Consider the following 121,857-nt stretch of genomic DNA (forward strand, 5'->3'; position numbering starts at 1 on the left):
TGAATGATCACCCAACATGCTTGAATGGAAATTGAGTGGCAAAAGCAAAGAAAAAGTGCATATTGTTTAGCCGAAAGCGCGTCTGTGAAGTAGTTTTGCATAGAACTTAAAAGAGAGGGCAGTATGAAACGCTTTTCTTTCTCAATTGAAAAGTGCATTTTGGGTGCCATCTCGTCAAACAATCTTCTAATAGTTGTCTCTCCAATTTCAAACCATTTGGGGCCTCCACGTTGACATCCCCCTTTCCTTTCTGGTCAAGCAATTGAGCAAATGAAACTGACCATCTCTGCAGGAATGATTGAATCATCGCTGTCCCCATTGTTGCCTCGCCTTCTTCCTCAAGCTCTCAACTCATAAATCATAATATTATTATTCAGCTTCTGTTGCTCTCTTTCTGGGTATATAAACCAATAAGCAATTGAATTGAACCAACCAATAAGATGGAGAGAGAGATATATATATTATGGGCATCTTCCCCATTCAAACGTTAACAACAGAAGACAACTCTGCTTTCTGAAATAGAAAACACATTACTACACTCTTACTGACTATATATATATCAAAGAAAAGAAAACCAAAACCTTCCAAAACTCAAGCCCCAGATCCTAAGATTTTCAATCAAAGGGGCTCTTGCATTGTCACAACCAAGGGACTGGTCACGGTGTGTTTTCCATCGGACCAAACTATGGATCCACTCTTCGTGTTGGAGCTTCCCGGCGAAAGCTTAATTTTCATGGCCTCCACCCTCACCAGGAAGTTCAGCCTCTGCCCCACCCTCCGGAAAACCAGCTTCTCCGGCTGCACCGTCACCAGGGTTCCGCTCGGCGGGCGGATTGTGACCCGGTATACTGAAACCGGGTCGCCCACGTTTGTCACGGTTCTGATGAAATGGGTAGACATCTTGTGCCGACCGTATTGCTGGAAAACGGCGGTTAGAGACGGGTAGTTCAAGTTGCCGACGTGCCCGGCCCGTTTCGCGCCACTGCAATCTGCTTTCTTTCTGGTGATGACCTGAAGGAATGTTCTTAGTCGTGAGTAATTAGGGAAAGTAGATTAGACAAAGGTTTTTTATTTTTATTTATTTATTTATTTTTTTTTTTTTGGGGGGGGGGGGGGGGTGTGGTGTTGAAATTACCTGAATGTTCTTGGTGGTGTAGTTGGAATTACAGAGGAAATCGACGTAGTCGTACGATGTTAGATCGTAGATTAATCCCGGGTTTATGGCTTTTTGCGGGTGGACATGGCCGGCGCCGTAATCCATCACTGTTGATGCATTTCCGGTGTATTCATCCACCATTGTTGTACCTTTATTGTCCACCGTGTAAGCCGTTGTCATCAACGCCGATCTTATCGCCGCCGGGCTCCATTCCGGATGCGCCGCTTTTAACAAGGCGGCGAGGCCGGATACGTGGGGGCAGGCCATGGAGGTGCCGGAGAGGATGTTGAATTCCGTCCGGCGCGTGTCGGATTGGAGTCCGGAGGGCCCGATTTTGTCCGGCCAGGCAGCGAGGATGTTGAGCCCCGGCGCAATCACGTCCGGTTTCAGGACTTCCGGCGACTCCGGGTTGGGTCCTCGGGCCGAAAAGGAGGCGACAACGGGAGCCGGCCGGACGTGGAGACGAGTGCCTTTGAAGACTATCGTGGCCGTTGCCGGCGACTTTGATTTTGAAGCGTCTGTGATGTATTTTCTGATTAAATCCCCGGCTGTGGCGCCTACTGCCGTGGCGGGCAACACGTGGCAATCGACGACTAGGCCTTCGCCGTCGAAGACTCCGTTGGCGAGTATCATTCCAATGCCGCCGGCTTTCTTCACCACCTCGCCCTTGGCGGCGCGGGAGTTGATTCCTCTGTCGCAGAGAACAATTTTGTTTTTGACAACGTTTGGATCCAAAGAACCTTCCAGGCAAAGCGACGAGGAGTAGCCGTCGGCGCCTTCACTGCCGGCGTACACGAGAGGGTAGAGCCGGCCACGTGGCAAGGCGGGACCGCCGTAGATGCTCACGCCGGGGATGGTTCTTCCGTTCCCGAGCTTGACCTCGGCAGGGAAGTCTCGGTCGATGGTTCCGGCGCCAACGGTGGTGACCCAGGGGGCGACATTTGTGACTGTGAGGCCGCCGGGGCCGCCGTTGCCCGCGGAGGCGGAGACGAAGACGCCGGCATCCGCAGCTCCGAATGCGCCGATCGCGATTGCGTCGAGGTAGTAGGGAACGACAACGCCGCCGACACTGAGTGAGACGACGTCGACGCCGTCCGCCACGGCGGCGTCGAAGGCGGCGAGGATGTCGGAGTCGTAGCATCCGGCGTTCCAACAGACCTTGTAGACGGCAAGCCGAGCCTTGGGAGCCATCCCCGCCGCGACGCCGCGAGCGTAGCCGAGAGTCGACGCCGGGAATACATATCTTCCTGCGGCAATAGACGCCGTGTGGGTCCCGTGCCCGTCGGAATCCCTCGGCGACCGGTACTCCGTCGTTTCATTCATCTTTCCATTCGTCGCTTCATACCCATTACAGAAAAACCTCGCCCCGATCAACTTCCGATTACACTGAGTCGCCGGAAAGTCCTTCCCAGCAACGCACTGGCCCTTCCACTTGGCCGGGACCGGACCGAGCCCCCGATCGTTGAAACTCTTCCTCTCCGGCCAAATCCCAGTATCAATAACCCCAATAACCAGATCGGACCCGAAATCAGAATCCTTCAACAACCCGGCATTATCGGTGGTCTTCAAGCCAAGAAACTCCGGCGATCTCGTGGTCTGGAGGTGCCGGACCTGCTCGGGAAAGACGGCCACAACACCATCCATACCCTCGAGCTTCCTGGCTTCCACAGGCGAGAGTTTTGCGGAGAAGCCATGGAAAACAGTGTCGTAAGTGTGGAGAAGACCAGTGGTTTGGTCGGAAGCGGCGGAGGCGGGGAAGAGAGATCGGAGAGAGGACTCGTACCAGTGCTTATGGGTGGGGAAAATGGAGGGCTTGGCGTCGTGCAGAACGCGGACTATGAAGGTCTTCTGCTGCATGGCAGAAGCGGAGTTTAAGAGGAAGAAGAGAGTGAAGAAGAGGATAGGCGTTGGAGAAATCGCCATGGGAGGGGTGGGATGGAGCTGGTAGCAGTGGCAGACTGCAGTGGATCTGGGGATATAATAGATGTAAGCTTCGGGGGGAAAGAAGAAGGCGGCAAGGCAGTGGTGGGGGCATGTGTGTGTCTGTCTCTCTGGATTTTGGGGCTTCTTTTACTCTCCCGTGTCCACTTGGATTCACTTTTCTTTGCTCCAATCTTACTTTCAATTTACCTTACACTTTCAAATTACTTTCCCTCATTTAAATGAATTAATACGTAAATCGAGTCAAAATATAAAAAAATTATTCACAAATCAAGCTCGAACATTCTAAATTGAGCTTGATTTACAAACAAGTCGAGTTTAAAAAGAGCTAAGCTTAACTCGCTTACACCTCTATATGTAATATAGTGTAATTATTATGTACTTAATGTTATAACATCGCCTTTATTTAATTCAGTATATAGTTAGTGTTCTAATTTAAATATTAAAACATTTCAGAGAGACCTATTAGTTAAATTCTTAATTGGAGAGAATTCTTATTATTGAAAGATAGATAAATCTAAACATAGCATAGAGCATTGAAAGTTTAGGAACTAATATTTCAAACTCTCTAAGTATCACATGTCTTAACATCCGTTATCCCAAAACAAAATAAGCAACACCGACTCAAATAATTGCAGTTCAACTCAATCTTAAACGCACGGAAAAAGAGAAATCTACTAATCATCCATAACATGAGTGGGATCGATCATCTTCATCATAAAACTCATCCAAAAGATATAAAAGAATCTCAAAATGTAAGCTAAAAGAATAACAACTATTACAATTTTTAAATTCTTTTCTATCTTAAATATCATAGTGGTGTTATCCCAATTAAGCTCTAAAATTATATTTTCCTGTTTTATTTATGCAAGCAATTCCAATCCATCTCAGCAAGTCATAAAAGATGTAGTGACTTGTGACAGCATCTCTTAGTCGATATTATAAGTCAATCATATACTATTATGCGTATGAATTTTTATAGTATGTGTACAATTTATAACTACCTTAAGAACATAACATGCACACTTATTAAATATTATTGTTTATCACTATTACTTTTAAGAATAATGCTAATTATTATCTTTAAGCCACAATAAATACACTTTTATTTCATATAAAGTGTATTTATTATATTTTTCAATATTCAAATAATTTTATTAGTTGATTAAATGAGTCAAAACACGATATATTTATCATCGATTAATAAATAAAATAAATATATATTATTTGAAAATAATATTAATTTATTATTATTTAATTGCTACCTTCATTACCATATTTTTAATAGTTTTTATTATTGAAACTAATTTTCATTACTAATCAAACATACATAACAACATTAAATTAAATTGTTATCAAACATTAACATTATGTCTTTTTTTAGGGGAGAAGAGGAATTTTTCCTTTTGCCCCTATTCTCTATTCTAGTTCCAGGGAATAAAAAGAGATGTGACGAGTTAAAAAGTCAAAGAGATTTATTTTGTTGCTCGTGTCGAATTTGTCTAACACAGACGTCATGTCAAATTTGTCTAACACAAACATATAAGGAGTGTGTGAAGGGAGGCCACGCCCCTCTTTTGATTTTGCTCATATCGAGCAAACGTTATGCTGCTCAACGTGAGCAACATAACAATTTCTAAAAATAAAAATGCCATCAAGATCAGTTAAAAAATTTATGGCCAAACCCATATTTTTGTTCTTTTACTTTTACATTTTTTTCGATGATCACTCAAATTTTTTATTATTTCAATTATATTCTCTTGAATTTGTATTTTTGAGTCAATTTAATTCTTATACTTTAATATTTTTTTTATAGCAACATGAATTTTTTTATTAAATATCTGTATTTTCGAGTCAATTTAATTCTTATATTTTAATGTATAAAAAAGATAAAGTGAGATGATTTAATTTAACTATATTTTTTTTTTTTTACACATCAAAATATAAGATTTAAATTAATTTAAAAATATAAGTATAAAGATGTAATTAAAATAAAAAAAAATAAAATAGACACAAAAAAAATCGTAAAGAGTACAATACAAAAAATATGAATTTAACTAAAATTCTGCAAGAACCCCAAGCAGGCCTTTTAACTGTTAGTTTACGGTGACACGTGAGGTGCATGTGGTGTTTGCTGGGGGCAATTAAAGCATCATTATTGTTGGTAGTCCTGCTTCGTAGTGGACGCCCGTTGTCTGATGATATGGGTGGGCCGACGGCCCACGACAGGCGTATTGTTTGTGGTCAAAGCAGTAAACACAGAAAAGCTTAAGCTACAGCCAGTAGTAGCAGAACATGGTCCCACCGCATTGAGGTTCGCCACATTAAAATATTCAAATATAATTAAATAATGACGTCAGGCATCAGTCAATTGTGATTTTTTTAATATATTATTTATGTGTATTAATTATTATATATTTATATTAATTTAATATTATCGTTGCTTATCTAAAATAGTAAATTTATGACTAAATTTATATTTTTATTTTTGTATTATGATTTTATTTTACGTAGTTATTCAAAATTTTTCGATTATACACTTAAATATAATTTTGAATCAATTTAATCACTTATATTTTTTTTTATGGTAACATAATTTTTTTATTATTTTAATTATACTCATATATTTATATTTTTAAATTAATTTAATTTATATATTTTCATGTGTAATAAAAAATAAGATAATAAAATACACATCAGACTCTGTTTACATCAAAATAAATAGGTTAAATTGACTTAAAAATTGATGTTTAGGAGTATAATTAAAATAATAAAAATTTTAAGTTATACAAAAAAATGTCAAATTAGAGATGTTAAGTTGACTCGTAAATGTAAGTCTAAAAAACATAATTAAAATAAAGAAAAATTCGAGTAGCCATAAAAAAATTCGAGATTCAATTTTCTAAAAGACTTGCGAAACAAAAAATAGTCAGGGCCGTAAGTCCCTAATACTTAAGTTAGTTTCTAAAAGAATATGTAGAAATAATAAAAATATGATTTTAATGAAATTCTGATCATATCTCAATCTAATGAATCAATCTTTATTTATATCTATTAAGATTATAAGATAAATAAGAATTTAAATATTTAAAAATTATGTATTGTAGATTTTTATTTTTGGAAGTAGAAAAGGTTTTCAAGAGAATTTCTCTCTCGAGTCTCTAGAGGACTCTTAAGTCTCTCAACATTCATTTTTTTGTGCTTTCTTCCCTTGAGCCTATTTTGGTCTCTGTCTCATTTTTTTTGAATACAATAAATATAAAATATAATATATTAAATATTAGAAGAATATCACAATTACGTGTAAAAAAAATAAATCTGAAAGGTGTTTGGCGCTGAGTCGCCGACACGCCTTCTGGCTCGGGTGTCGGGGATTTGTGTCGTGAATGAATCTCACCAATTGGCGCTGATTCAGCCGCACACGCGTCAACGGATGTTTCACTCCCCTTCTGGGCACCCTCACACGTTCGCACTGCCACGTGCACGTGCTTCTGCAGCCTGGGCTCGACACGTGCGCCCATCTCCAACTCCAACCACTCTTCGGCGATATATATTACAACATATGCGTCTTAATATGAATTGTTTAATATTTAAGGTGGTAAATTATTACTATAGTAATAATAGTTAATTAATTTGAATAATAATAATAATAATAATAATATTTAATCAATTAAAACGTAACACATATTTGAATTTGAATTATATTGTCAGAAGCGGGGCCCAGTGAAAGGCGCTTTATGGGCGTGGCAGGGACGGTAGACCATCATGCCTGATGCTGCTGCTTAGCATATAATCATCAACTCGCGGCCGCAGCCGCCAGCAACGGCTCATCCAATCATCAGTTCCCAAATTTGAATTCGAAAACTCTTTACTTACATGCAAAGTTAAAGTTATAAATAATTATTATGAATTAATTAAATAATAACTATTAATATAATTAAAGTAAATTAAGAAAAAAAAAAAAAGAGGGGGTGTTTGGCACAGTTGAGTTGAGAGAAAGAATGATTTAAGAGATTGGCATTATTATGAGAAAGAGACGGAGATGGGCCTCTTCTCTCGTCTATTCTCTTCACTTTGTCTTGGACTTTAGCGTTGATTTTTCAAATTTACTATTGCCTTTCCCTTTTTGCTTTGTACCCACCATCCACTTCTATCCATCTACTACTACTACTACTACCACCTTCTATCAATCCATCCAGCCTTTATTAACTTTCTCTAAGCCCAATGTGATCCTTTTTGAAATATAATAGTATTTTATATGTTTTACTATGCTTTCGTCAATTAATTAAATTAAATGCAAGACTAAATAACTTAAATACTTTTTAAATTTGTATTAAGTTATAAAAAATCACTTAACTTCAATTTATAATTAAAAAATTATTAAATTTTAATTTATTATATAATTCTACAACTTCTGTTAATTATTATTAAAAGAAATTAATAAGATATTGGCGTAACTAATAATATAAATAATTAAATAGTATAAATAGTTGCTGAATTTTATATAAAATATAAAAATATTACTAAATTCTGTACTAAAATACAAAAATATCAATATTTTGTTAAGTTCTTTTAATAATAATTAACATTAATCCTAAATTATATATTAAATTAAAGTTTAATGATATTTTAATTATAAATTAAAATTTAATAATTTTTGTATATTTTAATATAAAATTTAATTACTATTTATATTATTTAGGCTGTAATGCAGCGCAGGCACCATCTCATATGAGACAAATTGAATAATAAATCATACTATACAATTTTTTTATACATTTTAAGCTACATAAAGAGATTATGAACAAAATATCCTATGCCTCACATTAGCCTCACAGACCTCTATATATCTCGTGAGGGATCTTTTTATTATTAATACATCTTTATATAATTTAATATATACACACACAAATATATCAATAGTATTTTCCTTAATAATAGTGAGACTATTGAGTTAAAGTACCGTTCTTGCTGTACAGCCAGGGGCCAGGGCTGGCCCCCGTGGCTGAATTAAAGTGGGGGATGAATGGTGGAAAGTTGCTCTGGTAGCTGGCACTGGCACATGTGGATGCCTCGTCTATTCTGATTCAATTCAACCAAAAAGGCCCTGCAAACATAGCCCCTCCCTAGCACATAGGGGTAAGAGGCTATAATTACCTCCCCTTGTTGGAATTTAAATTTCCCTTAAGTTGACAACCGTTTTGTGCTAACTTGAGGGTGTTTGTGGATACTCAATTCCAAGGACACTAGTGTACTGCACAGCCATAATGATTCCATTGGGTAGAGTGGTCAAAATGGAGATAACAGAATAGAAAACTAGCTAGAATGATTCCATAAAACTATATATATGTGTGTATATATATATATATATATACGGCTACAAAACATTATTTCCCAGAAAATACATCATGTTACATTTCCCCTCAACAAGGGATTCATTCCTAAGCAAACCCCCAACCCCAAAGTATGAAAAACTAAAAAGAAAAAGAAGGAAAAGTTGGTTAATTAGTGCCCATAAATTGGCTTCCTTTGCTTCCTTGGTGTGTTCTCTGATCTCTGGCAATGGCATTCAGTTCTCCCCAACTGTCCAAAGCCACCCTTTGATGGAGAAAGGTGGGGAGATGATGTTAATAATACATGTGGTAGGCCTACTACTAGTACTACAACTCCACAAATTTCTCCATCATAAATGGTGATGGAAGAAATGAAGAAATTTTAAGAAGAGCTCGACGAAATAAATCCCAAAATCCAATTCCAAACTCCCAACTTATGGATATCCATTCGTTGTTTTCTGCAATTTCTTCTTAAAATTTGAGATGCTGCACTGGGGACAAATGTACTCCAATCCATCTGTTTTGGCATAATCCTGCAAGTCGACATCGAAAACCATTTCTAACATGACAAAAGGTACAATTCAGACATGAACAATGCAGCGTTGATTGATTACACAAGCAATGCGAGATTAGGAGATTGGATGACGCCATACCTTAAAGGCACCGAGGCCCGGCCTTCTGTCACAACCAAAATGTGCCCACTCGCCACAAATACCGCAGTTCACCCAGTCGCCTGCTGCACTACTGTTGAAAGTTGAAACTCCAATTGTTAGCAAACGATCAATGCAATAAAAACTATACTCAAGACATCATCTCATGTGTGTATGCATGTGTAAGTTTAAGCTTTTCAGCACAAAAGGTAACTCAGAAGGAGAAGACCTGTGACATAACAAGCAGCACTCTCCATCTACATCGTCGTGAGCCAACTCGTACTCCAGAAGGTAAGTTTCATAATGTCTTTTTAGTGTGTTCCCAACACCCTGTTGTGAATAATCAAACACTTCAACAGGAGGTAGAGCTCATATGATCACTTAAAGAGTTGTCAAACCCAAAAATATATTTGGCATTAAATGCATGATAACAGCCACATATACGTAACTGGGCATAAAACACACTCCTTTTTCACATCAATAAAGATATCTTCCAACAAAATTGAGTATGCAGAAAGAGCACATCAGATTGTATAAATTTCTTCATAATTCATGATGATGTGCTCTTGATAGATAGACAGACTTTCAGCATCAAATCAGGATTCTGAATAAATATTTAGTCATCACGTTTTACAAATCATTTCTAAGTGTCACCCTCCCCGTCATCCTTCTATTTTCATATCTCTCAGTTATGAATAAAAATTGGCATTGCATAAATCAGGTCTAACTACATTAGGGAGAATTTAACCTCAAATTGGTTTGTGACACAGTATCTGGTAATCCACTTGACCATTCAAATTCACCTCCCTCATTGTGACCCACCCACATTACATTCACTTACGAGGCACTATCAAACATATGGGTTAATCCAAAAGATCAACCAGAAATTGAAAAAAAGAAAGAAGAAAAGTGAAGTTTCAAGACATACAGTCATTCTATTTGTCACTGTGTGATTTCGCATCTTTGAGAAGACCTGTCCTTTCCAATTGATTCCATTGCCGACGTGAAAGCCACCTCTTGAGACAACCTACAAATGCCCAACTGAGTTGCAATAACCAAATTTTCACTTGCAAAGCATGATGCAATCCGCTCTATATAACAAAGAATCAAATAGTAGGCCTGATACAAAGAAAAGAACAGGAACACTCACCTCCCTATACAAGTTGAAGAGATCCAGGCGTTTTGCATTAAGGATAGCATCAGGGAACTCTGCCAGCCCACCCTGAGGAACAAGACGGGTATGTCCTCGAAGAATTAAAAACTGCATTACATCTTTAAGAAACTCCTCCTGAAATAAAAAAATATCATAGAAAAATGGACATGTTAGATGTTAAATGTATATCAATATAAGAAGCAAAATGTTATTAGGCAGTCAGCTTCAAAAGAACTAGCCCAACTTTATTAAGAATTTGAATATAGTCCTAGAGTCGCAGTGTGTCAGATCTTGAATTTAATTGTCTGTATTCTGAGCAATGGGCTTGGCCCTTCACAGAAGAAGACCTTGAGGCTCTTAACAGCTGTAGGAGTGACAAGGAGGCCCCTGGACTGCATGCATAGTTTTCTCAGTGTTAAGAGAACCTGACTGGACTGACCGTTAAAAATCAAGGCTCCTTGACTGTATTTCTACTTGTTTCTTGATTCTAGCTATGGAAGCAATGAATTGTACGGTGCAAAGATTGAGAGGATTGGATTGATTTCTAGTTTTTGATGTTGTCTTTCTTTGGAAGGTGAAGTTTTAGGTGACACACACTTCAAGCTCTTTAAGAAAGCCCTTCTTGATGAGCAGCTTTGGTGGTTTGTTTTTGAGAGGGATTATCTTTTCAGAGTAGTTGCTTGTAAACTTGGCACTTACTGGGCTGACTAGTCCTCTACAATTACAACAACAACAATCACAAGCCTTAATCCTGGTAGGTGGGTTTGGCTACATGAATTCTAGACCTCCAACCATCTCTATTCATGGTTATATTCTCTATAAGGCCAGTATATCCTATGTTCATATTTAAGGGCTTCCCATCAAGTTTCCTCTAGTCTTACTCTCCCTGTTTTGGTACAAACTTTCATATTTACCTGTCTTACTGAGCATTTACGTATCTTCTTCTCACGTCCAAACGTCTTAATTGTGACTCCAACATCTTATTTTCAATAGGTGTCACTCAAACCTTATTACATGATATATGGTCTCATTTCTTATTTTGTCTTTTCTTACGTGACTCATATTTATCATAACATTTTCATCTCAACTACACTAATATTTTGCACATTTTGGTACTTAATTGTCTACCCTTCAAAGCTCATACAAAAAAAATGCCTTCGAACCATCCAAGAATACTTCTCTTGTAGCTTTAAAGAAATTTTACAATCACATAAAATGTTGGACATATGTCCACTTTAATCGTCCTACCTTAATTCTACAATTGTTCCATAATATTAGGGAGATAGGTTTTCGAAAGGTAGCCCAACTATTTGGAATCACTTCTTTTAAAATATAGTTTTAAAGGTAGGGTTGAGAAATAGAATTAGACTTTGGCTAGATTCTTGGTATCTTTAACACAGCCTCTACTAGTGAGGCCTTAGAAAGTGCTTACCTTTCTCCTTCAAAGGAAGGTGTTTGGTCCTCTATATTTAAAAGAAATTTTCAAGATTGAGAGTTAAAGCATTTTTTGGTTTACTACCTAAGAATTATCCTACTGTGCAGATTGAGATAGGTGGCTTTCGAGACCGGGTGGCAGTTTCATGGCAAGTTAATTCTAAAGGGTTCTTTGTGGTTGTGTCCATTCTTTCCCATGGAGAGAGCCATTTGCAGATAAAAAATGTCATGTACCTAGGAGTATAGGAGGGTCAATGTTGTAATAGGAATATAATAAAAGGGGGGTAATCTTGTAATAGGTTTATAATAACTGTTAGGATATATTGTTAGCAAGTGGTTAGGCTGTTAGAAGTCAATTATGCCTATATAAGACTGCTGTTAGGAGTTTATTGGACATACTTGATTTGAATGAATGAAATCTGATTTTCTCTCTTAAGACTCTCTCCAATCTCCCTCAACTTCTCCCCCTTTCTCTCAATATCTCTCTCTCCTTCTACTGATTTTTCCCTCCTATAATTCTAATTTCTCCTCCCAATTCCAATCACAACCCTAACTAACCCTAGGGTTGTGACAATTGGTATCAAAGCAACCAATCCTTGGCTGTGATTTGATTCGATTTGAAGAGAGTTGGCCATTCAAGTTGTAAATTCTAGCAGTATGTGTTCAAATTTTGCAGGTTAAATCAGCCTCAGTGATTCCGTCGAAGGAATTCTCGGTTGAGAATCTGGATTAAGGTCCAGATTGTGAAGGTGTGTGAAAACGACTTGGCTAGGCCATTCCGTCGGTGCTTCCAAGAACTCTTGGAGCAATTTCAGCTAATCAGAATTAGTAGGCGAGCAACCCAGGCGATTTCAATAGGAGAATTCCGATCGATTAGTTGGTTATAATTTCAGTTCGAAATTTGAAGGTGATTAGGTCAGGCGGTTGAGTGAATAGCGATTTCGACGAAGGCGATGCGAACATAGGAGCGTTCGCAGTTGGTGATCGGAGGTGAGCGGATAGTTTTTCTGCTAGAACCAGGCGTTTTTCTTGGCGATTATGTGAAGCAATTCAGGTGAAGTCTATAAACGAGCCGATGGTCACAACCAGTGGATGGTGATTGGGAGGGTCGCGGCTATTGCAAGTCGGAAACAGTAGGCGAAAAAGGTTCCATAATCCACTGCGACTTGAATATTGGAGGCAACGCTCCTCGGGGAAGAGGCAACGACTGAATTCGGAATTGAACTTGGATTTGGAAGGCGTCGCCGAGTAGAGCAAACTCGGAATTGAAAAAGCAAAACCGAGCAAAGCCACTTCGGCAAAGAAGTGAAGACGATGCAGGCTAGGAGAGGTCCGCAGCAATACTGAGTTGAAATTGGAGGCGAATTCGAGTGGCGCAGTGGTAGTTTCGTGGCTAGAAACATTGCTAATCTCAGCCTAGATTTGAAGACATGTGAAGGTGAAGCATACTTCGGAAATTGACGCAAATTAGGAAGTTGATGATGAGAAGCAAGTTCCTACGCCACTATTGAACATCAGCGAGTTGCTGGTCCAGAGGCGTTTTAGAGAAGTGATTGGGTGAGGCGAGAACAAGCAAACAAGTCCGATCCCAAACGGTGAGAAACGATTCTGGGGGTCCTCCAAGTCGGTTTGGGCAAGAAGGGCGAATTGAGGCCGAGCTGATCCGATTAATTGAGGTCCATCACCGATTCAGTTAATCAGAATTGAATCAAATTTGGAGGCAAAGCAGATCCAGATCTTAGCGATTTTGTGAGGTGAATCTAAAAGCTGAACCAATCCAATCAAGTCCGGAAGTATTAGCACAGCAGCACTCAATCAAGTCCGGAAGTGTTTGCACAGCAGAAACATCGGATTTCGAAGTATACAGTTTGTGAAAAAATCAGCCATGGAAAGCAATGCATGCATGAGCCAATTGGAGCTCCAATGGCAGCAAAAGAAGGCTGCAATTTCAGTGGGAAACAACAAGAAACAGGAGGAGGGGATCAGCCAATTGGACAAGGGAACAAGAAGTGTGGTATATGAATCGAGCAAGGAATTTGGCCGGATGCTACACGAACAATTGCAGGAGTTTGCAATGATACTTACTAAGAAGTATCATTACAGCTTCCCTGCAGAATTCTTTGAGGATTATCATGAGAATTTTAACAAAGAGGATTTCCTTAACATAGAGCAGCCGAAGGAGTACAACTACAAGTTTCCAGCAGAATTCTTCGACCAACCAAGAAGAAACGTTTCCGATGGCCAGCCAGGAAGTTCCCACCAGAAGATGATTGATTCAAACAAGCCAGGATTGAATTTTTGTAACAGAAGATTATTGGAGAAGGAAGCTGTGGTGAGCAAGCTTCTGAAATATTCTGGTGAGCAAAAAGAAGGTGGTGTTGCTGAAGTGGAGAATAAAAATGTTGAGAGTGAGCTTTGGGAATATTCTGAGGAACAAAAAGAAGATGTCGCTAAATTACCGACAAGGGCAGATGGTTTGTTTGTTGGAAAACCTCCATATGAGGACATTAAGGGTGATTTCTTGGTATTGGAGCAGCCGGAAGTGACAATTTTGAGTGGTCATGTTGAAAGGAAGACGATTATTGAGCTACATTCACATCTTCAAGTAGAAATTAAGTCAACTAATGATCCATTCAAGATTGAATCCACCTTTCCTCTGCCTCTTTCAAATTTCTTTCAAGTGGGGGACTTGCTTAGGGACAAGCACCTTCTGCAGCTTGGGTCTCCTATTTCATCAAGCACTCACAGATTTGAACTTGAAATCATTGAGGCCAATCAGGTTGCTTCTATTGCAGCTCTAAGCCAAATTATGTTTGGGATGGATCTTGCAAACTTAAGAACAAAGAAGAAGAGGCCTAAGAGGAGAAAGAAGGAAAGATGAATGAAGCAAATAGAAAAGGTTGGAATTGGATGAAGAAAGAGCAACTCAACGATAAAAAGTTTCTTGGGGACAAGAAACATTTTAAAGCGGAGGAAATTGTCATGTACCTAGGAGTATAGGAGGGTCAATATTGTAATAGGAATATAATAAAAGGGGGGTAATCTTGTAATAGGTTTATAATAACTGTTAGGATATATTGTTAGCAAGTGGTTAGGCTGTTAGAAGTCAATGATGCCTATATAAGGCTGCTGTTAGGAGTTTATTGGACATACTTGATTTGAATGAATGAAATCTGATTCTCTCTTAAGACTCTCTCCAATCTCCCTCAACTTCTTCCCCTTTCACTCAATATCTCTCTCTCCTTCTACTGATTTTTCCCTCCTATAATTCTGATTTCTCCTCCCAATTCCGATCACAGCCTTAACTGACCCTAGGGTTGTGACAAAAAATTACCCCAAGATTGGTTTCTTTGTTTGGATGGCTTTCTTTATGATTAAAAACCTGAGGGGTCAGCCTCTGGTGGAGTGGTGACAATCAACAAATCATCTTCTTCTCCACAATCGTGTGACTAGAGAGATTGTCTTCCATATTTTTCATATCCTTTGGGTCATGCCCATGCCACATTGAAGGGCTACATACCACTAATACCATAAATCCCCAAGTTATCAAAAAGAGGATTATAGTAAATGTATCTTATGCAATATCTTTTTCTTATATTCATTGAGAAGATTTTCTCTACACATGAAAACCATAAAACCATATCTGATCATCATTAATCTTTTCTTAAACACTATATGACATATATCTCCTTTAGCATGTATCAAAAGCTTTGACACTAAAGCAAGTATGGAAAACTACACACACTAATAAACTTAATTAGTATATGTAATAGATTAATAGCATACAATTACATATTACTTAATTTGAAATTAAGTTAGAGATATTTTGAGTTTTAAAATAGAAACAGATTAGCTTTTCTTTTTTAATACAAATAGAGGAAAGTGGTTTTCAACTATTAGCAATAGATAAAAAAATTATTTCAAAACTTTTAGGTCTAAAAGGATTGTATTAAAACACTAACAATAAAAGTTACAATAACCAAAAAACTTACTCATTGATTCTTTATGTTACCAAACAACATGCCTAACTATCAACAGCAGCGACCTTTTATAATTACAAACAATTTATAGCACGACATACATTTTTAAAAAACTTGGCATAAAGGAACACCTATTATGTATATATATGTAAACTTGCTGAATAATTTATTACTTATATATTAAATTTATGAAAACAGATTGTGCAAGCCTTGCCCCCACCATATTCTCAGTCTGACAGTCTATGATGTGCAAGTGAACACTGAAGGGTAATCCACCACCTAAAACAAGCATTTCCACATCTACATTATGTCTAATCCATGAGAGGATATTTTAGCACAGAGATAAAAAAATCTGACCTCAGAGCAGACGTGAATTGGGCTTCTGTCACAATCATGTTTCTTCAGGGGCAGAGGATTCAATGAAATCATCTGTTTAGCCTGAAATGAATTTGAATTTGATTTGCGATGAGAGACGGGAGTTGATCCCATCAAATTGTGCTTCAATGAAGGAGCGGGCAAGGAATTAGCCTTTATTTGGCCTCTATCATGCCAATCTGCCTCGGCTGTTGCAGAAAACGGTAGCATTTTCCGGTGACGAATATGAGGAATAGGCCTCATTGCCGCAACTTTCAGCTTTTGTCTAACAGGTCCGAGGTGCATGTTACTTCTGTGTTTCAATCCATTATCCATATCCTCATCTTCCCTTCTGGCAGCTTTTTGGGTTCCAGAAACCAAATCATTATGAGAGCCTGAACTTGCTTGCAGGCATATCGCAGACCTCTTTCTACTAGGAGCAGGTGATCTCAGCCAACTAGCAGAGATACCAGAATAGGAGTTGCTTAGACTTGAATCTTTCCCCTGCTTACTGCAGATGAAAAGAAGTCTATCTGCATCATCTTTCTGAAATGAAGCAACAGCTAATCCCTGAAAGCCAGCAATTCCAAGTGCAACTAAACTATGATACGAAACATCTGGTGCTAGCTGCCTCAAGACCTAAAAAGAAATGCGGCAAGTTCATATATTTATACCAAGAAATTTAAGTGGCTTATCTTCATGTATTCAGCAATGATAAATCAAAACAAGCAGAAGCTGCTCATATTTGAACATAAGCCTCGGCACCATTTAAAAAGAATATCACCCATTCACAATACATCATCTTGAATCACCAAATATAAAAAAATACAAAGATCTAAGGAACATAAATACATAAATAAATAAATAGTGGATTATGGTTAGTGGATTATGGTTATGAACGACTCTTACAAGTGGATTTTGGATTATATAACTGGTTCCAAAACTTGAACCATATAAAAGAAAAGGAATCAAATGATAGATACATTATCATTTAGGCATTTGTGCTAGTATTAGTTCAACACCTTGCATTTTACCACATGGCAAAGTTTTTGACAATGAGCTTTTGTTAGAACATGCCAGGGAGGAAAAATAAGGGCAAGGATGAGGAGAAACCACATAAGGGAGGAATTGTAGAGAAGACATAAGCTATTAGACAAAAGGATAAGAGAAAATCAGAAGAGAGAAAAAGTGGAGAGGTAAGGGAAGAATAAAAACAGAAAAACAGGGGAGGAATGAAGAAACAAAGAGAGATTATAACTGATATTCAATGTACCCGAGTTTGAAAGAAATTTGTTTAGCTTATGTGGATATGTGAGTATACGGATGCCCACAAGAAGTATAAGGAATTTCCAGACTTTCACACTATCCAATTGAAAACCCAAATATTTGCAGTACTTGTGTCTCAGTTTCTCCTCTTGCAATGAGAAGACAAAAACCCCTCACAAGAACAAGGAATTCCAGTAGAATTATTGAATTGAATAAGAATATTTGCAACATTTTCTCCCCCCAACCCCCCTCCCCCGGGGTGCAACCTCAGCATAAAATAGGCACGTTACAAAAGCCAAAAACTTTTGCACCAGTCAATGCAACACCGCAGATGCTAGCTCTTCTCTCCCATGGAACAATATTACCGTGACTGTTAAGCATATGCCCCTTCCCCCAAGTCAAGCACAGGTTTATTCATAATTAGGAAATTAAATCCAAATTTATCCACTCTGAATGAAAGAATGGAGGAATTGGGTAAGGCTGACTGTATATTCATTGCATGCATATTAAGGCTAGCATTCAACCAAAATAAAGTGCTATTTTATATGCCTGCAAAACTAGATCATCTAAAACAAAAGGTGAGAAAGCTAATTGAGCTGCAGGTACTCAAAATATAAATCTATTGAAAATTGTTGGAATAAAAGTAATTAGCATGTGTGTATTAGCTGTCAATTAGCTTGTAATTAGGCATTAATTTTAACCTTAATTATTTTATAGCCTTACTATAAATTTCAATAGGAGTGGGATAAAGGCTGGATATGTTGTTGTTGTTGTACTATAAATTTCAATAGGAGGCTAGACCTCATACAGTTCTCTTCTCCTAAAGAGATTTTCTCCCTTGTTCAACATGGTATCAGAGCAAAATGGTGCGATAGCTGCAAATTCCAGCGATAGGCACGTGCCGGCACGTTAGAGCTTTGCTGGAGGTGGGTCACTGAGGGTAGGCTAGAAAAGGGGTAGCGAACTCAACGGCGATGTTGGTTCTGGCAGCCGGTGGCCGGAAAAGGGAGACTCAAGCAAGGTAGCACCGGCAAGGTGAGAGAAAGAGAGGAAGGAGAGAGAAAAAATAGGAAATTTAGGGTTTTTCTCTAGAGCTCCAATCGCAATGCCGTCACCACCGTTGGACTTGTCTCACTTAGTTCGTCCCAATCCTGGTGGTTTCGTTGCCATCTGTTGTCACCGAAGCTTTGGTGAGCTTCTACCGCTTCGTCGCTGTGCCTTTTTCTTTCTTTCTTTTTTTTTTTTTTTTTTTACAGTTCAATAACCCTCTAGCATCTCATTTAGCCCTGTTTTGCCTCGGATTTGTTTTTCGGAGCTGCCTTCCATCCAAAATATGGAGAGTCCAACATCTTCAATCACTTCCGGATCTAAATCTATAGGGTTCTCTTTGCCTTTTTCTTCATCACCTGTCATTACTTCTGAAAAATTGATTAAAAGTACCAATTACATGTCTTGGGCTGCCTCTGTTGAGTTATGGTTCATGGGTCAAGGAATGGAAGATCACTTGAATAAGAAAGCCGATGAAATTCCCAATGTTGAGAGAGCAACGTGGAAGAAGACTGATACTCTTCTTTGTAATATGTTATGGCGACCATTGATCTAAAACTATATGTCATTTACAAGGCATACAAGACTCGTGTTCAGGTATGGAAAAAGGTCAAATCTCTTTATAATAATGATATCCAATGTCTCTACTCTATTGTTTCCACTATTGTTCATTTGAAGTAACAAGATATGAGTAAGTTTGAATTTCTTGGCCGCCTGGAATCTTTGAAGGAAGAGTTCAACTCTTTGTTACCAGTTAGTAATACTGCAAAAGAACAGTTGTAGCGGCGAAATAAGTTTTTTATGGTTTTAGGATTGACTGACATTCGATCTGAACTTGCTCTGGTCCGAGATCAAATATTATCGAGTCCCACTGTTCCAATGCTAGAAGATGTCTTTGCTAGACTTCTTCAGGTTTCTTCCTCGTCTTCAATCATCGATGGTTCTCAAGTTGATTCCTATATTTTAGCGTCACAAACTTTTGGTAGAGGAGAGCAAGGGAACAGTCGAGAGCAAGGGAACAACCAAGGCGATAACTCACAACGAGGTAACCACCCTAAATGCAATTACTATCATAAGTGGGGCTATCTTCGAGAACAAGGGCACAAACTGCATGGTTGACCACCACACGCTGCTAATATGGCTCAGTCTGCTGCTGCCAATTCCCCAACAGAATCTTCTAAGAATCATTCTTCTGCGTCTCTTGTTTTGATTGGAAGTGATTATGAGGACTATCTTTAGTATCAAACTTCTAAGTAGGTTGCATCATCATCCACTACTTATGTGGTGCACATTGGTAATTCCATTGCTTATGTTACTCGGTCTACCACTCCTGGACCATGGGTTCTCGATTTTGGTGCAACTGATCATCTCTTTGGTAACCAAAGTCTTTTTTCTTGTCTCTCTCCTCCTTCCTATCTACCAACTATTACTCTTGCTAATAGTTCCAAAACATCTACTACAAGCATTAGTCAAGCCCGACCGCTCCCTTCGTTACCTTAGATTCTATTTTATATGTTCCTAGAAGTTCTTTTAATCTTGTTTCTGTTAGTAAATTGACACATGCTCTTAATTGTTCCATAACCTTTTTTGCTGATTATGTTGTTGCGCAGGACCGGGGTACAGGATAGATGATTGGCATCGGACGTGAGTCGCAAGGACTTTATCATCTCGACAGGCCCTCTTCACCAATAGCCTGCATTTCTACTGAGTCTCCTTTTTTTCACAATCGTTTGGGACATTCGAGTGTTCCAAATTACAAAAGATGGTACCGCGTCTTTCTTGTGTTTCCACTTTAAATTGTGAGTCGTGTCAGCTTGGAAAATAGTCTTGTACTTCGTTTTCAAAGTGTGTCAATAATCGGGCTACGTCCCCTTTTGAACTAGTCCATAGTGATGTTTGGGGTCCTTGTCATGTTCCTTCTGTTTTAGGTTTTCAATGCTTTGTCACTTTTATTGATGATCACTTTCAATGTACTTGGGTGTTCTTGATGAAAAACCGTTCAGAGTTATTTACTATTTTTAAGGACTTCTATGCTGAAATTAAAACTCAATTTAATGTTTCTATCTGTGCCTTCCACAATGACAAGAGAATATTTTTCAGCTCCTTTCACTACTTTCATGGCCTCTCGGGATATTTTACATCAATCCTCCTATGCCTATACACCCCAGCAAAATGGAGTTGCAAAGCGCAAAAACCGTCATTTGATTGAAACCGCTCGCACTCTTTTATTGCATAGTCATGGTTCTTTCCATTTTTGGGCCAATGTTGTTCTCATTGCATGTTACCTCGTTAATCGAATGTCTTCCTTTGTCTTACAACATGAGGTCCCTCACTCCATTCTTTTCCCTACTCATAGTCTTTATCTACTTCCACTTTGTGTCTTTGGTTGCACTTGTTTTGTTCATGGCATGAGCCCTGGCCGTCCCAAACTTTCTACCAAGGCTATCAAGTGCATTTTTCTTTATTACTCTTGACTTCAGAAAGGCTATCGGCATTACTCTCCTAATAAGAAGCGTTATTTCATCTCTACTGATGTTACCTTTTTTGAGACATCTCTTTTCTTTCTCCCCTCTCTTGTCGAGTCGCATAGTTTTTGAGGTTCTTCCTACTCCTTACCTTTGTTCTCCCTCCTCAACTACTACTCCTACTGCCCCTGAGCGTCCTGTACAAGTTTATCATCGTCGTCCACATCCTCCTACAACTGCTAACGAAGAACCTGCTGTCAACTCCCCATGGGTCTGACAGTAATTCTCGATCAATAGAAGGATCGAGAAGGAAAGAGAGAGAGAGAAGTCGAGAAAGAACTTGGAAGAGAGAATGTAGAATTAGGGAGGAAGAAAGAACAGGGAGAGAGGAATTCAAGATTCTCTTAGAATTTGCATAATAATTTGTGGAAGGAGGTCAGCGATATTTATAGTTGATCCTAACCTCCCCCATGTGCGGATAACTGCTTACAAACGTTAGGGAATGTACTAGCTACTAATACAGTAACAAACTTAGTACAACCCTATCCAACCTACTTATAGCATATACCACTTCTACCCTCTACTATATTTAATTACAGTTATCTCCCCCCTACACGTTAGTACATGACAATCATTCCCCTCATCAAAATTTTCTTGTCCTCAAGAAATGGTGAGAAGGCTTGCCACTCTAGGAAACTACTTGACGGGATCTAGAAGGTACTCCTAGGTATTGTTATCTAGGTGAAGGTTAGACCATTGGACGAGGACTTGGTTTATGGGAGCCCCTAGTTTGTAAATGACCCTTCTATCCACGATAGCTGTAGGTTCTCTTATTCTATCTCCAGCATTGGAAAATGCAAGTATGGTTGAGCTCACCGGACGGTTGTGCCCCTACTAATTTCTTGAGAAGTGAAACATGAAACACCGGATGGTTGTTTGAGCCTTCAGGTAGTTGCAACTTGTAGGCCACATTTCCCACTTTGGTAGTTATGGGAAATGGCCCATAGAACTTTGGATGTAACTTGGAGTTAGGCTTCTAGAGTAGGGCCCTTAAGTGTCCCGATTGTAGCTTCAAATATACCTTCTCCCCCACCTAAAACTCCCTTTCACTCCTCTTCCTGTCTGCAAACTGCTTAATTCTATTCTTGGAGTTGGCCAACTCTACTTTGATTATTTGTAAGGCATGTTGCCTTTGCTGGAGATAAGCATCTAGGGCTGCCACAGTGGTAAAGTCTCCCAAGGCTAGCAGCAAAAGAGGTTTGTAGCTATAGAGAGCCTCAAAAGGAGATCTTTTTATAAAGTTGTGGTGGTTGGAATTGTACTACCATTGAGTTGTGGCCAGCCACTTGTGCCAAGACTTGGGTCGTAGGAACCAAGAGCACCTCAAATACATCTCTAAGCATTGGTTAACTCTTTTTGTTTGACCGTCAGATTCAGGGTGGTAGGCGATGGACATATTGAGCTTGACTCCTAATAATCACATCAACTCCTATAACATGCTAGTAAAAATTCTATCCATGTATGACACTATAGTCTTAGGTACCCCATGTAATTTCACTATTTGATCCAGAAATACCTTAGCTATTTCCTGGGCTATGTCGGGATGAGTTAATCTAATGAAATGACCACTTTTGAAATACTTGTCCCTACATTTATAACACAACCCAACCTGTCGCCTCTCTTCCATTAATTTCCCTCCACTTGTAAGGGCAGGGGTGGCAAAAGGTAGGGCTAATACACCCTTACCTTGTTGCCCCATATCCCTTGGTACCAATCTGTTTCCAACCTGCTAGCCCCTTATGATTACTCCCCTTGTTTAATTCCTCTGTTTTTTTGTCAAGGCCTCAATAATCATCTCTTGTAGCCTTGCACTCTCAGCAGCCTGCTTCACGGTTTGAGGCTATATCATCTTCACCATTGGCCTCACTTTATCTTCTAGGCCGCTAATAAAACTAAATACAAAGCATTCCTCGGACAAATGAGGGTTGTGCACCATCATTAGAGACCTCAGCTCTTCAAACTTGAGCTGGTAGGCTTGCACTATCCTTTCTTGCTGGAGTTTGTTGAACTTTTCAATTATATCCCTCATACTCCGATCTCCAAACCTCTCACAAAGATCATTAGCAAATACATACCAAGGACTTCCTTCACTGCACGCCAACCCTGAAACCAGGCATCTCCCATATCGTTTAGGTAGGTAGAAGCCAGGGTAATCTTCTGTTGTTCTAGTATTTGATATAGGGAGAACATCCTCTCACATCTCCTTATCCACCATCTCGAATTCTCCCCCTCAAAAAGTGGAATCTCCAACTTCAGCATAGGGAAGCTCGGCTGGTTACAATTAGCCTGAGCTCCTAGCCTCCTCTCCCTTATATTTTCCCCCACCGTGTCCAGTTCAAACTCAAATTCCGATGTCCCTACTAGTTGGTGCTTCATTCCCACTCCGGGAAGGATAGGCTCCGACCTCTCCCTAGGTGGAAACTCAAGTGAGAGCCTTACCAGTTGTTGGGATGCGAACATCCTCATGAATTGGTGCATCTGCTCCATCATTTGTTCTCGTAGCAGAGCACTCTGTTCTCGGTTCTCTTCATGCCATCTTTCCATCGCCTGATCAATCTGAGTATCCACCCTAGTTCTAACAAATGATTTGAGAGTTCCCAACCTTGTTTGAATCTCCGCCATTACAGTTGTAACCTGCTACAACTGGGACTCCATCTACTTCATTCACGTTCCATCGGCCATGGCGATGAAAGATCAGTAAACGATTGACGCCCAAGAGTGTTGCTCTGATACCAAAATGTCAACTACCAATGGGTCTGATAGTAATTCTTGATCAATAGAAGGACTGAGAAGGAAAGAGAGAGAAGTCGAGAGAGAACTTGGAAGAGAGAATGCATAATTAGGGAGGAAGAAAGAACATGGAGAGAGGAATTCAGGATTCTCTTAGAATTTGCATAATAATTCGTGGAAAGAGGTCAACGATATTTATAGTTGATCCTAACCTCCCCCATATGCAGATAACCATTTACAAACATTAAGGCATGTACCAGCTACTAATGCAGCAACAAACTTGGTACAACCCTATTCAAGCTACTTACAGCATATACCACTTCTACCCTCTACTATATTTAATTACAGTTATCTCCCCCCTTACACGTTAGTACATGACACCTGCTAACTCACCTTGTGCTCCGACATCCTCACCTACCTCAGACCAGCCAATTGTTGATCCTTCTCCTAAGGCCATTACCACTCAAAAAGGTACACGCTCTACTCGCAACCCTCACCCTATATACACTTTTCTTAGCTATCATCGCTTGGCTTCACCCTATTATGCTTTTGTGTCCAATTTATCTTCTATTGTTGTCCCTAAAACTACCAATGAGGCACTTTCAAATCCAGGGTGGCGCTAAGCTATGGTTGATGAGATAGGTGCTCTACATTCTAGTGGCACTTGGGAATTAGTTTCTCTTCCTCTTGGAAAATCTACTGTTGATTGCTGCTGAGTCTATATTGTGAAGGTTGATCCTAATGGGAAAGTTGATCGCCTTAAGGCACGCATGGTTGCCAAAGGCTACACTCAGATTTTTGAGTTGGATTATAGTGACACCTTTTCCTTCAGTGGCTAAAATTGCCTCCGTGCGCTTGATTTTATCCATTGCCACCATGAATCATTGGCCTCTCTATCAGCTGGATATTAAAAATGATTTTCTTCATGGTGATCTTCAAGAGGAAGTCTATATGGAGCAACCGCCTGGCTGTGTTGCTCAAGGGGAGTCTAGATTAGTATGCAAACTTCGCCGCTCTCTTTATGGGCTTAAACAATCTCCGCGAGCTTGGTTTAGACAATTTAGTACAGTTCTTCAGGAATTTGGTATGATTCACAGTGAGGCAAACCACTCTATTTTTTATCGCCACTCATCAGATGGTCGATGCATTTATCTAGTGGTTTATGTGAACGACATTGTTATCACTGGAAGTGATCAATATGGTATTCTTGAACTAAAGACACATCTCTTCAACTGTTTTCAGACTAAAAATTTGGGTAAGTTAAAATATTTTCTTAGTATTGAAGTGGCCTAATCCAAAAGCGGCATGGTTATTTCACAAATGAAATATGCCTCAGGAGGCATATTCAAGAGGCTAGCATGCTTGACTGTAGACCCGTTGATACTCCTATGGACCTGAATATCAAGCTCTTACTAGGACTGGGAGAGCTATTGTCTGACCCTGGTAGATATTGTGGACTTGTCGGAAAGCTAAACTACCTCACTATCAGTCGAACAAGCATATTTTTTGTTGTTAGTGTGGTTGGTCAGTTTCTGCAGTCTCCATATGATAGTCATTGGGATGTTGTTGTTCGCATTCTCAGATATATCAAAGGCGCACCATGTCAGGGTTTGTTATATGAAGATAAGGGTCATACACAGGTGATTAGGTATTCTGATGCAAATTGGGTAGGATCTCCCTCAAATAGACGCTCTACTTTCGGGTATTGTGTTTTAATTGGTGGCAACTTGGCGTCACTGTCCTAGACAGAGACAATGAACTTCCCTTGACTCAGTGAGATTCAAGGGGAACTAACAAAGAGAATTGGGTGAGGAGGATAGAAAGAATAGAGGAAGAAGAGAGAATTGAGTGAGACGAAAGAGAGAGAGATAGAGAGAAAATAGGATAATTTTGTATTCAGTCTTTTCATGCCTTCTCCCATGGAATGGGATGAATACATATAGGCACTTAGTGTGGGAGTGGATGCAGCAAATCATCCCCTCTCCAACAGTTACAACAAACTATTTTGTCATTTTCCCAAGGCCTTACACTTGGCCCTCTAATCTAACAGAATTTGATAGATGGAATATAAATGCAACAATCAAAATAAAAGAAATACAGCATCGCATATTGAATAAACAAGAATAAGACCAAAATTAAATGCAAAAAATAGCCATAGCCATGACAATTCCCCCCCCCCCCAAAGAACATTTCTTGTCCGCAAGAAATGCTAAGAAGGCTCGCAGCTCTTGGAAAACGCTGAAGTAGACTTGGTAGATACTCCCATGTGTTGTCCTTGTTGCTTCCTTGTTCCCATTTCACCAGCACTTGGATGAGAGGGACCCCTTGATTGTGTACCACCCTTCTATCTATAATAACTTCTGGTTCCATCGGACCTTCCTTCCCCTTAAATGGTGCTGGTAAGACTGTATCAACTGGCTCTACTCCGGTTGATCTCTTCAGCAAGGATACATGGAAAACAGGATGTATGTGGGTGCCTTCGAGTAGTTTAAGTCTGTAAGCCACCTTACCTTTTTTTTTTTGTTATGCTGAACGGGCCAAAATACCTTGGACTTAACTTGGATATTGGCCCTTGACTGATGGTCTTCAAGTGAGGATACCTTAGCTTTAGATACACCTTTTCCTCCACTTCTAATTCCCAATCACTTCTTTTCTTGTTAGCATATTGTTTCATTCGATTCTAGGCTAATGCCAACTCCTACTTCAATTGTTGTAAAACCACCCTCCTTTGTTGTAAGTATTCTTCCACTGATATTTCCGTTGCATGCCCTCCTATGGCAGGTAACAGTGGTGGTTGGCATCCATACAATGCCTCAAATGGGGACATTTTTAAGGATGTATGGTGAGTGGAATTATACCACCACTGTGCCAAGACTAACCACCTATGCCAGTGCTTAGGCTGCTAGATACACATGCATCTTAGGTAGGTTTCTAGCATTTGGTTGGCTCTCTCAGTTTGCCCATCCGTTTGGGGATGATATGTCGTCAACATGTTAAGTTTAATCCCAATAGACCCCATCAACTCCGACCAAAAATGGCTTGTGAACACCTTATTACGGTCTAATATGATGGTCCCCGACACCCCATGCTACAATACTACTCTGTCCATAAACACTCTAGCCACTTCCATGGCGGTGTAAGGGTGAGCCAGCCTTATAAACTGAGCAAACTTTGTGAACCGATCCACTACAACCATAAAACTATCCTTCCCTTCTGATTTGGGTAATCCCTCGATAAAATCCATAGTCACACTAACGCAAGCTCAATTCGGCATTGGTAAAGGTTGTAAGAGACCAGGGTAAGCCACATTCTCTAGTTTACATCTCTTGCATATATCACAAGCTAACACAAAGTTCTTTACTTCCATTTTCATCTTGGGCCAATAGAACAACTGTTTAACTTTGAGATAGGTATTTTGGATCCCAGAGTGTCCCCCCACGGGTGAGCCATGCAAGGACTATAAAACTCTTCACTTAATGTCTCCTTTGCTCCCTATGACAAGCCTGCCTTTGAACCTCAACATCCCCTCCATTAGAGTGTAGTTTCCAGCCCCATTAGGCTCAATCACCAGCCTCTCCAGTAACTCCTTAATCTGCTCATCGTTGGCATAGCTATCAACAACTTCCTAACACCATTCAAGGACCACTTTAGTAATGGTTGCCATATTGCCTTCCTCTTGACACCTTGATAGTGAATCATTAGCTATATTTTTCTTGCCTCGCCTATATTGTATGGAATAATCGAGTCCCATTAGCTTGGCCATACCCCTCTTTTGTAGTTGAGTTTGTAACTTCTGCTGTAGTAAAAATTTTAGATTTTCATGATCTGTTTTGATGATAAATCTACCCCCTTCTAGATAATGTCGTTAGGTCTGCTCCACACGACCCCTATGCAACATCATTTACCTCTCCTCATCTTGTTCCCCTCCTATATCAGGAGTCTCTGACCGATGTACTGTTCTATTGTTTCTTAAGAGAGACTCAATTCTATCTCTAGGAGGGAATTCAGGGGCCATACTCACCAAGTTTTGGCGTGTGAACATCAACATGAATTGTTGAAATTGCGCCCCTAACTCCTCCCTCATTTGCGCCATCTCTTCTCACATCTGTACCAATGTTCCATCTAGTCTTCTTTCCGGTCCTTCTATCGAATCTTCCAGCTTATGATCGATCGCCATGATCACCTCATGGTTGCGACCATTCCCCAGCTCCAACTGGTTGACTCGCCTCTAAACTTCAGACATGGACGAGCTGACTTGTTGCAGCTAAGATTCCATGTTCTTCATGGGGGTTCCTTCTGCCATAACTTCCTATAATTCTTGGCCCGAACCGAGCTCTGATACCAAATTGTCACTGTCCTAGACAGAGACAATGAACTTCCCTTGACTCGGTGAGATTCAAGGGAAACTAACAAAGAGAATTGGGTAGGGAGGATAGAAAGAACAGAGGAAAAAGAGAGAATTGAGTGAGACAAGAGAAAGAGAGATAAAGAGAAAATAGGATAATTTTTGTATTCAGTCTTTTCATGCCTTCTCCCATAGAATGGGATGAATACATATAGGTGCTTGGTGTGGGAGTGGATGCAATAGATCATCCCCTCTCCAGCGGTTACAACAAATGATTTTGTCATTTTCCTAAGGCCTTACAATTGGCCCTCTGATCTAACAGAATTTGATAGCTGGAATATAAATGCAATAGTCAAAATAAAAGAAATACAACATTGCATATTGAATAAACAAGAATAAAACCAAAATTAAATGCAAAAAATAGCCATAGCCGTGACACTTGGTATCTTAGAAGAGTAAGAAGCAGGATGTGGTTGCTAGGTTTAGTGTCGAAACAGAATACCGTGCTATGGCCTTGGTGACATGTGAATTTATATGGTTGAAACAATTACTTCAAGAATTAAAATAAGGCGAGGTGACACAAATGAAGTTAATCTATGATAATCAAGCCGTTTTGCATATAGCCTCAAATCCTGTTTTTCATAAGAGAACCAAACACATAGAAATTGACTGTCATTTCATCAAAGAAAAGGTTTTATCCGAATGTATTGCCACTAGCTTTGTAAATTTAGCCAATCAACTGGCAGACGTCTTCACTAAGTCTCTTCGAAATCCTCGTATTGGTTTCATTTGCAATAAACTTGGTACATATGACCTATATGCTCTACCTTGAGGGCATAGTTCTGAAAGGCGCAAAGGGTCCTGGAGCCTGAGGCGCACGAGGCGAGGCGCGCCTTTGTGAAGCGAGGCACACCTTTTAGAAAAAAAAACTCAAAATCTTGTAAAATCATAAAAAACTATCAAATTATTAATAATAACACATGCATATCATTAATGATTCATTATCTTCAAATTCTAAACTAACATCATCAAAGTTGATTCATTCATCATGCAAATTCTAAACTACAAACATCATCAAAGTTCAAACTTAAAGTCTCAAACTCAAACAAGTACCAATCATCATGCAAAGTTCTAAAGAAACATATAAACACTACAAGTCCACAATCAAGAAAATGTTTTCATTTTGAAAAATGCTATTTTTCTAAGTCTGGAAGATTAGCGCATTATAAGGAGACATATAAGAAAATGTTTTCATTTTGAAAAACTATCTCCCGGTATTTTGATAGCTAATATTCATTATTGTTAAAATAATTTTTAATGAATTTTTCGAGAAATCGTAGGTATGTATTTTGGGAGTGGTAAAATCGCTAAATCCCGAGTTTGTACGAAAACCAAAATTCTATTTTCTTATTGTTATGGATTTTGATTTTTTAGATATTTTTATTGAATCCAAATGGGGGATACTTTCTTATTTACATTTATATATTAAAGTAAGTGGAAGGTAAAATATAAATAAAAGAAATGTAAATATGTTATAATGTATACATGTTGGAACCAAGAAGATGAGAGGAATTGGGCTGCCCAGGTTTCAATTAAAAGTAGTTTCATGAGGCGTGCCTCTCGCCTCGGCCTAGGCAAGGTGCAAAACTGGCGCCTTAAGGAGCCTTGCGCCTAGGCACGCCTTTAACAACTATGCTTGAGGGGGAGTGTAATTAGCATGTGTGTATTAACTGTCAATTAGCTTGTAATTAGGCCTTAATTTTAGCCTTAATTATTGTATAACCTTACGATAAATTTCAATAGGAGGCTAGAACTCATACAGTTCTCTTCTCCTAAAAGGGTTTTCTCTCTTTTTCTGCCTTGTTCAACAAAAATCAAAGGCTAAAATCATCCATACAATCTTAATATAACCAAAGGAAAGAAAATGTCTCTTACAAGGCTCGAGAAGGGGGGAAAAAAAGAAGAAAAGTAAAAAGAGAAGATTGGGGTGGGGATGGAATAGAAGCATAGTAGTACAAGGAAGAACCTGTGAAGCCCATGTAGGGACCCTCATGCAAACTTCAAATACTGTTGCCCCACAAGCTATTGAAGTAGATGTACGAGGTTCTGACAAACGTTTCTTAATTCCCTCACAGATTGGCACTGCATGGACTAGCTGGTTCTTTTCAATCACTTCGCCCTTTATGTGATTCTCTAAGAGCTAAAAAGTAAGTAAAAATAAATGTTCAGTTTCCAAACAAGCAACACAATGTTCCCTCTTATCAAAGAATCGATAGAAACATACAGCTTACTAATTACCTGATCATCAAAGCAAGTTTCTGCACTGCCCGAGACCAGAAGTGAGATGTGGGCAGAACTACACGTTGATATATCACACCGCATGGTCACAACACCCCGGGAAATTGTACCTGCTTGAAGAGGTGGAGGTACAGCACTGCACCACATTATCAGGCATTAATCAACTACATTTGAACATCTTCTCAGGGGCAATACACAACTTATTCTTCATTCAGAAACTCATCAGGCATATGGAGTTTGAAATGTTGATAATTAGACAAACAAAAAAGCCCCAAAATGCATAAAAAATATAAGTATGCAGTGGGAAGAAAAATACATATAGTTTTCTCACACAGCAACATAAACAACCATCACTTGGACTATCTTAGAGCTTGATAAGGATGTTTTATAAGTGAGGTTGAATATAAATGGAAACAAAAATTCAAAAGGTCTCAGAAATATGTAAGTTGTTTTGGTAGGTCTATATCTGTATAAGCAGTTATATACACCTAAAACATAAGCATCCAATGATTTCAAATAAAGACATACCTAACCCGGTTATGAAGTTTACTTCCTCGAATCTGAAACAACACAAAGAAGAAAAGGGATGCCCCCAGTCAGATTGAAGTAATATTTGATTTAGCAACCTAGTAAAATCAATTAATTCGCTATCTACCTGAAATGAATCTCTCCTTCGAGAACATAAACATAAAGCATAAGGAAAATTTCAGTCACTTAAAGGCATAAGCAGAAGGAATCATCTTATTATACAGGCTTTCAGCAAACTAGTAAAATCAACTAAATTCGCTATCTACTTGAAATGAATCTCTTCTTCAAGAAGATAAACATAAAACATAAGGAAAATTTCAGTCACTTAATGGCATAACCACGATGATTCATCTTATAAACTTACTTCAATACTCAAAAGAGCATTGAGGCCATCTTCAATAGATCCTAATAGGCCAGCATCCTGAAAAGAAAATGGACAATAATCATGCTAAAGGTGAATAAAAGTTAAATGTAACTTTATAAGAGGACTAATATGAACTGGGAAAATGAAAGTTAACTGCTGCTTACCAAAGTGGATGCCACTCCACAAAGTAGAAACTTCACACTAACATCATCATCATATATCTTTATAGCAGGCAAATCATCCTGAGAGCTTTCATCATCCCCAGTAGCCATCTCAGGTTGAATAACACTGATTTTTGGAGGTTCCCCAAGAAGGCATGGACCCAGCTTATCATTACTTTTCTGGCCAGTAGCTGGAAGCATAAAGTTGCTTCTTACACAGTAAAGTCTAAAGGAAGAATAAGCAAGCTGGAAAGCATCCCATGTATGGCTAGGTGAACTGCAGTTAACAAAAGAGAAGATCAAATTTGAAATATTCGATACCATTTCAATGCACCCACAAACATAGGAATAGCAATCCTGATGATGCCCTTCCTAGTACAAAATGGCTTATTAGCATGAGCCACATTAAGTGCTGGAAGTTGTCCACTCGACAGTCCACAATTAGGAAAATTAATTAATCAATGAATAAAGGCACTTATATCCCCATATTCTATCTTTGAATAATTGTTATAACTAATGCAAAGTTCCACAGTCCAATCTTTGCATTTGCTACATGAAGGTCAATGAAATATCTTCGTGCCAAGATAATGCAAAGAAAAGTTACCCGGCTCCAAAATATAAGGAAGCGTATGGTGTTACAGCTTCTAAGGCCATCCAAACTATCACAAATTCTGAGGGTACAATATGATTAGGCCGCAGTCATGCACCCCAACAACATGACAGCAAACAGATTCACCCAACCTCATTACAATAGTTCAATAATAGGATTAATAATTATTAAATGTTTCTGGAAGCAAAAATAGTCACACTGATGTAGCTCCATGTTAAAGATTCAGCCTAGAACAAAAAGGTAGATCGGCACTACACCTAAAGGCAGAAAGTTAGGATTTTAAAAGGAAAAAAAAAAACAAAGATGATCAAATCATTCCATGATATACTGTTAGTTTATTAAGCAAACAGTAACATACCTTTGTACAACTGAAAATAATGCATGCCTAAAATGGCAAGCAGCATAACGAGAAAATTTATTCTTCCAATATATCACATAAGGAATCCCCTGCAATATAAGTAGCAGTGATCAAACAAACTTGGTTGTGTAAGCTTTAAATTTCCTAGCATCACAACCTTGTACAACTTTACTCAAATATGATTATCAGCCACAGAATGCCTTACCTTAGAATGAAGAGACTCTGCTAACTTTTCACCATCAGGCAGCTCCAAATAAACCTTCATAAGTATTTAAAATGAAATTGGCATCAAACACCTATACAAGCAATTATAATTGAAAAAATCTCAATATCTCATCCACAAGTCATAATACACGTTTCTGCTTGATGATACATGTAATTAATAACCCTAAACCTATATAAGCAATTTGAACTCTTTGTTCCACAACATCTTTCACAAGGCTTCTCTAGGGACTTTGTCATAGGTTTTTTTAAAGTCTACAGAATGCCCTCAAGTACCTCTCTCAAAGTTTCATAGTATGACTTATTAGCTTGATCTCTATAATTTTAACAAATTTGAACATCTACTTTATTCTTACAGATAGGTACTAAATGTTCTTTCTGCACTCATCTGGTATCTTTTTTCTTTTTTTTTTTAAATAATTTTTTTTTATACTTGGTTTTCAAGGCTGCTTTATAAATCATAAGAAATTGAAAGCAACAAACCCCATATACATGGAGCAACATCATCACAAAAAAATTATCATACCCTTCCCAGGGATTCAATAAATTACAGAGTTGTCATTAAATTGAAAGAACAAAGAGAAACATAGGCTCTACTTGGGAGAACGTGAATAATAGAATGGAAATGTGTAGAATAAAACAGAGCTGAAAGGAATGTAAATATTCTCTCCTTTTCTAGGAGAATGGATGTCAGGTAATGTGAAAGACATTCTCTTTGCTTGGGAGAGTAATGAAAATAGATGAAATGAAAAAAAAAAAAAAATACTAAAAGAACATAATCATACCCTCTTAATAATATACAATTAAATGAGATTAGCTTAATTTCTATTTTATCAAATTGTTGTCGATCTCTACTTCAATCAATAAAGCATACAATACTGATAAACATTTATTAATAAACAAAAAGTGGTATAGAATCCTTTCCCTAAATTGATGAGATGGAAGAATATTAGCAGCAAAGAAGGGAAAAAACGTTGAAGAGGTGATGAAGAAAGTAAACAGTAAACAAATTGATAGATAAAAATCTATTAAGATATGGACAAATTTAGATTTTTGTAAAATTATTAAGGATAATATTGTTAACACACAAACATAAATTTTTTCATCCATCTCCATTCTCCCCCAATCTGAAGACTTCAGAGAAGAACAGATGTAAGGTGTTTACATCCATTTCCTTTCCAAATTATTATTCTGCTTTGGATGGGGAGAAACCATTTACGCCTATTTCAACACCTCTCCCAAATACTGTCCAGAACCATATGCAATCAAGAGAGGACCATTGAAATCAAAAAGGCCTGGATAATCAAACACCAATAACCAAGTGATCTATAAGGAAAGCCCTAATTGGTCCTATCAGAAGCCACAAGAGTGGGAACTACGTTCTCACTTGGATGCCTATATTTTTGGCCAAAACTCACATCAATGATTGTTTCAACCTAGACCAACTCAAGTAGGGTAAAATTGACCTTAGCTTTTGACCAACTCGAAATAAATGAGCACTCTAAGTATCTGAGCTACTTCTACACTTCTATACCAAGCTCAGGGCTAGTGTTTATTTTAAACAACACAAGGGATAATATGGATGCATCAAATCAATAGACCACACAAAAAGGTTTTGAATGTTAATCATCTCAAACCCACAAAAATATATATAAAACACAATAATTCATGGCATAGAAAGAGTAAAATCATATAAAACACAAGAAAAAAGCATGGTTGAGGGGATAAGCCACGTACAGTGGTTGGCAATGTGGTGCCAAAGAGCCCATCTATAGATTCAGCAGTGGACAAGTCAACACCTGCCCACACCAGAGATCCAACTTCATCGTTTGGAAGGTGTTCTCCTTGCAAGTACACAAAATTTGGCTTGAATGAATTAAGAATTTTATGGAACTCTTCTACACTCGGATTGGTCAGAGTTTGAACCTACATTCAACGAGTTAAAAGACAAGAAATAAGAGGCTATTAAGAGCTAACACCTACCGAAGAATATCTTCCCAACTTCAGAACAGAGAGACATTAAGAAAACACATTGCCTAACAGAATATCAAAAACTGATGGCCAGTATGCACCTCTAAACGCCCGGAAGAAGCAATCTCTGGGAAGGGATATCCTAGACCATCATCTGCATTTTGCTTTTGCCTGTCCCCTGAAGTTCTACCACATAAGACTGCAAGGAGGCTACAAGTGTGTTTTAAAGGTCCTTGAACATGAAACATCATTTATATGGATGCCACAGCACCAATCAAGTTCCTCACTGAAGAGTCAGCACCAGGAAATCACCAAACTAACTACATAAGAAACTCCAAGCTGCGAATTCATTCCAAAAACCGATGGTCACTAGTAGAAGAAGATTGAACCAAAGAACACAAATTCCTCTGTCGGTTAAACCCTGAAGTCCAAAGTTAAAAAGGGCCTAACAGATAAAATTCCCCAAAACGCATAAGAAAGCACAGGGAAATTCTGGAAAGGGGGATTAAGAATTGGGAGATTAAAACAGAAAACTGACCGACCCAGATGAGGAATTGAGGAGCTCGGACTACCCAGATGAAGAAATCAAGAAAGATCGGCAACCCTTGGCATTCCGTAGCATCAAATCTCACAAATAGGCAGCGGATATACGAGCAATGCACAGGATGAAACCCTAGGGCCTAGAAAATCACCCACCCAATAAAATTAAGAACTTTTGGAATAAAAATCGTGTCTAATAAGAATCTGTATTTATCTCTGACTCTCTATCCACTTGTAAATCACTAAACAAAATAAATAAATATTCTTTCTTATTAGTTAGGGGGTGTCAGCTTTGGAGCGGTGACAAATACATTACCACACAATCCTACTTTCCAAAGGTCAAACAAACACTAAACAAAAACATCAAAACGAGGGAAAAAGAGAGGGCAGAGAGAGAGAGAGAGAGTAACAAATACAAATTGGAAATTAACAAAAACAAAGAAAACGGAAACTGAAATAGAAATCTCATTGCGCGGATGTGAAAAAAGTACGTGTGTATCGATTAAACCCAAAACTTATGGAGAGTTTGCTTAGATGGGTAGGTACCCACGAGATTCGGGAACTGTAAATATCTTCGATCATTTTCTTTTCTTTTCGTTTCACGATTCGATTTCGTGTTTCCGGCAAAACAAACAATTCCGCTCGATATCATACTCGATTGGGCCTGGCATACGAAGAACGATTTTTTTCTTTTTTCTCTTTCCTTTTCTTCTTTCGTCGTTTTCTGGAGCGACCGCGCTGCTGTTCATAGCACGAAATTCCACCTTCTGTCCCCGTCTCTATCGCCATTCCTCCCAATCCCATCCAGCTTGAACTCTCCAGGGTGGAATCTGGATTTTCCACAAATTCGACGCCGGGCATTTCCTCCCCACGAGGAATTTTAATTATTTCATAAGCACCCCTCATGATTACAGATATTACAGTTTGACTTCCTGAGGCCATCGTGAAATAGTTTAAACTTCTTCTATTCCCGCACCATCACCATTGCTGCTATTATTCGGTGAACTTCACGATGGAAGATAAATTGGATCAAAAATATTTTTATGTAAATTGGTAACATTCATTTTAATAAATAATCTTAAAGTTCAAATTTGATTTTTGACTTAACAAATACTATGGTTTTTTAGGGATATTAATTGTAATTTGTTGTTTAATATCTTTTAATTGCATATGCTATTGTCAATATATAATAATACTTTTTTTTTATGTAAAAAAGTATTTCAAGTGTGGTTTTTAGGTGACCTACAAGAAAAAAATTAGAGGAATGGGTAAGCTTCACCTGCAAACTCACATATTTTTAAGTCAATCTTGTACTCGAAGCGTAAAATGTAAAAAACAAGTATCATATATGTATTTTTTGCTAGAAAGATAATCTCTTATTTATAAGGAGAAAGATACTGACAAGTAGAGGAATAGTCGCAATCTTCAATGAGCATTTTGGGCTTTTTTTCGAATTTGTAAACAAATATATCAGTGATATAATTGACCCGCAAGAGTCTTTCGAATAATAATTGCCGAGTAACCCATAAATTCTTATAAGGTCTTTAGAAGGTATCAATAAAGGCTCTTAAATAAGGTCACTCGGAATTGACCCGCAAGAGTCTTTCGAATAATAATTGTCGAGTAATCCATAAATTCTTATGAGGTCTTTAGAAGATATCAAGAAAGGCTCCTAAATAAGGTCACTCGGAATTGGTTTCAATCACTTGGGCTAGGGTTGTTCGATCTTGTTCTTCTTAGTTTTCTACAAGTCACTCGACCATTTTTCTTCCAATCACTTACTTGGTGATTACTTGATAGTTTAGATTGCGTTTTTTTTACTTTTCAATTTTTAATTTTAAATTTATTTTTATTTTTTTATTTTGGTAGTCTGTTTTTAAAAAATTGAAAACGCGTTCTTTTTGTCATTTTAAAAAATTATTTCACAAAACAAAAAATTAGAAAACGTATTCTTTTTGAAATTTTGAAAATAATTTTTTAATAATATTTTACTCAATAAATTTGATTATTCAGTAAATTAAAAATATTTAATGTTAATATATGATTAAAAATATATATTAAAATTAATGAATTTTGTAATTTTTGTATTATAATAATAAAATATGAATAAATAAATGTGTTTTGAGTTTAGAGTTTGTTTTGGATAAAAACACTCAAAATAAATTTTTGTTGTTTTGAGTTTTCTTTATAATTTTTTTTTATTTTCAAAAATATATTTTTAAAAACAGTAAAGAGAACACGTTTTTATTTTTATTATTTTTAAAATTTAAAAATTAAAAATAATTTAAAAACAATAAAGGAACGTAGTCTTAATCTTTTAACAGTCATTGGCAAAGTCTTTTGTAAGTCTTTCATGAGTATTTCATTTAGGCCTTTCGATTACTCAACCTCGATCTTGATTTCAATGAAAATATGAATTCCAAGAAAATATCTTGAAGGCTTCAAAAGAGGCTTTCAAACCTAAGTCTCATAAGAGAAACTCTCTAGTACTAAAGTTGGCTTCCCTCTTTGTATTTTGGCATCAAATTATTAGGGAAGGTGTGTGTGTTACTTTTAGATTAAGAATCATGTCAGTCCATATCTAATTGATTACAAGGCCAATTAGGACTATTAATTAATTAATATAGTTAAAACTAAACTACCAAAGTACTAAAGTTGTCGCCATAACCTTGGGAAGTGTTTTAACGTTTATGTTACCTCAAAAGGGTTAATGTTTTAAATATTTATTAAAAATCAAGTTAATTAAAATTTGGGTTCTTTATCCAAAATTTAATCTTTTTAACACAAAACAAACTATTTTCCAAATATCTGAAACATCACAATCACCTAAACCTCCAGCCCTTTTACTATTGTAGACCATAGAGAGGTTGCTCTCAATGTTTTGTCTCATAGATATATTGCCACCAAACCAAAATATCTAAGTGGAACCCAACATGATGTGAATGAATCATACTATTTAATTTATTTTAATAACATAATAATAGATCAAATTAATTAATATCTTAAATTCATAGATAATTTGAGAGATTGAGATATGAAGGTCGTATATCTGAAAAGTTAATTAGTTCTTTAAATTTTGATTCGCAATAATTTGTCTGTTCACTAACTTGTAGATTTTAATAGGTCCAATCCGAATGTTAATCTAAGGGATTCTTGAGTTTTTCATGTTTTAAAAAAAAAAAAAAAAAAAACTTAAAAGATAAAGATGAGACGGTTCTCAAATTATCACTCTTATTTCACTCATTAAGAAAGAAAGGCCAGTTTAGGCAAACCAACTGGCTGAGGCTATAAGACTTGGGGTCGGTTCTTTTGATACGAGATTAATGGGTTATGCCTCCGGCGCCGGAACTGTTCCAAGAGAGGAAGAGTTTCGCACCGGCGGCCCCTGGAAGAAGAAGACGACGACATCGCCGACAGCTTTCTCCTGCGCTTGGCGGATGCTTCTATGGCTTCCATTTCATCCATATAGATTTGCCTGTTTCGGCACTCCTCGCTGCAAAATCCTTGGTCGCCTCTGCAAGAGCAAACGAATTTCGGGATCACGATCAGCAATTAATCATCATAATTAATTATTATTAGGGTTTAACTTGTTGATTCGGTTCTGGATTATTAAATACCTACCTGTACATGTAGACATCTTTGTGAGGGCTCAAGGTCTTGTTGCAGAGATGGCACGATCTGAGGAAGGAAGAATAGTAGTCGGAGAGGGAGGGTTTCTGCGACTTCAAATTGGTCTTGACGACGACGTTGGATCCGCCGCCATGGGAGAGCTTCCGTGTCAGAATCCGCAAGCCGACAACGTCCAAGGGAGAGGAGTCGAGTCTGTTCTTGCTTTGCTGGACTTCGTCCGTGTTGAAGGGCTTCTTCCAGGGAATTGGGAGCATCATACATCCAGTGTTGCAGAAGCGCAGAGAGAGAGAGAGAGAGGAGATGATGAAGATGATGAAGGGTGGGTTATTTATGGAGGACGAGGAGAGATGGACATTAAATTGTACTGTCTCCCGATAAATTATAAATTATTTATAAAATATATAATAATATTATAAAAATAAGTATACAGTTAGCATGTGGGCCCCATTCATCACAAAGCGCACCCTTTTCTCGTGCTGTTTTATGGATGGATGATTATTAAAAGGTCGAATAGAAAAATATAGATGGACTTTAGGTTAATTTTTAATTTTATTTTGATTTAACCCTTTTCAAATTTTTAGCTTTATTTTAATTTTATTTTTGACTAAATAAGTGTGTCCCTTGCTCATGTGGTAGCTGATGTGACATGCTAAGGTGTCTAATAATAGATACAATATTTTGCCTTACTTTTGCCACAATACACTAGGCAAAATGACATCGTTTTGTTAAAATTAATAATCAAATGCATAAACTCAATAATTAATAATTAAATATAATAAATTAATAATTAAATACATAAAATAATTAAATATACATATACATAATTAATAATCAAATATACAAATCAATAACCAAAATCATAAACCCAAAATTAATAACCAAATACACAAACCCAAGTTGGGTTAACCCAAATTTCAGCTTGTTGTTAACAGCGTTAAGGGTGTTCGCGGTTCGGTTTGGCTGGTTTTAAGCCGGTTTAAAAGCGCCAAACCGCAAGCTCGATTTTCTACCAAATCAAACCAAACGATTTGATTTGGTGCGAAAAATCGAACCAAACCGAACCGCAAAATGCGGTTTGGTTTTCGCGGTTTGGCAATTTCTACATTTGGTCCGGTTCGAGCCGATTCGGTTCAGTTTGAACCGATTCTAAATTTGTATTTTTACTGCAAACTTACTATAATATACTGATTGATAGACCTAAAATCCATACACTGTGGTCAACTGAAGCACGTCATGATAGCAACAAAAACAACAGATTCAACTAGTTTAAAAGTCACAATACAACAAATTTAAGTCTACTAAATTTTTGGATCAAGCCAATTCCTGAACATCAACTTGAAGATCATACCAGTTTAAACACTTAAGCAGTCACGATTGTGTATTATCATAAATGCTCAAGAAGCAGGAAAAGCAATAAGGCAGGTGGGAAAGAAAAAATACAACACTCACTGAAAGTTTTTCCTCACAAGTCACAAGCATTTTGTGACTAAAAATCTTTATAATAAAACAAGAGAAAGTCAGAAACAATTGTGAGAGAGAGAGTCGTGAAGTCGTATACCAGCAACCAGTGAATCGATCGGAAACACTGGGGGAAGAAGGCGACAGGCTCGAATTACTGCGAGGCAATACCGTGGCAGTGTCAAGAAGTACCAGCAACCGGCGTATTGGCGATCAAAAACGCTAAGGGAATAAGACAACGGGATGCTCATCACTGCGAGACAACGGTGGCGATGTCAAGAGGTGCGTTTGCCGTCTGCTGCGACCAGAGCTTGCGACGTGGGGGGCCGGGGGTCGCTGATGGGTTGGCTCCAATCGGCGATTCGAGGGTCCAAGGGGAGAGAAAGACTGCGGCGGGTGGGTGCGGGTTAGGGTTTGGGGGAAATGGAAGGAATATCTGAGGCCATTGGCGCCCTTTTTATATATTTTAATTTTTTTTAATTATATATTATATATATGCGGGCGGTTCGATTTTGAACCGAACCGCCGGTCTGCCAAACCGCAAATCGCGCGATTTGGCAGTTTTCCAAACCGAACCGAACCACCAACTCAAAAAATCGACTAGTTCGATTCAGTTCGGCCTGAAATCGCGGTCCAACGGGTTTTTTGAACACTCCTAAACAGCGTCAATCGGAGAAGATGATCAGAGCAAGTAGACAGTGGGTGATATCCGCCGAAGACGAACAGTCGTGGTCGGCTAAGGCAGATCAAGGAAGCCCACTCGATCGACAGTGATAGAGCGGTTACAATCGGTGGCTATGGGCTAGCTATGAATAGGAAGAAGAACACGTGAACGATGGAATGGTCATGATCGTGGTCGTCGCGTTGTTGACCATAGCGTTGTCCTCCCAACTGGTTGAATAGTTCGACCTCTGGTCTTCTCCCTTCATTCTTCTTGTTCAGATCGACAGCATCTGTGGGCACCGTTAATGGGAGCAAGCTAGTGACTCTAAACGCCAGCAATAATATTGGTGAGAAAGATGGAGTGGCCAGCAACGATTAGATGAAAGATGGGTAGAAGGAGGCAACCGATGGCGATAAACGAGGAAAATAGTGGCGGCGGCGCATGGATGAAGCAAACCCTAACTGATTTTGGGAAAGATGGTAGGTCAACCTATTAAGTTGTTGGGTCGACCCACTTGGTCAGATCTAGATTGATTTGACCCAATTTATTTTTAAATTCATAAGCGAATCTAGATCAACAAATCGATGATATGGCCCAAAAGCAGTGTCGTTTTGTTGACTTGTCCATTATTGGACACGTCAGCACACCACATCAGTCGCCATGTAAGGTAGGACACACGCTTGTTAAATTGAGGATAAAATTAAAACAAAAGTAAAAATTTTATGACTAAATTGAAGTAAATGTCAAAACTGGATAAAAATGCAAATTAATCATAAATTTAGGATATATTAGCCTATTCAGCCTTATTAAAATTGGACGATAATGGAAGCCATCCCCTGTCATCCAAAAATAATAGCCATCCCTTACTTTTTTATATATATAAAAATATAAAAATTAAATTAACTTAAAAATACAAATCTAAAAATATAATTAAAATAATAAAAAAATTTAAATATATTACTTAAACTGATTAAAAAATTAAGTCAAAATGTACTTAAAATAATAAAAAATTCAAATAACAACATTAAAAAGTAAAAATATAGAAATAAAAATATGAATTTGAACATTATTACTTTTATCATTATACTCAAAACATATGTTAGATGTGAAATATAATTAAATTTATATTTTTGAGCTATTAATATTTTTAGATAAAAATTAAAATAAATTGATTTATTTGATTTTATTGATTCATAAAAGATTGACAATTTTCATTGACTTATTTGCATTCTTTTTTTATTTTTGAATAAGATTGAAACGATAATCAATTGGCACTTCAATCGATTAAATTAGTCTGTGAAGATTAAAATTATAAAGATAATTCTAATCTAACAAGTAATTTATTAGGCAAATTATTATATATAGAGTCCCAGAATTTAATTTTGTCACATAAAATTGATATGGTTTTAAAGTTTATTTGTTGGCATGATGATGTGACATATTGGGACCCCACAAGTTTGGACCCCAGCCACTATAGTTCGCATGGGGGAGGTGACATAATTGGCCACTTCGAAAGGGTCTATTTGTACGTAATATTCTCTACCAATAGCCTTTAATAATAATAATAATCTAAAATACTAATATCTAATTTAAAAATTAATTTTATTAATTTCATTCTTTATTTTAGGCAATGTCACAAGAAGTCATATTTGTTAATATAATTGTTTGTCTCATTTGTATAAGGGTAAATAGTAAAAAAATCTAAATATTTATACGAATTTATAAATTTATTTAAATGTTTTAATTTTAACAATTGTATCTTAATTAGTTTAATAAATATAATTTTATTTAATATTTAAAATTAATTTAAAATATGTGTATCATTGTTGACGTAACAAATTACTTGTCATAAAATATATAAATGGGACTCACACATGTGTGAGATCCACATGTATAATTTTACTTTTTATTTTTTTATACATGTATATGGGACACTCATATTTTAATTTATAAATTTATAAAAGTATTTTAATTTTAATAATTGTATCTTAATTAGTTTAATTAAATATAATTTTATTTAATATTTAAAATTAATTTAAGAGACGTGTGTTATTGCTAATGTGACAAATTACTTGTCATAAATATATATATATATATGATTTACATATATAATTTTATTTTTTATTTTTTCATACATATATATATATGGGTTCTACTCGTATTTTTTTTATGACATATGATATGCCACATCTACAATGACACATATCTCTTAAATTGATTTTAAGTGTTAGATAAAATTATACTCAATTAAGTAAATTAAAATTAAAAAATTTAAATAAATTTATAAATTCACAATTTTTTTTTTACTACTTGTCCTTTGTATAAAGTTATTTATAATTAAAATTATGAAAAAAATAATTTTATTAAGCGAAAGAGACCACGTTTATCATTCAATATTGATGGGTTTAAGGAACGCGTGTTCTGTTACGGACAAAAGCCTTATCCCTTTCCCACTTGCTTTTCACTTTTTTCCTATTTCCTCTCGATTATTATTCCCTAAAGAGATGAGTGGACCAGGCCACATAATTAACCCACAGCATTAGTGTTTTTTTTATTTCATTATTTGAATATAATAATAAATTTATTGATTAAAAATATATTCATCAAGTCACTTAAAATTTACATAAAAAAAATAATCAAAAGGCGTAGAAAAAATTTCATACAAACATTCAGATACTTAAGTCAAATAATAAAAATTTGAACACCATATTAAAGTCAATATTAGAGATTTATTTTTTTTTAGAATGAGGGACTATTTTTTTATAAAGGAACATAGAAATTTTCTAAATCTCTTTAAATTATGATTTTTTTTTATTTTAATATTTTGATATCTACTAAAATTAAGATTATAATAGATAATGTTTATCTTGATATTTTGAGATCCATTAAAATTAAGATCTTTTTAGATAATGTAACATCCCGCATCGAGCGATAGGAAGGACCGGAACAACTTACCCTGATAGGCCTACACGAACTTCCCAGAGGGGGTCACCCATCCCTAGATTACCCCAGGTCAAGCACGCTTAACTTGGGAGTTCGTTGCCAACATTCAGCCCAAAAGGTATCCAGCTGGTGTTGTTTCTTTTCTTACACTATCCTCGATATATACTAACTTCTCTGGTCTCTCGGGGTATTACATTCTCCCCCCCTTGAGCACATGACGTCCTCGTCATGCGACCTTACAACTAGTCCCAGATTTCCCCCCGATGCATGGCCGGTGTGGGATTCGCCTAAGGTGCCTACATGCACCCCTCATAGGGGCCTACACACCCCCCTCGGGACTCAGCCTCCTCGCTGAGGTTTGCCCCACCACCGCGTTCAGAGGCTCGGGGGTCGGCTCTGATACCATTTGTAACATCCCGCATCGAGCGATAGGAAGGACGTGAACAACTTACCCTGATAGGCCTACACGAACTTCCCAGAGGGGATCACCCATCCCTGGATTACCCCAGGTCAAGCACATTTAACTTGGAGTTCTTTGCCAACATTCAGCCCAAAAGGTATCCAACTGGTGTTGTTTCCTTCCTTACACTATCCTCGATATATACTAACTTCTCTGGGCTCTCGGGGTATTACAGATAATGTTCATTCTTTTCGTAAAATTCTCAAAGAAATTTATAGATGTCAAACTTATCGTATTTGATAAGGCCTAGAAATAGGACATATCTCCATTCAAATGCTACCTATTACAATTTCTGTAACGGCCCGTTTCTCGGAGCTCCTGTGCACTAAAAGGATTCATGAGAGGGTCATTACTTAAATGATACCGAACAATAACACAACTACAATTCTTACTAAAATCATAATCTTTTTATCACTTAACATTTCATAATCATTTTTACATAACCATTCATTACTTGGGCCCGCCTGGGCTTACATAACATACACTTAATTCAAAAACATAATAGCATTACTCTGACCCAGACACATGACACACAAGATCTAGTTTCGGGAGAGCTCCGCACTTGCTATCATGACTCGACTATCTAGACCCAACTCCGCCGTACGCACCTGCGATCTTAAGATACTCTTACCTAGAATGATGGAAAGCAAACGTGAGTCACAAGATTTAGCAAGCTCTAAAAAGAAAGGCTGTAGGATATAAACATGACTCTTACCATAACACCCCATATAATTAATGCCAATGCAACGTTATGTCATGCCATGCCCACTACCTGTCTTATTTCTAGATGCACTACATATAATAAACTTCACATAGACGGTCATTGGGGCCTACATCAAACACACATTGGCACCCAAGTCCCACATACAAACCTGATATCAACCTTTTATAGGCTATCATACATTTTCCCTAACACGTCCATTCCTGTCACTATTAACATAATCTGTTGTCGTGGGTCTCACCCCAGGGTCTTAGTGTTGCCGTGGGTCTCACTCTCAAGGTCTTACCGTGGGCCACGCCACCGTAGGTCTCACTCTCAAGGTCTTACTGTGGGCCATGCCGTCACCCATACTCATCACTTAAAACCGTACATTCTTACCATGCAGTGCAACAAATAGGAAATGCAATAGCTTTTGTAGCATAAACGTGATGACAAGACCTCCACAAACCAAGCATCAGGCTATGCTACACCCACATAGGAATTCACACATGCAATATGCTCTAAATGCACCGGCTCACCTAAAGAACCCAAGTTAGCTCTTAGACCAACCGGGTCATGCAAATGCCCACACATCCCATCACACACAAAGTATGTCCCAGCAGTGAATGCAACCCAAGCCCTATGCAACACGCACATCATGATATGTACAAACCAATGTGGGAATTTGGCAGTATTAGCTCTTCTGACCCGTCTAACGTTTATCGTAATAGCCGATGACTGGCACCATACATCCAACCATCAACTGTCATGACCCACGATCGACAGTCAGTGGCTCTATACCCCATACCCTTAGACACCCATATAGACCACACTAAACTTTTATACTTTATACTTATCATTTTGCGCCCTTTATTCATGACAACATAGACACCATTATGTCACTCACATTCTCATCTCTTCCTATACCCAAAAGACCATCTCCACATTCATAACAATCTATTAACATAACCCCATAATCTTGACCATAATCAACTTTCTAAGAATCTAGCCCCAACAGGTTTGGCATCATTCTCAAGGGAAGCGAAGCGATACGAAGCCCCATGATGGACAGAATGAACGACACCAAAATATCATTTACTTAATTTATTTAATCACCAATAGACCCATTATTAACATTCCAATCATGGAATGGTTGCCACGCAGATTATCATTATTAATGCGTGGAATCGAGTCACGGTGAAGGAGGGAATAGAATACAAGAAACCACGAAAACTCTTACAGAAAATAAAGAACATAAGGGAAAGGTTAGGAGCTTGCCTATAATCGACTGATTCCTGCTTTTTTTGTGCTCTCGTTGCGAAGTAAAATATTTAGCTGCGTTTAATAGAACTATGGCCTAAATTAATTAAATCTAACCGCATAAAATTTATAATTTAAACATGTAACGCTTCTACTAATTTTTTACCCACATGCGTGATCACTTTCCACACCGAAATAATCCCAAAACCCCTTTATTTTTCATATATTTTTTCTTTTTCCTTTTCTTTTATTTTCTTTTTCTTTCTTTTCTTTCATTCTCTTCGTCTTCTTCTTCCCGCATCTTCTTCCCTGCGCACTAGCAACCACCCGTCGCTGCCCAGCTCCACCAACCGTCGTCGCCTCCTGCTCCGCCACCCACGGCTGCGCTATCGCCGTCTGCCGCTGCTCCACCCAGCTTCTGCGTCAGCCATGGCCTCCCTCGATCGCACCAGCACACTGCCACTGCCTCCCTGCGTTGCACCCGGCTGCCTCCGTCCACCAGCTCTCTTTCTCTCTCTCTCTCTCCCTCCCTCTATCACTTGGCCGAGCCCTCTCCCTTTCTCAATTTCTCGGCTCCCTGCTCTCTTACGAGCTCTCCTTCCTCTCCTCTCTCTCTCTCTATTTTAAGAGAAAATGGCCCCTTGTAGCATGCTTGGGGGCCGATCACCTATATACTTATATATGTAGGTATATATATATTTTTATATACTAGTTCATTAATTTAAGTTAAGTTAATTTAATTTACACATTTGTTATTATTATTAGCATTATCCCTATTATTGTTATTATTGTAACTATTATTATTATTATCTTATTATCTCTTTTATTAGCATTATTTTTACCGTTATTATGATTTCTATTATTATTAGTATTATTTTTACTATTATTTGATTATCTTAAATCCTCAAATATTTAATACATATCTCAAATACCAGAATTTAATAATTATTATAGTCCCCAAATTTCGGAATGCTACAACTTCATCTTGTTCTGGCTCTCTTATTTGATCTGGAGTTTGTTGAAAGTCCATGGCAGTAGCTTCCATTAAAATCTTTTTACTCTCTACGTTATCACCTTCCTTGTCATTTTCGTACTAAAATCTGTTTTTTTTTTTTGGGGGGGGGGGCTTTTTCTTAGCCTTTTTTTTCCCTCTTGTTTGGGGTTTTTGTAATGTTTTTTTATACAATCAGCGTGCGTATAATGTTGCATTTAGAAATAGAAAAAAAAATAAATGCAATGAGCAAGTTCGATTTTGACACTAGATAGTGTCGTTGAGAAAGAATTTTCGAACGATATCAAGAATATATTTCAGATGAAAGATTTAAAAATTAGATATTGGATAAGAATCTTTGCTTCAACAAAAATGTTGTTGCTTAACTCACTGAGAAGACATATTTGATTTCAATGTCAAGTATTGGTTTTGGTAAAGAATCTTCAGAAGAGATCAATGACATGTCTTAAAAGAGTGTTGGATCCCAAAAACTCACTTCAATTAGGTTGAGAGAATACATATTCAATAGTGGAATTGAAAAAGAATCTTTGAAAAATATCAATGATGTATCATGGACTGGATCCCAGAAATTCACTTCAAAAAGATTGATGTTACACCACAACTCCGAGAGAAATTTCTCGCGAGGAAACCAAGGAATTGATCAGTAGCTATGTCTATTGCAATTTGATCATCATTGCTATTGTATTTTCTTTTTCCAAACTTTTTTGTTTCGGTTCTTCTCACAAGATGGGATCCATGCCTTTGATTCTATATATGCTTCATTACCATTATTAATATTAACGAAATCATTAATCTTGTATCATTTAACCCTTTTTTAATATTGTTTCTTAATTTCTTCTAAGAGTTGGCTTGTGGATTAAAAGTTTCGTTCCATATATAAAAGAGGAAAAATCATGATATATGTAGTATGATAAGATTAATTGATATTTTTTTTCTCGAATTTTTCTATGTTTTCTTAATTTATATCTCTTGTTCATAGGCCAATTTTATTTTATTTTTTTGGATATTATAGATTTTTTTTTATGATATAAAAATCGAGAAAACTCCAGTATACAGCGTCTTTAGTGAGAATTCTCACATTCTCCTTATAAACAGCAGACCAGACTCACGTAAGTAAGCGTGTCAAGCTAGATAAGTCCAGGTTAAAACCTGTGCTTTGATCTAGGTTAGCAACAACTGATGATATATAGTCACACTAATCAAGATTCGATCGAGCACGTAATCTTAGCATATCCAACACCTAAATCCCTTTCGAATAATCATTTGTGCTAATATGAGGGGTTAGATATTGCAGATGCTACCGTCCAAAAAATCTGAATTTGATTCCACATTGCAAATGGCGAATGGAATCCACTATATGACTTTAAGCTTGATGAATGATGATAGCTTGATGATGTAATCTTTATAATATATGCATAATGTTGGATAGTAAATGGAAGAATAAAAGAATGTTTTTCTTTACTGTGTCCAAATTAAATCAAAAGTATAAAAGGATTAGAATTATATTCCCTGCAACTGTGTTGTGTTGTGATTCTGCAATAACGAATTGCCAAAACATAATAATATATCTCAAAGCCGAATCCTTGTAGGAGAAGGAATCCTTTATCCTCAAGTTTCCTAATCCCATAAGCCTAATAATACACCACCCTGAATGCCCTATAAAAGGGCCTTATCCCTGTGCCAATTGTCCTCCACTACCAACTCTCTCTCTCTCTCTCTCTCGTTCTGGTTCTCTCGCTCAGTTTATTTGCAAAATGTTCAAGGCGACGACTTCTATTAAGGCTCTTCTTCTCAGGTTTGAATCTCTTTTTATCTTTTCTCATATTATAGTTTGTTTTTTTGTAATTTAGACTTTTTAACGATATTTTTGTATTATAGTCGACGTGCATATAGTGCTCAAGCAACAAGAAACAAGACGACAACAATGGATTCAACTTCGACAACATTAAATAAAGAAGTTTCAGAGGAGAAGAAGGATGTGTTTTGGATGAGAGATCCGAAAACTGGATACTGGATTCCAGAGACTCATTTTAACGACGTTGATGTCGCAGAGCTTCGCAAGAAATTTTTGCCTAAGAAACCTGAAGAGCATTAGTCGAGATATATATTCTCTTTTGATCATCACTAATATTTTTTAGTTTTTATTTTTAAAGCTAGTCCTTGCTCTTGTGTTGATTCTTGTTTGCCTAGATATATAAAATCAAAGTTTATCAATTTGGTTGTATCACTTTTTTTATTTGGTTATGTTTATCATGAACGATCAACTTTCAATAAAAAAATGAGAAGTTTAATTTCGTTTAATCTTTATTTCTTTATAAACTAGAAATTCATTATCTTCGAATATGTTTATTTTTTTATTTAGGTTATTTTTATAAGTCCTATCAATCTAATTTGAAAAAAAAAAAAAAGAATGATAAGATATATCTTTATTTTTTAAAAAAAATGATGATATATCTCTCTGGAATGATAAGATATTATATCCAAATTGAAATACAAAAATCATGACATAAATATATATATATATAAATAATTAAATATCCAAAAATTCAAATCTTTTTAGGATAAAAAAATCAACAACATTGATCCTTATTAAGTTATCTAGTTCGATAAGGTTTATAAAAAGGTTATATATCTCCATTCAAAGGCTACCCATTAAGACCTTTCTCCATACAGGGATAGCATATTCCTTATTATTATTGCATTAGAATGTGTTCTTTTCGATCTTCTTTTGTGGGTCTTTTCTTTTCTCTAGTCCAAAAACTTTTTGGTGCTTTCTTGGTGCAGTCAGCGTGCATATGATAAAGTATGTATATTGCAAATGGAATCCACCATATATATGACTTAAGCTTGATGATGTAATCTATATATATATATATATATATATATTAAATAGTAAAGGAAAGAATAAATAAAAGTTGGTTTCTTTTTTTGGCTCAAATTATTAAGTACTCAAAACGTATTAAGGGATTGAAGTTATATATATTCCATGCAACTGTGTACGTTGATAAGAATGAGAACCAAAATTGTTTAAGTTATCATGGTTGGATTTGTTATATCTTGGATTGATTACACTTACTAAAGCTTTCAAATCCCCTAAATAACAAATGGACAACTATTGATCTTTAAATTTTTTATTTTGATGAGACCCCTATAAAAAAAAACTCATATCTTCATTCAAAGGGCTATTATTCATTACAACCTGTTCTTAGCTAGTGTCTTGTTATCTTGCTGGATCTTGAGTTAATTGAATGTCCATGGCAATGGCTCCCATTAAGATCTTTTTCCTTTCTAAGTTACCATCTTCCTTGTCATTCTTGTATTAAAATCTGTTGGTTTTTTTTTTTCTTTCTCTTGTTTGAGATTTTTATATATATATATATTTTTTTATGCAGTCGATGTGCATATAGTGTTACATCAGAAGTAACAAAGAAGGTGGTAGCAATGAGTGCGACTTCAACATTGGATAGTGGCGATGGGAAAGAATTTTCAAGATAGACCAAGAAGATGTGTTTCGGGATGAGGGATCCAAAAACTGGATATGACTTTGGGCTTGATGAATGATGTAATCTTTATATATGAATAATGTTGGATAGTAAATGGAAGAATATAATAAAATAATGTTTTTTTCATTGCGTCCAAATTAAGCCAAAAGTATTAAAGGATTAGAATTATATTCCATGCAACTGTGTTGTGTTGTGTTGCTGAGAATAAGAACCCAAATTCTTTAATTTGCAATATTATCAAGTAGTTAGATTAATTAATATGGGTTTGATCTCTAATAGAATATTAGTATTGATAATTTGATTCTGCAATAACAGAAGTGCCAAATAAGATATTGCCACGTGTGCCAATAAAGAAGGATGAAAGATTAAAATCAGATTAACAAAACATAATAATATATCTCAAAGCCGAATCCTTGCAGGAGAAGGAATCCTTACTCCTCAAGTTTCCTGATCCCATAAGCCTAATAATACACCACCCTGAATGCCCTATAAAAGGGCCTTATCCCTATGCCAATTGTCCTCCACGACCAACTCTCTCTCTCTCTCTCTCTCTCTCGTTCTGGCTCTCTTGCTCAGTTTGTTCTGCAAAATGTTCAAGGCAACGGCTTCTATATATGGAGATTCTTCTTGTTAGGTTTGAATCTCTTTTTATTTTTTCTCATATTAGAATTTGTTTTTTTTTTTGTTGTTTTAGACTTTTTAACAATGCTTTTGTATTATAATCGACGTGCTTATGTTCCTCGAGTGACAAGAAAAAAGGTGACAACAATGGGTTTAACTTCAACAACACTAGATAAAGAAGTTTTAAAAGAGAAGAAGAATGTATTTTGGATGAGGGATTCAAAAGCCAAGTACTGGATTCCGGAAAATCATTTTAATGACATCCATGTTGTAGAGCTTCGCAAAAAAATTTTGCCTAAAAAACATAAGAAGCATTAATCGAGACATATAATCTCCTTTGATCATCATTAATATTTTTTAGTTTTCGTTTCTAATACTGACACTTGTTCTTGTGTTATTCTCATTTGCGAAATGCACAAGATCAAAATTTATCAATTTGATTGTATCATCTTTTTTTATTTGATTATGTTTATCATGAGCAATCAACTCTTAATAAAAAAAAAAATGAGAAATTTAATCCTTATTTCCTTATGAACAAACTATATTGCACAAAAACAGAAACGGAAAACGTTTCCAATAAAAGACAGAAACGTGGAAATGAACATTTTTTTAAAAAAATAGGCATAAATAGAGTTCGAAACAAGAATAGAAAGCATTTCGAAAACGAGAAAACGGTTCCTATGAGGTGTTTCTGTGCAACATAATGAACAAGGAATTCATTATCTTCATCAAAATGAATATATTTATTTATTTATTTTGGTTATATTTATCATGTACGATCAACTTTAATTTGAAAAAAAAAATGAATGATAAGATATATCTTAATTTAAAAAAAAATGATGATATATCTCTTTGATATATATATAAGGATAAAGAGAAAATCATATATATATATATATAAAATGAGAAAAACATATAAATAATTAAATTTCTAAAAAAATCAAATCCTTTTAGGATAAAGAATCAACAACTCGATCCTTAAGTTGTCTAGTTTAATAAGGGTTTATAAAAAGGTTTATATTTCCATTCAAAGGTTACCTGTTACCATTTCATCTTGCTCTCGCTCTCTAGCTCGGTCTTGAATTTCACTCAGCGTCCATGGCAACGGCTTCCATTAAGACCAGCTTTCTCCATTCTGGGTTAGCATCTTCCTTGTCATTCTCACATTAGAAGTTGTAGGTTTTATTTGTCTTTTTTTTTTTTTTTTTTGTCAGTCTTTTATTTTCTCTAGTTCAAAATCTTTATGGTGTTTTCTTGATGCAGTCGGCGTGCATACAGTGTTTTGTCGGAAGCGACAAAGAAGGCGGCAACGACGAATTGGACCTCAATGTTAGGCAATGATGTTAAGAAAGAATCTTCAAAAGAGATCAAGAATGTGTTTTGGATGAAGGATTTAAAAACTGACTACTGGATGAGAGAAACTGGCATCAATGGGGTTGATGTTGCACAACTAAAGGAGATGACAAGTTTCACATCGAGTAGTTGTATGGGGAAAGAATCTTCAGAAGAGATCAATGACGTTTCTTGGTCGAGGCACCCAATAACTGGGTGTTGGATCCCAAAGAATCACTTCTGTAAAGTTAATGTTGCACTATTCCAAGAGAAGACATGTTTTACTTCAACACCGGGTAGTGACTTTGAAAAAGAATCTTCAAAAGAGATCAAGGACGTGTCTTGGATGAGAGATCCAAAATCTGGGTATTGGATCCCGGAAACTCACTTCAACAAGATTGATGTTGCGCAACTCTTAAGAGAAATATCTCACAAAAAAATCGAGGAACCATTCACATGTATTGCAATTTGATCATTACTATTGTATTATTATTTTTCCTTAATTTTGTTCGTTGTTTTGATTGTTCTTGTAATCATTCTCATTGGAGGAGATCATTGTTGTGATTGTTCTCGTTTAATGAAATAATCTTTCATCATTTAACTCAGTTTCCAAATGTTTCTTAAGTTCCTCTTAGATGATATTACTAAATTCTTCTAAAAGTCGGTCTGCCTGTCAAGTTTGTTATCATGTATTTAGATTCGTTTAATATATATATATATATGTGTGTGTGAAGAAAAATCATGAAACATCTAGCTTGATAAGATTAATTAATTAGCAAAAACTACCTCTCTCAAACCCTAACTCTACTGCAAGTGCACAACGTCAAACCCTACGTCGTCTAGTATTCTTTTTGACATGATGAATTTAAGTCATCCTAAAGAGAGGACAGGCTTTTTCCCACAAGAAAACTCACAATATAAGCTATTTCATAATCATAGGTTACTATTGGCTCTCCCAAGTATAAAATATCAAAGGGAAACGCCATATATAGCAAACAAAATAATCAACAAAGTCAAGTCAAACTTGAATCAGATTCATCCGCACGAGTGTCCTATTTCTAGTAGTATCTTTCCTGTTGATTTTTCTGATTTAAGAATTGAAACGTTCAAAAAGCATATGAATCTATGTAGCTTGCCATGAGGCAGAACCATCATAATATTCCAATTCAGTAAGCAAATCAACATATGCCACACCATCAAAGGCAAAAAGAGAACGTTCTTGATTTACAGTACAAGAATTGCAAAATTAGGTCGATGTAATTCAGTCATATGGGGGAGGAGAGGAGAGGAGAGGAGAGAGCTGTCTTTTCTGCAAGGGAGCAAGCAGACCCAGTCCTGTTGCTATATTCTCTACTTAGGAATTCAGAATGGGTTAGAGCTACACCTACAAGTAAAGCTGGATAAGCTCATCGCTCACTACAGAAGGTGTGAGGACACCTAGATCTGTAAAGAGTAGGGTAAGATATTGAGGAGGTGTGTAGTCCCGAGCAGACGTTTCGACCTCAACCTTGGAAGGGATGGGTACCCCAAAATCAATTGGTCGCAATGCGGGTGCCATATCTTTTTGGTCAAGTGGATAGAGACGAGCAAACTGCAAATGACGTGCCTCATGAGTAATTGGGTAAGATTACAAACTAGAACCCTATTTTGGGGTTTTGTTTCTCAACACAGTATGTTGAATGCAAAACTTTTTGGTCACAGTATTTTGAATTGTGCATGATAATTTCTTATAAAACATTACAAGAAAAGGAGATTCCTTCTGCATACCTTGTAGCTTTCAGCCGCCACATAAACTGGCTTGTTCATGCTGCTGGCCACCAATGCAATTTGGTAAGTTCCCATCATGTTAATTATACCGCCACTTTCAACTACACCATCTGCCCCCACAAATACCATGTCAACTTCATCCATAATGTATGCCGCAGCAGAGTCTATTAAGAGCTTCACAGGTACATCAAGCATAGCAAGCTCATTTGACAGCCTCAACCCTGTTCTGTCTGGCCTTCCCTCTGCATTTTTTTGAATACAATCACAGGGTAAGTAATCAATGGAATAAGAAAAATATAAAATGCAATTTCGTGCATAGCATATGATTTTCGCATTCAATTCAATCAATGATGATATTAAAAAGGTAAGCTGGATAAGGACATGATGTATTCATACATGTATATACCAGCAAAGCCTGGAAACAATCCATGTGATATCTTTTCTAACTACACTTATAAATGTACTAAAAGCAAATAGTTTAACATATAAATTATGACAAGAATGGAATGAGTATAAATTATAAAAGTAAAATCTACAAGAAAACAAGGGAGGAGAAAGAATATACATGCTGGCAGGTCTTCTTCAGATTCAAGGTCTTAAACCAATAAAAATTGTAATGCAAATTCTTTGTTCGTCAAAAAGTGAAATTTTGCTTCTTTGTGGCTAATGTGTCAATAGTAAGAAATAATAACCAATTCTTTTACTCAATATGAAGGGTTTAGATCTTTGTAAGAATCAGATAACGGCTAATTATTTAGGCTCTTAGCTATCATATGAGTTACAAGGGCTTTACAGAAAATACAACAACAACAACATATCCAGCCTTTATCCCACTATGTGGGGAAGGGCTTTACAGAAAATATGTCCATAAAATAAATAGAAATTAGTGGAGAGCTTGAAATCATGTAGCTCACCCCCAGGAGGATTAAGGTTTTTTGTGATGTTGTTGTTGATAATAGCTGATTATTAGGCTTAACAGAAAAACCAATAGGGATGCAAGACACCAAATAACGGAGAAGTGGGGTTGTTCATTAACTAATCTAGACATTTGCAGGGTTTTAAAATGACCCATATACCCTTTTCTTTTCCCTAATTACATTCAAGAAATTGGACAACTTGTAATGGATACTTTTGGTACCTTCAAAAAGTGAGAGAATTCATTTTGAGGTTTCAACAAATTGACCTCTTTAGTTTTGCTAATAATGTAGATATATACATGCAGTAATTTTAGCTTTCACCTCTGGTACAAGTAACAAGAAATATTGCAGATAATTGTAATCATGCCATTTCAGTAAAATAGACCTTGGAGCGAAGTACAGCCTAGAGGCCAGTTCAGAGACAAACCTGTACACAGAACTCGAAAGAGTTTCCTATTTTGTGCTGCAGTCTTTAGAACTTCCAACACTACACGGGAAAAACCATGCACCAAAATGGTACAGCCATCGAAAATAAAGTCTTGGCTAAGCATTGCAATGATTTTCCGGGCCTACAATTCATAACTTGTATTAGCAATATAAATATTTTGAAGTCGGCATGGTGAGCCCACATTTAGCCTGCTTACCTTACAAGATATCTCCCCAAACTTCTCTGCACGTTCAATGAGGCGAGATTTGGCAGAATTGAAGTCTTCATACTCCAAAGCTGATGTTCTTGTTACATATCGCATGAAAAGATCACAGCCAGCCGTCAAAGAGATAGAGGTTGTATCCCACGACTGAACATATACATGGATGCTTGTATAAATTAGCTTGTTTATTCAATTTCAAATTCATTGACATAGTGAGTTGATTTTAATCACTATTTCTTTGATGTATTATGTCTGAAGTGGCAATGCCATTATAATGGCAAGTGCTATTAACAAGGCAATACTTGTCAAACAATATCAGATTCACATCAAAATGGGAATGCACTGGTCTACTTTTTCCCTATCTTACTAAATAAAAGTTGCAGCAGTAGTAAAATATTCAAATCTCTCATGCCATGCCAATAGTACAGAAACAAAAAAGAACATAATCTAGAAAAGACTGATGATTAGATTTTGTTCTTATTGAAAGTCCAAGTTAATGAACCAGTGAATTAAGCAAACCAGTAGGACTGCTTAGCCTTCAAAGTTACATCTCTTGCAAGCTTTGGTATCTAACTTTCTTTGTTAAAGAAACTCATGCACAGGTTTGGATATGCCTTTGTCGGAGGCACTCGAGGCTTAAGCAATCATTGTTTCCCTTCTTTTTTCCCATCATCCCACATAAAACATTGCAACACATTTTAGTCATAAAGCACGTGTGTTGTTTGTTACAAAAATGACTTCTGATAGGCTGGACTACAAGATTAAGAGAATAAGAAAGTCAAACGCCTAGCCAGAAAGTTTAAAAACAAAAAAAATTCTTCTGGCAATTTTCCATTTCTACAACAAATCCTTTCTTTGCATTTGTTTTTGAGAGACTGAACTGTGCTTATATCAGTTACCTCAACAAACTTCTTTGCTAAGTGAATAGTAGCTTTAGGAAACTAGTGCTTGTGAAGCTCATAAAAGATTAATGCCAGGCATTTAATTATGTCACTCTTTAGTTTTCTTATTCAGAATATAACTTGAGTGGTGATTTTCAGAATCAATCCATGTCTACTGAATTTTTTTATTTATGCCTTGTGTGAGAACGGTTAAGGGCAAGGCAAACTGGCCACTTTCACAATATATAACCAGCATTACCTTTGGATTGTAATTCAACAAATTTATCATTTTCATCACGTTTCTTGGAAGATTGGAAGAAATAAGGGGGTATACCCACATCCATCTGCATCAATAATCTTTGAAGCTTATTCACACTCAAAACCTGGAGTTCTTTTTCAAAATTTAAGTTTATTTATATATAAAAAAAAATTACAAACTAAAACTCCAATCAAGAGTATTCCAAAAATAAAACTCCCCTTGTCACATAAAAGCCATCAAACACTACAGAAAAATATCTCGTAAAGGTGGTTTCTAAGAAACAAAAACCAGTAATGCAGTTTTTGCATTTTAAGCAGAAACCACAAATGTTGCCACACTTGTGTTTTTTGTTAGAGACTACAATTGTGGTTTCTGAGGCAAAAACTGCAAATGTGATGTTTGCCTTTGGGCCAAAACCACAATTCTGGTTTTCTTTTTGCTATTTACAATTATGGTTTTTGTTTTTCCCAAAGACCACAAATGTGCATTTGTGGTTTTTGCACAAAGGCAAAAGCCACAGTTGCAGTTTCTGCCCAAAATGCAAAAACCACATTATTGGTTTTTGTTTATTTTTCTTAGTTGTCTTGGACAATGAGGTGGCTTTGATGTGACAGGGAGAGTTTTATTTTGGGAATAAGTTGGGTTGAACTTTAGTTTGTAAGATTTCGTAAATAGGCTCAAATTTTCAAAAAAAAAAAACTCCATAAATTCTGCCAAAACATAATCAAGTTTCATCCCTTTCATCGGCCATAAAAGGGATGTTAGCAAGACACCACGTTGTTGGATATCAATGAAGGTTACGTTAGTACTCCCATTTTGCAGTCTACTAGTGCACTAATACTACATTTCAGTATCTTTAGAAGTTCAGCATTGACTTTAAATAAGAATGGTCCTAATTGCAGTGGGTCATGTGGTTCTTTTCTGCATTTGAGTCTATCTACAATGATATTGCTAGTCTTAAGTGACAAACCATTTTGTTTTCCTGACTAATTGAAGTCAAATTCTCTTTGCCCCTCCTCTTCTCAAATTAATCCTTCTTATTGTGTCATTGCCTCCTTGTGCCCTATGGAGACTCTTCATATCCTTCCTTATCACATTCTCTTGTCTCTATTTGATCTCAAACAGCATTCCATATGCCCATGGCGTTGATGTTCCACACAACATCCAAACACATCTGCCTACAACTGAAGATGGCCACGTCTATCAACCAATCATGTTTCTTTTTAAATAAGCGAGTCAAGTAACTTGAGGCAAATTCACCATTCTAGTGATTACATGGCCATCGCCATTCTTGGCGACCAGAAATGTATCTAATACAATCAGTACAAAAGCTAGTTTCACTGGAAATACTCTTCCCCGTTGAACAACAAATCCCCAACCAGAAACTAGCAAGAAAGTAGTTTCTGTTCAATAGGCAAGGGACAGACTTCATGATACAAATCAAAACGTACAAGCCAAGATTTAGGAATTAGGCCAACTACCTCCTTGCTGAAATGGATGAAAGCAGTTGCGGGTAAAAATTGAAAATAAAAAATAATAATAATGCATACCGGAAAATTGAGAGAGGTGAAGAAAAACGAGCATACTTTGAGAGAATCGGAGGCTTTCTTCAGCTCAATCTCGAGCTCCATCATGGTGGTGGCGTTGCTGGAGCGGATGACGGACGCCAAAGCCCTAATCGCGGCCACGGCCTCCGCCAGATCGGGCTGCTTCCGCCAACTATTGAACTCATCAATCACGCTAAACGCCTTGCCGGAATCAGTAGACTTGGCGGAGGACTCCTCCGGCGGGAGGTCGTTGGGGTCGGAGTCGAGGCCGACGGCGGCCTGGGCCTGGGCGAGCCAGTCGCTGGTGACGACGCCGTGGTGCGCCGCCCTGGTCTGGTAGTAGGCGGACATCTTACTGTCGTTGACGTTGAGATTAGGGTTTTGGAGGGTGTCGGCCATGGAAGAGAGAGGAGTGGTCGGGGAGAGAAGACGACTCTCAGGCCTGGCTACGGCGTCGTCTTGTAGCTGTTGTTGTCTGTCGATAATGAACGAAGCCGATCGGTACCACATTTATTCGAATAGGTGGTGGGTAAACGCAATAATAAAGTACCGGTATACGATTCGAGGACGAAACGGCCGAAAGCGAAATCTCCGGCGAGGTCTCGCAGATTCCGGTGACTGCCGAAATGCAAACAAACCCCAGTTAATTCAGCTACGTAATTTGCCTTCCATCTTTGCCTCACAAACCAATTTAGTCGAATTGCGTGTAAGAACTAAATACCCAATATTGTTTTTATACAGGATTAATAGTACGAAAAAATCCAACTTTTTTTAATTTTTATGATTTTATTTAAACTTTTTGATTTTGTCAATGAATGTTTAATTTGATTGATTAGTTGCAATTTTAATCATAATATGAATCCAATTCGATAGTCATGTGTGTTTGCTGACGTGGCACATCACCTAACATTTTAAAATATTTTGAATGAATTTTTTTTTTTGACACACATAGAAAAAAAATTTAAAAAAATATTATGTTATATAGATATATATATGTGTATATATACACATAAGGAAGGTGAGCAGAAGATAGAATGACGATGACAAATGAGGAGATCGATGCGATGGCGATGATGACGACATGAGATTAGAGGCAACAGTTGATCTCTACTTCTTGGTTGTGACGACAAAGGCTACAAAATATGAGGTGATTGCAAGATTTGATAGGCCCAACCCATGTTTTTGCTTGATACAATTGATTTTCTAAAACTTAAGCTTAGCCTTGAACTTGGCTATGAACATGTTGACTTTGGCGTTCACGTCTGGGGTTGAGCACAACAACACCGCCACTTCGCCGCTATCAACTGCAATTATAGTCCTATCGAACTCGACCGAGAAATCACTTATCGAGGACTATGTCATTGAGATCTAACGAAACTGTTCATGGTCCCCGATCCTTACATAATTACCTTGCACCACAAACTTCCAAATCAATAATTTGAATAGTGAAGAGGGCGGCATTTTAGGGTAGGTTTTTTTTATGCATGCAGCGCTATGAACAATGGTAGTGGTGGAGATCAGTCGCCACCTCCAGCCCAGTGCCGGTTCCTTCGCTTTATCCCTTGCCCTCATTCCATCTGTGTGTATATATATATATATTTAACATATATATATCTATATAACATAGGATTTTAATTTTTATTTCTTTCACTTGTGTAGATGTGGGTGTAACATCCCGCATCGAACGATATGAATGATTGGATCAATTTACCTTGATGAGCCTACACAAACTTTTCAGGGGTCACCATTCCTTAAGCTACCATACCTCAAACACACTTAACCCGTAAATTCTTTATCCGCATTCAGCTCAAAAGGTATTTAGTTAGTGTTGTTTCCTTCCTTACTATCTTCGATATATATACTAGTTTCTCTATAGTCCCTTATTGGACCTGACATTGGGCTCTCGAGATATTACATTCTCTCCAATTTGAGCACGTGACGAGGACATGACGTCCTCGTCATGTGACCTTACAACTAATTCCAGATCTTCTCCTCTTTGGGGGCTGCCATCCTATAAGCCTGTCAGAAATCGCTCATTGCTCATACCCTCGTGCCCCCACTCTACTCCCCGCCCTCATCGGACCGCCTTCTTCAAGAGTCAGCTCTGATATCACTTGTAACATCTCGCATCAAGCGATAAGAAGGATTTGATCAACTTAGCTTGATGGACATACGCAAACTTTCTAGGGGTCACCTATCTTTGAGTTACTCTAGTTCAAGTACACTTAATCCAAAAGTTCTTTATTCACATTCAACCCAAAAGGTATTCAGCTGGTATTATTTCATTCCTTGCTATCCTCGATATATATATATATTAGTTTCTCTAGAGTCCCTTCTTGGACCTGACTTTGAGCTCTCGATGTATTATAATGGAGCCTACTCAAAATGTTTTAAAACACCAAGTGGCGTTCCACGTCAGAGGGCGCACAAACCCCTCAAATTGGATTTGGGTCATGGCTAAAATTGCAACCAATTTACCAAAATTGAAAAAAAATGCGAAAATGTTTAAGCTGCGTTTTCTTTACTATTTTCAAGTCATTTTTAGTTTTTCATTTTCTAAAATAATGTAAACGCGTTCTTTTTTTTGTTTTTAAAAATGTATTTTTGAAAACAAACAAAAAAAATTATAAAGAAAACTCAAAATAACAACAAATTATTTTGAGTGTTTTCATTCAAAACAAATTCTAAACTCAAAATACATTTATTTATTCATATTTTATTATTGTAATGTGAAAAAATATTACAAAATTTATTAACTTTAAAATGTATATATATTTTTAATAATATATTAACATTAAATATTTCTAATTTATTGAATAAAATATTATTAAAAATTTCAAAGAGAATACGTTTTCTAATTTTATGTTTTGAAAAATAGTTTTTCAAAATGATAAAGATAACGTGTTTTTAATTTTCTAAAAATAGACTATCAAAATAAAAAATTAAAAATAAATTTAAAATTTAAAATTCAAAATTCAAAATTAAAAAATAAAGATAACGCAACTTTTATTTTTGATGCTATTAGCTCTTATATATATATAATACGTATATTTTTTTATTCATACTCCAATTACCTATTTTTTAAACTTGTTACATCTTTAACTATGTTGAAATTAGTGGTTTGATTTGGTTTAATTTATTGTTTCGATTTTTAAATTTAAACTTTTAAGTTATTTTAATTTAGTTCGATCTCCTTATTAAAAAAATTGAAATAATCGAACCTACCAAAATATAAAAAACAATGTCACTCTTGACCAAAATTGGTTGGTTCGATTATGTTGGATTTAACCTAAATTTTACTCATCCCAAATTACTTCTATGTATTTGCATTTTATTATTTTTTTTCATTTTTTTATTTTTTTGATTTGAATAATTATTCAATTGATTTAATTCAGTTTTAGAAAATATTTGGTCTATTCAATTTGATCAATTCGATCGATTCGGTAACTGAATCAATCAAATGCTCACACATATTCTTAACATTGTTCAATGACGTTTTAATTTTAATTATATCTTGTGACTTTTTAAAATACAATTACTCATTTGACATTTTTATAAAATATAATGATTAATTTGATCTTAAAACAAAAATATAATTATTTATTTAATAATTTACTTTTGTAAATATAATATTAATGCATTATACATGCAAACCTAAGTTCAAGCAATCTTATGAAGTCCCTTGACAATTAAAAAATACGACGTTTAATTCCTGAAGTGTAGAATGTCAAATTAATATTTTAACTATTAAATTTTATTATTTTAAATATTTATCGTGACAAGATATTAGCACGTGTCCACGCCCCCATTTTTACAAGTGACACACTATACGAGTTACCATTTGACAATATTTGAATATGTTATTTGGTTTATTGTGTTCTCTTAACAATTAAAAAATATGACGTTTGATCCATAATATATAAAATGTCAACATTTTATATCTCAAATATTTAAATTTGTTGTTTTAAATTCTCACCACGTGGCACAAATAATATATAAATAGGAGAGCAATTGAGCCGATTGCAACATGATAATTTTTTGATAAAGTTTCTCGAAATTTTCAAGAATAATTAAATTATAGTAAGATTAGAAGTTTAATGGTTAGTATAAGACAAATGAAAATATAAATAAAAACTATTTTGTTATAGTTTTATTTATTGTAATCGAACAGATCGAACATTTTTCAAAATTTGAATTAATCAAATAGTTACTCAAATTGAAAAAATAATTAAAAAAATTAAAAATGACAAAGTGCAAGAAGATATAAGTAATTAGGGATGAATAAAAATTTAGTTAAATTAACACAAAAAAACCGAATTGGCCAATTTTGGTCAAAGACAATATTATTTTTGACATTTCAATTGGTTCGATTCTTTCGGTTCTTTCAAAAAAAAAAAGATTGAATCAAATCAAATCAAAATAATTAAAAAACTCAAATTTGAAAATCTAACTGAACCAATCTACAAATTAAATCAAATCGAATCACTAATTTCGCCCAATGATTCATTTATTTCGATTTGACTAAAATTTTACTCACCTTTAATTGTAATAGCATAAAATAATTAATATAATAGTCATTTCAAAACTAAATATATAGCTAAATTTGTCCCTCTAAAATTATAACTATCCCATCCATGGATTTGTTTGAAATTTTTGGTGTATTATCGATCTAGTCATAAAGTAAATTTAAATTAATCTAACCTAAATAAATTTACAACTTGGCCTCGATACAAATGTTTAAAAAAATATAACAACCAAGTTCAATAAGGTAATGGGTTATAAATGAAAAATGACTTAGGTGGCGTTCAGTACAGGAGAAATTTTAAGATTTCTATGAATGTTAGGTTGGAAATCTATATTCCCATGTTTGATACAACTTTTTATAAAAAGAATCATGGAAAATAGGATTCTCGGGAATAATTTTTAAGCAAGTTTCCCACAAAAAGATTTCCATAGGAGAGATTGGGAATCAAGTTTCCCATGGATTTGAGAATATTTTTAACAAATAAAAAGACTAAAACACCTCTTACCCTTTTATAACCCCATACAAACATATTATATATACATATATATTATATTAAATATAAAAATATATTATAATATATTTATATTATTTATTATAAAATATTATACATATTAAAGTTGATATTCATACAAATATATATATTATATATATACACATGCATATATATACATAATGTGTAAAAAATAATAATTTTTTTTATTTTTTAAAGATATTGTGGGTCTCAATATTTTATATAGTAGAAGAAATTTATCATTTTTAAATAAAAAATTAAATAAGGGTAATTTTGAAAAAAAAACATAAATTCCCAAAAATGTTACATTTAAACCAAACATAGGAATGTAAAATTATCAGAAAAGAATACTCAACATTCCTGAAAATGTTTAAATCTATCCAAATATGGAATTGCATAAATCCTGGGAATCAAAGATTTCCAAGAGCATTCCCAAGAATTATGAATCTTGGGAATTTAAAAACTTATCCCGTACCAAACGCCCCCTTAGAGTAAGGGTGAGTAAAATTTAAGTTAAATCGAAATAATCAAATTGAATTGGTTGAAATTGATAGACCAATTATATTCAGTTTCTAAATTTAAGTTTTTCGATTATTTCATTCAATTTAATCTTTTTATTTGAAAAAATCGAAATAACATAAGTGACTAAAATCTTTATACTAATTTTTTTAATAGATTAAGAAATTATTATTAATTGACTAATATCGTACTTAGTTGAGTACCTAAATGATTCAATCGAGTAATAATTATTGGACAAGAATGTTAGTATATATACTCGATTTATTAATTGACTAATAAATTTTTTGTAATCGAATAATATTTTTTACTCAAATAACAAATATTTTTAAATTGGGATATGTTCATAAAGGTTAATCAAATAAAAATTGTTCTTAATCAAGTAATATTCTTTTTATTTGAATAACAAATATTTTTAATTGAGTAATATTTTTAAATTCAGATATGCTCATAAAAGTTAATCGAGGAAAAATGATTATTAATCAAGTAATATTCTTTTTACTCAAGTAGCAATTATTCTCCAAATTTCTTTTATCTGTTTGTATTTTTTTCTCGATTTTTTTTATTTGAATAACTATTCAATTAGTTCGATTGGATTTTAAAAAAAAAGTTAAAACTATTCAAAAAGGAGTAAGGGAAAAGGAGTAAAATGGTATTTTAACTTTTTTTATTTCATATTATTTTTAAAATATAAAAATAATTAATATAATTTAGATAAATCTCAACCTCGTATTTGGAATTTACCGTTAAATCATTTATTTGATTATCTTCGCGTGTTCGTGTGTAAAATCGCGAGGATTGACCATCAAAGGTCCCAAAGCTGAGTCAAACGGTCGTTTCCAGCGTCACGGGGAATTACAGAACAGAAACCACAGGGACATTCTCATACGCCATGAACAAATGGCATTCGGTACGGTAACCGAAAGCAATCAACAGATTTGATGTCAATGACTAGATATCTTCATTTTCTACGAGTAATGTGATTGTCATTTGTTTCGTTTTATTCTCCATTTGTCATGATTATTCGCAAGTGCAGAAACCGGAGATGGGAACAGTTGCATGCCCAATGATAGAGAGATTATATATTATTTTGATTGTGTACGTGTATGTCTTCGGGTAACGATCTTGATGGGCGAATGATTCGAATCTGTTGAATTATTAGGAACTAGAAGACTTGCACAATTGAAATTGATCCACGGAAGAAACCGCCGTTCGATTTTTGATACGTCAGCGCTTCCTTCGTGGCGCTAATCTCTGCGAGTGTTTTTGTCTCGACGTGAGATCTGATTGAATTGGAAGGTGTATCCAGATTATAATATTGGCAGGTTCCCTCTAATCACTGATGATTCCTTAAATGTTGATTAGGTTTCTATTGTTTTTTAATTGCTTGGGCATCTTGATGACGTAAATTGATTTTTTTTTGTCAGTTTCGAGGATTATGATACGTATATGTATATATATTTACCTATGATTTGGTCTTTATTAGGAAAAACTGACGGGTTATGGTGCCAGTTTCTTGAACATGATTTCAAGAGCCACGAGATTATGATTGCGTTGGCTTGGTGAATTTGGAAGAATAAAGATTGTTTCTCGGGTAAGCGGAGAATACTGTTGTCCAAATACTCTGGGTCTGGGACCATGGGCAATGGATGGCGATTACTGGGATTTTGGTCTTCTGATGTTTAGCTTGTGGTGGCATCAACAATTACTCATAAAAGAGGATTTGTTTGTGTTTGTCATCTTGTTACAAGATGTGTTGGTGGGATTGGTTGCGCTAGTGGCCAAATGAGAAGTTAACAATGAGTTGGAGAAAGAGAATTTTTGATAGATGGATGTCCCCGAAAAGTCATTCTTTGATGTATTAGACTTACTGAAGTCATGGAACCCATGGCGTCCCGAACCGACTAATGTGTCGAGAGATTTTTGGATGCCTGATCAGAGCTGTAGGGTATGTTACGAGTGTGACTCCCAGTTTACGTTACTTAATCGCAGACACCATTGTCGGCATTGTGGGCGAGTTTTCTGTGCTAAGTGTACTTCAAACTGGGTTCCTGCACTAGGCTCGCCAAGGACTGGCCGGGAAGAGTGGGAGAAGATTAGGGTCTGTAATTTCTGTTTCAAGCAATGGGAGCAGGGTTTAGCTACTATTGATAATGGGGTCCAGGTTGCCAGCCTGGATCTTAGTGCTTCGCCGTCAGTGGCAAGTCTTACTAGCAGCAAATCTAGCTATACCTTTGACAGTAATGCCATTACATTTGCATCAATGCCACACTCAGTTGAGTCTTACCAACAAAATCACCCTTCTGCTCTCAGCCCTCATCGATCAGCAGAAATTGAGAGAAATATAAATGGGGAAGGTTTAGGAGCACCAGGAAAGAGCAATGATCATGGTGCAGGCACGGGAAATCCATCTCCAGATCACTTTGGTTTTTGCACGAACAGGTACTTTTTATTCCTCTTTTGCTTGGTTCTTAAGTGTTCAACCTAAATTTTTAATCATCTAAAAGACTCCAATTGACTAACCTGGGATTGACAAACCGAGAATTGGGTTTCTTGCATGAATTTGTTTTTATTTGAAGAGTGGAGATGCAATCAAGCATAATTATCAAATCGTTGTTTATTGTTTTCCCATTTTACTGAATCAAGTACCATTACAAAATTTAGAAGAAAATAAATTATTTAGAGTGGAGTGATGCACCATGTGGGTGTCCATGTCACATCCTTGTACTGTCCATGCAAGCGATGACTTGTCCGCCTGTGACACCTTGTTATGCTTTAAATAGGGCAATCCCCGATGTTTGATGCCTAGTTAGGGGGGGTTGGAGAAGCCCTGGAAAACTTTGAGCTTGCCAAATACCTGTTCCATGGCTGCTTCCAATTAATAGATGCAATGATTTGGAAGTTAAGAAACAATAGACCTTCCCATACTGGATGGATGCAGGATGTCTAGTAGAATTCTCCACTTCCTCTTCTTCTCATGCAGCCAATGATGGCTGTGCATTTGTTGATCATTGATGTCATTGCTCAAAACCATTCTCCATGATCTCCGTACATGACGTGTATTTATTTAACTTATTTTAAAGGTTGTTCTTTGATTGTTTCTTTGTCTTCTTCAATAAGCTCTCATCCTCCTCAAGTCAGATTCTTTGTTTCCCTTATATCAGAAGTAATGCCCTACTGCGTCTACTGACAGGCTATGTGATGTATTTGCAAGTGATATTGTCGTGCACTGCTTCTAGTCTGTGTTGTTTTATTTTTATAAGATTTTTGATCGCTAAATGCTGGTATGGGGTTCAGATTTGAGAGTGAGCAGTTAATTTTTCTTTAACTTTTGATGTTACATATAACTTTGACCACTGGTTGACTGCGAGAGCTGCACTGGTGGCTGCTATTTCAGAGCTTTGAACAAGAAACACTTCAAGAATGATTACTCTATTGTCTTTATGCCATAACAAATGTAGTTTGGGAAATAGTATGACTACGTTTGTCACAAGTGTCTTACTCAGTAATTTGGCTGGCAGTCTAATATTCTTTATGTTGCATAAATATTTTCAATGTTCATGACTTGCCAGTATCTTTTTTCATGGGCTGACATGAGCGTGGTTTGGGAATGGGATGCATGTTGACTATGACAATTACGTAGGTTCATTGAGTCATATTGTGTTATTTGGTATGTGTGTATAACAAAACTTCTGAGAAAGATACAAAAAACCTTACCTACGTAAAGTTCCTCTGGGTTCCTTAAACGATTTCCTTTTGTAAAATGGTTACAAAAGAACAATCTCTCTCTACTCTTAAAGTTCCTGTTTGGATCAAGTTTACAATTAGACAAAGAACAATCTCTCATGCAACTGTGGAGTCGAGTCTCCATTATAAATCTCTCTCTAGTCTCTTCAGTCAACTTTATCTGGTCTTTTCTTTTCTGCTAAATTGCTACTAGGAAGAGTTTCCTGGCTTCTAAACATCTTTGCTTATTATTTTCTGTTGGTTTCACCATCTTAATCTCATAGCAACCGTTTTGATTGTTTTTCATTACCTACACGAATAGAATGTTGGGCATTAACTGCCTTCTTTGGGAATAGGGATTGGAAAATCGGCATTATTTTAGCAAGTCTTTCTGTCTTAACTTACCCAAATAATTTCTATGAGAGGATGAAAGTAGTTTTATTCTGTTCAACACATAATTAGTTTGCAATGAGGTAAAATTGTGGTCTTCTCGAGTTATTTTATTTGTTATAATCTAGACATTGTCATTTGCATGTGATTTGAAACCAGGAGTGATGATGACAATGATGAATTTGGAGTTTTCCACTTGGATTCCGAGAAAAGGCATTTTCCTCAGGATAGTTACTATGCTCAAGTTGAAGATGATGAGATGGACTACATCTATAGAATGCAAAACGTGCAAACACACCCTGATGAAGAAACTGTTGATACAAAAAGTGTAAGCAGCCCTTCATTACACAATAGCTTTGATTCACGGGGTTCAGAAGGAACCAAAAAGCCCGTCGAAAAAGGTGAAGAAGGGGATATTGGTGATGAGTGTGAAGCAACTTGCTCTTTATATGCTGCAGCAGATGTTGATGCTGAACCTGTGGATTTTGAGAACAATGGTCTTCTCTGGCTCCCCCCTGAACCCGAAGATGAAGATGATGAAAGGGAAGCTCTTTTATATGATGATGATGATGATGATTATTATGGAGATGCTACTGGAGAATGGGGATATCTTCGTGCTTCAAGCAGTTTTGGAAGTGGAGAGTATAGAAACAGGGATAGGTCTAACGAGGAGCACAGTAAAGCTATGAAGAATGTGGTTAATGGGCATTTTAAGGCTTTGATAGCTCAGCTATTGCAGGTTGAAAACTTTCCTTTGGGTGAGGAAGATGACAAAGACAGTTGGTTAGAGATAATTACATCTTTGTCATGGGAGGCTGCTACAATATTGAAACCGGATATGAGCAAAGGTGGGGGGATGGATCCAGGAGGATACGTGAAGGTAAAATGCCTAGCTTCAGGCCGTCGCTGTGAAAGGTAAAATACTACAAGAGTTTCATCATTAATCTAATCATACAATTGACTATTTACAACTCTTTTCAAGTCAAATCATAACTCATGACTTACGATATGCGATATGATCTTCTACAATTTCTCGAGTAGTTTCTCCACTATTTGCTATATAGTTGCAATGTTTATTTCCTACCTGTTCTGTGAATTAATTATCTGGAAATTAGCGCCGAGGGCTGGAGGGGGAAGAGGGAGGAAAAAAAGAAGTGCTTGTCTTACATTGAAATAATAGATGTCTAAAAGATTTATATGAAATTTTTTCTAGAATTGATTCACCAATGGAGGGCGAGCCTTGATAGGAAAGGACAGGTTGTTTCTTTTTGACTGGAAGGCCATAGGTACAAGTTGCGAAAACAACCTCTAAGGGTAAGGCTGCATACAAAAACTGCTCTCCCCCCCCCCCCCCCCCCCCCCCCCCGGGTTCTCAAAAAGCAGGGGCGCTCATGCACTGTGGACGTCCTTTATTTGATTCATCAATGCCTGATGAGTTGAACTAAATGATTCAAGAAAACATCTAAATTATGTGGATTTCTCACTTATATTCATTTGTTCTATCATCATCACAATGAAAAGAAAACTTCACTGCTCTTAACCTACAGTCAATGAAAAGAAGTGTCATTGGATGGTCAACCAAACAGCTGTGGCCCGGAAAACAAGGGGGTTGAGGAGGAATAAAGTGGTTGCAGATTTGACGTTTGGTATAATACGCCCAAAAGTTGCTCTATAGCCAGAGCGCAATTTTATCTTCGACAGCCTATGCTTCTGTCTGTTGTACCAATGCAATTGCCCATGTGACTGCAAGGAAGACTATGACTAATATTAGCTTGTCGAACTATATTTTCATGAGTTTCAACAAGATCAATTCCAAATACTTATTGGTGCTTTTTGGTAGTTTCTTGTTGATGTTATTTATGGACTGTACTTGTGAACTAAAAATTTCTGTCTTTATTGTTTCACTGTTTTAAGTTTCTTATGGTTGATGAAATTGTATTCTTTTCCCCCTTTCCCTAGCATGGTGATCAAAGGAGTAGTTTGTAAGAAAAATGTGGCACATCGGAGGATGCCATCAAGAATAGAGAAACCTCGCTTGATGATCCTTGGAGGGGCTCTTGAATACCAGCGGGTTTCAAACCATTTGTCAAGTTTTGATACTCTGTTACAGCAGGTTGTAACAGTTATCCCTTCTCTTATTGTAGTTTGGTATTTGTGATTTGCAATTATAATGCAATTTGATCTGAATCACTTTTCCATACTTCCTATGTTTTTGGTCTTCTGGGTTTTACATCCTCATCTAGGAAATGGATCATTTAAAGATGGCTGTTGCGAAGATTGATGCCCACCAGCCTGATGTTCTTTTGGTAGAGAAATCAGTTTCTCGATTTGCACAGGAATACCTTCTCGCAAAAAACATTTCACTTGTTCTCAATATCAAGGAGCCGCTTTTGGAGCGCATATCCCGTTGTACAGGTGCTCAGAAAGTCCCTTCAATTGATCATCTTTCGTCGAAGAAGTTAGGATACTGTGACATGTTCCACGTGGAAAGGTTTCTAGAAGAGCATGGCACTGCTGGGCAGGGTGGAAAGAAGTTGGTAAAGACATTGATGTATTTTGAAGGGTGCCCTAAGCCACTGGGCTGTACTGTAAGTATCAGAAGGAAAAATATGTTGAATTGGGCAGGTTTGATGTTTTCCCACTTCATATGATTTATGAGCAGCAGACATGCTGCACAACATCATTTTTATTGGGTAGTGCTTTCTTCAATTCTTTTCTAATTAAAAAATATCAAATCATTTTTTTTTTTTGGGGGGGGGGGGGGGGGGGGGGGGTTCATGCCTTCAGAAGATTTTCTTAATAAGATTGCAGAAATAATGTAGGATCTTTTTGCCTGTGATTCAGTCTGAAATGTCAGTTATACTGTCAGTAGACTGTCTTTTTGAACTTGTTAAGTACTGTAGGGGCATTGGGTAATCCCGTGAAATAGAAACTTATTGGCTCTTCCCGTTTATTTCAGATTTTACTCAGAGGTGCCAATGGGGATGAGTTAAAGAAAGTGAAGCATGTGATTCATTATGCAGTTTTTGCAGCTTATCACTTAGCTCTCGAAACGTCTTTTCTTGCTGATGAAGGAGCCTCTCTGCCTGAACTACCATTGAACTCACCGATAACGGTAGCACTTCCAGATAAACCATCTAGTATTGACAGCTCCACATCAAAGGTAGTTTACAAAGTGAATGGGAAAACACAGGGATCTGAACCTAGTACTGATCCACAAAGGTCCAATAGCTTCCCCACTGTTGATCTGGTCTCCTCATCCTTCAATGATATTGAAAAAATAGATAGAGCAGTTTTGCCTCATTCACCAGATACCCCCAGCTTCCAAAATACTGAACCAATTCCAAGCTTTGCCAACTCTACTGCTTCTGTCCCCTCTGTTGCCTTTTCAGGGCAAGATATTGCAGATTATTGCCATGGTAAGTGGCCTTCTAATCATGCATTTCAGGAGAACTGTATGGTGGATGCTGCAGAGTCTTCAGCTGCAGCAACTTCTATATTTAGCAGCGATCAAGATGTTTCTGGTGGCCAACTCATTGCGAATGACCTTGAACATCTTGAGGCAACAGTACAAGGTCTTCCTTCTGACAATGCGAGAGATATTTCCACTGGAGTGAATACAAATGACCTACCTCGTTTGGCGGTATGTGACATGCCATCAGAAGAGTTTCCTGAAGATTTTCCTCCTTCACCTTCTGACCATCAAGGCATTTTGGTTTCTTTATCATCTCGGTGTGTGTGGAAGGGTACTGTCTGTGAAAATCCCCATCTCTTTCGCATAAAATATTATGGCAAACTTGATAAACCTTTGGGACGCTATCTACGAGACCATCTATTTGATCAGGTAACTGTTGCTCCCCTTTGCGGCTTTGCCCCCTCCCCCCCCCCCCAAAAAAAAAAAAAAAATATGCTTGTATGATTTCAGCTTCACCTATTTCTTTTAGTGGAAACCACACAGATGCACTTTGATATACAAAAATTAAAAATTAACTTCTTTATCAGAGTTACCGATGCCAATCATGTGACATGCCGGCAGAAGCCCACGTTCATTGTTATACTCATCGACAAGGTACCCTTACAATTTCTGTAAGGATGTTGCCAGAAATTCTCTTACCAGGTGAAAGGGAAGGAAAGATCTGGATGTGGCACAGGTGCCTGAGGTGTCCAAGGACAAATGGTTTCCCACCAGCAACCCGAAGAATTGTGATGTCTGATGCTGCTTGGGGATTGTCCTTCGGGAAGTTTTTGGAGATCAGTTTCTCAGACCATGCTGCTGCAAGCAGAGTGGCAAGTTGTGGCCATTCTCTACACAGAGATTGTCTTCGTTTCTATGGGTATTCTTTATCAGAAAACTTTTTGCATACTATAAATGAGTATTCCTGAGCATTCAAACTGTTGTTTGCAGACCAGCAATAATATATGGGCTTGACCAATGGTTGATTTCCTATAAGAGAGTTTTTTTGTTGAAAACCCACCCCTTTTGCTCTATTACAACACATCAGTTGATATTGGCTGTCAAATATTTCATCTCCCTTTGGATGGTCATGCAGAGCTTTAATGGCATGATTTCATCTTCATGTCCATCCAATACTTTAGTTTACTGCCTTGCTCTTATCTGCATGGGAGTCATAAATAGAAATAGTTCGGTAAAAACCACTATGACACAGATGAAAGTTTACCAGTCCATTTGTTACAAACTAATTTTAATGACCCACTTGAAATTTTCTCCAAAGTTCAGCGACCACCAGTGATTTTTACCCAAAATAATTTTGTATGTGCCATTCCATTGTATACACCCCCCCCCTTGTGGGTGGATTATAACTTTCAGGTAAACTTTCAGGTATGGGAAAATGGTTGCTTGCTTCCGTTATGCATCTATCGATGTTCACTCAGTCTACCTTCCACCACACGAGCTTGATTTCAACTATGAGAATCAGGACTGGATACAGAAAGAAATGAATGAGGTGCAACAATAATGAATACATGTCCTCAACATGTCACTTCCAATCATTTCTGCAATATGGAAATATAATGATTTCATTTAAACAGGTAGTCAATGGTGCAGAGCTGTTATTTGCTGAAGTGCTGAATGCTCTTAGTCAGATGGCAGAGAAAAGATCTGGCCCAGAACCATGTAGCATTGGCATGAAAACATCAGAATCAAGACACCAAGTTGCTGAACTGAAGTTCATGCTACAAAAGGAGAAGGCAGAATTCGAGGTAGGCTCTATATACTATGTAAAGATTTTCCATTCTATTGTTTAGATTTTATGGTTTAATAGCCATGCATGCAAATGAAATCATTCAAATGGAGATTTTTCCAAAAACTTATTCTTGTATGAGCCATTCTGTAAATTATATAAATCAAACTTGGTAAGTTACTCCTCTTCTTTAGTTTTGATTGGAAGCATGTGCTTTTTTTGAGTTGATTGTTCACCAGATTCTTCTTCTATGCACAAGAGTTTTTTGGAAAATGCCTCTCCTGCTTAACATATTTGCATCTATGTTTTGACTATTGTATCATCATAATTTCAGCCTAACTCACAACTACAGAGTTCATGAATTTCCTGGACATCTGATTTTAATGATCTTAAATCTAAAATTATATAGGAACAGAAATTAAGCATATATAATTCTGATGAAGCTTGCTTACTTTCTGTTCTAAATGTGTGGGTTCTGATGAATATTTTACCTTGCAGGAATCACTGCAGAAAATTTTGAAGAGGGAGGTTAAAAAGGGTCAACCTGTCATTGATATTCTTGAGATTAATCGATTGCGAAGACAGTTGCTCTTCCAATCTTATATGTGGGACCACCGGCTGGTATATGCAGCCAGTTCAGTTAGCCAGGGCCTTCAGGATGATTTTAGTGAACCCAATTTAGAATATATGGAGGAACGACTTTCTGCTAATGGCAACGTTACAAATATGAATATGCCTGTTAAACCAGATAAAGGCCTAAGTGGTTCTGACTTGGTACCTATGGATGTTGAAGTTAATGTATCCCCTGATCATGAAGGAGTAATTGGTTATGATGCTAGCCAGCATAAGGTAATTTGTCGAGGAATTGATGTGCAAATAGATTCGAATCATGAAAAGGAAATCCAATCTAATCATTCTGCTGGTACTAACATCTGTGTTGAACCTGATGAAGTGGAAAGCAACATAGTTGTCCACACGACTCCATCAGACACACAATACTCTGAAATAGCAAGTCTATCAGATTCCTATGATGCAGCATGGACTGGTAAAAACCATCCAGGATTTCGAGGACCAAAGGCTGATTCTTGTTCAGTTCCTGAATCAGCTATAGCAGAGTCTTCAGCAGAAACAGCAGTGATTGAAAAGCTAGAATTTGGAAATACTGGCGATGATCAAACCATGCCAAAAATATCCAGTGCATCTCCTGTGCTGTCTACCAAAGGCTCTGATTACTTAGAAGAATCTATAAGTTGGTTGAGAATGCCCTTTATAAATTTCTATCGTTCATTTAACAAAAACTTTTTATGTAGTGCTCAAAAGCTTGATACACTTGGTGAGTATAATCCTGTGTATGTTTCATCATTCCGTGAAATGGAACTTCAAGGTGGGGCAGGGTTGCTTTTGCCTGTAGGTGTCAATGACACTGTTGTGCCAGTTTATGATGATGAGCCCACAAGCATTATATCTTATGCACTGGTTTCACCTGATTATCTTGATCAACTGTCTGATGAGTGCCCAAAAGACAGTGGTGAATCTACAGTTACATTGCAATCTGTTGATTCAGTGAATTTTCTATCATTTCATTCTTTTGATGAAATGGCTTCAGAATCTTACCGAAGTCTGGGTTCTATGGATGACAGCATCTTATCCATGTCTGGCTCACGTAATTCCTTGGTTTCAGACCCAGTCTCATCCACAAAGGCTTTGCATGCTAGAGTCTCGTTTGCTGATGAACGGCATCTTGGTAAGGTAAAATATAACGTGACATGTTACTACGCAAAGCAGTTTGAAGCCTTAAGGAGGATTTGTTGCCCATCTGAAATGGACTTTGTGAGATCCATTAGTCGTTGCAAGAAGTGGGGAGCTCAAGGTGGAAAGAGCAATGTCTTCTTTGCAAAAACTTTGGATGACCGTTTTATTATTAAACAGGTTACAAAGACAGAGCTTGAGTCATTTATAAAGTTTGCCCCCCAATATTTTAGGTATCTATCTCATTCTATTGGCACAGGAAGTCCAACATGCCTAGCGAAGATTCTTGGGATGTATCAGGTATTTTCTAATGATGGCACACATGTTTCCAAATAACCAAGATTAAAATCTAATATCTTGGATTGTAGGCATTTGGTTCTATAATGACACTATTTTTAGATATTTAGGACTTTGGTGATTAATGATTTGCTTTATCTTTTATTATCTCATGATGCTTCATCAAATATATCTGATTTTTTATATAATTCATTTTTTTGTAGATTAACTTATTTTTATATATTAAAGGGTCCTTTGACTTTAATTAAGATTCTCTTTTTTTGGTATGTTTGTCAGCAAATGGTTCAAATATTTCTGTAATGATGCTGCTATTGCTGTGGTAGATTGGCAGAAGTGATGAACTTTTGTGTGCAACAATTTCTAATATATTGGACAACATTCTCACTGTTTTAATGGTTTTTGTTCACTGCAATTTTGAATGCCATATTCAGATGACATTTTTTCTTTGCTGTAATATCAGATATCTTGAGGAAATTAATGCTATAAAGCATCCTATTAGCCGTATACATAACAAAATTCATGAGCCCTTCATGTTGATTATGCTTCCAGCTTGATAGTATGATATAACTTACTCTGGAACTTCTGTCCTTTCTACTTGCCCCAAGTGTATATATTTTATCTTGTCTCCTAGCTTTTCTGAAACTTCATTATGTTGTTGGCTTTAAGATTACCTCAAAGCATCTGAAAGGAGGGAAGGAATCCAAAATGGATGTTCTGGTAATGGAGAATCTTCTATTTGGAAGATATGTGACGCGGCTTTATGATCTCAAAGGATCTTCCCGATCACGATATAACCCAGATTCTAGTGGAAGTAATAAAGTTCTCCTGGATCAGAACTTGATTGAAGCAATGCCAACTTGTCCAATATTTGTTGGAACTAAGGCAAAGCGTTCATTGGAAAGAGCTGTATGGAATGATACTTCTTTTCTTGCGGTAACTTCTCTAATTTCTACTGATATTTATGAATTTAGTCACTACATGGAACCATTTTATTGCTTTTCATAGAAGGGGTTGCTGCACGTTTGTGCACATAAACTTTAAAAAGTAATGGTTGTAATTAGGTACAGGTTTCTTATTGGGAGGTGTTTATGAATCATTCTTGGTAGGTTGATGTTTTCTTTGACATTGTATTAGAATTAATAAGTGAATACATATAGAAAGCCCGATAATCAAACCATATATATGTATTTCTGCATTTTACTTGTCATTGCCATTTCTACTAGGCTTTTCCATCGTGTGCTATCTGTCAATAATTTTCTTTCTTTCCCTAGCGAAAAACATATTCAACATTTCCTGATATTGACTTGCCCTCTCTGCTCCAAGGTCCAAAATATCTGTTCCTATTTCGTTTCGTTTCTTTTCTCTGTCTCCAATCAGGTTTGTTCCTGATTTTCAGGCTAGAATTCATGTAGCTGGCCCTGTATAGTTTGCTGGATATGTTGTTGTTTGTTTGTTCCTCATTTTGTTTCATGAATTCTCATATTCATGCAGTCAGTTGATGTAATGGATTATTCTTTACTGGTTGGGGTGGATGAGGAGAAGCATCAGCTAGTTATTGGGATAATTGATTTTATGAGACAATATACTTGGGACAAGCACCTAGAAACTTGGGTGAAAGCATCAGGCATCCTTGGTGGGCCAAAAAATACATCCCCCACAATAATTTCCCCCAAGCAATATAAGAGAAGGTTCAGAAAAGCCATGACAACATATTTTTTGATGGTCCCGGATCAGTGGTGTCGTCCATCTCTCACTCCAAGCAAGTCCCAGACAGAACTCTGTGAAGAGAACATTCAAGGTGGCACTTCAGTCGAGTGATAATGTAAATCAGTGTACCTGTATATTTTCAAATGTAAGTTTGGGGATTATTCCTCCTACATCAGTTTCCCTCATTCATTCTTTTTTTTATTTTATTTTCTTACAATTCTTTCTGTAGCAGTCACATTGATGTTAAATCTTCTAAAGATGCCGAACGAGGCTATTGAAGGCTGAAGCCATTAATATCTTTGGGGGCTATATAATATTACATAACCTCTCAAAGAAAATTTTTTTACACTATCATTCTTGTATTTATCAGTTAATATATATATATATATTATATATACACACACATGAAATACAAAGGTGCAAATGCAACTTTTGTTTATCATATTTTAATGTAGCTTAGCTTCGTGATTGAGCTCCATGTGTCCTTGATGTATTAAATTGGTGATGTATCTCAGGGTTCACGTAATTTAAAACTGAAAGCTGATCAATTTCTCCTTAAAGCAATGAAGTGGGGAATATCTTAGTGGATCTGTGGGTTCAATGATTTAATTAAATATCTCATTGAGATATGTAGAACCCTGAATCACTGTTTTTTGCATATTCAGTCGGCTATATGTATATTGCCCGAAGTTAACTTAACTTGCCCCTGAATCCCTGATTGTTTGTGTTTCCAAAAGGGGTTTCAGTCACTCAGCAGTCAGTGCCAGATGAATAGAAGTGGGCAGGACTTCAAAACTCTTTGGTTGCTATTTATTGTAGCATCTATCCCCTGTTCAGTTACAATTACAGCATTTATGTTTCATGGTTTAGAGAGTCAGTTTGAAAGATTAGAGTCCTCTAATGTGGAATTACCTTTGTATTCTATGATTCAGTTTATTATTTCTAATGTAACATGTGGAATGACCCCATCCTCTATAGTGAGTGAAATGTGTTTTTTGCCTTGACTAAATTGACTTGTTTGGCTTTTTTCTTTTTTCGGGATCTAGTTACTGCAACTTTTTGATTCTTTTATCAGTTGGTTAATGCTGATTACACATAAATTGTGTGTTACATATTTTTGTTCAGACGCACAATTGATTGATCCAGTGCAAAAGTTTCCATTTACCCATGCTTCTGTATTCACACTGAGCAAATGGCCCTTTTCATTTAATTAATTGTTCTATCGAGGGAAAGGCAGATTATGCCTAACTGCCATATTGCCTGTGTTTGCTGATATATATGACTTGGAATTCAGCAGTAATATGCTTACCTTACTGAGATTTGTTGACAGGACTAACTGGCCTTGATGGAGTGTCCATTTTCCCCTCAGGTAAACAAAGGATTAATTTCTGCATAAATTTATATTTGTAGTACACGAATTCTTATGGACAGGATTGATCTATGAACACTCTGGAAATAGAAATGGTCCTTGGAACAAGGTAATTGAAGCGTTCAGTATGCTTAGTGTGTACATTGTGCAATTGAAGAAAATGACTGTCTTTTACATACTAATGCATATAGGCTTTTAGATATATCCATGGACCTATATGCTTAAGAGTCAGCAGAAATTAGCATAATGTGTTGAACCCATTTGAGTTGAAGCCCTTCAGGCCGGCATCACCTTTTCCAGCACAATTAAACCCACCTGCTTTAACAATTTGCTGCCAGTTTTTCTCAAGAAGATCAACAATCTCAGCATCCCTGTTTCCATTTTTCAAAATCACTAGTTAGAGCAGTTAGCTTATGTAGTATGTTCTTACTGTTTTATTGAGTGCATATGACATATATGTATAGATAGATAGATAGATGGATAGATAGATACCTTGATTGGTGCCTTACAGGAGTTATCTGCTGGTGAAGGCGAGGGCCCTCGTCATACCCTTCACAGGTAATCTCTCCACTGTCATCTCTATAACAAACTATACCACTGGACTCATCCTCAAAAATCTATCAGAAACCAACTACACTCAGAACCAATCACTGCATATTTTCACGAGTTGGTGGTTGCTTAAGTCTGGAAATTTGAACTTAGATCCAAAATTATGGATCATATATAAGATCATTCTATAGGATTATTCTATGACACACACACACACCCACACAGAGGATTGATTATTTAGAACAAACCTTGTTTCTGGAAGAAGATCTGATCTGAAGTGGAGGTGTTTGCCTGACTGCAGTTTGGCTCTGTACCATCATCACTTCATTAGCAGGCTTCTTGATTGGAACAGATATCTGGATCATGAGAGTAGGTGAAGCAGAGCATCTTACAGCCATTGGTGCAGTATTGGAAGAAGAAGAAGAAGAAGATGGGTTTTTTCCTTTATTCTATCTGGATCCTGGATGGGGTGATTAGGAGTATAGGATGCGATTAATTTGGTCATAAGTTCTTGTCCTCGGGATGTCACACGTATTAAAGCATTGGAATAATGGGTATGGTCTTTTCATGGTGCATTATTTTAGGTAAATATATGGCAAGGAGGGGCCGTCCAGCTTATCTTCAAACTGTTGATGATGCTGGTGATTCCTGACTCATCTCTGGTAGGTTGATGGGGTGACTTTCTTTTGATTATGCATTTGGTGGGTCCACTGCTAGGCATTTAATTTGCTTCGTTGCCTCCTTAGTTTCTTATCTAGTGTCTTACATTGATGATGTAAATGTTACTTTATTTATTCTTGTTCCCTGGCATTTATGCCAACTTAGCATCTTCCCTGTAGCCTGTATTTGTATGCCTTAGCTCTGCATTGTGTGCTCCTATTTTTAATCTATTTTCTCCTTTCTTCTTCCTCCTCTAACTTAATTGCAATCATCAAAGTTCAACGGGTACATCACATCAAAGGTCATAAAATTTTGATATTTTTTACAATTTGATCATTAAACTTTAATTCTTTGTAAAGTGATTATAAAATTTTAAAATATTTTACAATATAGTCACCAAAGTGATTTTTCGATATCGCCACGTCAGCAATTTTGGTTAAGAATCATTTAAAAATTACTTTAGTGATCACATTGTAAAACATTTTAAAATTTTATTATCACTTTGCAAGGAAATAAAGTTTAGTGACCAAATTAAAAATAACGCCAAAATTTTGTAACATTTGGTGTGATCATCCAAATTCAACTATCTCTCTCTCTCTCTCTCTCGCTATAAACACAGATACACATATGTCAATTCTCTAATTGAAATGGTTGCCATAGATTTATCAGATATGAAGAGTTCAACCAATAATATTGTATTTTATATAGTCTTGGCTTCTCTTTCAATCAGAAGCCAACATATCCAACTATGCTTTTGAAATATAATAAGATAGCTTGTATTTTGTTTGAGTATAAAATCATTATTATGCTCTTTCCATTAATGAGAATATTAACTTAATTAATTCTAAATTCTAAAAAGTAGAGTTGAGTATATGAGGTACGACTCATCAATATTATTTTTTTATTATCATATAAAGTATTATATCTTAACAAAATAATATTTTATCTAAAATTTATAATAAGATGATATGATAATTTTTACGTTATTTGTTAATTATCTAAGGTAAACCCTCTTCTTTAATCTAATCTTGGACTAATTTAAGTTATAATTACCTTTAATTAGTGCAGAGAAAAGAGTTCCAATTAGTGGGTCAACTAGCCCTTGATTATCTTTTCAAGCTACTTGCCAAAATTTGAGGTGATGATCTGATTTGACGTAAAGATGGCCAAGTGACCCCAATCTAATTATTTGTGTTTTTAAGTAGCGAAATTATTTGTTTTTGATTAAAATTAGATGGTTTTAGAATACCCTTTTAAAAAAAAAAGAATGTTTAAGTGACAATAATAATACAAAGTGTTAAATCTTATTTTATAGGACTAACAATATTTTCCGTTTCGTCTTCCCTGTATGGTTATTGATTTTTTCTGTTACACAATAAAATTATTGGCCAAACTTGTATTTTTATTTCTATACTTTCATTTTTTTTTTGTGTAGTTACTTGAATTTTTATTATTTCAATTGTAATCTATATTTTCAAATTAATTTAGTTCATATAATTAGATTTTTTTTTCATGTGACAATTCAAATTTTTTATTATTTTGATTACACTTTTGAACCTATATTTTTAAGTCAATTTAACTCAAGTACTTTGACGCAAATAGAATATGACATGTAATTTATCATCTCATTTTACCATTTTTTTACACATAAAAGTATAGGGGTTAATTTGACTCGAATATACAAATCCAGAGATATAATTAAAATAATGAAAATTTTGAATTGATATACGAAAAAAAAGTAAAATATAAGAATTAAATTGATTTAAAAATTAAGTTCAAGAATATAGTTGAGATAACAAAAAGTTTGAATGATTATAAAAAAAAAGGGGTAAAAATATAGAGATAAACATATGAATTTGGCCTAAAATTATTTTAAGCAGGTCTCATTTATTTTATTTTAATTGATAATTTATTAGGAAAATGGACCAAGCATCGTTGTGTGCACGTGATTTATACCATAATTTGACAGGGGTGGAAGGAGGAGAAGGGTGAAGAAACCAGGCAAAGAACAGGACAGAAATAACAGTAGAAAAAGGCTCTTCCACATGGAACTTGCCCCCATACAAAAGGAAAGCCTTAATAATTTAAAGGCCTCGGCCTAGCCTTATTGCACCAGCCAAGCCCTACCCTCCTCCTAGTAGGGCTGCAATACAGGCTGACAGATCCAAGCCCAAATTTGTTAACATGGGTAAGCATTAGAGCATATTCAAAAAGTAATAAATTGCACTTGCATTTCTTGTGACATGAATTATTTTCATAAAAGACTTTCGTAGCCTAAATATGTCTTTGAATTTTTTTTTTCCAGACCTTGTCGAGTCTTTTTGATTTTACTTTGAATAGCACTTAAACTCTATAGTTTGGAAATAATGCATAATTCAAATATCATAGGAAAAACAGTTTATTTAGGTTATTGACTTAATGGAGGGGTGTTGTGCAAAAAAAAAAAAAGAACTTTAGAGGGGTCTCACTATAAGGTTCTATTGCAAATTACAAAATTAGAGGGGTCTCACTATAATTTACCATAGAAAATTGAACTTTAAGCTTTGCTATCATAGATGATACAGCATTTTATATAAAAAAAAAATATGAGAATATAAATTTCTAGAAAATAATGTACACAAAAAAAACATTTAGGAAAGATAGGTGGGCAGCCCTTTTGCAAGGCACCTAGGCTAGGCAGTAGGCACTGATTAAGTTCAGATCATTACCATTTTGGCACTAATAAAAGTAGGAGCCTCGAGAAGGCTGGTTTTGGGCATCACAATTTTGCCAACATGACAGCATGTAGCATTGCCAGATACCAGATATGCTAGCAGGAAGACGAAGAAAGGCACTGCCCAGCTGCAATGCAACAACATTATTATTATTATTGGGAGACCTGTAATAATATGCACTTTAAACCCAACAAGAAGCTTCCCCTGGTAATTAATTCACCATGAGCAAAGGGCTTTAATTTGCTGCTTAATTTATCCATGTTTCTCTTTTCCCACCGAGTCTCTTGACTAATTTCTCTACTCCCAAAGCAGAAGCTCCCCTCTTCTTTTTATGAAGGACTGTTTCGTCTCCTTCCTCCTCTTCTATATTATTCCCACTTGTTCATTATCAAGCCCAGCCCCGAGCATGAGCTTGAGCTTGCTTGTTTGCTTGATGGAGGGTAGGTAATAATTGTGGAATGGGGTTTTGGACAAAGGTCAAGGTTTTGCTAAGTTAACCAGTTACGGGCTCATTATTGTGCCTTTCTCAAAGATGAAAATGGTTCCTCTTTCAAGTTAAGAGCCCTTCAAGCCATTCAATTCATCTCTAGCTATGGATCTCACAAGCCCTAAATACTTGGAAGGTCCCCCCCTTTTAGCATCTAATGGGGTATGTCATGCCTTTGCCTTGTCTTCATGGCATCCACTAACCCTGTGGCTTGTTTTTCTCTCATTTTTGGGGTCTTTTTGATTTCAGGAGCCATTTGCAGATGCCTTCTCTGTTGACCCACTTTGCAAGCTCAATCTCAAGGAAACTTCTGAGTTTGTGAAGTCTTCATTCCCAATGGCGAACCATAAAGGCCTAGAGAGCAGAAAGATCAGGAACAATGTGGAAGCTCCATCCACACCGGGTAGGCCCATTTTCAGCTTCAGTGCTTCTGGTCTTTCAAGAAAGAGCTTCCCTTCCAAGTGGCATGATGCAGAAAAGTGGCTCAATGGCAGCAGCTCCTGCCACGACTCTCCTGTTTATAATCACCATGCCCAAAAATCATCAGAACCCTCAAAGATTTTCAAGCAAATTGATGGGTTTAGGCCACAAGTTGAGGTATTTGCAGAGAAATCAAGGGTCACTGAGGAAAAGATCTCCAAGGCTTTGCCAAGCATCCATGGCTCTGTAGCTTTGCCTTTGGCAGATGTACTTCTAAAAGGTAGCAAACCTTTCTTCAAACCCGTGTCCCTTTTTCCATGCACTTTCTAAAAGCCTTACATGACTTCTCAACTTTGCCTAATTTTGTTTCTTTCCCCATTTTCTGTATGATTTTCATCTTGTTGGACGTCCATTTGGGTTTTTGGTCTGCAGATAAGTTCACAAACGAGGTAGTGGAACCAAAATTTTCTGGGTTGAGGTGCTCAGAGCCAGTCAATGAAGGGTTATTGTTTGGAGGCTCAAACATGGTGGAGAAAGCCATGAAAGATGCAGCAACAGAGGTGGCTGTTGAGGTTAAACACAAGGATGTTGGGACAGAGATGACTCCTCTCGGCAGCTCCACAACTTCAAGATGCCACACGCCGTTCAAGAGCTCGTCGCCTGCCCGGCACAACACCCCGGCGAGCCGATCTGGCCCATTGAGCTTGGTGAGCTCAAATGGCAGCAACGCAGCCATTGATATCGCCCATCTGCAACAATGCCATTTAGCCAAGCTGCAGCTTGGAACACAGATTGATTCATTGGTTTCAACTTGGAGTTCAAGGGAAGAGGAAGAAGAGGACATATCAAAGAGCTTGAGGCACTCTGAGATTGGGAATGAATGCAGGAAAAGTGTTTCAGAGTCCAGGGCTGTTTCAAACTGGGAAGAAGAGGAAAAGAACAAGTGTTGTCTCAGGTAAATGGGCCTTCTTCTCTGACTGCACTGCCCATTATCTGTCATCGGATGTGGTCTAGATTCGATCTATATCGCGCGGGCCGGGCCTGATACTAAATATGAACCCGATTATCCGAACTTCAGTGAAGTCCCACATCTAATTATGCATTCTGTCTTCTTCTTGATGCCAAGTCGTGATTTGGAGTTGCAATTTACAGGTACCAGAGAGAAGAAGCAAAAATACAAGCTTGGGTGAATCTCCAAAGTGCCAAAGCAGAAGCTCAGTCGAGAAAGCTTGAGGTAGTTCTCCACTCCTTATTTGTTCCTGGCTTTCATTGGTTCTGCCAGCAGAATTCAAGCCAGTCCATATTTTACATCCAAATCATCTCGAGAAGGTGTTTTGTGTGTCTGTCATTTTCGTGATCGTGATTAGGGTAAACTTAAAAAAATAAATTAAATTTTGTTAACAACACGAATTTTCCATTGATATAGTTCTCTATTTCCTTATCATCCATTGCCCATTGGACAGAAGAAGCTTATATGAAATTGCAAAAGTCTGGCCAGTGGCTGAGTTACGTTGACTAGGAAGGAAGGCTGGGTTTGACAGTTCGTTGTTGGTTTCTTCCTCGAGCCACCCGCTGGCTGTGTTTGTGTTTACTGTTCAGAGTGTCTTCCTTCAACCGATGTGCATTTCACCATCACCCTTTCACACGTTTTGGAAAGAAAAAAGAAAAGGCAAGAGAAAGTGCCCTTAAAATGCATATACTTTTACACAGACCCTTGTTCATGCCAGACAAATTTTGTCCCATTAGCCCCATGTGACTGTTCCTGCATTTCCAAAGTTCTAGGGAACTGGGGAGGATCACAATGAACTTTTACTCCTTAGAAAAGGGGACAAGTTTGAATTTGAAGGAGCATCAATAATGTAGAAGAAAGAAGGATAAAGTTTGGGGAAGTTACTAGGATCTCCAGTCCCAACTCTCATTTCCCAAACCCTTAAGTAATCTCACGAGGTGTGACCAGCCAAGCCCTAAGGAAGGAGAGGTTGTTCAGGGGGAACTCGAACACCAGACCTTTCCCCAATCACTTCAACTAAATGGGTGTTAATTTTCAGGTGAAAATCCACAGAATGAGATCAGATTTGGAGGAGAAGTTGATGAAGAGGATGGCTGTTGTCCATAGAAAAGCAGAGGAGTGGAGGGCGGCAGCCCGGCTGCAACACGGCGAGCAGATTTACAGGGCAACCATACAAGCGCAGAAGGTGGTGAACCGGCAGCACCAGCACCAAGCCCAAGCTTCTTGTGGCTGCTTTCCTTGTAATAACCATCGTCTTTAGATCAAAGGATTACATATATATATATGTTCCCCAACAAAAGTATTCTCTTGAGTTTGCATTTTCTCCAAAGGGATCCTCATCTTTCATCCACAATTCCAGCTCAAGGGATCCCAGTAATGGAAGTTGGATGGATCCACAAGTAACTAAGATTGAAAAGGGATCATTTTGAGGTAGTTTGGAAAACGGAAAAGTTTCCTATGCAATTGTTTTTTGTGAGTAATTTATTTTTGGCTCTTTAAAGATAAGGATATACATAATTCGATTTGGATCGGTCAACTTTAGAGTCCTCTTATAAGGTTTAATTGATTTTTGGTTCGATTCAGATTAGTCTAAGAATCAAAATCGAATACAATTAATATATATTATAAATTTTATATTAAAAAAAAAAAATATTCAAGATTAGATTGGACTAGATTAGATTAGACTGAATTGCTCCATTCTTAGGCTCTAAATGATTTAGTTTTTGACCTGAGAATTTTAGAAATTCTAATATGGATTTGATCTGGACTGAATGAACACTGTTTTTTTAGACGTGAGGGAGTTGAAAAAATTCAAATTAAGTATTTATTAAATACTTATATGTAAATAAATTCATCTCCTGTCGATGGAGTCACCTTATGTCAAGGCAAAGGAACACTAATAATTCTATTGATGCCAATAAGAAAAAAATTAGTGCATTAAAATTAAGATAGTTTGGTCATGTGAGAAGGAGATCAAAAGATGTTTCTGTTAAGAGAGTTGATGAAATGGAATAATTAGTCAAAAAAAGAGGTAGAGGCAGATCCAAAAAGACTTTGGGAGAGATATTAAAGTTTGATATGAAGTATATGGATTTAAATAAAAATATGACAAAAGACAGAAATACATGAAAGTCTAAAATTCATATAGCCGACCTCACATAATAGGATAAAATTGGATATGTTGTTATTGTTGTTGTAATAAAATTAAAACTCACTTGAATTGGACTAATAAATGAATTTTGTTCAAAAATAAAGTATACTTATTATATCTTAACCATTACTCTTTATATTACTCTTACGCACAATTAGGTGGGGGAGTTGAAAAAATAAAAAACTAATCTAAAAGATATTGTTGGAATTTTAATTTCCTTAAAACAAAGCCCTAAATTTCTAAGTTGGGCCATTCAAGGCCCAATGATACGCCTAAGCTCAAGTGTCCTCAGCCCAACAAACTAAAGTTGTCTTGTCTCGCAAGAAGGGTTATTTGGGGACAGAATACTTTTAAATCCAGAGCTTCTCTCTCTCTCTCTCTCTCTCGCTCGTCTCTTTGCATTTCGCTAACACAGAGGTAAAATCATCTTCGCTTGAACTGGTCGTTGTGTAATTCCGCCTTTACTTTCTTTGTCGATTAGCCGACAGATTGTTGCATTTTCCTCGTCACAAATCATTATGTGCTTTCGCAGATTCGAAGAGTCTTTGATCGGAATTCGAATCGAAGATGTTTCTCACAAGGTCAGTGCACTTTGATTTCGAATCTGGGTTTTTTTTTTTCCCGTTTCTGCTTGGGATCGTCGCTGTGTATTCCAAATGACTATTTTAGTATGTTTATCTGTACTATGCTGAAGTTCATTTGTTTTTCGGGGATATGATTGTAGGACTGAGTACGATAGAGGTGTTAATACCTTCTCTCCAGAAGGTCGACTGTTTCAGGTTGAATATGCCATTGAAGCAATCAAGGTTACCTCCTCTCTCTCTCTCTTAACACTTGTGCATTTGGAACTAGATTGGCTTTTGGCTGGGTGAGAAAATTTATTTTTTCCTTACTGTAATTACTACACATCTATTCACCTACATTGAATCATTAAGGGAGAACACCACTTCGATTAGCTTTCTCTTTGAACAGAGGAGGGAAGGAGGAAACTATGTTGTTGGGGGGGGGGGGGGGGGGGGTGTTGCATATATGCTATATAGTGACCCAGGCTAGAAAAATGTAAGGGTAGTAATTGCAATTTGATAGGGCGAAGGGGCAGACGTCCCTCCTTAACTGTTCTTAGCGATGGGCCTGTTCTCAAATGGAAACCTAGTCAATATTGCTTTATTAAATGACGTATTTATCCCTAAAAGATGTTGATTATATGAGTGAATTCATTTAGCAAGGGAATTTTGGAATGAGCAGATATTAAAGTAATCACACCTCCTACAAGTGTTAATATTTTGGAGGGAGAAATAGAGAAAAGAATGAAGTGTTCATATAAGGAGGAGAGAGTGCGTCTGGACACGAGAAGGGAGGTCGAAAAGAATGTTGTTTGTGTGCTTGCACTTCTACTATTGGCAACTAGATTGGATTTGGCTGATTTTTTTTAATTTTTATTTTTTATTTTTGGTAATAATCACAGCTGGGTTCCACTGCAATTGGGATAAAAACCAAGGAAGGAGTTGTTCTTGCTGTTGAAAAGCGTATTACTTCACCCCTACTGGTTTGTCTCCTTAGCTTTGTTTTATGTTAGACTAATGGCACTATATTCTGCTTATTTCTGGTATTGTTTTGTGAAGATGGTTTTTTCTTTATTATTTTTATATGGAGGAATGTTGTGCTTTCATGTTGTATAGGTTGGTTTCACAATATCAACTATGTGATGAAACATGACCATATCAATTATCTTCATTCATTGTCATCTCATGAAATGTTTTCATATGAAGATGGTGTTGGAACTTTATCTCATCATTTCCTTGCTAGAGGGTTGCATCAAGAAAGGCATCCAATGTAAAATTTTGCCATATTGTTATTTTGCATGGATTTATATTGTCAGTTTGACTTTTAGAAGTCAATTGACATTATGAATACCGTGCCACCAACCAAAATTTAGTTAGGATAAGGTGTAATTAATGATGATGATTTTTGTCTGGCTGAAATGTTGGAACTTATTTGTTTTGGTAACTAAAAAATGACTGAGATAAGCCAAGTGTGAAAATTGGAGAATCAAATCTTTGGAAGAAGAAATAGGAATAGATCTTTATATTATCTTCAATGAGAAGCACTGGCTACTTCTTATTGGGCCGTCTGTGTGAAACAACAGAATAAATGACTATAGATTGCCAAATCCGGGGAAGTGGACTTGCAATGACAATAGATCATCTGTTTCTTCTTTGTTATGTTCAACTGCGGAGGGAGGAAGGAAGGGACTATGTATACTAATTATCTTGAGATAAGGATTGTTTTACTAGAATTTCTGAGGTTGTTATGTAATAAGCAAAGAGATACAGAGAGTTTAACATGCAATAATGAGTGACAAGAGACAAAGATGCTGAAAAGCTTGAAGTTTTTGTAAGAGGTGCAAGCAATTAGGGGACATTTAAGGGTTAAATGCTTTCCATGGTGGATGTAGGTATATATTTTATTAACTCCCATCCGCCAAACACACAAATAATAATAAAAAGAAGAAGTCTCAAAGGAAATTTGGGCATTTATTGCTTGGACCGTATTCGCAATTTATTTACATACTCAAACAAATAGAAAGTTGACTCCTGCAAATTCTGCAATTGTGGCTTGTATAGGCTTTCTTATAATGTGGATATGCTACTTTGGGGTCAATCTTTTAGGAATAGGACTACATAGTTATGGTTCCTTTACATTAATGTCTAATTAAATTTAAGAAAGTCTCCAATGAATATAAACAAAATAGAGCGTATATAGAAAACTTTGTGTAAGCCGGCGAGAACCATGTGAATCAAAGAAGAAGTCCCTCTCCTATTAACACAGGAACTGGAAGTGGAACAAAGGGTATGATCCATGCATATTGAGATATATGTTCCATAAAAAAAGAAAAGTTCTTTTATTCTTAATTTTTTTTGATTTACCAGATCTTATCTCTTTTGAAAGGGTTAATAAAAAAATCAAGATATGTACTAACTTAAACTATCTAAATTGAAAATAGAATTTTATAATTATCTATTCTTACTTAGTCTGAGCCTTTTTTAAATACTTCCAATATTCAAATCAAGAAGTCACAATTGAACTTAGATAAATCAAATAATGATATTTCTATGTAATAATTCGGCATAATCAAATTGTTCATTTCGATTCTATCCATGTTGGATAATGATAAAGAAAATGTGAAGATAAAAGGAAGACAGTGAAAGAAAATAAATGAACAACTAGGGGGCCATTTGACAGCTTTTTGTTTTAGTTTATGGTTTTCTGTTTTCATTCCAAAAAAGAAAAGTTCTTGTTTGATAAATGATAACTATGATTTCCTTTCAGTTTTGTGTTTGCTTTTTGCATTTTTTCCTTTTTTCCTCGCCTTCTCTTGTTGTTGCCAGGTTTGCCGGGACTCCCTCAGATGTTGGTGACTTTGGTTTCCTGTGGCAAGAGAGTAGGGGAGGGCTGAAAAATGTAAACAAAATGAAAATTGTGAAAGCATTTTTTCTTCTTTCCACACCCTTTTGAAAATGAAAACAGAAAATTAAAATGCCTATGAAACAAGCCCTAATAGAACATTAGGAATGCTTTTTTGGATGATATTGTCTTCCAACGGTGTAGAATGCTTGAATAATTAGCAAATGCAAGTGGCCAAGCTCCATTGCTATGTTCAACTGCAAAAGTTACTACACAGATAGATAGAGAGTAGTTTGCCATTGTTGTTTGTGTTTTATTTACTAGTTTATCAACTGGTAGAGTTTGAAGCTGGCCTTTGTTCTACTTGTCAAAGGTGTGTTCTTTTGACCTGGTAATCTAAAAGCATTGGAACATCATGTGATAATTACTTAAATACAGGAACCAAGCAGTGTGGAGAAAATTATGGAAATTGATGAGCACATAGGATGTGCAATGAGTGGATTGATTGCCGATGCTCGTACGCTTGTTGAACATGCACGAGTTGAAACCCAAGTAATTATCAACATCATTACAATATTTTTTTTCCCAGTAGAGTAGCAATGATCACATAATTTAACTTTCTTTTCAACAGAATCATAGGTTCTCGTATGGGGAGGCCATGACTGTTGAGTCTACTACACAAGCTCTGTGTGATTTGGCCCTGCGATTTGGTGAAGGGGATGAAGAATCTATGGTCAGTTGCCCGTCTCTACTGATAATTACTCTTATTGGTTGCACATTTTGGGTCAAATATTTTTATCATGCCTGGTCTGTATGCTGTGGTTCCATTCACACTTTATCCTAATGTCACTTGCATTACTTATCTGGAACAGTTATTTGTTATCTTGCTCTTGTGAAAATTTAACTAGTAGTATTGTCCTTGCTTGTTCTTGCTTTCATTCATCATGACAAGTTTGTATTTGAGATAATCCTGGTGAGAGCATTATGAAACCAAGTTGCATTTTGAAGTCACTGGTCACCAGTTGTTTTAGAACTCAGGATGTTAGGACTGCAAATATAATATTTAATAGAAGTTCATTTATGTATATGGAACCAACAATCACAAGCCTTAATCCAACTAGGTGGGTCAGCTGCATGAATCTAGACCTCTAGCCATCTTATCCATGACCATATTCTCTGTACTGTACAAAACCAATAAAAATGAAAATAGAAGGCAATTATCTTTCCACTCCCCATGGACTGAAACTTTTCAAATCTGCGTGTTCAATTTTTTGTTAGGTTCAGGTATGTATTAGTTTTGTGTGTTTTTGGTAATTTGGTGGCCAATAGTCTCTTCCCACGTATCCTCCATTAGGTCATTTGTTGTTGTGCTGGCATGGTACAATTCTTATAATTGGAGATCAGAGTCTCAGAGCTTGGACTCTGAGAATAGTTTTTGTTAAGGTAATTTGCTGGTAGCCCCGTAACTTCAACATAGAAATGTTGAGAAGATTGTTAAATCCCAAATGTAGCGGTTCATCCTTGGTTCTTGTGCCATCTGCTATGAGATCTATGGCTGCTAATAAGCTAAATGTAATATTTGCTGTTTATTCTTGGATCTGTAAATGTCATCTGTCTCCATTTTACTGTTATATGAAGGGGAAATTTTTTTGCCTCCTTATGGATATATTCAGCATATTGAATCTCTGGAGGCTTATATGCCTATCTTGAACTTTGGATAACTGGGAATGTGATCTTCATTCCGTCTGACTTTATTCTGTTAACTTTCTATGAGTAATATGTAGTCATTTGCTGCATCATGCTTTGGGATTTCATCTTTTTTTTGCTATGCATTTCAGAGTCCTTTATTCTGGACATGAGCAGCAGCCATAAGACTCCATACAACTTTTGTGCATCAGATTTATTTCCCACTTCTATCCATGTGTTTCCTAATGTTTGATGCCTTTATTTTCAGTCTCGACCATTTGGAGTATCTCTTCTCATTGCTGGCCATGATGAGAATGGACCTAGCTTGTAAGTGCAAATTCAGTTTTTAATATGATGTCTTAAAAATTTTGTTTCCAATGTAATTCAGCCTTAGTATTAACTAAGCAGTTATGATGTGAACTCTCCCCCCCAAAACGAACAACTAAAAAATAATAATATGCATGCTTATCCAAAATATAAAAAAAAAAAATTCTGTGTTTTAACCTTCTGATTTTGATTTGGTGTCACAGAACCTAGGTGCTAGGCAGGCTGTGGACTAGAGTGATATAAGGTCCACACTATGCGAATACTGTCTTATGCATGGTTTTAAGTAATTTTTGTATAAATTAATCACAAGGTTAAGAGTTAAAAACTGTTCTGGAGCAATATGGTCACAATGATATGTAACTTTAATCGACTTCAAAAATTACCTAATATCCTACCAAAGCATATAAATCTTTGACAGTTTGTTGGTGACACATACTGATTAAAATATAAGGGGAATCTGAGAGAACTAGGCCCCTCCACTTCAGGTCCCCCCCCGAGTTGTAAGCGGCATTTCTGCTATTCCAATGTTCTGATCCATGACAAGAGGGCGGCTATGGAACTAGATAGGAAGTAGAATAAGAGAGGAAGGAGGTGAGTGCCTTGGAAAATGCATTTGATATTACCATACTGCGTTTGCGCATTCTCACTACAAGGAGCTGCCTGATGGATTTCAAACCTGGTTAGGCTTTGTGATTAAATCATAGGCTTCCAAAACCTATTACCTGCTCAATGTCGACAGCGATGTTAATGGCCCTCTTGTTTCATTACCTCAAGGCCTGCTACTGATTTTCATTTTCTATGATAAGATTGTACATGTCCTCGTAGCCAGTGTCATAAGCAGCATTATTACTTTGGCTTCTGTTTCTGGACCTGCAACTTTTGCACTATGTGGGCTCAGTGCTGCCAGGTGCTTTTCTCAGCAGCTCTTGTGGCTGATGAAGTCTTAAGAATCACTAGGTTCCTAAGATGCTGCTTGCTACGCACAAAGTTTAGGTAATGGGCTACTCAGTGTAGCATGAAAATTGAGTTTGTTTCAAATTGAATGTTTGAACCCTGGCTCCATCTTGCCAAGATAGCTCAAGGCATTTTGTCTTTTCAAATTCATTGAACATATCCAGTTAAGTTGAGCTTGTAGACTGGTCACCTTCAGAATATGCTCTTATCTCAACACCTGTATGTTATCACAGGCAATCACACACAGCATGTAATGATCCAGGTGTTCGGTCAAGTTATTTAGCCTGATTTGACTTGTAGACCACACTAAGAAAACTTTGCTGCTGCATCTTCTTTCCATGGCTTCTGATTAGATTTCTTGGGCAGTTCAAACCTAAAGTATTTCCACCTTTTGGTTGGTTCTCGTTCATTTTCTTAGCTGCCATTATTTTGATCTCTTGCAGATACTACACAGATCCATCAGGCACATTCTGGCAGTGCGATGCCAAAGCCATTGGATCGGGTTCTGAAGGTGCTGACAGCTCGTTGCAGGAGCAGCATAACAAGGTATATTATGGACTTGGGTAACTTCTGTTTGGGGCCTACTCATGTACTGTTTATTATGCACATTTAATCCATATAATTGAACTACCAGACATGCTATCCATGGTATCTGTAATTCTTTTTCCACCTCCTATTTTACGCATGCTTAAAAACCTTCTGCAGTCTGCTCCCAACATTCTATGTAGATTCATTGAGTTCATTATTCATTTGCAGGACATGACACTTAAAGAAGCAGAAACAGTAGCTCTTTCTATCCTCAAACAAGTCATGGAAGAAAAGGTTTAGCCCACCTTTATGTTTCGTCTTCTGATTTCCTTTGCTTTTTTTTTTGGGTTAATTTATTTTATAAGTCCAAAAGCCAATGTCACATACTTAATTCTCACCCTCGAATATATTTTGATGGAGCTTGGTTGGTTATGGTTACTACCCAATCTCAGGTGACCCCCAGTAATGTTGACATTGCAAAGGTTGCTCCCACTTACCATCTGTATACCCCTCCTGAGGTGGAAGCCGTTATCAGTCGCCTATGAGGAAAGGACATTCACAGCCGATATCTTCCATTAAATGGGTTGGGCTTTCTAACTACATGTACTCTCCAGCGTTGTTATTCGAGGACTTCTCTTGGACATGCTTTAATTCTCTTCTGGGATTGAATTTAAACTGGTGTGTTAAACCATGCTTGCTTTTAGTTAAGCAGATGCTATGACTTGAATTCTCTTTCCCCATATATTGAACCCACTACTCTTTCGTTGGATTTTTTTTTCTCTGTGCCAATGTGCACGTTTGGACTTTGATATTGCTACCAAATTTATGGTATCTTGAAAATCACTTTTATAAGAAAGAAATAAAACATTTTTATGGGAAACACGTATATTGTTTGGAGAATCTAGTAAGCTCTCAAATGTATTGTATGTGATGTGTTTATTAAATGTTGATTGATAAACTTAATCAAACAAATTCCAACACTTAAACGTAGGAATCACTCTCAAAAGTTGAAGGTTCTCCAAACCTAGTCTAGGAATCACTCTCAATTCTGGCATATTCAGCCAGTAGTGTAGCGAGGAGATAAGTGAAGTTCAAGTGCTTGTTTATTTCGCATGTGTACGTATATTGTTTGCCCATAAGTATTAGGGTAAAAGAGACGTAAAATAGTTAAGTCGGTATATAGTGCATACAGACTTCCTACGTAAAAAACACAGTAAGAATAATTTTTCTGCCTCTTGTTTACTTATTGGGGCAAAATGCAAGTTGCAAAACCTAACAAAAAATAATTACCATAACCTAATCGTTGTCGTTAGAATAACGTTTAGAAAACCCATGAGATCTCTAAACTCATCTAGGTTTAGTTAGATTTTTTTAACATTCAAAATTTAACACCTCGCTACTTATTCCCCCAATCACTATTATCCTTGTTATAACATGAACATTATTAAGATTCTACCCAAACAAAGGGAGGGAGGCCTCTTTAGGCAAAATCCGAAACTAAGACCTACACTGTTAAAACTGAGACCATAACTGGTATTATTATATGATGATCACCAAATCAATCACGATATTGATCCATGAAGCCTTTATGAAAGTCCGTCAGACGCGACACGATGGCCGGAATCTTCTCTTCTTGCGGCAGTATTGTACACCTGAAATGCCACGTCCCAGTAACCTTGCAACAAACATCATCATCATCATTATTACCCCAAAGATAAAGAGAAGTCATCAAGTGAGCCATTTTTAAGTGTTGCTTAGCATATAATGAACTTACAAGTCTAATTCCGTGTGTTCATATTTTCTAATTATTGTTCCAAACTACGAGAGGTTAAGCTTAATAAATGTAGGTTTCTCCCACCGGATTTTGTGAAGTCTGCCATATGGCCTGAGTTTTGGCTGCAGAAAAAAAAAAAAAAAAAAAAAGGCAAGAGAAGGGTTTAGGTTTTAGGATAAAGTTTTGGGAATTCAGTGGGTTTCCAAACTCACTCGGGTGTTAATATTTAATATCTAACTTTTAAGCGAATCAAGACTTGGTTCCTCAAATCACTATCTTTAGCTTCTAGACTATAGAGAGGTATTTGGGCTTTGGAGTCTAACCCACCTCGAAACTACACCAAGTCCCACACCCACCAGATTCTTAGACTAGTTCATACACTACATTAAACAGATAAATCAATTTCATTAAAGGGTGATATAGTGGATACTAAATAATCAAGAAAAAATTACTTGCCAAATTAAATGGGGAAAACTCAAGAAAATTTGGTTATGGTAAGTAAGTTTGAGATGCATAAATATTGGAACCAGTCAACCAAATGAACACGTGCAAACATTTTGTTTAGGAACCACTTGAAACTGGAAACTGATAGGCCTTGGTGCAGCCGACCTATCAAAGGCACTTCAGGAGTCAATGGCAGAATAGTAACACAGCTGGGCTTGCATAACTGCCAGCATGTGCACCAAGGGTAGAATCAGAACTCACAAACCAGCATGTGCATAACCAGATGCGGTTATGGAGGAAGAACAACAACCTATAAATAGGGAATAGAAGAGACAGAAAGGTGTGAAGAAATTGAGTAGATTCTACAGGAGAGTTCTGGCCTCTCAAATGCCTATTCTTTTCCTTTGTTTACATTTTTTTTCATTCCTTGTAATCTGGAGTTGAACTTCCAGCAGTGTATTCCTTTACTTAATCGGAGTCCTATCAATTTTCTTGAGATCCCACCAGAAACTAAGTTTGGTTATGGACACCGTAGTTCAATATGAATTTATCAGAATTGACTTTCAGAAGTAACGTGGGACCAGTAAGCAAATAAATTCAATATGAGTTTATCAAAATTCTCACCTGCCCAAACCCGGATCCTGGGACAACTACTATTCCAGTGGCATTAAGTAGAAGGCGGCAATAGAATGCGTCTGGAGCTGTTTTTGCAGCTTCTGCTGCCTTTATTGCTTTCTGGGGCAGATGGATACGGGGAAACAGATACATTGCTCCTTCTGTTTTGTTACATTTTACGCCCTCCAAACTATTCAAAGCATCTTCTAACGTCTGGTAACAAAGAAAAGGTAAAACAGAAATGTTTGCAGCTACAGAAATAAATATAATTAAACTGTTCTGGTAAAAGGACTAGTTTAATTTTAAATATAACCAATTGTTTGAGAAACATACTCCTACTACAAACAACAGAAATATAATTTTTGTTTGGCCCCTAGTGGGGATGCCCTTTCAATTTTTCTGAAACATTACTTCCATTATTATTGAATAACTTCCACATTTTGAACTGAAAGAATGAGAGTAAAATATTTGCTGAAACATGTCTTTCATTGCTGTTTAACCAAATTGTTTGAGAAACATACTCCTACTACAAACAACAGAAATAATTTTTGTTTGGCCCCTAGTGGGAGATGCCCTTTCAATTTTTCTGAAATATTACTTCCATTATTATTGAATAACTTCCACATTTTGAACTGAAAGAATGAAGAGTAAAATATTTGCTGAAGCATGTCTTTCATTGCTGTTTAACTAATCTCGCTTTGCTAGTTAAAAAAAAATGGGATTGTTGATTGAAATACCTTCGCACGTCTTGCTAAAGACGAAAGGATAGCATCTTTCTCAGCTGAATAAGACCCGTAGGAGTCATCTCCGACCTGCAGGGCAACAATGTAATTTTATTTATTTATTTAACAGTGGCAGACATTTGCTGACCCAGTTAGTGGGATAAAGGCTTGGTATGTTGTTGTAAGCTGTAACAGTACAAGCTGTTTAAGGGATTCTGAGCAGAAATAATTAGTTTTCTTACACAAAGACAATGACCCCTCAGTTGAACTTTAGACGGTAGCTTAATTTTGCTCATTCTAGGTCTTGCTAATGTACCCAGTACCCCAGGTCATAAATCTTAAAATCGGTGTATATGTGGTACCAATCATACTAGAGCAGTTACGTACAGGAAAATCAAGCATAAAATAAAATGTGATTGGTGAAGCTCAAGCTTAGTCATAGATCATGCTACAGAAGTTACAAAACATCCTAGATGCGGACTGATGATAAATTAGAAAACCTACCCCATCATCTCTGTTTTTCAACCACTAACTGAATTCAACAAATTTCATGAATTGTAAGTCCATTTATGTGAAGATCTATGCAAAGATACCAATCTAAAAAGGGAGTTATTAACCTTGGGAGGGCACATGACCAGGCTTGCAAGAATTTGACCAGAGATATTTGAACAGAGATTCACAGATGCTACTTTGTAAATTTGTTCCCTGATCTCAGGACGAAAGCCAGTGACCTCCATGTAACCTCCTCGTTTCCCACACTCCCCATGATACCCTGAAGCCAGCAAGGAAAAATAAACTCATCAACTTTAAACCTAACCTATTCCATTATTCAAATATCAATCTGATCAACGGAAATCAGCATTACCTTTAGAGACTGACTGAAATGATACTATTGAGATATCCTCTTCACCATACCCCATAGATCGGGAAATTTTCTTAAATGAGTGAAATTTCTTATCCGCAACATAAACATTTTCCTGGTAGACCTGCACACATTCCCTCACACAGTTTGATCAATGATTGAGCATATTCAGAGACAGGAACTGAGTCTCAAGTTCCAGAGATGAATGGCAGCCTGTCCTCAGTAAAACTTGAAGTTACTAGAAAAGTACTCATTCTGAAGAACGTACTCACTTCATCTGCCAGAAGAACAAGACCTTCCTCCTTACAAAAATCTACAATTTCCCGCTGGTTGCCCTCTGCAAGAACCTGAAATCATAGATTACCAACAGTTAAAACATAGCACAACAAGGTAATAACTCAACCAAAAAATTAGTCTAATCCAAACAGACAAACAAAATGTACATTATTTTAGATTTCTAACTAATCTTCCAAACCTAAATATTTCTTACCTGGCCTGTCGGATTGCCTGGATTTATTACAACCAAGGCCCGGACATTGATGCCCCAGGACTTGGCAGCTTGCAATTGCTTCCTGAGCTCAGAAATCTCCAATCCCCAGCCTGTTGCTTCATCTAGATAGTAAGGAACCTGCAACAAGCCATTTCAGAATTCAACATGATATAACCTATCAGAGGCGTAAAAGGAGGGGGGGAATCGGGGGGAAAATCAAGGGTAGCCAAGGAAATTGAGTAAGGGGCAGAAGAGTCCAAAGTGGTTAGGGGAAGAATATTCCTTCACATGGCTGCAACGGAATGAAGAGAAGGTATATAAGGTGAGGGGAAAGGAGAGAGAAGGGAAGAAAAAAATCTGGACAACTGTTGTGGGGAGAGAGAAGGCCCTCTCGAATAGGCCGATTGGTTGTTTTTAGCTTATACTCATCCTAGCAATTGCTGTAATCCTTATAAACACTGATTCCTCTACTGTTCTAGTATTGAATTCAATCCAAAAAGAGTGAGTTCCTATCATAAATTTAATATAACTTTATTCACAGCCAAAAATTCAAACTTGACTACACCTGGTCAACCTAACATTTAGTTTTTAAATTTTGCTTTCATAGCACAAACATGCACGATTGCCACTATAGAGGGAAACCTAAATAACAAGTGTGTAAGCTTTCACAAAAACGTTAACATACAAGAGTGCCACCATGGAGGGCAATTGAAGCAGAGTACAAAGGGTACTGAGGAATTGGGCACATAATTCCATCCTTCTCTGAGCCTATCAGTAACTGCATCATCATATGGACCTAAAACAAGAGAAAAAGTTAAATCATTACTGTTAAGTGAGATTTGATTCTTTAGTCTCTGAAAATCTTTTCATATATGTAGTAGGAATAAAAACTAAAGCTTACCGCTGGACTTGCACCATCTGTCAAGAAAATATCATTAGGGTCAGCTGGAAATTTATCTCGGGCTTCAATGCCAGCAGCAATTGTATCTCGTAATCCCTTGATTCCCTACATGAACAAACATTACATAGTATCTTCGTAACGAATGCACCAACTCAAACTTTCTGCAACCTCATGAGAGGAAATAGCTACCTGGCTGTGACTGTAAGCACCAGTTGCTTTCCCAGGTATTTGATCTAAGATCTGTTGAGCTCTCTTTATTGCATCAATGCTGGAAAGATGCAGTAAAGGCATAAGGCACTAATCAATAATCAACAAAATATAAAACCTGTTTAAAATTGTACTACACTAAGAAGATCACTACATTCTGCACATTCTGCTTTTTTTAATTTTTATTTTTTTCTGAAACCATGACATGAACTCCCTGCCTTTGGCAAACAAGCCTCCAAATGAACTGCTTTTGTTATGAAGCCAAATAAGAAAGAATCAAGTCAGAGGGAGATAAAATTAACAGAGAAAGGAAGGTAAGCAGTCCTTCAATCAATTCAATATTTGATGTTTTAATATTCTTTACACTTTGTGTGTCATAGCACTCTCTCTCTCTCTCTCTCTCTCTCTCTCTATATATATATATATATATATATATAAATGAATGACATAAACGTACCTGAGATATACCTTCCAGAGCACAATTATGAAACTAAAGTCTATGTTCTAACAGTGTGTGTGTGTGTGTTTGGGGGGCACTTGCACAAACTGCGGGTTTTATGTAAACTATATTTTATAGATTGGGTAAAAGATAAACCAAGAAGAAAATGAAGTGCTCCAGCCTATCGACTCAAAGACAAACTCTGCAGGTCCATACTCGTCTTTTGTTTCATAGGAAAATGCACAATTCAAACTGCCCTGTACCGAAGAAAAAGAACTTTACACAAGACATAGAGCACTTAAATCGAGTATCAAGCATACATATAACAATAAAAGAAAGATTGAAAATTAATCCGTAGAGGTAACAAGCATAAGTCACAAATCCACCCCCAGTCCCCAAACAAATAAAAAAAGCCAGTTCTCAACTTCAGGTATTTATATGCCTTAATCTGAAGTCCAAGCTACGCATCCACTAGTACTATGCCATGATAGTTCAAATTGTCATGTAGCTTAATTGGTTACATGACTAGTAGGACTATGTAACTACTTTAATAAAACAATTCAAAAGCTTACAGTAGCAAATGGATCTAAATGAAGATCTATCTAATGCTTATAATTGTGATAACGGTATTCGAATTAAGACTCTTCTTGTTAGTATAGAATTAACCAAACATACGATTCCTGGTTTTTTGGCCACAATCTACCAAACAGAAAAAATTGATTCTCATGGTATCTGTTATTACTCTTAACAACCAGAGTATCATTTTCACATTTGTTTCATCACCTCAACCAAGGTGATTAATTATTTAAATTATAACCTCATTTTAGGGAAAGACAAATTAATTCTCAAGAACTTCAACTTAAATAAACTCACATTGAACAAGATTTGAAACACAAAAAAGCACACACACACGTGAAAAGACTTGAACTCGGGACTTGAACCAGAGTATCATAGTTCAAATTGTTTCACACATGACAAAACTAAGTTTCTCTTACCTAAATAGCCCTTCAGTTTCACTTCTGGCCAAAATGGATGGATGGTCGCACAATGCAAGAACCTAAACAAAAGGATAGGATTAATCAAGTATTGCTTAAGCTGAAAGTTGATATAATACTTCATCGGGTAAACATTACGGCAAACAAACCTCTCTAAAAAATGTAATTGGTTGCTGACCAAGAGATTGGGGATTTCCAATATTGCAGTAAAGTATCTGTCACAATAAAGGGATAATAAATACAGAATCAGAAAAGCTCTTGATAAATTATGTTCTTTTTTTTTGGTGGGGGGGGGGGGGGGGGGGCTGAGTGTTAAATAATCTTCTTGACGCTTGTGGTCTTTGCATGAGAAGCATTAGTACGGAGTGAAGAAGGAGCCTTTTATGTAAAGAAATGCAATGTTCCACTTTTCATACAGCATTGGGCCTAAACAAGCGTGCAATATAGTCAACCAGCAGAATTTACAAATTAGTGACGTTGTGATTAGCATTATCCTCAGTTCATCAAGTGTAAGTTGCATGTGACATTGAAATTATGCTCTAATTAAAACATAAAAAGATGTGCCCAAATGGTTTACAGAGGATTGTGATAACTAAGATGTTAATGAACTGAGTCAAGAAACCTAGAAAACCCTTAGATGAATACCAAAATGCACTCAATTATTTATTATCACTAAATCGTCTATAGCCTGCACTTGTAAGAAAAAACATAATGACATTACAATGATTTAAAAAAAAAAAAAAGAAGAAGCAGGAAGAGGTACCTCATCAAATGGATGAGAACCTGGATTTGCTTGTAAGTCTTGCTGCAATTGCTGTAACAAAAACACAATACAAGGAATTGTAAGAGGTAAGTAACTGCAGAAATAACTACAGGATCAGATCCACCATATTTCAAATGTTTATCTTGCCAAACTACCAGTCAGTTTAAGAGCTTATTTATATTCGTCATAATTTTTCAAGGGGCTAATCTCCGTGTGAAAATGTGTCCATCTGTCAATAATATGAATGTTATGAGAAGTGTATCTCCAATAAATAATAAGCTTTTAATTTAATACACCAGAGGTCAAAGGAAAAATAATTTCACCTGGGCTAGAGTGACGATTTCCCCACGGACAGCATATTCACATTTCAAAACCTGGCAGAAAATAAAATTTAGAGCTGAACATATGGAAGAGCATGTAATCCAGAAGAATTTTACGAGGGAAAAAGGCAAAGACATGCAGAAAACTCATTTCTAATACATCAAGCCTCAAGAGGAAGCACTAGACTGTGCTAGTACTTGAAATTAACTTGATTAGTTCACAAACATTAATATGGTAAAGTTAGAAGTTCCAGGAAGAAAAATGGTAACATCTTCCAGTAAGTAAGTATTAACATAAATATTAATTTAACAAATTATGGAACCTAAAAGTGAACCTCTTCGGCTACCTGAATTTCTAAAGGAAGATTAATTTTGAGCCCTAAAGCAGAAAATGGTTCGAGGACGTCCAGGTGAACTCAACCAAAATTCTGCAACTACTAGGTCTTCGGCTACCTGAATTTCTAAAGGAAGATTAATTTTGAGCCCTAAAGCAGAAAATGGTTCGAGGACGTCCAGGTGAACTCAACCAAAATTCTGCAACTACTAGGTTCTTCAAGGACTTGGTACACTGATTTGTTCAACAGAGTATTGGAGCATATGACAGCATATATACAAGGACAGAAGACTACAGAGATCAAGAAACCAATAGAACACTGTTTAAGAGAGCTCGTTGAGGCGTATCTACATGCCAAAGCATTGAACCGATAACAACCCATTAAATGATATCACGCTAGAGACCAGAAAAAAAAAATGGTAGAAGAAGAGCATGTGCAGAACTTAATTATAAAAATCAGAGATCGTTTGAGAAACGCAAAGAGTTTAAATGAGAATTAGCCCTAAAAACATAGCAGAACACAAAGAAAACCAGAAACAGAGAAGTAGAATCGATCGGAATCAAACAGGCAAACTATCCAGATAACCGACGGAACAGCGGAACAGTAACACGGAATTGCAAAACTTGAGATCTGAAAAGAAGAAGCCTAATATCGTGATCACATAACGATAACATTCCAAAGGCGGATGCAGCGGAGGGGGAGGGCTGATCCGATCGTACCTTGGTATTGATGGCGTCGAGAGTAAGGGAAGCCATTGGAGATCGAACAGCGGACGGTCGGGAAGGACAAATGAGGAGGTTCGTACGTAGAGACGTGTTGGTTGCTTTTTGTAGTGGCTGCCGTTTACGAATCTCCTCGTCGCACGAGACGTGCTTGATTTGTTGACCATTCGCTTTCAGCAAGCATGTTCTCGGAACCGAGGGCGAGAGCCAAAAAGTCCTTGTCCTTGCGGCGCCTAGTTGACCAAGCTTTCTCGGGAATGGCAATGAGTCTGGCTCTGATGGTACCTACCGGCTTGCTTCGTCTTCTTCCATAGCTTCTGCCCCTTGGTTTCATTCTAAACCAACTTGCCCGCATCAAGATTCTTCTTCCATATATTAATTAATTAATATATGATGAATGCCACAGAGAGTATTGTAAGTAAGTTTCAACTCTCGATTTCTATTAAACAACTGAATCTCAATGAAAAAAATTGGCGATTGAAAGTGACTAGGCTTCTTTACTTACCTCACTCTTCATGCGATATGACACGTGTCCTTCTCGAATAGTATTACGCGTCGCGATTTTATTAAGGCTAAGAGCATATTTATCAACTTTTGTATTTTTTTTTTAAATCTTTAAACTTTTCGTGGTTTTAAATATGTCATTGAAATTAGATCAACGATATTTTTATGCAACTAAATTTTTTGTAATTCTAAATATATCAACTGAATCGTATAAAATCACTTATTTAAATATTTGATCAACAAATGACATATACATGCATTGACGTAACAATTTTCTAACATCTCCTCAACTTCTTTTTTCTTCTTTTACTACATCTCTTTGACTACGTCTTTTCTATCTCCGATATTTTTTATGTCTCCTACAATTAGGCTACGTTTATGTGGCCTGTTGAGTTAAACAAGTCATTGATGTGCTCAAATCAATAATCATCATGTCGTTTGAGGGGATCAAAGATGGGATTAGGATAGTATTTATTGTAAGAGATGCAAGAGACGTCGGAGACAGAAGAGACGCAACTAGAGAAAGAGTTGAGAAGATATCGTTGGAAAGAAAGTGAACTAAGAAGACATTGAGGAGAGAAAATATATCAAAGAGAAAGAGAGAGCATGCTAGGGAGAAGCTATAAAACTGCCACATCAACACAAGTGTGGTTCACTTTCTAAACACATATTTAAATGAATAATTTTGTACAATCTAAAAACACATTTAAAATTTCACAATAAAAAAGACAAAAATTCAGCAGCATATAAGTACTAATCCCTCAAAAAAATAAAAATGAATTAGAGACTTATTTTCCTGTCTTACTCAATATTAAGTTGATGATTGGAGTTGATTTGGAAATACATTACCATCTACTTTGATGTCACATCCCATCATTCTTACATGTTCTAGGCAATGAAACAAAAATAAATAAAATCATTTATGTCAATCACAACAAATTAACTTTTCATAAACTTAATTAGTTATTGTCTCAATCACTACTATTAAAACAAAAACTCTTTTTCCCTAGCACAATATATTCAATAAATCTCAAATTTTGAACCTTACAATTTTAAAAACAAAAACCCTTTTTCCCTTACCCACAATATTCAATAAATCTAAAATCTTCAACCTTACAATTTATAATTAAATCGCTCAACTTAATCTCAGTTCATTAAGAATTTAATGAGCTTAAAAACTCGAATTTAAAAATATATTTAATTTATTCATAAATTTGTTTACGAATTAAATTGAGCTGAATTATCTTATTTATAGTCAACTAATAAATAACACGAGTCAAACACGTACGAATTCTTATCGAGTTGCTCACAAACGACTTGACTTATTTATAATGTTAAAAATATTCATTAATTTCCTTGGTGGTAATATTTTGTACATTTACTAATTAGAAAATATGAGAAAGTGTTGTATTTATAATCTTATCCTTATTATAAAGATATAAACAAAATTATAATCAACCGAGACCCTTTTTAACTTAACTTTGCCCCTGAGCTTGCATGAAATTACAAGTATAGCCAAAAGAATGTTACAAATTACTAAAGAAAAACATTTCCAAATCACAAGGTGGACTCAAACGCCACATTGGAAGCGCCCAGCCATTCGTTGCCATCTATGAAGGACTCGACCGTAAATTTGGAGGCCTGGTCCGCCGTTATGGTGGGCCGGTAACCGGCCCACTTAACCCTCTTATCCACACCCGAACCCGGCCCCGTATTCTGGTACTCGGCGTAGAAAATGGTGCTGGGGGGCTCCACGTTGCTCACCCACGGGAACCAACCCGCCGGGTTCAAGAAGGATCCGACGCTCGTCTGCATTACGACGGTGGTGGAGAAGTCCTTCCACGGCCGGCCGAGGTAGGTCGGAGCGGTGAGGGCGTCGAGCGGAGAGATGGTGCATTTCTGGATGGAGATTCCGGTGTTCTGGTTGACGTCTTTCTTGCCCTGGGCGGTGATGGTGACGAACTGGTTAGGGAGAGGTTGACGCGGCAGGATGCTGCAGTTCTGGAAGACGACGGCGGCGTTGCCGAAGATGAAGTCGATGGTGCCGGCGATGTCGCAGTCGCCGTAGAACTGGCGGTTGGAGTGGGCGTAGAGGGTGTCTTGGAAGGCGTTGAAGGAGCAGCGGTAGAAGACGGACTGGTCGGAGCCCGACCGCATCGCCACGGCCTGGTGCTTCTCGGCGCCGGCGGTGTTCTCGAACCCGATGTCCTTCGCTATGAAGCCCCGCCCCGCCACGGCTGCATCATCATAAAATTACAGTTAACCCCTTGGGAAAAAAAATCCTAATTATTATTTATTTACTATTATTCATAGAACAGCAGGTGGGCAAGTGGGTCCGGCATCGAGTCACGTGGCTCCCTTTCATCTTCACTGACACGTGGTCCCCTTTCAGATGGCAAGCCAAGGGATGAAGTAAAGTTGGGGAACCTACCGAAGGTGGCCGTGGAGAAGGTGGGCGTGCCGTCGACGAAGTTGAGGCTGCCGGAAATGACTGTCTTGGTCTTGCCGACGTTGCCGTCGCCGTAAATCATCACATTCCACATCGATTTGTCCAAGATCACATTCTCAACATACTTTCCGGCCTTCACATGTATCACAAACCTGCTCAGGCTCTTCTTCGGTACCTTCCCCACCGCCTCCTTGATCGTCCGGTAATCTCCGCTCCCGTCCTGCGCCACCGTGACATCTGGCTTCACAGCCGGTTCCTCCAGCAGCCTCCGCTCGGCAGGTCCAACCCATTCCGGGAGCCCGAAACCAAGCAGCCGCCGGTGGATCGGGATGTTGAAACCGGCCAGAATGTTGAGCAGCTTAGAAACAATGGCCAAGCTGTTGCTGGCGAACTCGGTCGAGTTCTTCATCAAGAGCTTGACGTCGGCGAGGACGGCGGTGGAATTTACTTCCTCTAGAGCGTCCAAGCAGGTTTCTTGATCGGTAATAGTGGCGCTCAGCCAGGTCTTGAGATTGCCGATCTTGGCCGTGGTTAACATCTTCTCACCCTCGCTCACCTCCACAGCGGAGATCGCGTCGTCGAGCCGGTCGATGGCGTCGTCGATCACTGTCTGGCAAACACTCAAAGCTGCCTTCACTCGGCTGTCATTGACCTTGGAAATCAGATTCTGGGGGAAAGAACCGATCTTGGAGAGCTCGTTCAGCACCACGTGTAAAGAGAGCTTGAAGATCTGCTCCGGGTCGGTGGCGGGCCCGCCGGAAGAGGCGTTGGTGGATTGTAAATCTTCGATGCTGGAAACGCATGATTTGGGGTATTGGGTAAAGCCGCAAACGGCCTTGATGGAGGCGGCGGAGGAGGTGGTGGTAGTGGAGGGGGCGGCATCGCGGGAGTCGGAGTTGCGGTTGTGGATGACGGTGCCGACCACGGCGCCGATGACAACGGCCACCAGAACGACGGCGGAGGCAAGGAGGATGATAACTCGCTTGCGGGTTTTCCGGCGGAAGACTTGGTCTTCGACGGCGTCAACCTTGCCGTAGCCTTTGAAGGATTTAATTGTATCCATGGCGCTGCTGGTTAACAACTTCTTGAGCTTGTTGGCTCCTTACAGTTTGGTGGGCTTTAATTTATAAGAGTGATGAAAGCTTGGTTGGTTGACTGTCACATGCTTCGTTCTCTATTATCACCTACGTGGAAGGGGAATTTTTTTTTTTTCACGCGCATTTAAATTTTTTATTATTTTAATTAAATTCTCTGCATAAATTAATTTAATTTTTTATTAATTCAATTACACTCTTATATATTTATATTTTTGAATTAATTTAATTCATCTATTTTGAGTTAAATTGATTAAAAATATAAGCTTATAAATATAATTAAAATAATAAAAAATATATATATTTTAAAACAAAAATATAAATTTGGTCAGATTCAATCGTATAAACTTTAAGCAAAAATATTATTTTAGTACGAAGTGGGTGAGGCAACAGCAGCCTGTACAATGCCGGCCGGCAGTGTCAATGAGCAAATGGCAGGAGCTTGGAACATGAAATGGTCTGCCATTGCCGGACGGAAGAGTTGATTTTGTGAAGAAAAGGTCTTAAATCCGGGCCTTTTCACCAGCTGCAGTATCTTTCTATTCTTGTGATTTAGTTGGTTCTTCTATTTAAATTATTAAAAAATATTATTTTAAATATTTATCGTGACAAAATATTAATTTATAAATACGTTCGTTTCTGCAACTGACACGTCACATAAATAACAAGTTGATAATATTTAAATATGTTGACAAATTTGCTGTGATCTTTCAATAATTAAAAAATATGATATTTGATTCTTAATGTAAAAAATATTAAAATTTCATATTTTAATTATTAAAATTTATTATTTTAAATTTTTATCTTGACTGAGAATAAACAGAATTGTTATCTATATCATATATTACATACTCGTAAAAAAAAATATGTAATGTCATGAAAAAATTACTCAGCGAGACATATTAGATTAATTTTTTTTAATGAGATGAGAAAAAGATCAAGTTACTCGTAATCTTAAACAAAAAAAAAAAAAACCTCTAAATCCCAAACACTTAAAAATCTCTAATTACTTACTTAAAAAATTGCTACATTCTTTTATTCTCAATCATAAAATATATTTTCATCTTTTATCTTTATTGAACTCAATTACTTCCCTCTCTTATTTATATTCTCTTTTTTGTCTCAATGTAAGGATTTAAATCAATAATTTTTAATAGCACAAAATTTTGATATTTTACACATCAATAATCAAATGTAATATTTTTTAATTATTGAGAGAATATAACAAATTAATTAATATATTCAAATATTGTCAATCGATCATGCAAGTGACGTATCACTTACAAAAATAAACTCGTTCATACAAGCGCTAACAATTCATTATAATAAAGTCGTAAAATAATAATTTTTAATAATTAATATATTAAATCTTTACATTTTATACATTAAAAATTAATGGGTATAATTTTTTTAATTATTAAAAGAGTGCCGTAGTTATTAAGCTAAACTATAATGCAACTAATTATCCATTTTTATTCAGATAAAAGAAATGGTCTAAGATTTCTCTTAGTTGTAGTTATCAGTTATATCATCAACCATTGGAGGGACTTGGACGCGGAATCACCGCAATCCCGCCATTTGAAGCCTCTGTCAACGACAAGAACCCCCGCCCCCACTTGACATTTAACATTTCCATGTTGGGCACTCCACACATCACGTATTAGACTTTTGCAGGGGTGAAATTTTTATTTTATGAAATAAATTTTGATGTTCTAATTAGTACTAAATACGAAGGACATGAACTTTAAGAGTAATAAGTGAGTTCGAGAATAATTTGCGTAGATATCTTTCAGGGATTGTATCATTTTTTAGCCTAATATCTTGATAGGTGAATAAGTTATTTGATCAAGTTATCTTTCATTGATTGTTAGACAAAATTTTTTATGATTATGAACTTGAATTTAAGAGATCAAGTAGAGGAGTATACAAGATTTGAGCACCGTCTCCGATAAAATAGGAAGAAGCGTGATATGCTAGACTCCTTAATTGGAGAGATACATGTCGCGTTAAAATTGAGTTTTCAAATTAAAATATATATTTAGTAATTAAGTTTAATTTTTTAATTTGTTTGGACAATGTGGGTACAAAAATGAGTTTAAGTTTAATGGTATAACAAGTTTTGTATGAAATGTGATAAATTACTATCTCACATTTTATTTTATTTTAAAATAAAATATTCAAAATATATTATTAAATTTTTAACTTTAGTTATGATTATTGCATGATGGTAGTTGACCAAGTAAAGGTACAAGTATTTTTGCCCCCCACCACCACTTGTTTATGTCGCAAAGGAAAGGTACAAATGAACATGAGGCATGCACATGGGAGCTCAATTAGGTTCCTTTCATACATCTATACTTATATATGTATGAAATATCTTCTGTGTTGTTGAACATAATAATAAATTTATTAATTAAAAATATTATTATTAAATTACTTAAACTCAATAAAAAAAATAATTAGATAACATAAGATTGTTGAAGATTATTGTAACGAAATTAATATTGAACATAATAATAAATTTATTAATTAAAAATATTATTATTAAATTACTTAAACTCAATAAAAAAATAATTAGATAACATAAGATTGTTGAAGATTATTGTAACGAAATTAATATTAAAAATATATATTTTTTGAAAGAGAGATCATCTGTTTATTGAGGAATTTAGAGTTTTTTTTTAAAAAAAAAATTATTTAAATTATAATTTTTTTCAAATACTGTTTATTTTTCATATTTTGGTAATAATAAGGATTAAAATTTTTATAGATAATATTTATTTAGATATTTTGATGTCCACTAAAATTAAAATTATTTATCAATAATATCTATTTTTTTGGTATTAAAATCTGATGCATTTTAATCAACATGTTGACGTCTCTCAAATGCTATAAAGGATTAGCATAATGGCATGTGAGAGGGACGGCGGCGAGCAGCGGGGGGGCCCTGCGTGCGCTGCCGTGATTTGCGCCACCTTAATTCCTCCATTCTCAATAGATGAGTTGAAAACAGTTTTAATTAAACACATGGTCCGCCCACCTGATGACAAATTTAATTACTTGGATTATTACTACATATGACACTTCCCTCATAATTTTTAAAAAATATGATGTTTAATTTTTTATATATGTAAAATTAAAATATATTATTTGAAGTCTTTATTGTAACTAAGAATAAATAAAATCAGTATCTATGTCATGTAAAATATCACGTTAACGGAACATATAAAATTATTTTTAATATATAAATATAACATTTCATCATAATTAATTAAGAAATTTGACATTTAATTCTTGATATATTTAAAATAACAAAATTTGATATAAAAAAGGGACTTAAATTTATAAAGAGGCTTAACATTTCGTAAAATAATAGAAATATTTAAAAAAGGGCTAATTTTTTAAAAAATATATATAAGAATATTAAAAAAATACCTAAATAGATTATCTAAAATTTTAAAAAATACCCAAAAATATTTTAAAAAATACTAAATATCATAAAATGACCTAATGAAAACTATGATAACAGGAATTCAAATGAACAATAACAAAAACTTCATTGAATCCATAAATCTTGTTCATGAACTATTAAATGAGGTTTTAAATAAGATGTGGTAAAATGAACTGTATCAATTTTTTGAATATTTTAAAGTATTTTTTAAGACATTTTTATCAAATTTATTTTTTTAAGACATTTTTTAAAAGACCAAATATATTTTTTTTTTAATTATTAAAGAATCAAATATCATATTTATATAATGCAAAAATAAACACATTCATGCACGTGCTAACATTTCATTACGGTAAGAATTTAAAGTAATAATTTTTAATAATAAAAATATTAAATTTTGACATTTTACACATTAAGAATTAAATATCATATTTTTTAATTATTAAACAACCCTTGTATTAAACTAATACTTAAACTTGATATTTTTATTAACATTTTATATTACGTGTTATAATTAATATAAATATATAATATATCAAGGTAGAAGTGAAAGTGTTGGAACTTAAATGTTCAAATAGTATTTTTTTGGGAACGAATTGATGAGTATGAGATTGTAACTTAAAAATCACAGCGTCAAGTAGTCTGCCGCGTAGATTACAAGTTTAAGTGGAGACAGAATAATTAATAGGGATTACCAAAATTCAATTTTATTTAGACACTCACTTACTACGCTGAATAGAATACTCATATATATATATATATTGATTTATTATATTATTTCTAATGTATAACACATCGATCAGTATATAAAATGGGACGGTCGGTCTAGCTAAAAACTTCAACCCACAACAAATTAAAGGTTAATGTCCGGCCGCCATGGACTGATCTTAAACACTAATCAATCAATGTTATTTAATAAGTTCACAATTCAAGAGAGAACGGAAAAGTGGTGGAGCTCAGCCAGCTGGCGCCGGCGATGAACCTGCTGGGGGTGTACTGCAGGGCCTCCGACTCGCTGGTGATCACCTTGTACCCCTTCCACTTCACCCGCTGGGCCGTCCCAGCGCCGGCCCCACTGTTGGAGTACTCTCTGTACTCCAGCGTGTTGAGAGCAAAGTTCCCATTCCATTCGTGCCACCCCGCCGGATTAATCACGTCGCCGATGGCTGACTGCATGACCACCGTCCTCGAATACTCCTTCCATGGCCTCCCCAGGTACGTCGGGAAGCTGGACTTTACCGGTTTCAGGTCCGAAGTGGCGTCGATTCGGCATTTCTGGATGACAATGCCGGTATTCTGGTTTCTGTCAGTGCGGCCTTGGGCGGTGACCATGTTCTTCTGGCCGGAGCCGGGCTTCCGGGCGTGGATGTCGCAGTCCTGGAGGACCGCGGCGGCGTTGCCGAAGATGAAGTCGACGGTGCCGGCGATGAAGCAGTTGATGTAGAACTGGCGGTTGGAGTGGACGTAGAGGGTGTCTTGGTAAGCTATCATGTCGCATTGGTAGAACGCCGACAGGTCGGCGCCGACCCGGAGCGCTACAGCCTGGTGCTTCTCCGGCCCCGCCGTGTTCTCGAAGGTTATGTCCCGAGCCAGAAATCCTTGGCCCACCGCGGCTGCGCCGAAAAGCGACAAAGCTCATTTACAACCAATCCATGATTCAATTAATAAAAGTTTAAGATTCATAGACATTTGATTTTCAGATTCATGCGAGCGAATGTCACGCCGAAAATCAGCTGAGATATATTGTCAAGCCGAGAAACCGTAATTGATGGGATATGACGACACCTTGCTCATCTCCATCACATGTACATATGGTGACAGAAAATTTGAATTTTATCCATCGCAGGACAATCGGATTTTAAAAGGAGATTCTCAGTGTACAATATTGTCTGTAGGATGATTATGTTTAGCTTTGGGACCACAAGAAGGACATCGATTATTTTGGAGTTTAGGCATTGATGAATGACTCGCGGAATGGCTTGATAACATCATGCTTACCCGGCCCTGTATACCTAGCTAGATAGAAAAGGGTTTTAAGGGTGTTTATGGATATTTATTTGTTCCAAGCATGCATGCATCGAATTTGTGATGAAATTAAGGAAAATGGTAGCCGTTTATGGGATCTGGGAAGGGGACTTACCGACGGTGGCGGAGTGGAAGGTGGTGCTGCCGTCTTTCACATTTCTACTTCCGGTGATGATGGTGTTCTTCCGTCCATCTCCGACGAACATTATGTTCGTCTTCTTCTTCGGAACCTCCACGTTTTCCCTGTAAACACCCGCCTTAATCCTAATCACGAATCTCTTGCTACTCTTCTCCGGGGCCGCCGCCACCGCCGCCGCCACGGTCTTGTAGTTGCCGCTTCCGTCAGCCGCCACCACCGCATCCGCTTTCACACTCGACGACTGCAAGAGCCGCCTGTCTCCGGCCGACAACCACGCCGGCCACCCATCGCCGGACGCTAGCGTCTCCTCCTTCAGCATCCTCCCCGTCAGCTTGGCCTCGTTGGCAATGTCCGTGTCGGTCATGTTCTTGATCATGGCCAACGCGTTGCTGCACATCTTCTCGACGTGCTTTTCGCCGGCCAGAAGCACTTCCCTGATCTTCTTGTCTTCGTCGTGGGAGAAGCCGTCGAGGCAGCTTTCTTGGTTGGTAATCGCGGCGCTCATCAGGGTTTTCAGGTCGTCGGCGTGCTGCGATAGAGACTTCTTGTTCGGGTATTCGTTGAGATCATCCTCCGCCTTGTGGAGCTCGTCCAGCGTCTCGTCGATCATGTCCAGACAGTCGTGGAGCGCCGTCTTCTCCCTCTCCGACAGCCCCTGTCGATCATAATCCAAATTAATTAGTAATACTTCACCCATTAAGTGTCATTATAAGATAATATTTTAGGAAAAATCAATTTTCGGCCACTTTTGCTGACCGATCTATACCGACTCAGTAATAAAAATGGGTATTTTACTCACACGACCTGTCAAGCTGACAAAAAGTTTACTGATGCTTTGGTTAAAAATATCAAAAAATGAGGAAATCCATATATTTTTGTGCTACATTGTGTTACTGCACCTTTCTCTTGAGGAGCTTCTTCACGGTGAAGTAGTTGTGCTCCACCGCGGTGGTGGTGAGGTTGAGCGACGCCACGATCACATCCTTCTTGCTCCTAACTTTCTTGCTCACCTCGGGCAGGCTAGCAATGGCGGAAAAGCACAAATCGGGGTAGAAAGTACTGCTACACGACGACTTGATAATGGCGTGGCTTGTGGAGGCCTTGAGGGCCTCGCTGCCGGAGATCTCCTTGCGAGAGTTAACTCCGGCGACGACGCCGATCACGGCTGCGACAAGGAGGAGGGAGGCGAAGGCGACCAAAGCCAGCTTCTTCTTCCTCTTGGAGATGGAGAAGGGGCGGCCGGAATCTGACATTGCAGCAAAGAAGTGCTTCAGATGGGTCATGAAGATGATGGTTGATGGATGGGTTTGGATGTGGGGGAAGAGGAGGTGGTGGCGATGGGGTTTTTATCAGTAAAGTGAGATGATTTAACATTTATATTTTTTTTACATAAAATATAAAAATTAAATTAATTTAAAATAAAAAAATATATATATAGATGTATAATTAAAATAATAAAAATAAATATATAAATTGAATAATATAATTAAAATAATAATAAAATTTAAACATGGCTTTTAGAATTCCACGTGAATGGTGGGCTTTAGTTGCCTCCACGGGTTGTCAGCTTTTCTTTTCGATCTTAATTTATGACTTTCACTTTTCCCTTTATTTTTTATTGTAAAAAATGAAATCAACATGATTTGCCTCTCTAATATCTCCCAATATGAAATGCTAATCCACTTGACTAAGTAATGGGTGACAACCCTAAAGCATGTAAATTTAAAAATTCTTTAACTCAACTTGCGTTACATGCTTAAGATAATCTAAACTTACCTTACTTCAATTTTAAATTGAACTAAAATACTGTTTAAATTTAAATTTTAATTTATATTAAGTTGAATTTTTCTATGGGACATGAACAATGAGAATATAAAATTTAAATATTTTTGCATGTTAAGTGAATTTGTTTTACCGAACAATTATAATCAAAACTTAACTTAATTTTTCTAACTTATTAAATAATAATTTTATAAAATAAACAAAGTTTAGAGAATCTAATAAATTTCTAAACTCACTTAAGTATTAATGGTTACTTAAGTATTAATGGTTATTTAATTAAATTGAGAGATGAAGGCTCCACGAGGGGGGGCCCGGAGCTGGCACTTTGCCTGGCATTGAATTGTCGTTTCGATTGGAGTGAATGTCCCGCAAATATGCGCGCCTGTCAGTCATCCAATTGACAAATTTCAACGTGCCCGATGATGGGTGGGACACACCAAAGGGTGGACAGCTAGCTCAACTCAACTCTATCAATTCATTCGGGTCTGCCTGGATGTCCTCCTAACTCCCTCTGTCTCTGTACGAATGCATCTTTTTTTTTTTTTTTTTTTTTGACATCCCTTTTAAGTCTTTCAATTGAAGTACGCAAGCGAATTAGATTAGACCGGTAACTAACATGTCTGGATTAATAATCACCCCATTAATCTGGAGATATCAAAGTTGAGTCTAATCTGATGGTAGCATTTTTTTTTTTTTTTTAAAGAAATGTGACACTTATCCAAAAGAAATTGTCTATAAATGAAGAAAAAAAAAGAGAGTTGAATAAATACTGTTAGAGAGAGAAGATGACCAAAAAAAAAAAAAAGAATTGAAGAGATGTCAAAAAATTGATTCGTCAAATACTCATTCATATCAATTGTTGTCAAGTGTTTAAATTAGTGATTTTAAATATTTCAATGGCATATTTTAAAACACAAAAATTCAAAAGTATAAATATACTTTTAGCCTAACTTTAAAGGCACATTGAATCACATAAATTTTCAAGTTCTATAAGAAAAAAAAAAAACTAAAATTTAAGGGGCATAAATATGCTTTTGGCATATAATTTCTATATATAGATGGGTGACCTATGTTATGTATGTATAATAAAAATAAAAATAAAAATTTTGGCCATGAGAATTTAATTTTTTCCTGAAATTCTCTAGAAGTGAAAACATCATACATTATTCAAATTAGGGTCCAAGTCTCAATAAAGGATTTGGCTTCATTTGGGGTCTAGATCTACACATGCTTAGTTTAATCCATGGCTAAGATTTAGTCGTTCACGTTTCACGATTGTGACTTTTCGCTATCTTGTGATATGCTTATATAAAAATATAAATTTTAAGAGATAAGTATATTATTTATTATGTTTATTCTATTACTAATACTTGATACTCATGAAACTAATTTCTTATCGTTAAAGCATATATATATATATATATATGAAGGATGGAGCCTTGCTCATGCAGTGCAAGTTGAGCAAGTTTTGACAACCTTAGAGTTGAAGACAATTATTGAACACACTCAACTCTAATCGTCTTTAATTTTAAGTAGTGATTTTTAAGGTGATGTTTGACTGTCGCAACTATTTTTGATTTTTAGACAAAACTTTAAACAAAATAAGTATTAATATAATGATAAAAATATTCATAAAATTAGTTGTTATTTAAAAGTCATAAATTCAAATTTTGTTAACACAATTAAATTTTTGTTTTTAAAAAAAATATATAAAGGGTATTTAAAAAAAAATTTATTAACAAAATTTCATAATATTAAAACAAAATGTTTGCTTGTATAATAACTAAAGAGTGACCCATGCCATATATGTAATTAGGGAAGAGAGCAAAACTTTGGTTTATCCAAACTAATTGAATTGGTTTGATTCTATTTTTTTTTTTTTTTTGTATCGGTTCGGTTCTATTAATTTATCTTAAAAAGTTTAATTTTCAAATCAATTTTTTTGTTTGAAAAAATCAAACTAACTGAATTAACCGAACTTTAAAATAATATTATTTTGATATTTATAAAATAACGTCATTTTCTTTAATTTTTTATATTTTTTATCGATTATTTAATTTTTTTATTTCTATTTTTTTATTTAATCAATTCAATTTAATTCATATGATTTGATTGGGTTAATTGCACCAATAATTACTCAACTTTGCATTCTATTACTGTTTGGTCACTGAACTTTGAAATATTACATATTAGTCACTGATATTTCAAAACGGTTACTGCTTAGTCACTGATATTTTAAAACTGTTACACTGAATTTTAAAATATTACTTGCTAGTCATTGATATTTCAAAATCGATTTTCACCCATAATTCGATAGTCAACGAACTTTAAGTTCATGAGTGACGAATGAGGAACAATTTTGAAATATTAGTGACTTACATGTAATATTTTAAAGCTTATTATAACAGTTTTGAAATATCAGTGATTAATAAGTAATATTTTAAAATTTAGTAACTAAGTAGTAACTGTTTTGAAATATTAATGACTAACATATAACATTTTAAAAGTTCAGTGACTAAGTAGTAACTGTTTTGAAATATCAGTGACTAACAGTTAACATTTCAAAGTTTAGTAACTAAATAGTAATAAAATACATAATTGAGTTATTATCGGTGTAATTAACCCAATTTAATTTTAAATTTTTAATTATCAATTAATTTAATTTTCAGCTTAATCAATCAATTCAATTGGATTTGATTGCACTCCTCAATTCAGTACCGTTTGCTTGCACACCCAATACTGATACATTTTACTATCTAATTTTAATTTTTTTCAGTTTTTTATTTTTGTTTGTTGAATTCTATAAATAATATTAAATAATTGATTTATTTTTTTCATATCCGAAATGTACTATATATAGTGTCTGACACGAATCTTCAGGCTTCAGAGCATCACTCTGACACAACAGTTTTATTTAATTATCAAAATAACACGTTTACATTATCCTAATAAGAATATATATATTTTGGGGGTAACGGTCAAAAAGGAATATTCCAAACGGAGCGCTTCAGCTCTTGTCATAATTGTAATTGTTATATAAATGATATTTGAGATTCGGTTTAGTTATACATCTTATTTGAATTGCGTGATCTAAATATTTTATTTGGATCTAATTTAATCGATGAATACGAAATGGAGCCTTTCATAAAATTAATAACAAATGAATTATACTTGCTATTGACACATCTTATTAATGGTGTGATTTCGATATTTTACTTGAATTTAATTTAATTAATGAATATCGGATAGAGTCTTTCATAAAATTAATGACAAACTAATTATACTCGTTATTGATGCATTTTATTTGGATCGCATGATCTCGATATTTTATTTGGATCTGATTTAATCAATGAATATTGAATGGAGTATTTCGTAGAGCTAATGATAAACTAATTATACTTATTATTGAATTATTTGATTCAGTTAAGATTATCACGTGTAATTATTTACCAAAAAGTTTGATCATAATTTAATATTACTTTCCATAATTTAATGATTAATCTTAATCCCAATAAATATAGTATAAATCTTCTCTTGAATCTTAAAGAGATGTTTTGTAAAAATAATCTTAATCCCTCCAAATTTATTAAGATAACTATTTTTAAGTATTATTTAATAAAGTAGTATTTGTTAACTAATATATGGGATAAAAAAAGTTATATACAAAAAATATTCTGAATTTTTATCATCTCCAATATGTTTGTTAAATTTATCTGATGATTCTTAAAAAAGAAGTCACATGACTTCTTATTTTAATTTTTTAAGATATATTTATCATTACCCCTTTCAAGATAAACATATATTAGTTCTTACATATATATATAAAAAAAAAACGTTTGTATTCTCTAGTACATTCCAAAAAATTTAACAAACAGTTTAATAAAAATTTTAAAATGTTTCCTAAACTTATCTTGACAAATCTATATCTTGGTTTGAAAACTATTATATCATTATTTTAATACTCATTTATCTTACTCAATTTAACATATATTACTTAAAAAATAAATCTTTTATCTATTGTAAGTATTCTCAATTATAATGTATTTCCTCTCTAGCTTTTATTTGCAATTACTCTTCATCACACTAAGATATAAGTGACTTTCTAGACAAGTATTATGACACTTCTTATAATTCTTTTTTTTTAACAAGTTATTAGTAAAGATTTGAGATTCGAAGATTTCGAAACCGATTACCATACTCTTTAAATAAATATATTAATAATTATTTTTTTACAAAATTAACATATTTCTTAGATCCTTCTTGTTAGTGGAAAAAATGATCTAAACAATCATTTCCGTTGACAATTTAAAACATCTTTTAACGTTCGTTAGATAACTCTCATCTTTAATCACTTTTTTCTAAAGAATAAAGAAGATGGAAAAAGTGGGAATAAAGGCATGTTTGCTTGGATTGAGCAAATATGCCCATTGAAATGGTCTAAAGTACAAAAGGGGCAGAAATTGTGGGTCCTGAATGCAACCCCATGCTGCCCCTAATCTACATGTGAATTTTCCTAGAAACTTCCTCCAAATCATATGAAATTGAGTTTAACTAATTAGCTTTCATTTGATCTACACATTCACGTGGATTTCATCTTGGTCATATCTAATGAAAGATTTGACAGCTTATTTGTAAATTTATTTTTAATATCATTAGACTTTTTTTCTTATTTTGATTACAAATTTAAATTTAATATTTGAATTAATTTAATTTTCATAGTTTGATATTTTTTTCATATGACAATTTAAATTTTTCATTATTTCAATTATATCATTGGACCCGTATTTTCAAGTTAATATAACTTTTATATTTTTATATGCAAAAAAAATAATAAAATGAGATAATAAAATACACATCACGTTCTTTTCATGTCAAAATACAAGAGTTAAATTAACTCAAAAATATAAATTCAAGAATATAATCAAAATAAAAAAAATAGGTTGTCACATAGAAAAAATATCCAAGTACAATAGTTATTGACTTAAAAATTCAAATTTAATAATCTAATCAAAATAATACAAAATTTAAGTTGTCATATAAAAAAAATATAAAGGTACAAAAATAAAAATATAAGTTTACCTGTCTTTTTAAACTCAACTCACATAACGGATCGAAAATGTTATTTTATCCATGTCAAACAATATAACATTTGTTTGATGCAAACAAATTTAAAAGGAAGTGTGAAACCGACACATCTATCCCTGCAAATTCGTGTCGGATAACATAATAACGAATAAGATTTTAATAGGTAGTCGCATAGGTCGAGCAATCGGGTAACTGATATATAAGATTCGCACAGATAAGTTGTGCTTTAAAAATGTACAAATGGAGAGATGTACCATGTACAAACTTTAAAAATGTACCCATGTACAAACTTAATCCTTGAAAGGGAAGCGACAGATAAGAATCCAATCAATATCTTGTCAAATAATAATTTGTTGGTCGTGGTTGTAACTTGAAAGGTTAAACAAAGGGAAAAAGGCTTCTCTTTACAGATCAAAGATCATATAGTGAATGGAGAGATTCTGAAGCAAACAATGGTCAGGTTTCTTGTGGGTATTGTAAAGAAAGATGGATTGAACCCTTCTTGCATCAATCATGCAATTGCACATGCAAGTGGGGCCCATTACCATGACCAGCTGTACCAAATCAAATTAATAAATTATAAATTTCCCAAGTTTCAAAATGATGAGCTTTTTATTTTTTATTCAATTTTTGCTCTTCATTTAATGACTTGCTATCGCACTCTCACAACTGTCCTAATATATATACATATAAATTAAAATATTCTTTATCTAGAATAACGTGACGTAATGAGACAAAAAAATAAGATATGAAAAATATTTTAATCATTTGTATTCATGTTTATACCTCAAGATATAATCATTGATGTATAAATAGTATGATTCATATATATGTGTGCTAGTGGTAATTTAATTAATCGAATTATTTAAATTAAATAATTTTTTTAAATTAAATCAAATTAATCGAATAATTGTTTAAATTAAAAAATAATAAAATATGAAAGATAAAAGTAATTAAGAATAAGTAAAATTTTTATTAAGATTAAATAATATAAACGAAGATGAAATTTAGTAAAAACAACGTTATGGTTGGTCATTATAACAACATTGAAATACTTTATTAATAGGGTATTATTATAACACTAAAATACGGTACTTATTTTAAATGAGAGAGAGACAAAAATGAAATGGGTGCATGGAAGGTGGCGTGGGGGAAGAGAAGACAATGGAAGAGGTTGTCGGTCGGGAAGGGGTGTCATCCATGCATCCTTTCTTGTCCACACGGCACATGAATGCCACTTTCATGTGTCCTCCAACTCCTCGGCTCTCCTTTGTTGGCGACACTTGATGGTTAATTCAACTTTGGCGGCTCAATTTTGGTGCAATATGTGACATTAGTAGAGAAGATTTTTAGTAAATGGGATGCTTTCACACCATTACCATTAGAGAGTATTGTTTAAAAGCATATTTATGTTTTTTAATTTTTGTGGTTTTTTTTTGTGAAATGTTAAACTTTGTATGATTTTAAATATGTTTTTAAATTATATAAAATTACTCATTTAAACATTTGTCTAATAAGTGATATACATATACACATACACTGACGTAGCAATTTTTCAATGTCCTCTTCAACTCCTCTCATTTTTCTCTCCCTTTCTTGCATCTCCTCAACTCTTTTTTTTTTCTGACTATGTCTCATCTTTTTTTTTACGTTTTTTTCGACTAAGTCTCCTACAACAAATGTTATCCTCAGACTAATCCTATTTTTGATCCCCACAAATGATAGAGTGATCATCAACTCAAGCACATTAGTACCTGTCTAACCCAATTGACCAACGTAGCCCAATCAAAGGAGACATAAAAGATGTCAAAGAGAAATGAGGCATAACCAAATAGAGATAGGGAGTTGAATAGATATTGGGAAACTGCCATGTCACTGCGCAAGCATATTACTTGTTGCCCAAATGTTTAAATGAGTGACTTTGTATATTTCAGGAGCACATTTAGATCCATGAAAAGTTTAGGGCATAAATGTGCTTTTGGCTTAAGTTCAAAAACACATTTGAACCACCAAAAATTTAGAGTTTTAAAAAAAAAAAAAAAAGCAAAAATTTATCATAAATATGTTTTTGGCCATTGATTTTTAGTAAAAATGATGGTGTGACATGTGACACCATTAGAGAGTATTGTCTTCACAAATGTGTACCTACACTTGGCTACTCAACGATTGAAGATTAGAGCACACCAAATAAAGTATACTCTTTTGTAGTCAATCGATTACGAGAAATCCAAACTCTATAATGTGATTGTCACTGTTGATCTTTATTTAGGCAACTCTTATATGCATG

The 121,857-nt window shown here is 36.1% G+C and overlaps 11 protein-coding genes across 26 annotated transcripts; 3 read left to right on the plus strand and 8 right to left on the minus strand.

Moving 5' to 3' along the window:
• Positions 1-423: 423 nt before the first annotated feature.
• On the minus strand, positions 424-3,212 carry LOC127793911 (subtilisin-like protease SBT1.5). The gene is made up of 2 exons (XM_052324691.1): positions 1,136-3,212; positions 424-1,011 (listed from the first exon to the last, which is right to left on the minus strand). Exons 1-2 carry the CDS (start codon positions 3,077-3,079, stop codon positions 619-621), a joined length of 2,337 nt encoding a protein of 778 aa, XP_052180651.1. The 5' UTR covers positions 3,080-3,212; the 3' UTR covers positions 424-618.
• A 5,202-nt stretch (positions 3,213-8,414) lies between these two features.
• On the minus strand, positions 8,415-35,794 carry LOC127793912 (AT-rich interactive domain-containing protein 4-like). Of its 10 annotated transcripts, none has more exons than XM_052324694.1 (16): positions 35,517-35,793; positions 34,528-35,106; positions 34,193-34,381; positions 32,439-32,492; positions 32,234-32,322; positions 31,269-31,542; positions 31,105-31,161; positions 30,741-30,772; positions 30,213-30,348; positions 29,941-30,114; positions 16,005-16,640; positions 10,231-10,368; positions 10,009-10,107; positions 9,310-9,410; positions 9,084-9,174; positions 8,415-8,963 (listed from the first exon to the last, which is right to left on the minus strand). In XM_052324694.1, the coding sequence occupies exons 2-16, from the start codon at positions 34,675-34,677 to the stop codon at positions 8,865-8,867; spliced, it is 2,319 nt and encodes a 772-aa protein (XP_052180654.1). In that variant the 5' UTR covers positions 34,678-35,106; positions 35,517-35,793; the 3' UTR covers positions 8,415-8,864. The 10 variants fall into 10 exon arrangements, with proteins under 10 accessions (XP_052180654.1, XP_052180653.1, XP_052180655.1 ...); XM_052324693.1 differs by having other exon boundaries at positions 35,513-35,793; XM_052324695.1 differs by having other exon boundaries at positions 34,528-34,765; positions 34,969-35,793.
• Positions 35,795-38,180: 2,386 nt separating this feature from the next.
• On the minus strand, positions 38,181-38,927 carry LOC127795531 (FCS-Like Zinc finger 17-like). The gene is made up of 2 exons (XM_052327280.1): positions 38,588-38,927; positions 38,181-38,480 (listed from the first exon to the last, which is right to left on the minus strand). The coding sequence occupies exons 1-2, from the start codon at positions 38,851-38,853 to the stop codon at positions 38,252-38,254; spliced, it is 495 nt and encodes a 164-aa protein (XP_052183240.1). The 5' UTR covers positions 38,854-38,927; the 3' UTR covers positions 38,181-38,251.
• Positions 38,928-53,656: 14,729 nt separating this feature from the next.
• LOC127795836 (uncharacterized) lies at positions 53,657-59,274 on the minus strand. Of its 2 annotated transcripts, XM_052327755.1 has the most exons (6): positions 59,121-59,274; positions 58,610-59,045; positions 55,878-56,030; positions 55,661-55,802; positions 54,317-54,558; positions 53,657-54,140 (listed from the first exon to the last, which is right to left on the minus strand). In XM_052327755.1, exons 2-6 carry the CDS (start codon positions 58,967-58,969, stop codon positions 53,934-53,936), a joined length of 1,104 nt encoding a protein of 367 aa, XP_052183715.1. In that variant the 5' UTR covers positions 58,970-59,045; positions 59,121-59,274; the 3' UTR covers positions 53,657-53,933. The 2 variants fall into 2 exon arrangements, with proteins under 2 accessions (XP_052183715.1, XP_052183714.1); XM_052327754.1 differs by having other exon boundaries at positions 58,610-59,269.
• A 5,618-nt stretch (positions 59,275-64,892) lies between these two features.
• Positions 64,893-77,617, plus strand: LOC127795159 (1-phosphatidylinositol-3-phosphate 5-kinase FAB1B-like). Of its 3 annotated transcripts, none has more exons than XM_052326654.1 (13): positions 64,893-65,032; positions 65,285-65,447; positions 65,609-66,564; positions 68,398-69,153; positions 70,198-70,351; positions 70,482-70,826; positions 71,198-72,082; positions 72,241-72,572; positions 73,079-73,202; positions 73,288-73,458; positions 73,938-75,488; positions 76,152-76,418; positions 76,977-77,617. In XM_052326654.1, exons 3-13 carry the CDS (start codon positions 65,951-65,953, stop codon positions 77,301-77,303), a joined length of 5,526 nt encoding a protein of 1,841 aa, XP_052182614.1. In that variant the 5' UTR covers positions 64,893-65,032; positions 65,285-65,447; positions 65,609-65,950; the 3' UTR covers positions 77,304-77,617. The 3 variants fall into 3 exon arrangements, with proteins under 3 accessions (XP_052182614.1, XP_052182616.1, XP_052182615.1); XM_052326656.1 differs by having other exon boundaries at positions 64,947-65,096; XM_052326655.1 differs by having other exon boundaries at positions 64,958-65,032; positions 65,159-65,447.
• Positions 77,618-78,562: 945 nt separating this feature from the next.
• LOC127795161 (uncharacterized) lies at positions 78,563-79,639 on the minus strand. Its single transcript, XM_052326657.1, has 3 exons — positions 79,359-79,639; positions 79,054-79,178; positions 78,563-78,932 (listed from the first exon to the last, which is right to left on the minus strand). Exons 1-3 carry the CDS (start codon positions 79,506-79,508, stop codon positions 78,800-78,802), a joined length of 408 nt encoding a protein of 135 aa, XP_052182617.1. The 5' UTR covers positions 79,509-79,639; the 3' UTR covers positions 78,563-78,799.
• Positions 79,640-82,792: 3,153 nt separating this feature from the next.
• LOC127793964 (uncharacterized) lies at positions 82,793-85,865 on the plus strand. Of its 2 annotated transcripts, none has more exons than XM_052324801.1 (5): positions 82,793-83,133; positions 83,221-83,671; positions 83,824-84,346; positions 84,544-84,625; positions 84,855-85,582. In XM_052324801.1, the coding sequence occupies exons 1-5, from the start codon at positions 83,077-83,079 to the stop codon at positions 84,867-84,869; spliced, it is 1,128 nt and encodes a 375-aa protein (XP_052180761.1). In that variant the 5' UTR covers positions 82,793-83,076; the 3' UTR covers positions 84,870-85,582. The 2 variants fall into 2 exon arrangements, with proteins under 2 accessions (XP_052180761.1, XP_052180760.1); XM_052324800.1 differs by having other exon boundaries at positions 82,794-83,133; positions 85,440-85,865.
• A 984-nt stretch (positions 85,866-86,849) lies between these two features.
• On the plus strand, positions 86,850-94,221 carry LOC127794361 (proteasome subunit alpha type-5). Its single transcript, XM_052325387.1, has 10 exons — positions 86,850-86,969; positions 87,085-87,133; positions 87,277-87,358; positions 88,018-88,098; positions 90,396-90,509; positions 90,589-90,690; positions 91,912-91,970; positions 93,368-93,470; positions 93,681-93,746; positions 93,905-94,221. Exons 2-10 carry the CDS (start codon positions 87,120-87,122, stop codon positions 93,995-93,997), a joined length of 714 nt encoding a protein of 237 aa, XP_052181347.1. The 5' UTR covers positions 86,850-86,969; positions 87,085-87,119; the 3' UTR covers positions 93,998-94,221.
• A 446-nt stretch (positions 94,222-94,667) lies between these two features.
• On the minus strand, positions 94,668-103,342 carry LOC127794359 (alanine aminotransferase 2, mitochondrial-like). 3 transcript variants are annotated; one of them, XM_052325384.1, is made up of 16 exons: positions 103,039-103,336; positions 101,988-102,038; positions 101,665-101,715; positions 101,051-101,116; positions 100,902-100,963; positions 100,063-100,158; positions 99,450-99,528; positions 99,261-99,365; positions 99,045-99,155; positions 98,360-98,497; positions 98,142-98,216; positions 97,873-97,993; positions 97,625-97,779; positions 97,023-97,097; positions 96,295-96,498; positions 94,668-95,127 (listed from the first exon to the last, which is right to left on the minus strand). In XM_052325384.1, the coding sequence occupies exons 1-16, from the start codon at positions 103,072-103,074 to the stop codon at positions 95,011-95,013; spliced, it is 1,542 nt and encodes a 513-aa protein (XP_052181344.1). In that variant the 5' UTR covers positions 103,075-103,336; the 3' UTR covers positions 94,668-95,010. The 3 variants fall into 3 exon arrangements, with proteins under 3 accessions (XP_052181344.1, XP_052181346.1, XP_052181345.1); XM_052325385.1 differs by lacking the exon at positions 94,668-95,127 and adding an exon at positions 95,152-95,348 and having other exon boundaries at positions 103,039-103,342; XM_052325386.1 differs by lacking the exon at positions 100,063-100,158 and having other exon boundaries at positions 103,039-103,332.
• Positions 103,343-104,938: 1,596 nt separating this feature from the next.
• On the minus strand, positions 104,939-107,122 carry LOC127794358 (pectinesterase 3). Its single transcript, XM_052325383.1, has 2 exons — positions 105,977-107,122; positions 104,939-105,782 (listed from the first exon to the last, which is right to left on the minus strand). The coding sequence occupies exons 1-2, from the start codon at positions 107,055-107,057 to the stop codon at positions 105,103-105,105; spliced, it is 1,761 nt and encodes a 586-aa protein (XP_052181343.1). The 5' UTR covers positions 107,058-107,122; the 3' UTR covers positions 104,939-105,102.
• A 4,243-nt stretch (positions 107,123-111,365) lies between these two features.
• LOC127795772 (pectinesterase-like) lies at positions 111,366-114,045 on the minus strand. Its single transcript, XM_052327662.1, has 3 exons — positions 113,603-114,045; positions 112,680-113,358; positions 111,366-112,152 (listed from the first exon to the last, which is right to left on the minus strand). The coding sequence occupies exons 1-3, from the start codon at positions 113,984-113,986 to the stop codon at positions 111,461-111,463; spliced, it is 1,755 nt and encodes a 584-aa protein (XP_052183622.1). The 5' UTR covers positions 113,987-114,045; the 3' UTR covers positions 111,366-111,460.
• Positions 114,046-121,857: the final 7,812 nt, after the last annotated feature.

Source organism: Diospyros lotus, chromosome 2 (genome assembly GCF_014633365.1).
Source record: "Diospyros lotus cultivar Yz01 chromosome 2, ASM1463336v1, whole genome shotgun sequence".
Taxonomy (NCBI): domain Eukaryota; kingdom Viridiplantae; phylum Streptophyta; class Magnoliopsida; order Ericales; family Ebenaceae; genus Diospyros; species Diospyros lotus.

Excerpts from the sequence above, each read along its gene's own strand:
- LOC127794358 (XM_052325383.1), bottom strand. The coding sequence starts at position 107,057 with ATGGATACAATTAAATCCTTCAAAGGCTACGGCAAGGTTGACGCCGTC. Across the intron at positions 105,783-105,976 it reads CTTCTCCACGGCCACCTTCG|CCGTGGCGGGGCGGGGCTTC; the intron begins GTAGGTTCCCCA and ends ATGATGATGCAG.
- LOC127793912 (XM_052324694.1), bottom strand. The coding sequence starts at position 34,677 with ATGATGTTTCATGTTCAAGGACCTTTAAAACACACTTGTAGCCTCCTT. Across the intron at positions 32,323-32,438 it reads CAGAGTCTCTTCATTCTAAG|GGGATTCCTTATGTGATATA; the intron begins GTAAGGCATTCT and ends CTTATATTGCAG. Across the intron at positions 16,641-29,940 it reads TCCCTACATGGGCTTCACAG|GTCTTGAGGCAGCTAGCACC; the intron begins GTTCTTCCTTGT and ends ATTTCTTTTTAG.
- LOC127793964 (XM_052324800.1), top strand. The coding sequence starts at position 83,077 with ATGGATCTCACAAGCCCTAAATACTTGGAAGGTCCCCCCCTTTTAGCA. Across the intron at positions 83,134-83,220 it reads CCCTTTTAGCATCTAATGGG|GAGCCATTTGCAGATGCCTT; the intron begins GTATGTCATGCC and ends TTTTGATTTCAG. Across the intron at positions 83,672-83,823 it reads GGCAGATGTACTTCTAAAAG|ATAAGTTCACAAACGAGGTA; the intron begins GTAGCAAACCTT and ends TTTGGTCTGCAG.
- LOC127793911 (XM_052324691.1), bottom strand. The coding sequence starts at position 3,079 with ATGGCGATTTCTCCAACGCCTATCCTCTTCTTCACTCTCTTCTTCCTC. Across the intron at positions 1,012-1,135 it reads ACACCACCAAGAACATTCAG|GTCATCACCAGAAAGAAAGC; the intron begins GTAATTTCAACA and ends ACATTCCTTCAG.
- LOC127795772 (XM_052327662.1), bottom strand. The coding sequence starts at position 113,986 with ATGACCCATCTGAAGCACTTCTTTGCTGCAATGTCAGATTCCGGCCGC. Across the intron at positions 113,359-113,602 it reads AGAAGCTCCTCAAGAGAAAG|GGGCTGTCGGAGAGGGAGAA; the intron begins GTGCAGTAACAC and ends TATGATCGACAG. Across the intron at positions 112,153-112,679 it reads CTTCCACTCCGCCACCGTCG|CCGCGGTGGGCCAAGGATTT; the intron begins GTAAGTCCCCTT and ends TTTTCGGCGCAG.
- LOC127794361 (XM_052325387.1), top strand. Across the intron at positions 91,971-93,367 it reads GATGAGAATGGACCTAGCTT|ATACTACACAGATCCATCAG; the intron begins GTAAGTGCAAAT and ends GATCTCTTGCAG. Across the intron at positions 93,747-93,904 it reads AACAAGTCATGGAAGAAAAG|GTGACCCCCAGTAATGTTGA; the intron begins GTTTAGCCCACC and ends ACCCAATCTCAG.
- LOC127794359 (XM_052325384.1), bottom strand. The coding sequence starts at position 103,074 with ATGGCTTCCCTTACTCTCGACGCCATCAATACCAAG. Across the intron at positions 100,159-100,901 it reads GAAACTGAAGGGCTATTTAG|TTTGAATTGTGCATTTTCCT; the intron begins GTAAGAGAAACT and ends GGTACAGGGCAG. Across the intron at positions 98,217-98,359 it reads CAGGCAATCCGACAGGCCAG|GTTCTTGCAGAGGGCAACCA; the intron begins GTAAGAAATATT and ends CTATGATTTCAG.
- LOC127795159 (XM_052326654.1), top strand. The coding sequence starts at position 65,951 with ATGGATGTCCCCGAAAAGTCATTCTTTGATGTATTAGACTTACTGAAG. Across the intron at positions 66,565-68,397 it reads TTTGGTTTTTGCACGAACAG|GAGTGATGATGACAATGATG; the intron begins GTACTTTTTATT and ends ATTTGAAACCAG. Across the intron at positions 70,352-70,481 it reads TTGATACTCTGTTACAGCAG|GAAATGGATCATTTAAAGAT; the intron begins GTTGTAACAGTT and ends ATCCTCATCTAG.
- LOC127795836 (XM_052327754.1), bottom strand. The coding sequence starts at position 59,080 with ATGTGGTACCGATCGGCTTCGTTCATTATCGACAGACAACAACAGCTA. Across the intron at positions 55,803-55,877 it reads TTGGGGAGATATCTTGTAAG|GCCCGGAAAATCATTGCAAT; the intron begins GTAAGCAGGCTA and ends TATGAATTGTAG. Across the intron at positions 54,559-55,660 it reads CTTTCGAGTTCTGTGTACAG|AGGGAAGGCCAGACAGAACA; the intron begins GTTTGTCTCTGA and ends AAAAAAATGCAG.
- LOC127795531 (XM_052327280.1), bottom strand. The coding sequence starts at position 38,853 with ATGATGCTCCCAATTCCCTGGAAGAAGCCCTTCAACACGGACGAAGTC. Across the intron at positions 38,481-38,587 it reads AAAGATGTCTACATGTACAG|AGGCGACCAAGGATTTTGCA; the intron begins GTAGGTATTTAA and ends TTGCTCTTGCAG.
- LOC127795161 (XM_052326657.1), bottom strand. The coding sequence starts at position 79,508 with ATGGCTGTAAGATGCTCTGCTTCACCTACTCTCATGATCCAGATATCT. Across the intron at positions 79,179-79,358 it reads GATCTTCTTCCAGAAACAAG|ATTTTTGAGGATGAGTCCAG; the intron begins GTTTGTTCTAAA and ends GGTTTCTGATAG. Across the intron at positions 78,933-79,053 it reads CCTGTAAGGCACCAATCAAG|GGATGCTGAGATTGTTGATC; the intron begins GTATCTATCTAT and ends AAATGGAAACAG.